At 34.2% G+C, this 123,828-nt stretch overlaps 4 protein-coding genes across 7 annotated transcripts; all 4 read left to right on the top strand.

Moving 5' to 3' along the window:
- Window positions 1-15,244: 15,244 nt before the first annotated feature.
- On the top strand, window positions 15,245-84,116 carry Ptp36e (protein tyrosine phosphatase 36E). 2 transcript variants are annotated; one of them, XM_083042735.1, is made up of 14 exons: window positions 15,245-15,775; window positions 30,428-30,704; window positions 73,307-73,431; window positions 77,150-77,237; window positions 77,923-77,999; window positions 78,279-78,413; window positions 78,671-78,811; window positions 80,976-81,136; window positions 81,232-81,367; window positions 81,643-81,892; window positions 81,973-82,049; window positions 82,451-82,690; window positions 82,907-83,251; window positions 83,884-84,116. In XM_083042735.1, exons 1-14 carry the CDS (start codon window positions 15,773-15,775, stop codon window positions 83,962-83,964), a joined length of 2,136 nt encoding a protein of 711 aa, XP_082898861.1. In that variant the 5' UTR covers window positions 15,245-15,772; the 3' UTR covers window positions 83,965-84,116. The 2 variants fall into 2 exon arrangements, with proteins under 2 accessions (XP_082898861.1, XP_082898862.1); XM_083042736.1 differs by lacking the exon at window positions 83,884-84,116 and having other exon boundaries at window positions 82,915-83,174.
- Window positions 84,117-84,153: 37 nt separating this feature from the next.
- Window positions 84,154-90,428, top strand: LOC145938879 (uncharacterized). The gene has a single exon (XM_083042734.1). The coding sequence runs from the start codon at window positions 84,286-84,288 to the stop codon at window positions 87,046-87,048; it is 2,763 nt and encodes a 920-aa protein (XP_082898860.1). The 5' UTR covers window positions 84,154-84,285; the 3' UTR covers window positions 87,049-90,428.
- Window positions 90,429-94,738: 4,310 nt separating this feature from the next.
- Window positions 94,739-102,801, top strand: Uggt (UDP-glucose-glycoprotein glucosyltransferase). Of its 2 annotated transcripts, XM_083042732.1 has the most exons (24): window positions 94,739-95,000; window positions 95,343-95,559; window positions 95,650-95,888; window positions 95,969-96,151; window positions 96,239-96,411; window positions 96,508-96,703; window positions 96,799-97,012; window positions 97,124-97,344; window positions 97,428-97,649; window positions 97,724-98,082; window positions 98,170-98,413; window positions 98,494-98,688; window positions 98,771-99,029; window positions 99,122-99,233; window positions 99,341-99,526; window positions 99,618-99,824; window positions 99,898-100,290; window positions 100,435-100,449; window positions 100,851-101,028; window positions 101,147-101,329; window positions 101,417-101,692; window positions 101,819-101,935; window positions 102,055-102,193; window positions 102,283-102,801. In XM_083042732.1, the coding sequence occupies exons 2-24, from the start codon at window positions 95,343-95,345 to the stop codon at window positions 102,324-102,326; spliced, it is 4,572 nt and encodes a 1,523-aa protein (XP_082898858.1). In that variant the 5' UTR covers window positions 94,739-95,000; the 3' UTR covers window positions 102,327-102,801. The 2 variants fall into 2 exon arrangements, with proteins under 2 accessions (XP_082898858.1, XP_082898859.1); XM_083042733.1 differs by lacking the exon at window positions 100,435-100,449 and having other exon boundaries at window positions 94,740-95,000; window positions 102,283-102,800.
- A 730-nt stretch (window positions 102,802-103,531) lies between these two features.
- On the top strand, window positions 103,532-119,155 carry LOC145938886 (proton-coupled zinc antiporter SLC30A2). 2 transcript variants are annotated; one of them, XM_083042755.1, is made up of 8 exons: window positions 103,532-103,755; window positions 114,488-114,672; window positions 115,072-115,188; window positions 115,311-115,459; window positions 116,558-116,709; window positions 117,100-117,307; window positions 117,502-117,742; window positions 118,109-119,155. In XM_083042755.1, the coding sequence occupies exons 1-8, from the start codon at window positions 103,691-103,693 to the stop codon at window positions 118,252-118,254; spliced, it is 1,263 nt and encodes a 420-aa protein (XP_082898881.1). In that variant the 5' UTR covers window positions 103,532-103,690; the 3' UTR covers window positions 118,255-119,155. The 2 variants fall into 2 exon arrangements, with proteins under 2 accessions (XP_082898881.1, XP_082898882.1); XM_083042756.1 differs by lacking the exon at window positions 103,532-103,755 and adding an exon at window positions 107,131-108,380 and having other exon boundaries at window positions 118,109-119,152.
- The last annotated feature ends 4,673 nt before the right edge of the window (window positions 119,156-123,828 follow it).

Here is a 123,828-nt window from a genome sequence, read left to right on the forward strand (position 1 = left end):
TACTAATAAAATGTATAATCGATGCATTTTTGGCTCGTCTCAAAATATTGGAAATCGATACTTTTTACCGCTGACCCTATGCGACGCAACCTTATTTTATGTATATCAAGTTAAAAAATTTGTACGCTGGTGTCTGTTTGGTACCAAATGATTCTGTAATCAATGTACTATTAAAATGTATAATCGATGAATTTTTGGCTCGTCTTAAAATATTAGAAATTGATACATTTATGCCGCTGACCCTATGCGACGCATCCTTAATTTATGTATAGCAAATGAAAAAGTTTGTACGCTGTTGTCTGCTTGGTACCAAAAGATTCTGTAATCAATGTACTATTAAAATGTATAATCGATGAATTTTTGGCTCGTCTTAAAATATTAGAAATGGATACTTTTTTGACGCGGACCCTGTGCGACGCATCCTTATTTTATGTTTATCGTATTAAAAAATTTGTACGCTGGTGTCTGCATGGTACCAAAAGATTCTGTAATCTATGTACTATTAAAATGTATAATCGATGAATTTTTGGCTCGTCTTAAAATATTAGAAATCGATACTTTTTTGACGCGGACCCTGTGCGACGCATCCTTATTTTATGTTTACCGTATTAAAAAATTTGTACGCTGGTGTCTGTATGGTACGAAAAGATTCTGTAATCAATGTACTAATAAAATGTATAATCGATGAATTTTTGGCTCGTCTCAAAATATTGGAAATCGATACTTTTTACCGCTGACCCTATGCGACGCAACCTTATTTTATGTATATCAAGTTAAAAAATTTGTACGCTGGTATCTGTTTGGTACCAAATGATTCTGTAATCAATGTACTATTAAAATGTATAATCGATGAATTTTTGGCTTGTCTCAAAATATTGGAAATCGATACTTTTTACCGCTGACCCTATGCGACGCAACCTTATTTTATGTATATCAAGTTAAAAAATTTGTACGCTGGTGTCTGTTTGGTACCAAATGATTCGGTAATCAATGTACTATTAAAATGTATAATCGATGAATTTTTGGCTCGTCTTAAAATATTAGAAATTGATACATTTATGCCGCTGACCCTATGCGACGCATCCTTAATTTATGTATAGCAAATGAAAAAGTTTGTACGCTGTTGTCTGCTTGGTACCAAAAGATTCTGTAATCAATGTACTACTAAAATGTATAATCGATGAATTTTTGGCTCGTCTTAAAATATTAGAAATGGATACTTTTTTGACGCGGACCCTGTGCGACGCATCCTTATTTTATGTTTACCGTATTAAAAAATTTGTACGCTGGTGTCTGCATGGTACGAAAAGATTCTGTAATCAATGTACTAATAAAATGTATAATCGATGAATTTTTGGCTCGTCTCAAAATATTGGAAATCGATACTTTTTACCGCTGACCCTATGCGACGCAACCTTATTTTATGTATATCAAGTTAAAAAATTTGTACGCTGGTGTCTGTTTGGTACCAAATGATTCTGTAATCAATGTACTATTAAAATGTATAATCGATGAATTTTTGGCTCGTCTTAAAATATTAGAAATTGATACATTTATGCCGCTGACCCTATGCGACGCATCCTTAATTTATGTATAGCAAATGAAAAAGTTTGTACGCTGTTGTCTGCTTGGTACCAAAAGATTCTGTAATCAATGTACTACTAAAATGTATAATCGATGAATTTTTGGCTCGTCTTAAAATATTAGAAATGGATACTTTTTTGACGCGGACCCTGTGCGACGCATCCTTATTTTATGTTTACCGTATTAAAAAATTTGTACGCTGGTGTCTGCATGGTACGAAAAGATTCTGTAATCAATGTACTAATAAAATGTATAATCGATGAATTTTTGGCTCGTCTCAAAATATTGGAAATCGATACTTTTTACCGCTGACCCTATGCGACGCAACCTTATTTTATGTATATCAAGTTAAAAAATTTGTACGCTGGTGTCTGTTTGGTACCAAATGATTCTGTAATCAATGTACTATTAAAATGTATAATCGATGAATTTTTGGCTCGTCTTAAAATATTAGAAATTGATACATTTATGCCGCTGACCCTATGCGACGCATCCTTAATTTATGTATAGCAAATGAAAAAGTTTGTACGCTGTTGTCTGCTTGGTACCAAAAGATTCTGTAATCAATGTACTATTAAAATGTATAATCGATGAATTTTTGGCTCGTCTTAAAATATTAGAAATGGATACTTTTTTGACGCGGACCCTGTGCGACGCATCCTTATTTTATGTTTACCGTATTAAAAAATTTGTACGCTGGTGTCTGCATGGTACGAAAAGATTCTGTAATCAATGTACTAATAAAATGTATAATCGATGAATTTTTGGCTCGTCTCAAAATATTGGAAATCGATACTTTTTACCGCTGACCCTATGCGACGCAACCTTATTTTATGTATATCAAGTTAAAAAATTTGTACGCTGGTGTCTGTTTGGTATCAAATGATTCTGTAATCAATGTACTATTAAAATGTATAATCGATGAATTTTTGGCTCGTCTTAAAATATTAGAAATTGATACTTTTTTGACGCGGACCCTGTGCGACGAATCCTTATTTAATGTTTATCGTATTAAAAAATTTGTACGCTGGTGTCTGCATGGTACCAAAAGATTCTGTAATCAATGTACTACTAAAATGTATAATCGATGAATTTTTGGCTCGTCTCAAAATATTGGAAATCGATACTTTTTACCGCTGACCCTATGCGACGCATCCTTATTTAATGTTTATCGTATTAAAAAATTTGTACGCTGGTGTCTGCATGGTACGAAAAGATTCTATAATCAATGTACTAATAAAATGTATAATCGATGAATTTTTGGCTCGTCTCAAAATATTGGAAATCGATACTTTTTACCGCTGACCCTATGCGACGCAACCTTATTTTATGTATATCAAGTTAAAAAATTTGTACGCTGGTGTCTGTTTGGTACCAAATGATTCTGTAATCAATGTACTATTAAAATGTATAATCGATGAATTTTTGGCTCGTCTTAAAATATTAGAAATTGATACATTTATGCCGCTGACCCTATGCGACGCATCCTTAATTTATGTATAGCAAATGAAAAAGTTTGTACGCTGTTGTCTGCTTGGTACCAAAAGATTCTGTAATCAATGTACTATTAAAATGTATAATCGATGAATTTTTGGCTCGTCTTAAAATATTAGAAATGGATACTTTTTTGACGCGGACCCTGTGCGACGCATCCTTATTTTATGTTTACCGTATTAAAAAATTTGTACGCTGGTGTCTGCATGGTACGAAAAGATTCTGTAATCAATGTACTAATAAAATGTATAATCGATGAATTTTTGGCTCGTCTCAAAATATTGGAAATCGATACTTTTTACCGCTGACCCTATGCGACGCAACCTTATTTAATGTTTATCGTATTAAAAAATTTGTACGCTGGTGTCTGCATGGTACGAAAAGATTCTATAATCAATGTACTAATAAAATGTATAATCGATGAATTTTTGGCTCGTCTCAAAATATTGGAAATCGATACTTTTTACCGCTGACCCTATGCGACGCAACCTTATTTTATGTATATCAAGTTAAAAAATTTGTACGCTGGTGTCTGTTTGGTACCAAATGATTCTGTAATCAATGTACTATTAAACTGTATAATCGATGAATTTTTGGCTCGTCTTAAAATATTAGAAATTGATACATTTATGCCGCTGACCCTATGCGACGCATCCTTAATTTATGTATAGCAAATGAAAAAGTTTGTACGCTGTTGTCTGCTTGGTACCAAAAGATTCTGTAATCAATGTACTATTAAAATGTATAATCGATGAATTTTTGGCTCGTCTTAAAATATTAGAAATGGATACTTTTTTGACGCGGACCCTGTGCGACGCATCCTTATTTTATGTTTATCGTATTAAAAAATTTGTACGCTGGTGTCTGCATGGTACCAAAAGATTCTGTAATCTATGTACTATTAAAATGTATAATCGATGAATTTTTGGCTCGTCTTAAAATATTAGAAATCGATACTTTTTTGACGCGGACCCTGTGCGACGCATCCTTATTTTATGTTTACCGTATTAAAAAATTTGTACGCTGGTGTCTGCATGGTACGAAAAGATTCTGTAATCAATGTACTAATAAAATGTATAATCGATGCATTTTTGGCTCGTCTCAAAATATTGGAAATCGATACTTTTTACCGCTGACCCTATGCGACGCAACCTTATTTTATGTATATCAAGTTAAAAAATTTGTACGCTGGTGTCTGTTTGGTACCAAATGATTCTGTAATCAATGTACTATTAAAATGTATAATCGATGAATTTTTGGCTCGTCTTAAAATATTAGAAATTGATACATTTATGCCGCTGACCCTATGCGACGCATCCTTAATTTATGTATAGCAAATGAAAAAGTTTGTACGCTGTTGTCTGCTTGGTACCAAAAGATTCTGTAATCAATGTACTATTAAAATGTATAATCGATGAATTTTTGGCTCGTCTTAAAATATTAGAAATGGATACTTTTTTGACGCGGACCCTGTGCGACGCATCCTTATTTTATGTTTATCGTATTAAAAAATTTGTACGCTGGTGTCTGCATGGTACCAAAAGATTCTGTAATCTATGTACTATTAAAATGTATAATCGATGAATTTTTGGCTCGTCTTAAAATATTAGAAATCGATACTTTTTTGACGCGGACCCTGTGCGACGCATCCTTATTTTATGTTTACCGTATTAAAAAATTTGTACGCTGGTGTCTGCATGGTACGAAAAGATTCTGTAATCAATGTACTAATAAAATGTATAATCGATGCATTTTTGGCTCGTCTCAAAATATTGGAAATCGATACTTTTTACCGCTGACCCTATGCGACGCAACCTTATTTTATGTATATCAAGTTAAAAAATTTGTACGCTGGTGTCTGTTTGGTACCAAATGATTCTGTAATCAATGTACTATTAAAATGTATAATCGATGAATTTTTGGCTCGTCTTAAAATATTGGAAATCGATACTTTTTACCGCTGACCCTATGCGACGCAACCTTATTTTATGTATATCAAGTTAAAAAATTTGTACGCTGGTGTCTGTTTGGTATCAAATGATTCTGTAATCAATGTACTATTAAAATGTATAATCGATGAATTTTTGGCTCGTCTTAAAATACTAGAAATTGATACTTTTTTGACGCGGACCCTGTGCGACGCATTCTTATTTTATGTTTATCGTATTAAAAAATTTGTACGCTGGTGTCTGCATGGTACCAAAAGATTCTGTAATCTATGTACTATTAAAATGTATAATCGATGAATTTTTGGCTCGTCTTAAAATATTAGAAATCGATACTTTTTTGACCCGGACCCTGTGCGACGCATTCTTATTTTATGTTTATCGTATTAAAAAATTTGTACGCTGGTGTCTGCATGGTACCAAAAGATTCTGTAATCAATGTACTATTAAAATGTATAATCGATGAGTTTTTGGCTCGTCTTAAAATATTAGAAATTGATACTTTTTTGACGCGGACCCTGTGCGACGCATCCTTATTTTATGTTTATCGTATTAAAAAATTTGTTCACTGGTGTCTGCATGGTACCAAAAGGTTCTGTAATCTATGTACTATTAAAATGTATAATCGATGAATTTTTGGCTCGTCTTAAAATATTAGAAATGGATACTTTTTTGCCGCTGACCCTATGCGACGCACCCTTATTTTATGTATATCATATTAAAAAATTTGTACGCTGATGTCTGCTTGATACCAAATAATTCTGTAATCAATGTACTATTAAAATGTATAATCGATGAATTTTTGAGGTGCAGGCAATGTACTGTTGAAATATATGAAAGATTAATTTTTGGCTCGCTTTAAAATATTGAAAATTAAAATTTTTTACCCGCGAACCCCATACGGCGCGGATTCATTTTACGTATATTAGACCAAAAAGGTAGTACGCTGGTATGTTAATGGTATCAACATAATGTGCAGACAATGTACAGTTAAAATTTATGAAAAATTAACTTTTGGTTTGTTTAAAAATATTGAAAATTTAAATTCTTTTACCGCGGACCCCATACGACGCGGATTCATTTTACGTTTATTAGACCAAAAAAGTAGTACGCTGATATGCTTATGGTACCAAAATAATCTCCAAACAATACACTATTGAAACTTATATATGATTAATTTTTGGCTCGTTTTAAAATATAGAAAATTAATATTTTTAAGCCGCGGATCCCATACAGCGCACAATTATATTACGTATATTACACCAAAAAGTTTGTAGGCTGGTATGGTGATGGTACCATCATAATGTGCAGGCAACGTACTGTTGAAATATGTAAACGAATAATTTTTGGCGCGTTTTAAAATACTGAAAATTAAAATTTTTAAGCCGCGGATCCCATACGGCGCGGATTCATTTTAAGTTTATTAGACCAAAAAGGTAATACGCTGGTATGGTAATGGTACCATCATAATGTGCAGGCAATGTACTGTTAAAATATATAAAAAATTAATTTTTGGCTCGCTTTAAAATATTGAAAATTAAAATTTTTTACCCGCGAACCCCATACGGCGCGGATTCATTTTATGTTTATTAGACCAAAAAGGTAGTACGCTGGTATGGTGATGGTACCATCATAACGTGCAGGCAATGTACTGTTAAAATATATAAAAAATTAATTTTTGGCTCGCTTTAAAATATTGAAAATTAAAATTTTTTACCCGCGAACCCCATACGGCGCAGATTCATTTTACGTATATTAGACCAAAAAGGTAGTACGCTGGTATGCTTAAGGTACCAAAATAATCTGCAAACAATACACTATTGAAACTTATATACAATTAATTTTTGGCTCGTTTTAAAATATAGAAAATTAAAATTTTTAAGCCGCGGATCCCATACGGCGCACAATTATATTACGTATATAATACCAAAAAGTTTGTAGGCTGGTATGGTGATGGTACCATCATAATGTGCAGGCAATGTGCTGTTGAAATATGTAAACGAATAATTTTTGGCGCGTTTTAAAATACTGAAAATTAAAATTTTTAAGCCGCGGATCCCATACGCCGCGGATTCATTTTACGTTTATTAGACCAAAAAGGTAGTACGCTGGTATGCTTATGGTACCAAAATAATCTGCAAACAATACACTATTCATGCATTTATAATTTCATGTTAATGATTAAATGATTTCGCGACGAAAAGGCGTACTGAGAAATTGTTGACTCGTACTACTTAATTTCTCTACATTCTTACTTTGTGCATAATAAAATTACGATATATAAAGTGCGAGTTATTATTTTATTATTTTTGACTCGAATTTAATATTTTATGCTTATGGCAGAGTAATTGCGTGACAAAAAGGTTGAATTATTTTCTTTTCTAAAAAAGATATGTAAAATCGATACTCGCATATATCAAAGCTTATTGTTGTCGCTTTTCCGCGATGCTTATTGGCTGTCAAGATTCGCGTTGTATGTTATATTCGTAGCATCGAGAGGCTGTTATCGCGAGAATTAGCAGTTTGACAGTTTGTTCAAAATAAAATTAAAAAAAATAATAATATTAGTTTTAAATAATATGTTATAATACTTTAAACTGGATTAATATTTTTGAAAGTTATCAGCTGATTTCCATCAAAAAATATTAATCGAGAATAAGATATTATAACATATTATTTACAATTTTACATTTTACTATTTTAATATTTTAACATATTATTTTAAAATTTAATTACCAAATTAACGCTTTAATCAGTTGATTTCTATGAAAAAATATTAATCGAGTTTAAACAAATTTTATATTATTTTTTAATAAACATAAAACCGAAGAATGGCGCGCGCGTAGCGCGCGCTTGTGTTGTTCTAGTTTATATAAAAAAGAATGATATTTTTATATAAAGTTTGTTCAAACTTGATTAATATTTTTTGACAGAAATCAGCTGATTAAAGCGTTAATTTTCTAATTTAATTTTAAAATAAAAATGTTATAAAAATTAAAATAATAATGTCATAAATAATATGCTTATAATACTTTAAACTCGAATAATATTTTCTAACAGAAATCACTTGATAACTGTCAAAAAATATTAATCGAGTTTAAGGAATTATAACATATTATTTAAAACATGTTATTATTTTAATTTTTATAACATATCCTTTTTAAAAATTAATTAGCAAATTAACGCTTTAATCAGCCGATTTCTGTCAAAAAATATTAATAAAGCGTTAATTTGCTAATTCTATTTTAAAATAATAATATGTTGTAAATAATATATTATAATGCCTTATCTGCGATTAATATTTTTTGACAGAATCAGCTGATAACTGTCAAAAATATTAATCGAGTTTAAAGAATTATGACATATTATTTAAAATATATTACTATTTTACATTATATAACATATTATTTTCAAATTTAATTAACAAATTAACGTTTAATATAATAATATGTTATAAAAGTTAAAATAATCGTGTTTTTAATAATATGTTGTAATTCTTAAAACTTGATTGATATTTTTGACAGATATCAGCTGATTTCTCAGCGTGTTTCTTCATTTGTAATTGTTTATAACTAAACATATTAATTAATAATGAATATTTTTGCTCTGCTCATGGAAGCAGAGGAAAACGGTCTTTCTTATAGAATGTCGCCATTCGGATGTAAAAAAGAGAAAGAAATTAGCATCAATCTTGGAATATCGATTAAAGATTGTTAGATGTTCGCTGATTTGACCGATTGCTAATCGGCAGCACGAGACTGGTGTTTCGAGTTGTTAACTCGAGCCATAAACATTCGAGTGCCACCACTTTGAATTGCCGTTTGATCACGAGATGGACATGTCACTACTGAAGAGAGACACGCGGCTGATCCGCATCGGCTTTTTCTACTGCATCGCCGGCGTCAAACCGATCCAATAATTGCAAAGCAAATCAGAAAGACAAAAAGACATATATCACTTTTATGAAAATCGAAATCTAGTTTATTTTATTTTTTTTAGTAAGGATTTTTCTATATATTATTAGAAGATATCAAAATATTGGCATCTATCTCTCAAATCAATCAATATAACCATATTTTTTTCTCTTAGCGTTAAAGTGCTGTACTTTACCAAAGCTAATACGAATTTGGTTTGTTTATTGTTAGTTAATTTATTCATTCGTAAAAGATTAAGTCGATTTTTATCGAGAATTTTCAAAGCTCGAACGTTTTCTCTATGATTTTTTTCAGCAAGTTATATAATTTAAACATTTTTAAATTAGCAAAATATCTTGTAATTTGATTACCTACATGATTTTATTCTGTTTCTGAATGTTTTAAATATTTTTACTATAAATTTTATTATATTTTTATATCTTAATAAATATGTCAATGAAGATTAATTTGTCAGAACTCAATTTAAGAAAAAATTTAATTTGTCCAAAAAAATAGAAAAAGATTAAAAAATTAGAACTGTAATATGATCTTATAGAAATTAGAATCTCCCAAAAAAATAAACTGGTTTTGATAATTTATTTTTTCTCTATTTCATTTATTACGATTAGAAAAATAAAATACAAAATAATTATAAAATTTCTACTTTCGTGCAAAAAATAAAATCTGTAACTATTTTTAATGAATAATAAAATAATAATTTTTTAATCGTAATTACTGCGCGTAATAGACTGCACATGATATTTTATACGAGAAAAAATCGGGGTTACATATATTTTCGTCTATCCCTCTGCGGGAGTTTTATGATAAATTCCAACATGCCAAAGTGACGAGTCTTGGATACAAATAAAAAAAAAAAAACGACGAGTTTCCGGCGCGATGGCGTAAACCTACCGGTATTTTTAGTAAGAGTTTCCGACGAACGAACGTTAACATTTCGCGTACATACTCGGTGATGAAAAAACATTGCATCGCGCCCTAGCTTGTGAATTTTCTCTTCAGATATTCTCTTCACCTCTGATTTCATTACTTAATTTTCCCTTTACGAGGAAGAAAGACACGCTTCGCTCTCGTCTACATGAAACGAACTTTTTCTCAACAAAAACTGAACACTCCCGCGCTATTTCGCGCACAGAATTAAATTACTATGTGTAATTTACACAACAGTAGCGGCTTAATCCACGGACGTACACGTACGTAAGCGCAAGAAAAGCTTTTGAGAACAAGTCCGGAAATTGCAAATCGGTTTCGCAAAATACAAAATACGCGTGACATATTTCATATAAAATTCGCAATGCGAAGAGATTCCTCCAACGTGTTCGATTTCACCGGCTCGCTCTCGAGAGGCACAAGTGACGTTCGTTGAATTTTCCGTGGTCCCATAGCACCCAGGCATGACTACCGAGAAGATTTTACACATTCGCGTATTGTTGCTCACGTACCGCGGACTAATGTACATCATGGTATATACACGGAGGTATTAAGCCAACTCAAAATTTTCCGAGTAAATACAATTTGAGAGCGCGCACATTAAACTGAGCAACGGGGCTTTAATCCTAGCACGCATGACCTATTTCGCGTTACGTAAATGCAAATGAAAGTAGTCAGTAGAGATCCTCGGAAGAGTTCACTAAAAATTCGATGCATTACACGGTTCAAACTTTTTTTCATATCGCAAGTATACATATGTATATACGTATTTAAATATTTCTTGAAAGCACACGCGGGTGATGACAAGATAATTTAGGAACATCTCGAGAGATCTTTTTATAATTTGGCAATTTTGTGGAAAGATTTCGGATTTTAAAGACTATCGAAAACTATTATGAGGCGTATTTATTATGACGATAAAACGGATGAAATTAAGCGCGAAGAATATCAAAGATGTTTCTATACGAAAATTGTGAGACAATTTTCGTGTCTACGAAAAAAAAATTTGCAAATCTTATGTGTAAAAATTGCGTTTAGATAACTTTATATATCATAGTACTTTCATCTCATTTCAAGAGATAGTTACATTTTAAATAGAAAAAATATAAATTTCAAAATGTTAAAATTTTCCCCATGAATGCGCGTTCAAAGCTTTCTTAATATATTAATAAAAATAATAAAGATAATTTACTTCCACGAGTATCAAGCAAATTTACTTTTCATCATCTATGTTTTACGATCTTCACTCTTTTGAAGTATAAAATAAAGATTAACATTTCTATGTCAATTTGTGAAACACCAACTAGTTAATCCAGAATTATTATGTTCAAGTTAATGTGTCGAGGGTGTCCCTAATTATATACTTGCGATCGTCGTGTTTGTTTTCACGGATTATGTGTGTTATGATGGTTGAAACGGCTCGTCGGGGACCGAGATCATCGTGAAAAAAAAAAAAAATGACGCGGAACATCCATTTTTCATGACGGATAAAGTGGATTTTTGCCATCGCTCGCACTCGGCGCGACCCAATTACCGCATTTCCCAATTAGATTGGGAAGCGAGGAGAAGCGGAGCTTTTGGGCGCGAGCTTCTCTTTCGCTCCCGATGTGTCGGCAGCTAGAAAGAGGTAAAGAGAGAGAAAGAGAAGGAAGGGAACGCGTATATATCGCGGTTATTTATAAGTTCGGCGCGAGGGTCGACGTTTAACCTTGTCCGACGTGGACCGTCAGGCATGTCACCTAGCCGTTTTATTGGGACTGTGTGTGTGTGTGTATGTGTGTGTGTGTGTGTGTGCTCCCCGAAATGCGCTTCCAATTGGGTCAGGTCCACGTCTGCTTTTCGGAGCGCGTTCGTTTCGCGAGCTGCAACTGACAGAACGAAGCCCTGACGGCGGATTAAACTCGCGCCTTCCTCCCTCTTTCTCTCTAGCTCTGCCCCATCGCGACGGGATAATACGCTAGTAATAATTTATTGCGACGTTTTAAACCGAGCCTGCGCTCGCAAGGGATTGCGTTTTGTGCTCCGGAATGAATGGCGATCATTGTGAATGGTGCTTCAAAAGAGAGAATTTAACGCACATTTTATAATACTTTTATTATTTCCGAAAACTGATAAAGTGCTGATGCGAATAATTGAATGCCAGATAGAGAGGCTCTTAGTTTGTGTAACTTTAAAAAAATACATATTTGAATTATTCATTGTTAAATCTTTGTTGTCTAAATGAAATATTAAAAATGAATTAGGTAGCTGCGACATGTAACCGCTCACGCATCAATAAGAGAAATTGTTCACAAAACAGCATTCGATTGCATTAAATTGCATTTACATTCATAATACTACAGACTACTAATTTTCTTGTCTTTTTATTCAATCCTGTATATATATAAAAATCGAGTTAGAGAGAAAAGGATTAAATAAACATTTATTTTTACATTGTTATACATGAAGAAAACATTATAATAAAAATTACAATATTTTAATTATAATTTTTGTAATCGTAGAACATATTAATATATAAAAGAAATCATGATATTTTTATTCAATTATATCATATGTATTATATTTTACAAAGGAATATAATATTCAAATATTTTATGCACAAATAAATGCATAATTGCTAAACCAACAGTAAAATAAATGCATAATTTACAATTTTTGTAGTAATAAATATTCCAGTTATATTCCAGCTATACAATTTATGTTGTAAAAAAGAATGTATTTTTCAGATATAATTTGTGCAAAAACTGCAAAATTTTCTCCGTGTATACCATCAGCTATTGGGTTTTTATATTTTTATTATAAATTTTTTTAATTAAAGCATTTTTTAGACCAATATTTATATAACATTTTTTCTTATTTTTACCCGTGGAACATACTGGTAAAGTTTGATTGTTTAACTTTGGAATATGCTATATATTATATATCAGTTTTCTAGAAAGAAAATTGGAAAACTTCTTTCTAGAAATGGAAGAAGTATATCGAATTGCGCCAATTGCGACTATCTTGATTAATAGAAATCATCTCGAAAGTATATACAATTCTATTTACAACTTTACGACTTTATTTCGCAAACTTCTTATATCAATGTAACGTTGAAACTTTTTTTTTCCTGTTCATTCAATGTATCTTACATTAATCTTTTGCGTTCTCTATTCTTAGATCTTTGTTACACATATATATATATATATATATATATATATATAAAATTTAATTTATATATATATATATATATATATATATAAATTAATTTTTTATTTGTTATTGTAATATCTGCATTGTCTGAAGATCAGAATAATTTATGTATTAGATGTGCTAGCCATTTCTAACAGCAGAACGAAACTCTGTGCGAGTATTAATTGCGCGCTAACTTTCGCGTTGCGACGCTCTCAGACCCATCGAGACACAATTGCATTACAAGAGATCGTAATTGCCATTTCCTTGCATTGTCTCTCTCTCTCTCTGTGACCATCAATCGCGCGATATGATATACTTACACGCGGAATCGAATTTACGGCACAGATGAGCGATCAATATCGACATTTTTAAAAATAGATTCTACGCCTAACGGAGAGTGAGAGTGTTCTCTTACGCAAACGATTGCGAAATCGCAAGCGATCTGCAAATATCGCTCCAATTAGGAAGGCTTTTAAGATGGAAATGATCCAGCTTTGTGCAATCTACGGGTTTCAAGAGTGAACGATCGATTACGATTGGCAAACACACATTCTCCAGCTGTCGAAAAAATGAACGAAATCAATCTACAGAATTATGCATTCTCTTCTTCCTTGTTCTCGTAAGAAAAGAATTTCTTCTCGTATAAACTTTGCTTTATAGATTCCAATTTATTCTAATAAATTTCTCTCTTTCTCTCTGCTTTGATAACATTTATCACGATATTATGCTTGCTAGACTAAAAATTATGATATCAATTTGTATGTGTAAAGATTTATGGCATCTCATATATGATGCGTAAGTCCATCTTAGGCGCACATATATAAACACGTGCGGAAAACATCGCCATTTGCGGGGGTAATTGCTTTTTTTTTATCTTAGTTTACGACGAACATGCGCTACGACGCAATCCGTTGGTGATAAAACAACGTGAGCGGAAAAGGGATTTATACAACAACGTTGATTAATTTCTGTTCTAGCGAAGCTCGTGTAACGACTCCGAAACGACGAATAGAGGGCAAGCGCGAACGCGTTCCCCGTCGTGCCATTTGTCGTTTAATGATAACGAACGCGTATATAGCGCACTAATGAAACATTGTTCGCGAAACAAAAACACCGTGAAATCTCGAACATCGGGAATTAAATGAAGTCGTTCGCTTCGCGGCGAGCGAAGAATACGGGTGCCACGCAAGTTGCGTGGAAAAAGAGAGTGAAGAATGCAAAGTATAACGACGATATTTCATCCCTTGTTTTCTGTTTTCCTCCTCCGCGAGTATATAAGAAACACGACGATAACGAATGCGCACCTTATATCGCCCTTTCCGGAATCTTGGAGCAAACGAATACGAGAACAGATAACAGTAACGTGTTCGGAATAAGACGAATCTTCGTCGACGTTACGGGAATTTTTCAGGAGGGCATTTATCCCGGATCTTTCGATCGGTGTGCAAAGATCTTTGATTTTTTTGACGACGCGCTCTTTCTATTAACTTGCTTTTTAGCTGGTTCGTCAGCTAATGATTATGTATATTATTATTATTATCGATTTAGATGGAGCATCAAAGATATATCAGAATATCGTTGAAATACGAAGAATAACAAATTTTCTCAATTATTTTCTCAATAGACTCCAAAGTAGAAAAGTCTCCACGAAAGCAGTACGATTCAGAAAATATAATAATAATAGAGAGAAAAATATTATAAAAAAAATATAACACAAAGAGAAAGAAAGAGTTTACGTAGCAGTTATGCAATTTCTGATCCGACGTCGTTTGCGATAAATTGAATAATTATATAATGCTAGCAAATCTCTCTTACAATGAGAGACGAAATCGGAGCATCGAGACTCTCGGCCACTTTCTCGGTCAGGAGTCACCGCGCGAACATCTCGCCGGTGATCGGCGCGAGACCGCCGAGTAGTCGGTCAGCATCAGCGGTCAGCATCTGGACCCGGCTCTCTCTCCCGTTTCTGCCTCCGGTACAACGCGCTCATCATCAGGACCACGCCCTCGGCGAAGAACCGACGCCGACGCCGTTGTCCCTTCCTCCCCCCTCTCTCTCTCCCCCTCTTACCTTCTGATGCTCTACGTCTCTCTCTCTTTCTCCACTGGCGACCCACCTCGCGTCCCACCCGCCACCAGCCAGCCAGCCTGACGGCCCCCCAGGATCTCCTCGTCAGAGCGACTCGACTCGTCGTCGACGGTGACTCGCGTGCCGTTCCGCGCCAGTCCGCCACCGACCTCGCGATCGTCCACGTCGTCGTCATCGTCGTCGTCGTCGTCATCGCCGCCCGTCGTCGTGTCGTGCCGCTGGTGATGGTGATGGTGATGATGGATGAGTGATCAGTGTAGAGAAAGAGAGAGAGAAATAGCCGCACGCAACGCATAGGAACTAATCGTTGACTCGAGAGGGTGATCCAGGTGATCAATCGATCGATCGTCAGTAATCCGGGCCGATCCGGGATCTAAACGCGCGAGATCGCATCACGTTGCGCCGCAACGGGGGTGGTCATCGTCTCCGGGGGGTTGTTGTTTTGACATTGGGGTGGTGGTGCACGTTGCTGATCAAGGAAGAGGGAGTGGAAGAAGAAGAAGAAGAAGAAGAAAAGCCAAGATCGTTCTTTCCCAAGACGCCCGACATCCCAAAAGGACCGCACGAGGGAGACGCGGGGGAGAAGTCGGGGTAATTTGTCAAACTCGCAGGCAGCCGCGTCATATGGTACGTTACAGCCACCCGGTGTATTATGTATATGTGTTATAGTAGACGTCGCGTGTTTCCGGTTGTGGAGAAATGAATTAGAGGCGGGAGAGAGAGAGAGATGAGGGGTAGTAGTAGTGGTGGTGCGGACCGGAGCAAGTGTCAAAGCTTTGTTTGGGTTAGTGCAAATGAGGGGAATGGTGCTTGCGCGCGGCGGCAACTAGAAATGCCGAACGTGACTAGTCGGGTTCGCGGTTTTTAGCGAAGTCACGTTCCCGCATTTAACTCTTAACGATGTATGCGGAAGACGTATGATTATGTTTCTCTATGTAAAGTGCGCCAAGTATGCCGTCCAGGCGAGCGATAAAATTGGGTATAAGTAAACTCATGCAATTTTGGCAAAGAAAAAAGTTTCTTCATCTTACTAGAAAAAGTATCGCGTGTTTAATATATTTATTATTATTATATATATTATTATTATTTGATATATTTTTCTCTATAGATCATTAGAAGCTGCTGGTATCACAATAAACATTTTTAAAGATAACGATGAAGAAGTGCGTTTGAAAGAAGCGCGATGCATCTCCCATTATAAAATAAAAATACATTAATAATAATTGTAATAAATAAATCGATACATGAAAAAAATAGCGACACAACGATAACACAAATATAAAAAAAAATCAGAGAAAACTTCTTCATACATCTCGAGAAGAGATTTTTACAATAATATTATTAATCTGAATTATGTGATTTATAATTTATCTAAAAAAATTATTGGGGTGAACATCCGCAGGGTTAAATATTTTTAAAAAAATCTTTTATAATTTTCCATCCCATACAGTATTTTCTCTATACTGTTGCTGTTCGAGGCGAAACGGGAAAGGCGAAATTCGCGACGAGCTAACGTGCCGTAAATTTCGCGAAGATATAATTCGTTACGCTCGCATTCCTCCTTTCTCCTCCATCTGCCTCGCCATCGGGTAGGAAATATATGCGACGCGTTGTTTTCGATGATGTAACTGCGTGGCGACGACGACGAGACGGCGGCTCGCAAAAGCGCGAGACTCGGCATGGCGCCGAGCGGAATGTTCTCAATGTTCTCGTATATATATTTAAATATATATATGTATATATATGTAAGGCATGTTTCTGCGCGGAAAATCTTCTAATTAAAATTGCGCAATTACGAAGGACGAGAGAGTAACACAGTGACGCGTCAACTTCTTCGCGAGTGCTCAGGAATAAGTGATAGCGATCGCGCTTGGTCAGACATCGGGGACAACGAGAGATTTTAGAGCTGGTGGATTAACGTTGACTAAATCGTTAATCGTTAATCGTTAATCGTCGTCCGTAAATCATAGATAAGCAAGAATTAGACTTAATTAATCGCGTATGTCGGTCTAATTAATTAATTTTTTTATGTTCAATATTAATTAATCAATTTTCGGCCAATTCTCTCCGCTCCGTTTTCAATCATGAACCTTAAGTTACTTTAATTCTCGCGTAACACGAGAGAGATGATAACAAAGGAAGAAAATTAATTATAATCATTGGCTTAATAAGCTGCCTGATATCATACATGTCATCTTAGTCTTTAATTTTCTGTGTCAAAAAATAAGAGAAAGCAAGATTGTTGATTTTATCGGTTTCTCACAATAAAAATTTATCGAGTTTATCTCGCAATGTGTCGAAACGATGGAAAACGATGGCGTTTCTTCTCTCTCCGTGGGCACCGAAAATTATGTCCGATGAAATAATATAACGCTTCCGAATGCTGGCACGTCACGCGAAGATCTCTCATGTGCTGACATTCATCGAGTCGAGATTCAGAGATATCGTACCGAACAATCTCCATATAGTTTCGACAAGGTGCAATTTTTTTCGACCATAATTAGACAGAGTTACAAATTATTCAACAGACCGTGGTTTTGAATAAATTAAGTTAAAAAAATGTAGTATTTTATGTCGCTTGCCGATTATAATATAAATTAACTTATTTTCGAATTAATTAATAAATTTTGCGTCCAGTTGCATCTACAGCGAAATTACTGTCGTAAAGATAATTGCTTCCGAGAGATATTTATTAGTGTGTACTAACAATCGCGCGATCGTGATACACATCTATCTGTCAGATATTGCGAGATATATCATAATTTTTTCTCATTCGAGAAAATTGCGAGAAATAATTCCTTGAGAGAAAATATTGTTTTCGAAGCGAGAGATATTTCTTTCCTCCGCAAGTCGATATACGTGAAGGAAAGTATAACGCGCGCGTCTCGCTTCCATGCTTTTGCGAAACGTCCTCTCGCCGAAATCTCGTCGACATCAATCTCTCGACGTTGACGCGTATAAAAGTGCAACGGCTCCGACGCTGGTATGCCATCGCACAAACGTCTGCTTATATCGAACGTAGCAGTAGAGCTTTGCGCGACATTTTTCTTTTTCTTTTTTTTTTCAAATCAGAAATTTTTCAATAAACACGAAGTTGAAATATTTCGTTGAAGAAGATTTATCGAACAGTTGCAAAATTATATTTTTATTTATTTCTCGTGTAAATTAAAGATTTTAAATCAATAATTTTGCAATAAACTGGAAATGGTACAATCAAGGGTAAGAAAAGTTAAAATCTATATTTTAATGGAGAGACTCTAGTGAAACAAATTCTCTAACGGAGATGGAACGCATTCGAAGATATTAATATTTTTCAGAATCTATTATTTTCGTTAATTTATTATTGAAATTATAATATTATTATTAAAATTTATAATGCGATCCTTTTATGTAACCTTTTTATGTTGCATATCACACGTACACATGATTTAAGTGTCACACACACACGGCTTGTAAAAATAACGACGAGAGGTCTAGACATGTCAGAAAAGTCGAGATATACTACTTCTCGTTGGGTTGGCAATATTTTCTGCTGATGTATCGCGTGAAAAATACTTGGCTCATAATTTATTCCCAGTTACTACTGAATTCCACATTCGTAATCGCTTATTAAGTGTTTAAATCAATATCATATATTATACAATTATGATAAAAATCACGTTATTTTTGTTATGTGATATAAAAAAAATATAGAAAATAAAAAATATAAAAAAATATAAAAAAATATAAAAAATATAATATGTATAATAAAAAATATTGTAAATATATAAAAGTTTATTGAACCTATTGCGTGCGTCAAATGACTAAAAGATTTTCGTTTCAGAAAGATCTGCAAATTTCAAAATTTGAGAATTTCTCCACCTTAGAAACGACTTGTTAGATATTCAGAAGTAGAAGAGAAATCCGAACAATAGTTTTCACGTGGTTGCGGCAGCAAGTGTCGCATCAATTGTCGACAAATCTTTCGTCTAATGTTTACTCGAGTGATTTCAAAGTGAGACATCTACAGAAATAAAGGCAATAAAGTAAAATAATTGATTTTCAATTCTATGTCATTAGTATTGATAGACCGTAAACTTTATATCGTTCGCGACAATAATATTTATACATGGACGATTGATCCATCATCGCTAAGCGACAGCTGAATGTTGTTAATTTTCGTACTAACAAAGGAAATAATAAACGATTATATCGCGTCATAAATGATCCTGGCGACAATGAAGGAACATATGATTAACGACTTCAGTGTCTTAATTAAGGGAACCGAACACTCGATGTCGGGACTTATTCCGACGATAAATGAGTATTTGACAATTGGCGAGTATATGTTTATGCCGAGGGGATAATAGGAGAAAGAAATTCACCGTCGTAAATTTATCACCTTATTTACTCGCATCAGCGGCTACATTTGCCGACGAATGCGAGCGAAAGAAATGCTTCGGATATATATGTACGAGTAGATAGAGTAGAAGAGGAGTAGAGAGGAGATGAAGGAGGGTAAGGGGTGAAATGACGTTCAATGTATCGCCCGATTTTTCGCAGGGGGTAACTGACAACGATGAGTGTAAAAACGAGGGAGGAAGAGGGTGAAGAAGGAGAAGAATCGGTCGGTTAAAAATGTCAGTTATTTGCGCGTCCTTATATATTTATGCCCGCCTTATATATCTCGTGGGCACTTCTCGCAGGATTTATCGTCGGCTTTCGTGTTTCGCGACGGATACTGATATATGTACACCGAAACATTAATTCCGCGCTCAATTCTTATCTCCTACTCTCTCTCTCTCTCTGTCTCACTTCGAAATTATTTTCGTCGAAATTCCGTGCATCCGTATGCCGATTCACACGCGACTTAAATTATTAGGCCGCGTAATCTGAGTATATGCGTGAGCGATTATACGCGGAATCGGAGGGTGATTTATATAGACGCGGAGAGAGGAAAAAAAAGTCACGGTAATAAGACGAAATATCGCCTCTGATCGATCACCGTGAGTTTTCGATAGCGAAGAGGATTTATAAATAACAGGGGATCCTATAATCTCTTGTCGTAAATTTTATATACATATATTTTCCTCCTCGTGCATTGTTATCGTAATTTTCTAAATGTTTGCCTTATTTAATGATTATCGTGAGAAGCGCGCTGAATGCGATGTACTGTATATCATGCGAAATTACGACAGTAAATTGCATAATTAACGGAATGGTATTAAATTACTCGCCGCGTTGCCTGCTACACGTGTCCGATTATATTATGTACGCAAATTTACCAAGCAACAGAGTTTATTGTATGGAATGCTTAAGTGGATAAAATTACAAAAAATGTCATTAACAAAAAAAGCAGCAAATCTGTACAATAATTTTTTTTTTATGATAAAAATATATATTTAAAAGTCTTTTGAGAAATTGCTTTTTTTATAAAGATTTTTTTTATTTAATATTAAAATTAAATATATATATCGGGTGTTAAAAAAGTGGCGGATACGCTGTATAGGGGTGAATTCCTGAGGTTATTTGGAGACGATTTTTCCTCAACGAAAATGTCGAGAGAAGTCATCATTTTTTGCAAGCTCCCAATTTTTGCCATCATATATCTTGGTAACTAAGCCTTAAATTAAAATTCTATTAAATTAAAGTCGACTTGAAATTAATTGAAGAATGTAGTTTTGTTAATATTTTAATTCCACAATACTTAGTTTACGAGAAGCCCTTTATTTTCAATTACTTATAACTCGAAAATTATTGGTGCCTCGACATTTTCACTGAGGAAAAATCGTCTCCAAATAACCTCAGGAATTCACCTCTATACAGCGTATCCGCCACTTTTTTAACACCCTGTATATATATTTCGTAAAAAAAATGACAAAGAGAAAGAGAGAAAATTGATATATAATATAATATATTATATTTTTCGTGTAATTAAATTAATTTTTGCATAATTATTCAAGTTAGTTTCAAAATTCACTTTTGCGATAATGAGAAATTTCGTCGATTTCTTTACGGGTCATCTCCTTTATCACTTATTTAAATATAAAATAATACTTAAAGCAATCGCATGTCGCAATAAAAAGGAAAAAAGAGAGCATTTCGAATTACTGGTGTTATATACGAATATAATTCTACAGAGCGGCTTAAATATATGTATATATACGAATTCCACATGATCATTGTGTATATTCGCACGCATTCCTGCAACCCTATAAATCCGACGAGTATTCAGTCGATGACGAGCATTAAGAGCGACCAACCAGCCTGAGAGGGCTGTAACTCTCCGGCTTAACCGTTTACGCGGTTATTGTTCAGTGATAAATCGCTGGGGTACACGCGGCATGAATCTCGCGGGGACGCAATCCGGTTTTGTTAATTAGCGCGTGAAAACGATTCAACCCCAGAATTTACAGGTCGGTTTGCGACCGCGTCGCGCCCCGTTCTCTCGAATTTAGAAACGCGACGCGCTTTCTCCTTATCATGATCGGATTTCAAAGGTAACGTTAATCACGTCCTTTGATGCTCGTAACGGTGACAATCAAGTTGTAATTACGGTCGGGATTATGTCACTTCGCGGAGATTTCGCGAAACATCTTCGAAAAATTTACAAACGTGCTTCTAGAAAATATCTCACGACTGATTCGTATAAAAAATTCTAAAAAAAAAAAGAAACAAAGATATATTTCTAGAATACTTATATTAGACAGTATTTATAGCACAAATAAATTCTCTCTATTTAAAATAAAATTATTCTTCTCTTAATTTTCTTCTAATCATAAAAAAAGAGAAAGTAGATAGTTGTATTTGACAGTAATAGAGACAAGAAATACGTGATTTTTCCTCGTGAACAGGGATCGCGATTTCTGCTGTCGAATTGAGTGCGCTCATCGAATTTCATATGAAAGCTACATTTTCCTATGTAAGAGATATGTATGCTTAAAAAATATGTGCAAAGAAAACTAATTTTAATTTCGGATTTATATCTTTAATATGAAAGTTTTTTAAGCTCGATATCTTTTGCAAATTTATTCGATTGCTTTTTTTCAAAATTATAAATATGATTACTTGGGGATATGATGTTGATTTTCAAAATTAAATTTGTTTATATAAATTTGCTTCGAGTAAGTGAGTGCAAATGGGATACATGAATAGATATAATCTCGATATGATATATGAATTTAAGCTAGTAGACGCAAAGGGTAGACCCATCTTGGCAGTGGATTAACTTGTTACATGACCGAACTGTCATCCGTGTACTTTACAAAATAATTATTCACATCTTCATTGTTCAACAAGATTCATTGTTCTACCATCAGATAAATATATGTATTGAATGAAAAAATTAACTAATTAATTTATAATTGTTATATATTTCTCTATATGTAATTATATTTATTTAACGTGAGTAGAAATTCTAATGTAATAATTATATCATCTTAATCTTTGAATCCATCAATGGATTGCCCTTCCTTTAAAAATACAAATTTGTTGAAAGATATGAAAATGAATTTTTTGAAATATTATTTTCCCGCATATTTTTTTCCCTCGTCTTAAAATGAATTATTTAAAAGAATTAGTTTCTCTCAAAATTAATTCCGGTTAACAGATATACTATTTTGCTTTGGTCATTCGACCATGGCGCGGGCTGAGAATAAATAAATGATTTCCGTCGTCGTCGTGCGTCGACTTGACGTGGAGCCAAACATCTGGGTTTTGTTTTCCGCGCTTCATATTGATTTTGGAATCACACTGCAGTACGATGATATTAGAACATCACGAGGAAACTTAAGCCGAAAATTGTATCTTAGGAATTTCTCAATGATCTTTCAAGAAGTGTGCTCGAGCGCTAAAATTATTTTAAAGTAGGTCGCATATTTAATTTTTATTTTCACTAAAGCTCCATTCATGCAATCGCAAATATACTGTTTCATAGAAGACTGCATATTTTTCAATAAATTAATATATAGGTATATATGTATATTTTAATATGTACTTTTTCTTGGCAGTATGCAATATAATATCGGATAATATTTGATTGTGCAGAGTCGAATATTGTACTGAATTACAAAACTTTTCTAGGAACCCTTATGCATTTCCAGCGATATTTGAGGACATATCTCGTTTTGCAAAAATAACAAAGTGAATCGGAGCTAAAATTGCTGCGATCGTTACACTTTTCCTTTGTGAAGTGGAACTGATAACATTGGCGTCAGCACGTTCAATACGTTTATATCCGGCGGAATAGCGATAACAGCCTCGAACAAGAATTCAGAGGCCGATAGACTGGTCAATAACCGACCTTCGAAAGAGACAAGGGCTTTTTCTTGGCAGGGAAAGGAGGGAGGGAACTGCTTATACAAAACGTTTAAAAATATCCGAGAGCGACGAGAGTGCGCGGATGCCCACGCGGAACCTTGAGAACTTTCCTCATGAGGCTGTCGGACCCTTTCCCGTTATTTACGAACTTTCTGACGGAAATGCCGCGAAATATTCCGGGAGATATTGCCTTGTTTACCGCGTTATTCGTAATATATTTAAGAAAAAAATTCTCTCTCTTTTACTTGCGCGACCCTGCGCGTAATGTACAATTTTCATTCTTGTAATTCTAATTTGAAATTATCTCTTGTGCTCTCTCTTTTATTTACATTTATATTGCAAATAAGCGTTTTGTATGTATAACGTCTAATATAAAAACACAAAAAAAATATATTATTACAGCAAAAAATTATGATGCGAGCGAGAAGAAGAAAGCAAAAAATAATAAATGTAGAAGAATGAGTCTGTACATGCATTTTGTTTTTTTTCCATTAGATAAAATTATTATAGACTAAGAAAGTATCAATGTTTTGTTATTTTAGTTGGAGAAAAATCGAATGGCATTAAGATCTTATCTGGAATACGAAGAGAATGCATCGCCGTAGAGAATCAGAAGTCGCGTAATTGACATGAAGAAGCGATTGACTTCACCTCAAGTGTTTTATCGATTCTTTCGCGACCGCTAGATTCAATAAAAGCGATATAAATATCGCGATCGTACATTCTCGCTGTTCATTTCCATCAACCCATATACAAACGCGATATGAAAAAAAGTTTATTCGAAAGTGCTGATGTGTATGTGTGTTTCTATGTATGTGAAACCACACATTTGATGTTTTTATACAGTCAGCTGTAAAATTATGGCAGCGCGATAGTTCGAGAGAGGATCTCGCGTTTCTTCTTATACAGGGCGACAAATAAGAACCACGAAAGTTTTGTCAGGGCACGTTCGCGAATGTAAATAGAAGAAACGCAAATGGGAGCAATTATAATCCTCGCCTGAGCGCCAAGCAAAACTTCGAGTTTCATTTAAATTTACAAAAGGAGTGCTGCTTCAAGCAGGAACCGAAGACCTTGCAAAATTCACTTACAAAAATGAGTTAGTTTGCAAAATAAATTTTTCTGATTTTTTATGCGTTGAAAAATTGAATTTTTTTTAGAAGTATAATGGAAAAGCTTTTTCTTGAAATCGAAATTGGAATTCATATACGATAGAGTTTTTCGTAAACTTTTTTTTATTAGATCGACGAAAGTTATTAAAAGCAGGCAAAGTATATGCAAAAAATTAATTAATCCAACTCGCGTATTTTCCTAGAGTCTCTTCCGGGTTGAAGAAATACGCCCGATGGCGCAGTATGTTGCATACATGAATAATTCATCGAAAAGTTAAATCACGAGACACCGAATTAAATTTAATCAACGAGCAAATATAACAGAGTTATGTATATAATGCACACTAATAATAGTAATGATAAATTACTAGAACAATACACGAATATGAAGAAATTAATCTTGAAAAAAGGATTGCGTAACATCCGGTATGCGGTTGCGAAAGTCATAATGATCCAACTGTGTGAGAGAGTGAGAGAGAGAGGAGGGGAAGGATGGAGAACCATCTTAGAGTCGGTGTTTTGCGAGTATTTTTGTACCACCGTTCTCTCCTTCACCCCGTCTAGTCGTCAGACGATAAAATAAAGTCGGGGATTCCTAAAGAAGCGAACGGTATATTGTTAAGCAAGAAATCGTATATCTTGGCGAAGGAATATAAAGGACAGAGAGACGGCGCGGTTTTCTCGCCCTTCTATACGTCCGCCCTCAACGAAATGATGGCTCGTCTGGTATTAAGTACTTTTGAGTTCAAATTTATTACCCATCTTTTTATGAACGCGAGACAAAACGCGATCAAGTACATCCATCGAATAATTTATCGCGAACAATAGACATTTCAACGAAACTTGTTTAAGCGCCGATGGTGATCAGTGATGCGTAAGCAAAAAATTCATCATTTAATTAAGTTAGTAGCGCCATTAATAATTGCAGTTAATATGTTATCAAAGATCAATATCTAGATATATAGCTCGACAAAATGCATTGTTAGCTTTTTCCATTCGATCGAGCATAATCTTTGCTGCTTAATTATTAATTGATTTAGCTATGGGGGCGCGATCCGAAATTCAAATATATATATATATATATATATATGTATATAGATAGAAATAAATTGTTATTTCTAGTTTTCGGTCAATTAAGCAAGTAAAGAGCCGTTTTCTTTCATAATATATGTACTATAATCATTAATTATATAGTATAGTCATTGGCTAGCACGTAATTATTTTTCTACATTCTAATCAATATATTTACATATATGTGTAACGAAAAAAACGAATATTTTTCTCTCTGAACCAATTTATAAAAATGTTTCTCTCTAAAAAAATTAATAAACACCAGATGGAAAATTTTATTGAATTTTATATATATATATGCACGATATATATATATATATTTTTTTTTATCTACACTTTGCGCAAATCGGATTGCTTTGACGCATATATTTGCATTCGAAGTTCGATCAAACGAACATATATATACAATCGCTGTTTAATTGCACACGCGATTAAACGATATTCTGTCATTTTGGATTTTTGTGTATTCGATCGCGTTCAACTTGGCAGAAAAATTACGAAAGAGCTCGCGAAATCAAATTCAATCGCAACGAAGCGATTCTAACTTCCTCGAGAACACACATACGCCACATACGTACGGACAGGCAACGTTAGAATTGTTCCACCCCATTACAACGGAGATCCATCATCGGACGCGACGGTGACGGATTAAACCTCGCGAGTATCGGCGCGACGTATAATTCGATAATTATACGGCGGAGATCGTTACATGTCGCACACACCGATCGATCGAAACTTTTCGAGCGACCGAGATCGAACGGTTTCTCGAGATGCGCGAAGAAAAAAATTTGCCTCAGTTGCGTTAATTTAAATACTTTTATAAGAAACCGTACTGTCTCCTTTTCGCCATTCTTCTCTTCTCTCTAACTTCTTCAATTTCTTTGCGATAAATTGAGAGACGCTGTGTCAAGTCTACAATAAATAATGCTTCCGTCAAAGTTGTACCTAAACCCCATGTTGTTATCTTAAAAAAATATTAACACTTTTTAGAAACGCACATATACATTAAAATTACATATACATGTATAAATTTCTTTTATAAATTATTTGGAATTATTGTAATCATTGTTTGTTTTACATTTAATTATTCTATATCTCTTTAATTAATATATACATATACATATAATATATAGGAGCTAATAAAAAATGTAATTTATAGAACTTAAATATTTAAGTTGTATGAATTATATTTTTTATTAACTCCTTTGATTTGTGCGTTTCTCTGAAAAATTCGATTTGATTGATATAAGCGGGAGAACGCATGGTCGTTATTGTATATGTGTACACTGACGATCTCGTTATTACCCGTTGACGCGCATGTTTTCGCCTTGAAAGATTTTAATAGATTAAAATACTTTGAGCAATTTGCATGAGAGATTTATTACACAGCTTCGCGAGAAATGTCGTCCTCGCAAATTGTTTCCCTTAGAAGCCGCGCGTGTTTCCTCGTCGAAGTAATCCGAGCTATCCTGCGCATTAGCGGAAAATGAATAAGAGAAATTCAGCACTACATTGGGGAAATAAATAGTTTCCGCACCTTGTGCTAATTGCATGTGCATAATAGTTCAATTCCATCGTATAGTAGCAGTTGCAAGTCCGCGAGATAGTTTTTCTGAATTCTTTTGCGTGCGGAAATTGTTTTAAAATAAATAAAAATAAACTTTAAAAAAAGTCTTTCTTATGTGAACAAAGACTTGTCAGAGATGCGTTAGAAGTGTAAAATAATAAAAAGTATTTATAAGATTTAAATATATTAAATATGTTCAAAAATAAAAGAAAAAAAAAAAAAAGAATTAATTTACTATAAAGGGCATTATAAGAATAGCATTTGTAATTATATTCTTACTTTGTTAATCGACACTCCATCCATCTTCTATATTTAAAAAATTATGTTAGATTCAGAGTAAAGTAACTTTTAATAGTATTATTTCTCGGATTTTCCTGCATGCAAATGCGATTAAAAGTACATCGTTGCTAATAGAAACCGGAAAAACATGGACGGCATTTACTTGAATGAAAATGTAAAATGAATGAACAAAACCATCATAAAATATTATCTTGTCAATAGACTCTATAATAAGAATAAGAAATATGTGTTTTGGCAGTAAAATTGCCAAAAATTTTGTAAAATGAAAATTTAATATAATTTTAATCAATATCTTGCAAAATGTTTTAAAATTTTATATATCTAGGCCCGTATTATGAGCTCACATTTATCTCTAAATGTACCTCTAAAGTTAGAGGTGTCTCTAAAGTTAGAGAGGCCCGTATTATGAGCTCAGATGTACCTCTAAATGTATCACGATAAATGTGGCGATATTATGAGCGCACATCTATCTCTAGATGTGTCTCTAAACGTATCACGATAAATGTGGCGATATTATGAGCGCACATCTATCTCTAGATGTGTCTCTAAACGTGTCACGATAAATGTGGCGATATTATGAGCGCACATTTAGCGGATCACCTAGAGGAAATCGCCTAAAAAACCTATTTTGTACCACATTTATAGCACATTTATGCTACTTTCGATAAATGTGCCCTTAGGTACATTTATTTGCGTCTCTAACTTTAGAAGCACATCTAAGAGATATATGCGTGTCTCTAAAGTTAGAGACGCAGATGAATGTACGACTAAAGTCAGTTTATCTGCATCTCTAACTTTAGAGACACATCTAACAATAAGAGATAGATGTAAGCTCTAAATGTGCGATAAATATATGATTGATTTTAGGTGTACATTTATCTGCGCCTCTAACTTTAGAGGTACATCTAGAGATAGATGCGAGCTCATAATACGGGCCCTAATCTTTATGTATAAATTTATTTTATAAATTATTTGGAAATTACTGTAATCATTGTTTGTTGTATTTAATTAATCTATATCTGTTTAATTAATATATACATACATATATAAATTAATTAGATACGCGTTATTTATAATTAAATATAACAAAAATTAGCACGTTAAAAATTTTGTATGACTTTCTACTGTTGCAGATCGAAACTAAATACTTTTGTAATTTAAATATTAACATAAGTATTAATTTTTGGTCACACTTTGTGAGAATAATAATTTCAGAGAAAATGTAGTCTACCAAAATTAGATACATCAATGAAATGTAATGAGTGCTTACTACAATTTCAAAGATATTCTCGAAACCTTAGCAGTACAATAATTATTCTCTTATGACGTTTCATTATTCCGAATTATCGGTTAAACTTAGTCGTCGGATTAAAATTAAATGACACTGGCACTTTTTTAACTCATTAACGCTGCTTTTAGTGTCCGAGAGAGCGAGGGCACGTGTAAGAGGTTATTAACTTATTACGATGTAGCGATAAATATAGTCGTCGGGGAAACACGCAGGAGAACACGACGCGCAATCTCCCGTGTCACGTTGTCAGCTGACCGTACTGGTCGTCTCTATTCTCTGTCATGTCGCGTGAAATGTAGTCAATCGGGAGGCTGAGATCGCTACTAGCTTTAGACGCTTGTCTGCGAAATTCGGCGGAAACTCGCTCGAGAAAAAAAAAGGAATCTTCCGGAAAATGATTAAGAATAATAAACCCGTTCATCGCGAGAGGATGCGTAATTACGTCGTCGAAAGCGTCTTTAAGTCCTGTCGCAGTTAGTAGCTAGAATCGTCGCTAGAAATATATGTTCTCCGAGAAATGCGAGATTACAACACGCTTCATCTCATCACCGTTTCGGTTGATGCTTTTCGCTTTCTTGTGGTCGCTTTCGTCAGCGTCATTCGGTATGCTCCAGGATGAATTGCGATGAATCGCAACGAGGACAATGATAATCCTCTGTAAAACAGTGTGCATGACATACAAACAATGCCGCTTAACGTTAGGCTCTCGGACATACAAGCTGTCCGGATGTAAATATTGAAGAAGGATTAATATTCGATAACCTTTTTTTCGATGTTTACTTTTCTTGTTCGCGCAAGTACAAACGAAAACACATATGCATTAAGATTCAATGTATTTATATCAATTATATATTTTTAATTATATTAACTATATTTAATTTTATGAAATGCTTCTAAATTCTGTGCTATTTTGAAAGCCATCTAATCAAGTGTGCATATAAGGGGATAAATTAGTAATATTAAAGAAGCAGAGTATCGTTACAAATATACATAGAGTTAGAAAAAATTTTGAAATAAAAAATAAGAAAAAAGATAAATTATTTTTAATAAATAAATAAAAAGTTAGAATAAATTTTTTCTTCCATTTCTCGCGTGCAGTTTCTCTGTTATTCGCTCGTGTAAATATCGGCTTGTATCTGTTTTAGCTCAGTCTAAATAGATATAATTTCTAGTTTATTAATTTTTATTAATGTCCCTCCCTTTGTCGATCACTTTTTACAGAACATGTCGTCTCTACGAACGCAGTCGAAGATTCTATGTATTTATATCAATTATATATTTTTAATTATATTAACTATATTTAATTTTATGAAATGCTTCTAAATTCTGTGCTATTTTGAAAGTCATCTAATCAAGTGTGCGTATAAGGGGATAAATTAGCAATATTAAAGAAGCAGAGTATCGCGTTACAAATATACATAGAGTTAGACAAAATTTTGAAATAAAAAATAAAAGAAAGATAAATTATTTTTAATAAATAAATAAAAAATTAGAATAAATTTTTTCTTTCATTTCTCGCGTGCAGTGTTATTCGCTCGTGTAAATATCGCTTGTATCTGTTTTAGCTCAGCCTAACAGATATAATTTCTAGTTTATTAATTTTTATTAATGTCCCTCTCTTTGTCGATCACTTTTTACAGAACATGTCGTCTCTACGAACGCAGTCGACCGGGGGTGGCGGCGTTCTCGGTTTGAGCAGCGTCGGTTCCGATCGCACGGGGGCAACCTCGATCGCCGCCGGTTCCCACTCGCATTCCCACTCGCACAGGAAGCACCAGCATCATCACAGGAGCAGAAGCGCGCCCCGAGCGCCTGAGAAACCGCCTAGAAAGCGTCACCTAAATCCTGGACAGAGTCTCGCCTCCATTCCCAGTCAGATCAAGTTGTCTATGCTGAACAGCGGCCTCATCTCCTTCGGTGAGTCGACTACTCGATTCCGTTTTACTTAATGAATCACACCCCCTCCTGGGGCTCCAAGTTAATCCAGGACAATATTAATGACTGAGAGAGACTGAGAATTTCGCAGATAGAAAATCTGACGAGAGACGTTTCAACTTTCTTTCTCTCTCTATTCTTTTTTGTTATCTTGCGACTTACGCGCGAACTAAACGCCTTCGCGTTTACACGAACAAATTGCGAGCGATGAAATTTACACAGCACGAGCCGGAAAATAAATCGAAAAAAAATATTTGTGACGCTGGGTATCATATAGTTTGTGACATTTAATGATATTCTTTCATTAATGAATTATTGATGCGCGTATACGATATTAACTATATATACGCGTGTGCTTTATATATTTTTCATATCGGTTAAATTTATATTCACTCTCACGGCTATGAAATTGTCATGAATAAAGTATAATACAATAAAACGGCGAACAATAAATAAATGTTTCGTTGCGATCGAATGAAATGTGTTATTATGTTATCTTTATAAATACGAAACGCGCCGCATCATATTGTCGCGCTGAAATTATACAGATTTCCGCGTTCGCGTGTTATAAATACATTTTCAACGTTATATATATACGTCGAAATAAATTTTATGGATTCAGGCCGTAGAGAATCTGAAGGCTTCACTTAACGACTGCTCAATTGACACTCGGCGAAGAACATCAGGCGCATAATTCAATGAAGCTGTGAAACGCTCCCTCGAGGCCTTTAGAGGCGTATTAGAAGCTTTTAGCGTCGAGCTGACTGTTTCATTTTACTCGTTGAAGTATCGTTTTACAAAACTTTTCCGTTTCGTGCATTTTGCATTTCGCGCGAATGCAATAAAAAATAGGAAAATCTATATATTCTCTTTCTCCTTCACAACACGATTGGCTCTCTCTTGCAAATTACTTCAATTCTTTTTTGTTTTAATTTCCGAACTTTAACTTCGCGAACCGGAAAAATCGAAGCATTATACTCTTTCTCGCTGGCCTTCCGATTCTAGACTCTCGAGACTCAATGTACTTTAAATATTTTCGGAACTCTCGAGACCTTCGCGCTAAAACTTAGTCTTCGAGAGATCGAAGAGACAAAAATTCTCGTAACTCCGAGGAGTTTCGCGTTCTATTAGGGATTTTGCGAGATCGCCAAAAGAGAAAAAATTCGCGATTCAATTTTAAAAAGGTTTGAGAAACGAGCTATGCTGTAGGAATGCTCAGCAATATTGTCGGAAAGAGTTCAGACGGTATCTCCGCGAATAATTCTTTCGAATGGTAATCATTAACGTCTGACTGGATTTTAAAGCGCTCTTCAATATTTTTTCGCTGATATGCGGTGGATCTCGCTCTGTCGATCTGAATAGCAAATCTGGCATCATTAGCAAGTCAATACGTACACATACGTAAACATCGATAATCCTATAGTAGATCGTATGCTGCCTCTTGATCCACGTGATGACGTCTGAGGTATCTTTTGAATTCCGTAAGTGAAGTATGTAATGCAAACATCGAGCAGAGAAGCTTTCTCGAACAGAATGGACCATCGTTACATTAATGCAACATTGTTTAAATCATATATAAAAGCCCTTTCATGCAGCAAACCAGTTAGTTGAGTAATATCGAAAGGAAAATAATAACAATTCAATACATGCAACGCGTTCAAGAATTTATCGAAATAACACGTGACGACTAATTGATCACAAAGACAAATCGTAATAATAACGCAGTGCAAATATTCGCAATTTAACTTTGATTAATTTGCAAAAATTTGTTTTACATTTCGCGCAGTGAGCTCGGAGATTCCGAGAAGCAAAATGCGTGTTAGAATTACATTGTCAATAATGTCAATTGTTTGTGAGAGACGCTAGCTAGAGTATATATTTGTTATACTCCAATAGTGTGTCCTTACGAATCGCTGCATCGCAGGAGGAAGATAAACATTCGGCGCCGGAAATTTCATTTTCCAAGAGCGTAGAGGGAAAAAGATGGAAAGAGAGATAGAGAAAGAGGCGGGAAGGCTGTTTATTCTCAGGTGTAATCAGACGAATGACGTATCTGCCTTGACACCTGCCATCGTCACGCAAGAAACCAATTAATGCGGGCGTTCCTTCACCCACGATAGGGTAGATAGCGCTTTAATGGGTCATTAAAGGACCGACTGACAATGAGCGTTATACGTATATATTGTCGCGGAGAATAAAAAACTGTTAAAAGCTTACGTTTAAGCTTACGTTTAACCGGATAGAGGATCATTTATATTTTCTCGCTTTCATCACCAAACAGGTTTTTTCAATGATTTTTTTTCCAATGAATAAACATTTCCCGTTGTCGATGCACGTGAATGGCGTTGTCATTTTATTCGAGCGGACAATGTGGCCGAGACGCGTTAATCATTGTTTGAGACAATAACACTGCCAGTTATACATATTTTCAATTGTCTCGCGTTTCCAGACGTGCATTTTTTACTTCCATACAAACAGGAATGTTCCCTAGAAAAATAATGGGATCTCCTTGAATGAGTAATGCGGAAAAAAGTAGATTACAAGAAAACAAAATTCTAATACATAAACATCGCGTGTTGAAAATACGATTAAAATCGATTAGGTGTGATAGTCGGTTGTCTTTTGTTGTCCGAAACGACGAATTTCTCGTCGGTATAAAGTGCCGATGCGTCTTGTATAGTTTTCAAAAAGATCGTAAGAGAAACGGGGTAAATCTCTCGTATCGGCTTTATTTTCAGAGATACGAGAGAGCCCTTGAGCATTATAAATGGCTTCATGCATTTTTACAGCGTTGTAATGAAAACTTTTCTCGTGCGGAGCGAGCGAGAATGAAATCGTACGACACGTGTGCGACATTCCATTTTATATCGTAAGGGGGACAGATATTTCTGATTAAATCACGGGTGTCTTTTATTCTGCGAGAGAAAGAGAAAGGGAGAAAGAGAGAGATAACGATTTAACGCTCTGCAATTTTAAATGACAGAGTTAGTTTATCCTGATTTACTTTTCACTATAAACGTGAATTAAATCATAAATATTTATTATTGTCATTATTGCAGCTCGTGTTTGATAAATTATAATATTGTTTGCTAATTGTAACCGACATGATTTATGATATAATTTTCGGCATCCCCATCCCAGAAGAACAGTGTAAACACTAAATTATAATTAATACATTATTCGTGTTTGTCGTACATTTTTTAATAACCTATATGACGCGGAAATTAATATATGCAACGCTCTCTGCAAATGTTAAAACAAAAACGAGTTATCCCTCTAACGCTTTATCGCGTCGAGTTCGCGTCTCGAAAATGTTTGGCTTCGATTTACGGATTATTCGGAGGAGGAAAGAGGCGGGCGAGAAGAATGTGTTGCGGTGAAGAGTAGCGGCGCATCTCAGATATTTTTAAACCGACGCATATATATGAGAGAGAGAGAGAGACGCACACCGACGAACTGCATAACATTCGGTGTGATGATGCCGCTGTCACACCGCGGCGAACAAAGTTAGTTGATCTTGACACAAATGCGAGCGACCCACTGCCACGAGCAAGTTGCGCCTTAGCATCTTCTCGTCATCGTCTTCGTCGCCGGAGGCGAGCCTCTTTCGCAACGGAAATAAAACGATGCTTTTCCGAGCTGACTCATCCGACCTACGTCCGTGAACCGGATACGAGGTGCAAACATGACGACTGCCACATTGCGTGACGACGACGACGACGAGGCTGGAATTTGTTGTAGCACTTGACCTCTCTTAGCGAGCTTTCAACACACATGTTATATGTACATGCATTTCGCGTGTGAATCGTCTTTCTTGATGAAATTCCTTTTTTTTAAATGAAACTCTTTAGTAAAATCGAGAGATCTATTACGGGGTGGATTAAGCACCTGTGCTCTTTTTTGTTATCTTTTTCACAACACCAAGAAACATACTAAATGGAGAAAGTTTACACGAGCAAAAAATTTATTTTGGTCTTTATTGACGTGAAAAAGTTTTCTCATTAATTTCTAAAAAGATCAGTGGTTCCGCATATAAGTATACATAATTAATAGTTCGTCGAGAAATTAATTACTAATTGAATTATTGAATTAGTAATTAATTTCGTAACTTTTTTCGAAAAGTGGCGCTTATTTCATGTATTATTTTTTAATCAAAAATTTTCAAAACTATGACATGATACCAGATTTCAAAGATCGGAATCGTAATAAAAAAATGTAAAAAAGTTACGGAAAATGATAATTCACTTTTTCCCATGTTTCTTTTGATTGAATCGTATCGTATGTATATATCGACATATTATATTTCGAACTATATTAGCGTGATATATATATAAGAAATAATTTACTGACAAACAATTCTCTACAATTCCAATACAAATAACGCGAGTAAACTCAATCTAATTATTGTGTATTTATCGGGTATCGAATCGGCCGCATAATCATACGCGGAAACGTGTATTATATACGGTCGAATGATATCCCGTCAGTGACACGAAGTAAACGATGCGTGGCATTGCGCGCATTAACTGATACTAGGATTTTATTTGCACATCCACTTAAACGAGAGAGTTTATCCTGACTAAATGCCCGCGTGGTCTGAAGCCTATTAACCCATTTTCCCTGGTGCGATATCGGCTGAAAAACAAGTCCACCGGATATCCACCTGCGAATGACAGAGAGGAAAAAACGTGCGTGACAAACAATTATCTTCCTGCCAAAATGGCAGATACGCAGAATATGCGAACGTAAAACGCATTTCTCACTTATACATATATATATATATATATATATATGTATATGCATTTTTTAAATGTTATTCTCTCAAAATTTTAAATACCGTGAAATCTCGTTTTGATCATCCAGTTTTGACAGAACGAATAATTTAATTTAAAAATTGTATTTGATATAATATAATATATAATATTATTTTATTATATAATATTAGTATTCTTTTTTTTAATTAATTATATTTTTATTCTTTTTATGAAATTTCCTGCAATTTCTATGTTACGCTTGGCAGATCTTTCGTCAAAATATAAATCTATAATAAATCTGATGCGCGGAGAGAGAAGATTTTCTTTCGAATAATTTCTCGTCGGAAATTGTCGGTCACTCGCGGATCTCACGATGCACACAACGTGCGTATATTACCCCGATAAGATCGATCGATTCTCTTTGCAAATTGGTAATTCTGATTACCGGACGTGATTGGATATCTATCCAATCGATGGCGGTGACGGGTGGCGCGTCAAATTAGCCGACTGCCGAAAATAACTCGGCAGCTCGGAAAATCCTTCCCCTTCCCTCCCCCGCGCATCTCTGCATCTCCCAAAGTTTTGCGGAACGCATGTATTTAGGACGTCGAGATAAAACGAAAATATATTTCTCTCGCCGGTGTACGCGGCTTCAAGAGCGATTTATAAATAAATCGTAGCCGGTTAAGGTTGCGTCGCGCTATACCTGAGATACACGACGATTATTTCGCGCCAATCTTCGCGAAATAAAATAAAACACGCGGCCGCGGTTTTTACGAGTCATCGAGATTCGTTGCGCTTATTATTTCTATAATATGTATATTTTTTTAATTTTTTTCCACGGATAATGTACGTGTGGATATAGATACGATAAAGTTGGAGTTTATAACGTGGAGAGCATCCTCTCGCGAACTCTATTGTTTTTCTCAAAACGAGGAAAATAGTGATCTTCGACTCCGCCACTCGACGGCTCGCTTATGACACGAGATGCGTTTCCCACGTGCGACATTCTCGTTGCTCATTTTTTTCCTCTCTCTCTCTTTCACGCTCTTTGTGGTGGGAATCGCGGGTGGTTGTTAAGCACCCTCGCGTTTATATTTACCTACCTACGGCGCGGCATCTCGCACTTTATTCGTGCCACCTGTTATTCCGCCGCATTTCGGTCGTTCGGCGGAAAGAATCGCGCATTCCAGGAATTCCCGACGCGTTTGTAACGCGGAATTTCCAAGAGAGGAGGGGCACACCTACCTACACCTATCTACCTATCCCGCTGAAATGGGTGTGTATGTGTGCGTTGGTGTGTCACATTGTCGGCGCCCAATGCTAAATGCGAACTTGTCGTGGCGCCAAGCAAGGCCAATTGCTGCATAATACCTGAAAGCTCGGAGTCGGTCGTTACCGACATAATGGCGGGTGCTCGCCATCTCATCGGCGACACGTTTTCCCCGATTGTCACGTAAATTGAGGCTGGGAGGAGCTTTATTCGCATCCCTGGTGCAAATGCGATAAACCCTCGATACGATCTTCAAATGGACGGAAAATTATATTTCACATTTTTCATCTCTCAAAGGCTCGTCAAGATTAGAATATTGCATCGATACTGATTAATTAATCTTTCGCTCTCTTTCTCGTTCTCTTTTACGCGCACATATATGAAAATTGAAAAAAAAAGTATTAAAATATTTAAAAAATTTTTTATATTTTAATACTTTTTTACATTGTTACTCGTCGAGAATTCAATTTGTTATGGAAATAAACTACAAAGAAAAAAAGAGAAGTTCTTCTTTTTTCCATCTTTTTTCTTTTGACATTACTTGATACATTTCGCGCATAATTCTTGTTTTATCGAACTTTTACACGCGGTTGACAATAAAGTCGCAGAACTCACCCCTACGAGCTTCGCAGAATGCCTGAGAATTTTTCTTGTCAGTAATCGATATCTTTTCCTCGACGAACAAAGCATCGGATGTAAGTCCGATACATATTCGTGCGATAGACGTAATATCGAACGAATGCAGGAAGTTGATACCGAGTTGCGTTCGATGACAAGATATAGACGGTGTGTATGTGTATATGTATGTGTTTGTGTGCGCATAGAGAATTGTCCCGTCGAACTTACGGAAGTCGAGGCATCTATGTCTATTGCCACGACTACGTCCACACACAGTTTGGTTCATTGTACTTGTCAGACTTCAGCAACCGCGGCTGCAATAGCGCACGAGAGTATAGACGTTCAACACCCGCGTCCAATGTAACGAACTTCAATAATTGTAATGCAGATTCTGCATGTTATATTGTCGCCACGAAACAATATCATTGGTATTTCAGGTTTTAAATGCCATAACGGGTCACTGCATACGCGCTCTCTTCAAGTTAAAGTCGTATTATACGATATTAGTCGCGCAATAATAGTCGGTGTACTAATATTATTTTAATGGAAAGCAATAATATATTTCATTGTATTAAATATAGATATAAAGATATTATATACAATTGCAAATAAAATATGTATGTATAAAGCACTAGCGGATCCTGACGTCGATAATGGGGGGGAGGGGGGGGGGTTGCAAAATTATTTTATTTAATATTTTTGGTTTCATGATTAGATTTATTTATTCCAGGATCAACGACGTCGATAGCTCTTTAATGTTTATTTTTCTTTACTTATATTTTTTAAACAAATTCAGCAAAACTGTTATTTCTTTTAATTTCCAAGGGGGGTTTTTTAACCCCCCCCTCCCCCCAGGATCTGCTAGTGGTATAAAATATCCCGTAATAAGTGCAATAGAGGGAAGAGAATAAATCTACATGTAAAAAAATAAATCGAAAGTATATGGAATAAATTTTTTTCGTATGAAGCTTTAGTTTTGACGAAATTAAAAATTGGTAAATTAATAACATATTACTTTTTTTTTAAACTTGAATGCTCTCTACCAATTTTGTTTTATACATTATCAAATTTATTTCGACAGTCGTGATTAAAAGATGGTATTGAAAAATAAAAATTAGATATCTAAATACTTTATATAATTTATTTTAAGAGCGTAAATTAAAAATATTATAAATTGTCTTACTAAATGAAATATGTTATACTTTTATATTTATATATTAATAATTGACAAAGAGCTATGACTCAAGATTATTAAGGCATTATTTAAATTTAAAAAGGTGTAAATATGCTATCAATTTTCCAAATTTTGATATCAATTTTCTTGGAGATAAATCTTTATATAAAAAAATTTTATTAAAAATTTTTGGCTTTTTATATAGAATTATCACCCCTTCTCTTGTATTATCAGTTACGAAACTCTAATATATACATATATATTTAATAGAAAAAGAGGACAAGAGAGAAAACAATAGGAGAGAACCTTAATCAAGCTCGTTTGTCACCATTAATAAAGTGTATCGACTCAGATATATGGCGACAAGAACGTATATGCTTGCCAGCCGATAATTGATCGAATCATATCGAGCGATCGCGAAGTGAAACATATATATCACGTTGCATCCGCGTACAATTTCGATCGGAAATTCTGACTCCTGTTCGGCCTCGCGCGCGCGATAATAAAGCCGCTGATTGCGAAATCAAATTAAATCGCGCACAAGCGCAATTCGATCGTTCAATCTAGCCTGAAGGCGTTGTGGATACGCGCGAATTTCATGGGAACGAAATTATCGCGTGACTTTATGTTTTCATTTAAACGCGCGAGCACTAATCTGGTCAATTTGCGGCTAATAATTGCAAGTATAATTTTATCAGTGACAATTTGAATTTTTTCGTTATATTAATCTTGTTGTAATCGTGTAAATAAATGTAAAAAATTAAAATCCGATTAAATAAATATTAAAACTAAAGAATTACGAATTAATAACGTTTTAGTATAGTTTACGTTATAATACATTATTGTTATGCATGAATAATTGTCATACCGTGATATATTAATTTAAAAACGAGGAGAGCAATTAAATGATCATTTCTAACAAAGAAAAGATAATCAAAGCGACATAAGTCTTTTAAACTGACATAACTCTGAGATAACATCTTTTAGTAATTGAGTGCAGTATTTTATTAAAGTTGGTCCATTTAATTTCTCACTCATTAAAAATCTATGATTTTTATGTTTGCTATTCATTTACATGCTAAATCAACTTATATCAAGAATATTTTTAAAACTCAAAGTTTTTTATTTGATTTTTTTATTTTCTTTACTGGATTACATAATTTAAATAAATAGTGCGATAGTGCTTTTTTTGAAAATGTTATGTTATATTTTATAATGTTAGTGGATTTCTAAATCTATTTGATATTTACTTTTAATCCTTATGTTCAATTTAAAAAAATTAGTTTTTCTCACATCTTAATTTTCATAATGTTTCAAGAAGTTAAAATTATGTTATTAAAATTGTGATAAAATTTGATACGGAGCAATATATAATCAATAAAAATCTGTAGAAATTACTTACGCGACGAAATTACCTCACAATATTAGTTCTATTAACAAGCATTATTTTTTTAATACTACAATACGATAAAAAAATGAGCGTGGATTTCTTCGCGAATCATCCTGTATCCACGATAACCCGAGAATCGCTTACAATCGCTTACAATCAATAGAAAGACCTCGCTTTGGGGGACTAGCAACAAAGGGTCAATTAAAAATTCTCTTTGTCGGAAGCATCTTGCCTTTCTACGCGAAAACCACGATTTTAAAGCGGACTTTTATACCTTTTCCTTTGCCTTTTTCCATCATAAGTCGATCCACATAATTTGATCTTCTATTTTCACTTCTTATCTCTCTCCCTCATTGTCTCTTTGTTTCTCTTTTGCTCTGACAGATATCTCTTTTGAATATTGCTTGGATACGTCGGCCTCTTTACAAGATAAAATTCAAGACGTTTTCTCATTGTGAAGTACGTCTTAACTTTTCATGAGTCGCTCGTAACGTTATAATTTTCGCCCCGAGAGTGCTCGTAATCCGCAATAGCCTGTTATTCCTCCTCGTTGTGATATATAAATTTGCGCATTTTCCGCTCGTTACATTATGTGTCTTTCTGCCTTTAATCATGTCGATCGCACAATTATTAAAAAAATATGATACTTTGAAGTAGCTTTCTAATCTTTCTAAACGTTTGTTTAACTCTACTTATATATTAGGTATATCTATTCTGTTCGTTTCCTACGCACATTTATTTATTTACTTTAAGTTCAAATAAAAGTTCATATATTTTAATCAAACACAAAAAGAATATCCGTTTTTAGAAATATTAAGAGAGTTATATTTCTCTCTTATAGAATTATTATATTTTAAAAGTAAAAGTGATCTAAATAGACCTAAATATAACATTGGATATATTATATGTAATTATTATTGATTAGAGATATATATTATAAATAAGATATTTATGTATATATGTATATACATATATATATATATATATATATATATATATATATATAATAAAACTTAAATTGTATTAAAAAATTGGAAAGAAATTTAGTTGGCAGAATAACGGATCAAATATATTCACGATTTTCCTATTATATGCCTATCGCATCTGAGTTACAAAACAGTGGCCATCCGTTCTCGCCACCCTTGAGAGCATCGTTGCCCGGAGACTCTTGTTAAATCCAGATTCACTGACCCGCGCACTGACCTTAATTTCATCAAACTCGCTATTTGACCTCTATTTCCAAGCTCGTTTCGTTAAGGTCCTATTCTAAGGTCCTGGAAGGATTCTAGAAGATATTCTCTTCTCTCGCGTGGAGCGCATAATAATGTCTCCAAGGGATCGTATCGAGCCGCTTTGTAGCTCGTTAATATCCTCTCGATATCCCCTCATCTCGTCTTGATGTTCGAGTTAAACGACAAAGCGCTCGCGATAAGGATCAAATCTGCGCGTATATTTCGCCCTAGTAAAATTGCAATATTCAACATATTTATCGCGTGTATTAATCGATATGCAAAAATGTGCTTATAGATGCAAAATTCAAAATGATAATACACAAAAGCTCATTAATCAACACAGAGGGCTCGAGAATAAAATTAGTTTAATCCATAATTGTCGAAATGAGAATAGCGTAACAAGTCTCTTTTCACAACGATCGGGTTTCTAGTGAAATTTCAGGGCGATATTTTCCCTGGTAGAGTTTACAGAAACGTCTATCAAACTTTTTTTTGCCGCAATACATCACCAGAGAAACTACCATTAATCTTCAGCGTACCAGACGCATACAATAACCGAAGCTCGAAATGGACTATGCGCTTGTGTTTTAACGCGAAAAGTACTGAAAAGCTTGAGAGCGCAAAGGTAAAGCTTGAGAGCGCAAAGGTTAATCTTGGATTACAAATCTACATGTAACGCATTGACGCGTGTACGTTGCATATAAATAAGGGAAAAATCGATTCGAGAAATAACTCAAATAGATAACCGACGTCGAATGATCATCAATTTAAAATATAATAACGCTAATTCCTTTCTAACTCTCTCGTCAACAGGAAATAATTTTCAGGCAGGTCCGAATAACGCTATCTGTCAAACTGTCGAGCGTTATTTCGCGATTCACGATCTTAATCACGACTTCTCGTCTCGTCGCGTAAGTTTCGCGAGATTGTACTTTTTTCTTTTTTGTCGTCAATTATTTTTTTCCGGCGCGTGTAATATCGTTCGTCGATTGTATCTTTTTATTGCCATATCAAGGGAGCGGCGGACCCAGGGAACGAAAGAAGATATTAGAACTTTAAATTGCTCTGACTGCATTAGATGATCTCGGAGGAAGGATATTCCTCTCTCTCTCTCTTTCTCTCTCTTTTTTTTCTACCAAGATTTTCTCAGTCGGAGAAAATCATAGAAATTGGCGAAGGTTAAACGGCAATGTATGCAAATGTCCTACGGTGAATTGATGAAAGCAGATTACTCCCGCGAGAGAGCGTGTAGCTAATTCAAGAACACGTGTAATCCACGCGAATTTGAGGCAAAACATGAAGAAAAATCACTCCGTCCTCCTAAATCCGGTGGGGAATAATAATTTTACAAATTTTCACGAATTCATGATTAATAATTTATCTGATTGTGAGATAAAGGTACGACCATCTTTTTCTAATTGACAGCGATATTATATAAACTGACAAAATCCGACGCGATTTGGCTTGAAATATTTTAGCTCCGTTATTTTCCTGCGCCCTTGTTTCTTTCCATCTAAGGCTTTCGATCTTTGTGAGTTATAAACGGTTACGCGAGGGTCGATATCTTTTTATTCCTGTAGACTAGTCGATAAAATTCCTCTGAGCCTTTGACAATCACGACATCGTTTTCGTTCTCCGTTTGTAAAATTTCCAAGAATGTCGATACAGAGTTATGGATGGACGGACAGTCCGACCCGTGTTTACTAGGAAAATAACTATTCGATTGCAATATCGCATACGTAAACTTTATTGCAGGTATGAAATGTCCCGCGATATATCTCCCAAGTATAATATATTTCGCACTGAGGATTGAAAGCGATGTAAAAAAAATATACATCGGTATATATCGTTTATACATCGATACTATTTCGGTTTTATATAATAACCGAAATAAAGAAAAATCGATTGATTATATACATATTGATATGTCGTATTGCCGTTATTTTTATACGTTATTTTTCGGTAAACTTGATACATGTATGAGAAAGATCACTATAAGCATTTCTATCGTTATACAAAATATTTTATCTTTATGATTTTATCGACTTTCGTTTGATATCAATGTTCAGTAATATAATAATAATGTCGGTATATAATCAATAAAAATATCATAAATATGAAATTTTTATATAACAATGGAAATACGTAATGCTCCTTTTCACCTTTCTATAGCATGAGAAATGGAAATCACTGAAATTATATTATATTTCAATTCTTAGTAGATAATAGCATACTTATAAAGTCTCGACTTTATGTAAGTTATTTCTATCTTAATTTCTTTTATACATTAAAAATATACTAGAAATCTGATTAATAATATTGACAGTTAATAAAATAATAAATAATAATAATGCCAATATTACCGAAAAATTATACGTATTGTGAAAATTTCGATTATATACCGAATATTTTTGTCGAATTTCCCAAATTGTATAAACCATTTTAAATTCCATATAATGTATCGTGCAATGGAATTTTAGAAACGAACGCGTCTTGCGTAGAACGCAAGAATAAAAGTTCATTTCGATTCACAGGTATTTCGCGCAAGATTAAATTAACTGAACGAGATTCATTTTTCTCTCTTGTGTCAGTCCTAAACAATCGACTTTGTGCAGTGGTCACGCGAGACGTCTAGCTATCCCTATTAGATTAAAAATAGATTGCGATTGATTTCAAATGGCGCGAGGGTTTTGCGGGGGTCGGAGAGCGGGCGAGCGAGCCGTACTTCGTTCGCTGTCAGATTAGAGGTGCCTGACCCAACGAGGGAACGTACTACTTCCCGCTAGGCGCTCCACTCGTCCGCGTCCAAAGAAGTTTCCCATCACTTAACCGCGTTCGTCGGTTGACGGCGAGTTCAAATACTCACGATGGCAACTTGGTAATGTTACGAAGAACGAGTTTCGCCAAATAAGGGTCCTTCTTAATTCAAGCCCATTTACGCGATCCACTTATGTATATGCGTTTTCGATTTTGCAAAAAATTCGCAAAATATTAATTATTATATATTCTTATAAATATTTAATTATTAAAAAATTAAATTATAAAATTAAAACATAAAAAAATTAATCAAATTAATAAAAAATTAATAAAATTAAATTTATTAATAACATTTTGTTGTATAAAAAATATGTAATTTTGATAATTCTCTTCCTCATTTCATTGTTCAACTTTTCATCGTATACGAATTAAAAATTAGTTTTCAAAGCATTGTGTAATATATATTTAGCGATTATTCTCGATGTGGTTGGCCATTCATGGTTTTCATAGGTTAATGAAACGAATACTGCGGAGAATGAAAAGTGGACGAGAGAAATGTGCGGATAAATACGCGGACAAAAGTGAGGGGGGTGAAAAAGAAAGATGTAACGCGGCTCGTGCTAGCATTGTAGCTGCTATGAGATATAAATATATGGCAGCTGCTCACGAGAAAATTCAGCTCTTCTCTCTTTCCTCTGTCAACCCGTCAGGCTCGTTCTGCCCTTTATTCGCCAACTCTCTCTCCCTCGAGGCCATCGAATCTCTTTCGTTCTTATTATTTTCATCCCCTTTCGGAAGCGATACATGCTGCTTGGTGAATCTTTTCGCGCAAAATACAAAGTACATCGCGCACAAAGAATTGAAATTAATAATTGAAAATATTTTCATCGCGGAAAAAGATTGTATTATTGCTTATAAAATTAATCTGTGTGTCTCGGCGAAAGGACGCGCACGTGTAGTAACACATGTGCATATTGAAAACTAAATTTTTAATTGACAAATAATTTAAAAAAGAATAAGATAATATAATGAAAGAAAATATAGAAACATTGTAAATGCTCGATTTTAATATTAATGAAAAGAAGGATCGATAAAAGATTAATGTGCTGATTTTGAACGATTTATGACAAAATCTCTTAAAATCGATAAGCTATCGTGCACGCCAAGAGATTGGGCGACCCTTTCTCTCTTTCTCTCTCTCTCCCTGACGCAGGTCTCGAGAACTATTTCTGGCTTACTGTTATATATTCGATTCTGTACATAGCCGTTGGCGTAATATTCTCATGAGCAAAGCTCATTGTTTTGCTGCAAAATTTCTGCAATGTAGACTCTGGCGTTAGAGTGGACATAAACAAAGTGTGGAACCGTATATTTGCATGGTGTGCAGAAATCTCTGTATAACTTTGCGCTTTTATCGTCAACGCGCGTGTAAAAAGTTAAAGAGATCTGTTTCTATATATGTAGAACATAAATAAAATAAAAACAAATAAAAATTAACTAATTTCATTCATTTCATATATTGTTTTTGTTTGTCACTTGTCAATGAAATAAAAACTGTGCATCTGTTAAGCTATGAATTGCTGAGAAAGGTGATAACGAAATTATGACAAATGAATTCGAATTGAATCGGGAATTGGTTATCGGGACGTATGTACAAATATCGCTTGAATTCGTATGTGAATTATGCAGCTACATGCATCTGATAAATTCAATTTCTTGAAAAATATCTTACTCCTTCATCTATCTGTTGAATTAAACATTTACGCGCTTTAACGTCGACAACTTTCTTCATTCGCGCTACTCACGACAAAGTTTGCCGCGTGGCATTTAGTAGTTATTCAAAATATACATATATATTTCATGAATATTAAAAAGATCGACCCAAAGTTGTGAAATGCAACTCAAAGACCTGTTTAAACGCGAAACATATCTATATATATATTTGTATAAAGGAAGTTTGCATATAGAATGTTCAGATATATTAATCAACACAGAATATTAATACTGATTCAAAGCTAAATAAAGCAGGAGTGTATCGCCATTATAGGATTTTGATATTACTAGTTAAGTGTTGTTTAATAATCAATCGATTAGATAATAAACAGCAATCCTGAATGTTTCACCAATTCATATCGATGATTAAATATGAATCGCAAGACGTAGATAACGATATTGACGTCATCTACACACCGCATCCTGGTCCGTTTCATAGATATAATATAATTAAATCAGTTCTCTCTCTGAAGCTCCCTTTCCTTTGCGAGAAATTAATTACTACTCGCATAGCTCTCGGAATATTCACATGATGTACTCGCAATCGAATCAGTTATTGGTATTCGGCTTCCGATATCTGTATATCGCTATAAAAACGAGCAATCCGGAATAGGATCGAAGGGTCTCCGCCGGATAGACGTCGCAATTACCTCTCATTTTCGCGCAATTGAGAGAGAGAGGAAGAGAGAGAGAGAGAATCGAGAGGTTGGTGGTAGGTAAGCACGTTGATTGGCCGATAATTGTGTTTTCCTTGTCGCTGGAACTACCCCGCGTTTTTCGCGTGCCAGCGATATTACTCGATCGAATGCGAAATCGATCGTTATTCTTATGGCTCTCGGCCGTACGAGTTAGTTTCAATCGTTTCTGTTGATCGCGATCCTACACTAAATCAACACGCGGATATGTTTTGTTTGTCTTCGATTACGCGAACCGGGCTTTCGTAAACATTCCCGTGATTCGTGTAATTCGTATATAGTAACGTTGCGGCGTACTTTTACAGTCTTATCCGCTGCTTTCTTATTGTACATTGTATATTTAAAGATTTTAATCTTTTCAAAATAACGATAACTCTATTAAATTAATAAGCGTTATTAATTAATTTATATTTTGTTTTTTTTTCTTGGAATATTTTTCTTTCCAAAATTGCGAATGAAAAATAAAAAAAGAGAGAAAAGGAGCAAATACAAAATATTTTGACGAGATATTTACAATCATTATAAAGAAGTTTCATTCAAAGTTTCAAATAAACTATTAAATTAAACGTTAGGAGACGCCGTCTAAATGTGAATCATTCTGCATTGGAAATATCCGAGAAGAAATGAAAACCTTGACGATTAAATTCATTATCGTCGGACGTCGAGAGGTCGTCGGAGACAGGCAAGTTCGGAGAGATTACGTTGAATGCGTCAGCGTCCGAGAGAAACCGCGGTAATCCACTGAATTCGTCCGACGAGACCAACGACTCGGATTACGCAAATTTATTCGCCACGAATGAATACGCTTAGCGTTGTTCCGGTGACAAAACGGGGGGGGGGGGGCAAGAGCAGAAAGGGAGATGATATTACGACAATAACCTTTCGATGGAATACGCGCCATAAAATCGCGCGATTGCAGTAACATTCGTTTCCACTTATGTGAATATATATGCGCGGCCTCTCTCTCTTCTCCGGCGGAATTTTTTCGAATATTCCTGCAAGACTCTTCCTGCCACATTAAACTATGTATAATCGGAAATGGAATATGGGAGAAATTTTCAACGACTATGATCGCGAATGGGTGATATAGTTGGCATTGTGATGATTATTATATTAATGAATATACATACATATGTATATGCATTCAAAATGGTTATGGCTGCGGTTGGCCACTTTTGTTTGTATTGGTTAACAATTGCTAACATATGTTACACACATCGCTTGTGAATATTACTTCATCTATAATTTGACAATTAATTCATTAAATTCTGACTGAATACATTCGATATTCAGAAAAGATAACCTGCGTAATCGAAACCGCTCTTCAGTAATTTTATAACTACGTAACATATTATAATACTCGATGTATTTGATTGTTCATTGTAAAATAAAGCACACATATAATATTTCAAAATTAAAATACAATGGAATCTTTATTAATCGAATATCATTAAACAGAACGTTCGATTATCTTCGAATAATGATCAAGAAGCAATCCACATATGTGTGTTTATTCAAGAATATACGTGTTTAAATAGTTAAAATAATTAAATTATTATAATTACAGAATGCTAAAAAAAGCAGCGGATAAGAAAAAGAGGAATATATTTCTGTGAATAACATTCTTAATCATTCCTTATGTATTTTTTATAAAGAAATTGTAGTGTGTCTGTCTTGCACAGAAAGCACAGAAAGAAAGCAAAGTTCTACTGAAATGAAGTTATGTTAAAAAAAAAAAAACGTAAACTAGAATCTCAGAAAGACTGAGAAAATAGAATAGAGAATGAAAAAGACTGGTGAATTATTGTTACAATTTTGTTATACACACACATTAACAGACTACATACATATATTATGTAATAAATAAACTTTCTTTATAATTTTGTTTTAGAAAGAAAGACATAGTTGTTTGACAGAAAATTATCTAAACACTTTATCCTCCGATTAATTCGGATAATAGAGACTCTATTGTATTTCAAAATTATATGTTTACGTGTCTTTCATTTCTTATATGCCACTTTTAATTGTTTCCGGAATAATATGGAATAATACGATAGGAACAAACGCGATATTAGCATATATATACATCTTTCTTTTTTCTTTTTCGCCTAAAGGCGATGTTATCGATGTAAATAATAACAGGGTGCCATTTTTCGTGCCTTCTCTCTCTCTCTCTCTCTCTCTTGCGACACGCGAATATTTTCGCGGATAGTTCGAGGCGGCTACTTAGGCCTCAAAATTTGGCGTGTCTCCAAAACGGCGATCACAATAACAGCGATCTGCAGCAAGAAGGAGTGTTCAATTTAGGCCAGCACTTTGTCTTCGAATCTCTTAGTCTAGTCTCTTCGTCGGTTGATACATCCTCGCGATGCATCGCGCGTATAAAGGTTTTTCTTTAAATCCTATCTTTTGCGACGTGGCAGCGAGAAAGAGAAAAAAGAAAGAAGAAAAGAAAGAGACAGAGAGAAATATCGATCCGCGACCCGTGTACGCAATCGACGATGGACGGCAAATAAAACCACGTGTGAATAAACGGACGCCCGCTGACCCATTTGCAGCCTGAAACCTCGCGTTTCGCATATGAACGTAATCGCGATATGTAGCGCGAATTATGCAAACAGTCGCGGTATGAGACGAGCAGTTAGACGGGCTCCTTTTCGCAATTTTCAGACCAACACGCGCGATCGACGTTAAGAGACATGGATTACAGGCGAGCATTTGATCGCGAGCGTTTTGCGTGAATTACGTGCGCGATGTTCAAGCGAAACTCAGAGTTGATTCGGAAGGCAGTACACGTCCGTTTTTAATTAAATTTGCATTCCCCCTTCGTTATCTCTTAACGCTGCTTCGTGTCTTCTCGAAGCTCCGTTTTCAACGAAATAATTCACTATATCAAAGTTTCAAGCTGTTAATTAAGAAACATTCTAGAGAAATTGCGTCTACAACAATTATTTATAACGCAAAATATATGAATGTACTGCTCGAGCTTGCAACAATCAACTGCAATCTTCTTTGAGCTCTCGAACAAATCAAAATAAATGACGGTGTCTTGAAATTGGACGCTCGCGCATACGCTAAAATATGAAATTTTATTCTCAAGTTGTTTTCACGTAAGTGTTATGACTTAAAGCGAATAGTAGCGCATGAAGTTCTCTCAAATGCGTCGCTTTTACCGAAAAAAAAAAAGTTATACAACTGTTATACCGTGGCGACGGTTTTGCCGGAGAAAACGCGCATGGAGAGAGAAACCAAGGAGAATAAATTACTGTACGGCGCGGCACAAAAGTACCGCAAGTGTATGCATTTCCTTCACGCGACAGCAGCCGCTAAAATATGGGTGGCGTCAATGTTAGAAATTGTTTTTGCCGATTTTCAACTGCACTTATCGCCAGCGGGAGAGACGACGTTGCTTTTATGGACGATCTTCTAAATTCATTGAAATTGCAATCGCGAAAAAAAAAAAAAAGAAAAATCGCCAAGAGTATTTTTAATTGTAATAAATTCGACTAAAAAAAATCCCATCATTGTGTCGAAATAGCTAAAAATATTTCCAATCGCGTTTCGCGTGATATTTGAAGGAAATCTCGAGTCGTTTCGTTGAAAGATATCGAAGGCATCGCGACGACAAGTCCCAAAGAATTGAGTGACACACAAATATTTCCTATTTGGAATCTTCCTTTATCGCGCTCGATCTCGATCAAGTCGCCGCTTTTCTCAACTTTTCGCGCAAAACCGTGCGATTACGCTCCGCGAACAATAGCCTCTCTTCATCTCGATAATAATGCGGCACGTTGTCTTTAGAAATGACTTTCATCTCCCTTTCGGTTTAACAAAATCCCAAGGGTAAGTGCGACCGTGCCACGACTTCGCCGCCGCTGCTGATCGATCGGCAACGGAACATGGAAAAGCGTCGCTTGGACGATTTCACCGACCCTCCTCCGAGTCGCCTTCTCTCTCGTCTCTCCCGAATCGATCCATCTCCTACCGAGACCTCCTTCTCCTTTTCCTTCTCTCGACAGAAATCCTCATCCTGACTCCGGAGGCCACTTGTCGCCGTTTATTTCCGCGTCGCCATCAGAAATTTATTAAATAGGTAGAAATAAGAGAGAAAAAGAGAGAGGGGGGGGGAGGGAGGGAAGGAGAGAGAGAAGCAAACCTCCTCTCGGTCCGAGGTTGACTTTAATGTTACTGGGGGATTGGGATTTATAGAGGGCCAGCGAAGCTTGACCATTTATAATTGACGAGCTTGAAAGAGAAGCTAAATTCAAAAACATAAATTTTTCAGAAAAAAGAAGAGTGATATTTGCTCTTCTGTCCATCAACATTAAGGAAAATTGATTATAACGTTGATATATGCTAAATAATTTAACTTACAATCAGTTAATGTCATACTAGAGTCACACTAGAGATTATAATGATGTGTGTGTATATTATCGTTTCGTAAAAATTTAATACAATTAGAGTGACAGCCAGTATTTTCTTTTCATTTTAATAGAGCTTATACATTCACCCTCGGAAGGCATGCAAATACCGAGTCATTTGATCAATTGTTTATTTAGAGAATCAATTTTCGTTTTGATCGTATCACACATTTATAATGTATATTTTCTGGAAAAATATACGATATTAATATAATCGTTATTATATAAATAGAAAAAAATTTCTATTTCAGAACATTTGTAAATTTTGAGATTTGATCAATCTAGTATACGTATTCAGAGAATCAGTTTTGATCATATTTATATTATATTTATAATATACATTTTCCGAAAAAATGTATAATAAGTAAGGAGAAAAAAATTTATATTTGAGAATATTTTTGTAAATATTGGGAGATTATAATAGAACGAAAATTATCTAAGGAAATAAGAATCATGCATGTTGCAACAAACTTGTGCGTATAGCTCGCCGTAACGCAATGTATGTATTTATACTTATTTAAAATGTGCAATTTAAATTCAGTTTCAACGGCGCGCGATTTCGCGTTTCTAGTTTGCGCTAAAATTTCGCGCAAAGACAAATATCACAAATAGTCGATGAAGTTTCTCGACGAAAACGATAACCTGAAATAAATGTACTTCGAAAGTTGGCGCGAGAAATCTAAACCTTTTTCGTAATTTCGCGATTTAATACCCGGTGAGACGCCGGATGATCAAACGGCGAGAATCTCGATGTCCCGTGATCCTCTTTTACAGTCAGGAAATTCGATTGGGGCGTTCGCCGGGAAAATTGCGAAGTTGGAGAAAAACCTCGGAGAATGCGCTGTCCGCGCTAGTCCCTCTTTTTTCCCCTTCTCACCCTCCGGCATTCTACGAATATCTTTTAGCACCCGTCCCGTCTATATTTTCCGATGAGAGGAAAACATTTCCTCCGGTAGAAATAGGTTTCAGCTAAAGGACTCCCCGCTTTAGTAGCATCTCTCGCCAATACGAAGCTTTCTTTCCCCTTGTCGCTTTCCCTTTGCTGGGCGATCACTTTCTCCGGTTTTATGTAAGCTTTGAAGCTCTCACGTAGTGGGAGAACGATTGATCACGGCTTAGCCCCCGAGTACTCTTTTCACGACGGCGTAGATGTTAAAAAGTGGGTCAAACCGGCTAATTATTGCCATTTCGCCCTTGAAAAATTATTTTTAAAAAAATACAAGAAACATATACACATTCGTTTCTTATATAGCTCTCTTTCGAATAATATCTCTGCAATATCACATGACCACGATTTTGTCTTAAAATTGTTTTAGAAATTGAAACATGCTCATTTGTTTGCATGAGAATACGCAAATTTATCGTTTCAATGATTTCAATAATTTATTATTTCAATAATTTAATTGTATTTTTAAAATTTTATAATATATATATGTATATTATAGTAAATAATAAAAGTATTTCATTAATAATATAATAATGCAAAAGATATAAATTGCACGGAATAATGAGCGATTAATCATTTGCGAATAATAAATATAATAAGATTTTAATAAGCGAACCTCAATATATATATATATAAAATAAATTAATTTAATATACAAATAAATTCAATATATATTTAATAATAATAATCGTATATCCATATTTGAGTTCGTAAATCTATCTATAACCTTTAACGCGTCACGATCTTCTTATAGGATCTTCTTCCTATACACTCAATCTGTTTGAGAATAAAATCACCGTGTGCATTTTCTCACCTGACCGTCCCTCTCTTTCACGGATTGAAAACACTCAATCTTATTTTTCCTTTCTCTTCCCATTTCCCACGCAAGTTATTTGTGTGTGTGATATTTCGAAATACCAAACCAAACGCAACATATCCGCGAAATCAGAAAAGAAATTCGAAATATCGAAATATCGAAATATGCAAAGATGCGAAATATAATAGTGTACTGCGTATCTCGCTTCGATATTCTAATTTTTTTTTTCATATTATCCTATCGCATAAATCATATTGTCGAGACAAGTCTTCCCTGAAAGATAAATATCAGTGCAATTTCGATTCATTCAAGTTGTCTCTAGGATATTGATGTTGATATTATGCGACGCCATTGTACGCGAAGCTTCTACGTTTTCTCACATAGTTTGTGCATTATCGTTAGCTGTTAGTATAAAGGGAACGCATGGGTGGAAAAAAAAAGATAACGTCGAATGTCCATCATTCCATCTCTCGACGAGAGCATTACGGAAGAACGATTCTCTACGGGATCGTATTCGGTCTTCGCGACTTTAACTCTCGCGACGAGTATTGAATTAATTGCCGAGCCATCCTTTCCCAGGACGGTTAATTGCACGGGGACGCACGTGCGGTAAACTCGTTTGACATAGGTAAATTTTAACTCGTTGTCGACGCGGCTCGTTAAGAAACTATCCTCCCCTCGCGAGGATATAATTATCTGTCATCGGAGATTATCGCGTTGACATTAATTCAAATCGTTTCGTGACTGACACTCGCTTGTTGCTTCAACGCATCTTTCGAACGATTAAAAAAAATAATAATCTATACACGGATTTTTATACATCTCTCCGACATTCCCGCGCGTATTTCGAAGTTGACTCTCTTTTTTTAAGTCTAATATCTCATCGTATTAATTTTCGAAAGTTTTGAATACACACTACGCCGGATAAAAGTTTAATACCACGAAATCATCGTCGTTATTCACCCTAGTTTCAACATGCGTGAGAGAGAAATATTTTATTCATGTTAACTCTCCACCGTACATATAACTTGTTAGAATTGATAGCTTTCACTTTCGCTAAAAAAAAAAAAAAAAAAAAAATTTCAAGATTTTTGTCCATATAAAAATCAAATTCACGTGGTGTAAAAATTATTTTATTTTTATTCAACACAAAATATTAGAGAGAGAAAGAGAGAGAACGAACCAAAATTAAAAAAAAAAATTTTTTTATCTAAATTTAGTTCTAATTTTTTATCCTTCTTTTTTTATACACTATATTGTTACGAATGATGGAGTCTTTGAATGTCTCGAATCGAATCTCCATGATTATCGTACGGATCTGACAAAGTATCTGAAAGATATTCCACAAAGGAAGAGATCGGAAAAAGGCATGAGCTTCGACAAGCAGTAAAATTTGAATATATCCGACATCCACCGCGGATTCTTTCGGACTCTACATATATCTTTTGAAATATGCGAAGCGATATTCAAAGACTATCTTCCCGATCTTTTTATATTACGTGTATCGCGATACAAATATCACAAACGGGGAAGACGGGGACATACCGAATGATCGCTACGAATGTATCGGAATCTCCCGCAGTTTGATAGAAGTGCGTACTTTACTCATCTCTCTTTCATCCTTCGATCGTTTCGATACATCACTGTTTAACACGCGGCACAAGCACGGTATATAGAAACGGAGCACAAGAAACAATCAAAAATTACAATCACGAATCGCGAACAATTCTTACATCGCCACTTGAGAAAGAATTTGTTCCTTTCAAATTTCACCTGTGCTTACTCGAGGAATATGCGGGCTACACTGATGTACCTACGTGTGTTACGAGAGAGCATATACAGTAGTAGATATAGATAGGCGGGAGGATGATACTGTTTACAAAACGCCCGTGTAACGACCTTTGTCAACGAGCGAGCTCAATCACTGTCGAGTTGACTCTCTAGACAGACGCAGCAGGCAAACAGTATTAATTCGTACGTGTACCAGTACGTTTCGCGTATAGGCGCAGCCTCCGATTCGATTTTTCTTCGATAAACACGCATGTCCGATACGGAATATCAATGCAAACGCAGGTAAAACAATCGTTATGATTATGTGATAGAAAATTTATCGATAACGTTATAACTATTTCAAAAATCATCAGTTATGTATAATATATTATCTGAAAAATTACGTTCTCTTATAATTATTATATTAATTAGTTATAATTTAATAATTATTGCGTTTATCGCTCTACAATAATTATTTCGAGATAATTATTCTTCTTGGATTAAATGAAATTTTGAGCGGCTGAAAGGCATATATATTTTCACGAAGGACAAAATTCCTGATAAAAATTAATAATTAAGAAAATATATATATATTTCTTATTTAAAATTTAATTGTTATTGTTGCCTTAGAATAATTAATTATCGAGATCTCTCTCTGGGTTGAAATAAAATATTGAAATAATAATATACACATACGTATATGTATACATCACTAGCGGATCCTAACCTCGATAATGGGGGGGGGGGGGGTTTGCAAAATTATTTTATTTAATATTTTTAGTTTCATGATTAGCTTTTATTCCAGAATCAACGACGTCGATAGCTCTTTAATGTTTGTTTTTCTTTATTTATATTTTTTAAACAAATTCAGCAAAACTGTTTCTTTTAATTTGCAAGGGGGGGGGGTTTACCCCCCCCCAGGATCCGCCAGTATATATATATATATATATATATATATATATATATATTATATAGATATAAAGAATTTCTCGCCTAATTATTTTCGTGCAACGAAATTATCTCATCATTTCGTCCTATGTCTGACTTAATCTATACTTAACTCCTTGAATGCGTAATGAGTATAATTTACAGTGTATCTTATACTTCTATATATATATATAGGTATATTTTATATATATATATATATATAAATATAAGATACACTGTAAATTATACTCATTACTCATTCAAGGAGTCAAGTATAGATTAAGTCAGACATAGGACGAAATGATGAGATAATTTCGTTGCATGAAAATAATTAGGCAAAATTCTTTATATCTATATAATATATATATATATATATATATATATATATGTATATAAATACACTGGAAATTATATTTATTACGCATTCAAGGAGTTAAGTATAGATTAAGTCAGACATAGGACGAAATGATTAGATAATTTCATTGCACGAAAATAATTAGGTGAAATTCTTTATATCTATATAATATATATATATAATATATATTATATCTATGTAATATATATTATATAGATACAAAGAATTTCTCCTTGAATGTGTAATGAGTATAATTTACAGTGTATTTTATACTTATACATATATATACACTAGCGGATCCTGACGTCGATAGCTCTTTAATGTTTGTTTTTCTTTATTTATATTTTTTAAACAATTATTATGATTATGTGATAGAAAATTTATTGATAATGCTATAACTATTTCAGAAATCAGTTACAATATATTATCTGAAAAATTACGTTCTTATGATTATTATATTAATGATTATTGATTATTATATTATTATATATTATTAACTATTTAGAATTTAATTATATATTGCTATTGTTTACGCATTATAATTAATATTTCGAAATAATTATTCTTGGATTAAGTAAAATATTGAAAGGATGAAAAGCATATATATTTTGTCTCAAAGAACAAAATTCCCAATAAAAATTAATAGAATTAAAAAGAGATATCATTTACAAAAACCAAGCATGCATATTATGTACTTATTTAGAATTTAATTGTTTTATTTGTTGCCTGATATAATTCATTGTCGAGATCTCTCTCTGGATTGAAATGAAATATTGAAAGGATTATATATATAACAATATTAATTCATACGTATACCAGTGCGTATCGCGTACAGGCGCAGTGTCCGACTCGTTTTTTCTTTGATAAATACGCACATTTTATACGAAATATCAATGCAAACGCAGTAAACAATCGTTATGTGATTATGTAATAAAAAATTTACTGATAACGTTACAGTTACAGAAATCAGTTACAATATATTATCTAAAAAATTACATTCTTATGATTATAATATGAATTATTTAGAAATTAATAATTAATGCGTTTATCACTTTATAATAATTATTTCGAAATAATTATTTTTTTCTTGAATTAAGTGCAATAAATATTTCTCACAAAAACCAATATATTATATATTTAGAATATATTTAGAATTTAATTGTTTTATTTGTTTAGAATAATTAATTGACGAAATCTTTCTGTATATATATAATATATATGTATGTATATGTGCGTATACGTGTCTATATTGCCTTGGGCAAGAGAAATCGACTATCAAATCAATAGTAAAATCTCCAGATAGAAAATAGTTTGTAGATAAAAAAGCAAATGAAATAAACAATATCTTGAAAATAGAAACGTGTGATAGAAAACGCGTTTGTTCAGTGAAGAGTTTTTGATTTCGCGAAAGCGTTACGCGCTGAATTCGGCGCGTGCGCTCTCGACGACGCGTTGTGCCCGATTACAAACAGGCATAGAGATACAGGAGAGAGTCGGCCTGAATTAGAAGCGAGCGCGCTAATTCGCGAATTTTCAACAAACATCCGCGCGCGGCCGCGCGTGCCAATCATCACCATTTGTTCGACAATAAACCCGATCCGATCCCGGGGATGTTGATTCATCCGCGCTCGACGAAGATTCGATCCACTCACTCGTTCGCGTTGCCGGGAACTATCTCGTACGAATACGCGTAATTCGATCATACGGAAAACACGATCCGGAAATCCAAATTGCGGCCTAATTTCGGCCAAATTACCGCATTTGCAAACACACTCGCCACACTAATATCCACGAAACGTTCGCGATCGATATCCCTTTCTGTGGCAAAACATTTACCCCCATTATAAATTCAATCCGAATCCTTGTGAGGAAAATTATCGACGTTGCATCTCTAAGTTCGATGAAAACTGGAATAAATGTGAAATTGATTTATAACGGGGTGCATCCGAGTACTTTTTGCAATTTCGAGCGATCTCTCTTCAAGGATTTATCGCGTCCGCGATAAAGTACTTTATCCCCGTCTCTCGTATTAGCAGACAAGAAAGGGTTAAGAGTCACCGACGAGACAGGACCGCGACTTTTTTTATCTCGAAACCGATGGCGAAACTCGATCGATCGATACGAAATAAATTCGATTGCTCCGCGAATTCGAAGAAGCGAGCGAATCTTCGTTGGCGATCGGTACGTTGGCAAAAATATACATCGACACCCTGGAACATTCCAGAGTGGACCGGACCGTGCCGTCCTTTCCTGTCCCCGCTGAATGTAGGACATCGATTTCGGTCGTTCCTCGACCGAACTATGAGAGCCCCACGAATCGGGGAATAACTTTGGCCACGCCGAATCGCGCCCGGGCGCGAAATTCGTCCAATTTACTGGCAGAAATATTTTATCCGGGATTTGCACACGTCGAGTGCAGTATCGGCGCAACGTAAAATTTCTACATATTAATCGTACGGTTATATTACGTGTATCGCATTGTTTCGAATTTTCTAGTAAAAATACATATAAATTTTTGGTATGTGTGTGAAGCTATAGCATATCATTTCGTGAAATAATTATAAATAGTAAGAATCTTTACTTTATTTTTAATAGTTCTAGATAGTTCTTGATAGTTTAAACAAATAGTTCTGGCCATTAAGCTAAAGAAAATGCCTAAGGACAAACTGATATGTCAACTTCACGCAGCATATTACTTTGTCCCACGACATTTTCCTTATCAATAATTGTTCAAATTTATAAAAGATTTATAATTCCACAAGAGTTCTAAGAAGAGTTCTGTAAGCGATTTGCTGATGTTTATTTAGTTTTAATTAATATTTTTTATTTTTAGAAGGCAGAATTCTTTCTTTAATCGCCAGAACTATTTATTTAAACTTTCAAGAACTCTAAAACTATTAAAAATAAAGCCAGAACTATTAATTATTTATGAGTTTCCACGAAATGAGACACTTCACACCCCTTATTACCTTATTATAAAAATGTTATAAAATAAACAATTTTTGACTCACCGATACGTGCAAACGGAGTTGTAGTACACAGCATATTGATCTGAAAACAAAATATTCAAATTATGTATATATGTGTATATATATATATATATTTTTTTTTTTGAAAGGATATTTTGAAAGTCTAGAAACGATCGAACATCTCATAAATAATGCAGTTTAGAAAAAAAAAATTGTTATTTTGCATACCTTACAGTTGCCTTGCTGTCGCCCGATGCCTCTCCGGGCCTCCTCCTCCTCTCTTGGTCCTTCATAGCACTTACGACATTCGCGAAAACACAAATAATTACGATCGCCCGACACTTTACACGGCACTCCCGACGCGCGACACTTTACACGGCACTCCCGACGCTACGCGTGAATCGCACTATGTATCGCAATGCTACCTGTAACAAATAAAATACATACATATATTAGAATAATCGTATTACTTTGTATATGTAATATGCTAGCTTCACACATACAAATTTTTATGAAAATTACAATCTTATATTTTTTTTAAATATTCAATGTTATGGCGATTTTAATTTATCCTGCCAATAAATAGGGTAATTTAAAGATAATTTTGTATAAAAAAACTTGCATTTTGCTGTTAAACAATCGCGAATTTTTTATTCGTACATAACTCTTCGCACTTTTAAAGGATTCTGCGAGGATCTTCGATTTGTGGATTGCGAGGATACTAGAGATACAGCGAGTCAGCTTTGCACGCTTTATCGGAAAAACTGCCCGACGCAGAAATTTATAATGCGGCTACTTCGCTGGAAAATTTATCGCGATACCCTTTCCCATATATTGGTTCGCATATGTACAGCGCATCGCGCCACGAGTTTAAGCGAGGAGACGACGATTTAAAGAACAAACGTGTCCCTCGGCGCATTGAGTTTAAACGAGCTTGAGAATTTAAGGCCGGATTCTATGGCTCGGTGATATCGCGATTTAAGAATGACCGTTTCTATAGGAGCTTTGTCGAGGAAATGCCGGGAACTTGAATTGTACTCGAAGTCGAGGCTTAAAGGGTAGTGCAATCCATTTCATCGGTAAACTTAAAAAATAGGGTGATCTGATTGTTTAAAAATAATCAAAAATAATAAATCGAATAGGCTCTGATATATAAATACAAATTTAGATATAAAAAGGGCTAGTAAGAGCCAGGCACAGATATTAGATGTAACAAAATTATTTTTAAATATTAAATAAGTACAGAGGAATTTGGAAAATATCTAAGTAAATATTAAATTGTGAATATTGAAGTCAAAAGTAGGAGAAAAATTTTGACTCGGAAATATTAAAAATCCACGCACACATATGCTGCCTGCGGATGTAAATTTTAAATTTTCGTTGTAAAATCAAAAGCTTAAAATTTTACCGTAATTTTTTGTATTATTATTAAATACGCACACATATATTGTACGATATATCGTACAATATAGAAAGCAGGAATTTAATAAATCTCCCGACATTCGCGTGTTTTTTTGAACATTTTGTGTTCTCTCTATGCTCAATCAGAATATTCAACTTTAGATATACAAAGCTGTGTGAAAGATGCGCGTTTGAGTCGCGCAAACTTACGTGTTTAATATCGCAGTTTCATCTCTCTCTCCCTCTTTGTAATTCACGGAAGTCATGCGTAAAGTCGTCGCAATATTGCGCAAGAATTTCGAGACGAAATATGCATCTGATCGTCATGTCACGTCATATCACAAGCACTTTTAGTATTTATACGATAGTATTACACGATACCTCTATATCGCGAATTTAGTGCAGGCCCATTAATCATCGTCTACAACGTATGCTATTAAGCTAAACGATGTCCCCCTATGCTGATTAAGTGCCCTTGGGTAATAACAATAATCGAGCATTTTCTCATCGCATCGTTTCTTGGGGAGTTTCAACATATCGATTAGGTAACGTCTCTCCAAGGAGACCGTGCAATTAAAATTTCACAGATCCAGTTATATATACGACGAGGGAGCTCTAAATTCGTTTTATCCGCGAGATAAAGAGAGAAGAAAATACCAGAATAAAAAAAATGAAATCACGTAACGAAGCGCGATAAATTTTTCTAACGACAATTCCGCGGGGCGTTATCAATCCTCTGAATTCTCGAGAGAGTTATGCATCAAAATGAAAAAAAAAGATGCATGCGGTCTCTATTTATACGATTTTCTCGTCCCTTTTTTTTTTTACATTTTCTTCTGATATATAACGAGGATATACGTAAGAAGCGATTCCTCTCTCAGCTTATCTCAGTTGTAGATAAACATATTAAAGATAAAACAACACGAGCTTCTCTCAAGTAGCAATTAATATCGCGAAATCATTTGTCACTCAACTTGAAAGCAAGATTTAACCCGTTAACTGTTTCCTGGGCGAGGAACGTTCGCCGTCTTGCTGTCGCCCGGAAAACGAGGGGTTCCGCCGGAGTATAAATGAACCGGCGGTGGAATAATAGAAGCGAGAGAGGAAAATTTCCCTCTCTCTCTCTCTCTCCCTCTTTTCTTTCGAAGTCGAGCGCACAACGAATCCTCTTTTTCTGCTCGCTAGTTTTCTTTGCCGCAAGAAAGGGAGAGGGAAGAGGGAGGGATGATCTTAAAGAAAATCATCCCTGTCTCTGGTTTTCGAATTCTTTTTCATAATTCGACCGCGCGACAAAGCGATGGAGAATATCCACCCCCAGGGCGGTGTTATCGCTCCTCGCCGACCGAATGGATCCGACAACTTCGCCGATTTGTTTTCGCCCAGCGACTCGATTCAGACTCCGAATCCCGAACTATATACGTTATCTTCTCGCGCTTCCGTTAATGCATTACTCCCGCCGTTTGTTAACTATCTTGTTGTCAAGCTCTGCGAAATTTTGCGTTGACTCTCTCTCTCTCTCTCTTTCTATGTCGTCACAATTTCGAACTATGTGTTCATTGGATGACTTTTGGGTTGCAGTTAAATAGAATGCAAAGAAATAGGATTCTTGCATATTGAGAATAAAATATATTATAACATATATAATATATAAATATTATAATATATATAATTATTATATTATATAGTATAATTTAGTGATGTAAAAGTATCATAAATTTTCGTTTGAGATGATAATTGTGTAAAACAAATGAAATAAGCAATTTATTATATTAGTATCGTGAATTGAAAATTCGCGCGGGTCCTGTTTTAATTTTATATACAATGGGATTTGTTTCTACCTTCGCTGCTTTTTTTCCCCTCTTCAATCGCAGCGTTGAAAGAGAACCTATTAATTTGCGTTGAATAACGAAAATCACTTGAATAAAAGATGAAAAAATGTACCTACTTCAACTTACATTTCTACGCAATGTTAAAATAATGTTTTGCAATACATTATTCTTCGAGTGACGTAACTAATTTCGCGATCGCGCGAATCTTAATTGTAATTTACAGTTTCGATCTTCGCGCGTGAATAATTTACTATCCTTCATCCTATTATACGTAATTGTCGTCGGAGTGTCAGAGGCGACTTGACTATTTATTCTGGGAGAAACCAGATTCTTTCTCCGAAAGAGTAAAGAACCCGAACGTTACAAAGAATATACGTCGTATTAAAAGAAGTGGGTCGAGATGTCGCGGATTTTGCCGCAGCTTTCTCGAGACCACATCCGTTTCCGGTAGATCCCGGCTCCTCTAGCTTTCGGAATTCTAACTGAAATTTTCACGAACTCATTACCGTGAATGTTTGCGCTGCCAGTAGTTAAATTTGCGAACGATGTTCTGCTTAATTCATCGTTAACGTGCGTAATTAATAATAGCAACAATACGTTTACGATGCGGAGCATCTCGCTGATACAAGTGTCTCGCGGATTCTAAAATGTGCATGTTAACAATTTGATTATTTTGATGTCGCAATTGTGTTGCTTCTTCATTCGTATATACATTTAATTACCTATTAAATATATTTTTCAATTATTTTAGAGAGATATTTTTTTCGTATATGCGCGGTCTCGAACGTCAATTATCAATTACATCATGTTAATCTCTTTCATAGTTGAGAATTATCCGTAATGATAATTTTATGGCAATCATTTAGCCTCCAACTTTAATTTTTTTATCATTATACAAAGCCTGTTTTTTTTTTATACAGTATAAACAAATTCTAATAGCAAAAAATCAATAGTAACGGTGACTTGCCTATTTTTATAAAAAGCATATTACATTGCATATAAAATAAATTTGTAAATTGATTTTTATTAGATGCGCGCTTATTGAAACTATTAAAACAAAAAATTCATGCAGCGAAAAAACAATTGTAATTCGAAAATCAGTCAGATAATGAAAAGATTTATTGTATAGATTTTTTTATTGTTTCAATCTATTGAGAGAGCTTTTATTATTTCGCTTTTGATACTTCTTTCTATGCATTAGGACGTACTATAATTTTATTTGATTCTCCTGTTTAATCATGTGTCTTGCACATGCTCGCGATGAAATTATAATTAAAATCCTACAGAATTTCAGTTTGCAAGATATGACAATCTGGCTTCGCGAACACGATAGTACACGCTTCATTATGTTCCGACAAGTCGAAGTGATTAGGCCTGCCAACGGCAGCGGAGTTTCCGCTCATCGCGGATATGTCCGATCCAATCGATATCGTTGCCATTACGTTCGCCGATATGTATTTACATTGGTTTATTGATTGATCGCGTTGGGATGTGCTAAAAAATTCAATTCCTTTTTATTGGCAATTCGATGAAAAAAAAAACGCTGGCCTTATTTTGATACGCCATTAATCCTGGCTCATCAAGTTCAGCTTTCAAAAAACATTGCCGAAATTGGCGAGCAATGATGCAAAATTGGCTAACTATCAATACGAGCTGTGCCAAACAACGATATACGAAACAACGCTGATTGCGTACTTTGATTTTTTTCCTCTATTTTTTTTTTTTTTTGTTCTTTTATATCGGTCCAATTTGTGTTAATTCTTGTTATTATTTCACGTGAGGTTAATTTATTTTCGTTTCACATATCGATAAAATAAAAACGATAAATGAAACTGCGTTAAAAGAATTCATCTTGAACAGATATTCAAGTTTTGATTATTCGGGAGAACGAATGTTGACCGATGTTGACTGTATGATTTATGGCGAACCCTCTTGATAAAGTGACAATATGATCCGTAGAATATTTTGTATGAGTCCCGCAAGTTGGGAAAACATATTTATGTCGCGATATATCTCATAAATAGCGTGCTCGAGCAAATAAAATGTTAATTAGGATATTTCTGGTTTCATAAATGTCGTTTTATGTAATACACACGAAGAGACGCAGTATCTGTGTAGAGTGAGTATGAAAATAAATTTTGTGTATAGAATTTATATGCGCACATTATTTTCAATGTAAACTCAAGCTCTGTACACAAGCTCTTATACAAAGAGTTTAAAAAAAAACATGCGACAATACACAATTAAAATGATAATTATATATATGCTGATATACATATGTACATTATATGTTAATGTGTTAGTTATTAATATTTATTACGCATACGGATGATATTAAGCCGAACCATTCGTAATAAAATTAATTTAATTAATTTGGAAACTATGCAGGATATTTCTGCGTGCTATGATATTTCGTTGTAATTATGTTTTACATCCGCGAATCTGAAATGGTCTCGATATAATTATTACGGGGATGCATATCGCGCTATGTACGATTTTGGTCACATAATAATAAATATCTTACACTCAGAAATTTCTCGGTGGTTAGTTTGCAGCTTTGCAACTTCCACAAGAGCTATAATTAACGATTTATGAGATATTTACCCATGTCTCGAATGACTGTTACACACGTGAGACAATTATACAGATGTAAGCTTACGAATTTACAAAGAGACGTATCTTAAGAAGTAACAGAAAAGAGTGAAGGGCGCAATATACTTTACTAAAGCCAAGAGTTGAACCAATTTTAAATCCGTAAAATGTCTAATTCGCGACGATATTTCACGATATACGAGACGTTTTATGCATCTACAATTTATGGTGGATACGGCATCGCAAACGCGCTGTTTCTTTTTCTTCGACATCCTTAAAAGATTAAAAAGTTCGACGTAGGTGGAATTTTAAACTTTGCGATAGATCTTACCGATAATACGGAACGACAATGAATGGAGAAGTCTATTCGCGACCTTACACAAAAATCACAGTGAGACAATTTTTACGAGAATTGTTATTTTTAATCATTAATGTATATTGGAAATTTGTTATACATATTGCTTCTATATCAAAATATTTGAATATTTATTTATCCGTTGTAACACAAATATTTTTCGAATTTTAATCTGTTATTTTTTTCAAGCGTATATTTTTCAATGCATTAAAAATTAATGCAACTATTTCATATCGCGCAAAAAGAGAAAAAGAGAAAGAGAGAGAGGGAGGGAGGGAGAGAGAGAGAGAGATGTAAAAATATAACCGAATATAACTATAATTAAAAATGCAGAAAATATTAATTACGAGAATTTCTATCTTGTGATTGAGATTAAAAGTTTTGCTCATCTTTCTTTTTTTTTTTTTTTTTAATTTAACACGGCTTTATATATAGACACGTTAATTTAACGTATGAATAATTTGCCTAATGTAACGTAAATTCTCGTGATATATAATCGACCTAATATTCGTCGGAAATCGACGCCAACGCAAAGTACTTTACGTTCGCGACTTTCCATTACGCAAATCGGGGTGCACGAGCGACCCTCGAACAAATGCACAATATTAACTTGATCTCTTCGGTCCTCTCGAGCGCGTGCCAATCGGTTGATCTGGCAATACTTTTGCCGCCCACTCTCATATACACACACATACAACATACACACACATACATACATACATACATATACATACGCACACATACAGTCTAGTACTTGGTTCGTTTACATCGCATGAGCAAAAATCAGGTCGCAATCGTAAATCCGCGATGGATAGAAATAAGAATCGACGTCGAATGCGATCAGCTGATGGCTCGTCGATTGTTCTCGTTTCCTCGGCATAACTCAAAATCCCCTCCCAAAATCTCGCGACGCAGGATAACACGCTTTGCTGCGTTATCAGCGTTCCATGACGACGAAATCAAGCGGATGCACCTGCACCGTAAATCGAAGGTGCGTCACACATGCGCTGTGTCGAATCCAGATGCGCGTTACACGATCTGACGTTTCACCCTCGATTCGCAATTCATTCCGGAATTAGAAAGACGCACGGTGAGGACCTCCATTATCTGAGCACAGCTTAACGTTTGATTGTCCGAACAATGTGAAGAATCAAAAATAAACATTCCGCATGTATGTGCCAATTTATGCAAGTACGATATTTAGACGCGTGCCTAAGTATTACGTACATCTAAAATAATGAAATGATTACAGTAAGCTGCGCCAGAAATAAAGAAGAGTTAAGGAGACAATATGCTTCTGAAGATTATATGTATATGTGTCCTCTTTGAAACATGTGTACATATTTTAGAAATAAATCTTATAAAGCACAGTAAGAAAACAAATTGCATTTTTAATATAGTTGTATTAAAAAAGATATGTAAACTAGAAGCTCAGACATATACTGGAAAGATAAAACGGAGACTGAAGAAAATCTAAATTATAATTTTTGTTTTTCGTTATATATTTCCCAGAACGTATATATAGCATGATAAATAAATCTTCTTTATATTCTACAAGACATGGTCGTTCGATTTTCAGAAAACTCGATTATCCGAACATTTTGTTGTCCGAATAATAGAGTTCTATTCCGCAGCATATAGACTTTGAATTCTCGAATGTACACTCAGCGTGTACATAGACGGAGTTCGTAATAATTTATTTTTATGACGTTATTCGCAATAAGCGTTGTGGGTGGGACAAACGCGAGGCAATTTCGCGCAGTGTAATACGAAATACGTCCTTTCCGCTCTTCGGGGAGTAAGGAAAAACAGGAATTCCGAGGAAACACGCGGCCCAAGATATATACTCGAAATGAACTGATCGAATTGCTTCGTTCGGGTTGTCACTGACGGGAGGAAAACCGCGATGGCGTTTCGTCGTATTCCTTTGCGAAAATATGGTCGATACCGAAATCTCTCGGCGTGTGTATTTTCGGCCCTTACGTCAATAAAGTGCTACCTGGAGAGTTGTGGGCAAGTAGGGGAGAATCGATTAAAACTATTTGGGAGGGAAAGTAAAGCAACGTAACTGGTGATCTTTCACCCTTCTTCCCTTCTTACGTCGACGCGGTTACGTTTGATATCCCTTGATAACAGACTCGAGTGTATATACATATACGTACGTTTGCTTTGCCTCGCTGTTCCCTTTGTATTAAGACGCGTTCAATAGCGAGTGATTTGCGAAAGGGGCTGGGATATGAATCAATCAAATGTATATATACATCTCCCGTTGTAAGGGGATCGTATATCCTTTAATAATCCCAATTAGAGAATCCTTATTACACACAACAACGATGTATTAGGGTAAAAGCTACCTCTATATGGCAAAAGGAATCTCACAATCAGTAGCATCTATTCTTGTCTCACGTTATTAATTTTTTTATTTCGTCAAATCAAAAAGTGCCTTAATTTATACCGAATCATCAATTTTATTCTATAAATCAGAAGTGTAACAAGGTTGACTGAAAATTTCGAAAAGAAATCGAGGAAATTCTTACAGTTCCATACACGTGGAATGCAGCTAGAACTTTTTATCCTCGTAATACTTGGCGAATAAAAAAACTATCGCGAAATCGTACCGTCTTATTGATTGGTCAGAAAGTATAAGTCTGAACAAAATTTCTTCCATTCCGGTTGTTTGAAAAATTCTCATCCTCAATATCATTTCAGTTCCACACGTACTCGATATATTCTCGTGTTCTTTTCAATATTTCAGAGAGAGAGAAGAGATTACATATATATCATCTTTTATATTAATCACGTATATAATATGCTGCCTTAATTAAAGCAAAATTAAATTGCGCGGAATTAATGTGAAACTTCAGTTATAAACTGTCGGTAATTATTATCACAGGCAGTATCTCCCCCCTTCCCCGCTGACGGAAAATTAATGCACGACGCGCAGTCACGTAGTTGTGAAATTAACATGATCCTGCTTATGACATTGGTGGCGGTGGTGGTTATGCTTTTTATACCACGCGACATTCCGCACATGTTCCATATATGTTGACGCAAGACACAAAATATGTAAACTAGATCGACCAGGCTGAGAGGGAGGACGCGATTCGATAATTGGCCATGTAACGCGCATGGATTGATGGAATTACGATTCACGCTTAATTGCCGGCACGGCCAATGTTGTAATAAATCGCCATTGTATCATAATTCTCTCTAGGTGGCTTGAAACCTTCGATCGATCAGCGCAAGACAATAACAATTGCCGCGAGGTTCGCACCGGATAACGCGCACGGATCAGGTTTCTCGTTAATTAACCGCCGCACTTGGCGGGGTTACTCGGTTAAAAATTACATGGGTTTAGTTAGAATTTACGACGTAACGTAAATGTGTGGGTTGGATATAACGCGCAGGTGGAGCTTCCCAACTGCGAAATGGAAAATATCAGCCCCGCCTTCAAACGAAAGGAAAGGTTTTGTGCTAAAACATTTTGATTGAAATGTTTAATTAAAATCGGTAAAGATTGAAAAACATTAATGATACCGCGGATAACAAAGAGAGCTTTTCTATCTTTCTTGTAAAATATATTTAATAAATATATTTAATAATATATTTAATTAAATATATTTAAATTTAATAAGTAGAAAATTTAAATCGAAAAAAAAAAAAACTTTATACATCTAAACTTTAATAGACCCATAGAAAGACTTTGCATTATTTTTCTATTTAGTAAAGAATTTTTAAATAATTTAATGATTATATATTCCTATAGAGTATATATCTTTATTAAATGGAAAAATAAATCTCTTTCATCATAACTGAGCGCATGACTGCGAACAGATTTTCCGAAGTCGATTGCATTTGACATCTAAACATCTGATATCTATTATAGATTCGTATAAGATCCAATTTGATACGCCTAATTTAACAGTACATTTACCGTGCAAGCTCTGCTCGCGGGACATTCCTTACAACTTCTATTTGTCGGCCTGATGCATTACCCGATTACTTTTCTCTGTTCGCGTCGATAGAAAAGCACTTTGGCTGCAAGAATTTACGACAGAGGAGTTAAAGCGAAAGATGAAAACACATCGGCCGCGATCTCCCGCGAAATTGATGACGCTCGCGAATTAGAGTACGCGATCGATTAGATCGATGCGATAAATAAATAGGCATTTGCTAAATTCTTCAAGGATATATACATATAAGCGAATGAAAGATCTCTGGTCGAGAATTCTCTACGTCGACACGTGTCGATTCTACGACGAAAGTCGAGTTACCCTTTTGTGGTCAATCACTCTGTGTAATCACTGCGAAACCCTTTCGACGGAGCAATCGGATCGCCCGGTTGGAATTCATTGCGGCTGTCTCGAAGAATGTGAGTCCTCGAAGCGATCGGCCGAAGGGTGAAATCACCCAGCTTGGCATCGGGTCGGGAGAGAATGTGTCTGGCAACTAAAAATACAATGCTCAATGTGGTCAGATACGAAAGTGGCTTCCTCTAAATGCTAACAGGCCCCGGGTTCCACGAAGTGTACGTATCTTGTAAAAAGACGTTTTAATGCCGAACCGTTCAATATTATTTCTAAAAATGGCTCGATACTCTTTACATATTTTGCTATTTTAACTCGACGTCATCTCGGGAAATCTGTCTCGAAAATATTTTTAGCCAATTTCAGAACCATCTATATAAATATAAATTTAATATTTTTATAATTTTAATATTTTTTTATTTATATAAATATAATATTTTATTATCTTGTTTACTTGTGTTTTTCTTCTAAGTGATCTATATACTTTTTACGTTATTTTAACACGTGAATTGTTGAATAATTTTATATTTGATCTCTTTGTAAAAATTACGAGACTTTAAAAGTCTATACTAAAACCAGAAACATATAACAAATTACTTTCTTTTGGAATTGGAGCGGAATGTAATGATTTTTCTGCATAAAAATAATGATTTTTCGTGAAGAGATATTATTCGAGAGAAAGGAACGATTCCTCAAATAGCAATAGAAGGGCGATAGATATAAGGTAGAACATCTCCCGATCGCCGCGAGGGCTCTTCAGGTTTGAGGAGGACCAAGCTGAAGAGGGGTAATTAGTCGGGCGATATCGACGAGAAAGAGGGAAGATACGCGACGATAAGGAAAGATCTAATTAGATTTCTGGTGCCGCGCACACGAGTATGTCAAAGGTCACCTTATCGCGGGATGGTTGGAGCGTGTCGAGATGGGCTCATCTCCGAAAGCAAGAGAGAAGAAGATGGCTACTCAACCAGGCTTCAAAGTATCCGTGACTTTTGGCCGCGTTTAAACGAGGACGTCTGCTCTTTGTACCGATCGACATGAGGCTTCAAAGAAATATTTAAACTCGCCCTGTAAGAGATCATTGAGAGAGGCAGAGAGAAAGAGAGAGAGAGATTAATGAGTTTAGCAAACTCTACTTCTTGCAAAACACGGTCATTGACTGCGATGTTTATGAATTTCAACGCAGTTCATCTTTCGCGTTCTTGTACGTTTTTATAGTTGTTTGGACAAAACCTTTGCGTGTTTTTCCGACAATGCAGTTGTTTTTATGACGGTTCTACAGACATGTTCTTAGTAGTGAAACGCATGTAACTTAAATATTCAAAAATTTGTTTAAAAAGTTTCGAAGAGTTTATATTATTATATATCAATTTTGCTTCTATATTTTTTTCTCTACACAAGTGTATTGTCGTATCTGCATATGTAACAACGTTCGATGCGCCCTAATCAAGATCTCGCGCGCGTTAGCAAACGTGATTGGTGCATTGTACATGTGCATACATCTGGTCTAATAATAGATATCCCGCCGATAAATTCGAACCGATAAACAACTACCAACGCGCGCACTTCACGATTCGGCATGCCGCGCGAAGTCTGGAACGTAATATTCAATGCGAATTTCTCGAAAGCGTTTATTTAGGCGGAAAACAATAAATAGAAAATAAAATTCGCGCATTTCTCAAATTGATGACGTTAGTGCGATTTTTCGCGGAATGGCGAATGATGTTCCAGAAGTTCAATGGTATTTTATGTATTTCGGGTCGAAATTTGACCGAACGAAGACGGAAATAATTTTTATTTGTTTTTATCTTGTATTTTTTCGCTTATATAAATTTGATTAATATCAACATAATATATAATTTCGGTTATTATAGTTTTAAAAAAATATTTGATGTAAAATATACACAAAAAAGTTATATATTAATTTTAAATTATCATATTTTTGTTTAAAAGATCTATATTAATTGAGGAAATATGATTGTTATATTATTAAAGATGTGATATCAATGAGATATGTCCTCATACATAATACATATTATTCTATGATGATACACTGAACTCGAAGCTGATGCAGAATGGAAGCAGCTACGTTGCTGCATATGCTAAACGTAGTTTCTTGTATTTGAAAGAGACAAAGGGTAATGAGGCTGTCGTACCTTGTATAGGCAGCCTCGCGTTCGTATGAGTATGCTGGGTAATTAGAAGGCCCAATTTGCAGAGTTAGACGTTGTATTAAGATTCCTTTAGATCATATTAAACGCGAGAACACATACGGAATAATATCAAATAATAATAATATCCGCAAACAAACATCGTGAAAATAATTAAAATACTAGGTTTATATATTCCGTTCAATTATTACGCACGATTTACTTTGATCAAACTTGTTGTTCTATTCACATGTCTAGGTATACACATAATTTATTAAAATTTCGTATTTAGCGTTCTTTATAACAATCGACAGTTCTTTATAACAGTTCATGTTTCGTTACAAATGCTATTGATATTATGGAATGGCATTTCTGTCATATTTTTAATCAATTTCAATTTCCACTCACATCTACGCATCGGACGTAATATTACGTGCGTTTGAAATTTTTCGGCATTCTGTATAAATCGTTTTTACATTTAAATGTCAGCTATTTATTTTATGTGTGCAGAGCTCTGAAATACGAATATAACCTGCCATTAAATCATTAGCAAGTTTAGCTGCTTAAATACCCCTTCACAAAGTCATTTTATTTTTATAGAATTTCTCTCTATTTTATACCTGCGCGGTTAAATATTCTATAACAATAATTAATTCTTTTTATTATTCAATTTTCTGCTCTAACAATAAGACGAATAATACTGAAAAGAACTGAAAAATCCGCCGAGTTATTTAATCTTTTTGAAATAATCTACGCCGAACATCTATGTGCGTTAATTATACAGTCGATGTTATATTAACGAAACGACGGGAGCTAATTAATATGATATTAGAGAGTTATCTCTTTTACGAAACTGCCGGAAATTGTTGCGTTGATATCAGCTATATTCAACTAGGCAGTTTAGAACTCTCGTGCTTCTCAGCAGATTAATAATTTTCGACGGTAATAAGTACAACTGCACTTACATGCATACACACACACATACACACATTCGCATCTGTTCAAGCGACTGCGTGAGTGTATGTGTGTATGTACATACATGTCTCGAGAGAATGCGCGTACGTACGTATGTAGAAAGTGCTGAGAACGACAAGCAGCTGCAAATTTTCCTCGAATGAAGTAGCGGTTTATCTCACTACCGCGTCTGTTTCTCACATCTTACAATTAGTTTTTCCACTCATCTTTCCAACGAGAGAGATTCCATCTCTGCGAGCGAGAAATTTCAGTAAACAACGCAGTTGCTCAAAGAAGTGTTCAATTTGCTCTCGCGATTCTTTTTTCATAACATGTAGTTCGATCAACGATATGTTGTGTATGACATTACAACTTTTTGAATAAATCTTACTATAATAATATAATTGTAAGGTGGTTTATATAGGAATATTTTTCGACATGAAAAAAGAGAGAAGGAAAGAGAGAGAGAGAAATCTCAACATTTGATTTAGTAACATTATAAAAGTTGGAATTTCAAAAGCGCTGGTAACTATTGTGAAATATCTTTTTCAGAATATAAATGAACAAAATTTAATGCGATAATGTAAAGAGTATCCCATTGTCAAAAGTAATTCTACAAAAAATGTGACAATTTACATGCACGTTACGCGTTAAAAGCGGATTTTATATGTAAAAATTGTGTTTAGTTTATTTATTTATATAATATTCATATATAACTTTATTTATTCATATATAATTTTTATTTTATTTAAAAAATTTTATTTCAAAAATATAATATAAAAAAAATATCGTATTATTTCAACATTTCCTAAAACATTTAAATTTTCTTTAGAGCCCTCTTAATGCAAAGAGAAGCAGTAAGAAAAACTTACTTTACTGAGCATCAAGCAAACTTTACTTTACAATATGTTTATCCTTTGTACAAAATCTCAATTCTTTTATATACCTACATATATAAATAAGGATTAAAGTATCTACTTTAGTTTGCAAAACATTAAGATACTAGTAAGTTCAATTGATCTAAGATTATATTATTTTTAATGTTATCTCGTCATAAATGTTCCTAAATCACCTTGCTACTTATTGAATCCTACTAATCCTTTTCTCATCTTTATATGTTTTCAGCGGAAGAATTGGGAAGCAGCAAATTGAGCACCACATTGCCAACGGCGCCGACTGAGCTCTCACAGTTTCCGAAACTCTGCGAGTTGCGCCGAAAATTCCCGGTTCTATACCGAGTGGAGTTTCAGGTGAGACCTGGTAAATCCCATTTCCCGTCTACTCATTTAACTTTGATCACCTTTTGGTAAAGGCCGAACTCGACCTTTCGCTTCGAAAACTTTTACGGCTACTCTTCACTTCGATACGCTATATCGATTATCGACTGTGGCAATTAATAATGATTTATTACGTTTTATGATTTTGAGATTTTGTTTAATTCCCGGTGAGCATATAATTATATTAAAAAGAAAAAAAAACGTGTTCCTGTAGAATTGTTAATAAAAAAAAATGCTTATTATTTTCTGACAACGGGCGCTACATTTTGATGTAGGTACAATAACGAGCAATCGTTTCATAGTAGTTTTTTAATCATGATTCTCTTACAAATATCGAAGAGAAATATCGATCAAGTTGTTAGACGCAATAAGTTTATCTGCTTGCATGTTAATACAGATATATATATATATATATAAAGCGGAAGTATGTGACGCAGTCAATTATGCATACGTACGTATGTACATGCCAGGCATACTTGCGGATATCACAGAGTACTTGGGGATAGGCAGACAGTCAAGAGACAAAGCGAGTCTCTCAAGAGTAGGTCGAGAGAGAAATCGAGATTCACTATTATATCGGTTTCTCATTAGACCGCGATTCGGGACACGCGAATTCCGCGAAGATATGCTTTATTCCGGCAATTTCAAGCAGATATTCAAAACTGACGATTAAAAGCCGTTTTATCGCAAGAATATCGTGAATTTCGCGTCTCATGATAAGATAATTCTAAAATACTTTGGTCTGATTGAAATCTAAACGTCAAAATTTTTTCATTACATAAATTAAAGCGTGTTATTTTTTTTTAATGTAGCTGGATATTCTTCTTTAAAAATTATCAGAGAAGCATCTATTGAGTTTAATTTTTCTTTTAAATTACTGAGCGATTTTATTTGCGTCTAAAGTATAAACGAAATGTTTTGGAATAAAAATTTCAGTTGGAATTTTCAAAGTTGATAGAACACGTATCTTTTTTTTAACGCCGTCAAAATTCTCCTAGCGTAATCTACCTTCTGTTACTTCATCATTCCTATTATTAAGTAGCATGTAATGCATAGGAGGAATAAGAAAACTCCATGCGGACGACGAAGACACAATTGAATTCTTAACTGCAATGCCTCAGAAAGCGACATACATCCGATCTGATCTCCATTCTTCGCTTCATATCTCAGCTTCAACACGTTCCACCCTGCGTTGCTATTTCAGGGGAGACGTGAGCGGTCTCAGGCGATATTTACATATTTCACCGAGTTGCTCTCACATCCCTATTCTACGAAGCGTAAAATTGATCTACATCCTTTGTAGTAAGAAAATACTTGTTCCCCGTATATGCAGTTTCACTTTTGAGAAATTCGAGTTACGTTTGGACACCGGGCCTTCGCAGGACCCATTCTATTTTTCATACCCTTTTTCATACCCTCGCGAGGAAAGAGATAAGAAGGATTCAAAGATATTTTATATATAAAAAATTTTTGAGAAATATTTCGGTGACGAGCTCTGAAGGTTTAAAAACGTCTTTTCGCGCGATATATAAAGCATCGACGAAAAAGTCAGTCGTCCTTTCGAAGGTATATCATTTGTTAGTGTAAGCGCGTCTTTGAAAGATCCGCCTGACACGCGATAAGCGTCTCCTAAACACGGGCGAAAGCGGGCGGATTTTTTTTTCCCGGGCGTTCGCCATCGACACGAGAAAGCTCTTAACCCCGCTCTCTCGTACGATATGCACGACGCAGGGCGGCCCTCAAGCGTAGTTTATACGCCAACGGAGATTATCCCAGGGATATCCGATGTCCTCGCGGCGCGCGGGTTCCTTCTAATCGCCCGGGAATCGCGGAGGGTGAGATATCGACGAAATCTATCTATTATTTCTTTTCTATACGACACCCATTTTCGGCATTTTCCGCTCCCGAGAAATTTTCGCGTCCTCTCCTTTCTTTCGCGAAAGAGAAAAAATCCGGCGAATCTGCAAATAACGACAACGAGAGCATGGGGGATGACGAAAATAAAGGGGGCGAACGAATGGCAAGCGGAAGAATGGCGGCCGTTGAATTTTAATCCGGCCGGCGCGACGACGCGAAAACCATCTGGGCGTGATTTTTAAATTAAACTCGCCCAGCATTATCGGAAATAAAAGTCCCTGATGTTCGACAAATACTGGCGGATAAAGCGTCATACGTATTCATGAAGCGGCGCGCGGAATGCGAAAAACTTCCGGGAGCTGCGCATTTATGCGCCGCGTGAATTAATTAAATTTTTAACAGCTGGAGAGTTGCTAATGGTGACAGTAATAATGGAGATATATATTCGTGTCCGATCGATGTGTAAAATCCAAAATATTCCCACAATCGGGAAAGCGAAATCGATCGGAAAATCATCCGTGCGTGTCGTCGCGTTTCAACTCTTCTGTCAATGCACTATTTTTCACCTTTTCATCAATGTATGGATATCCAAGTGCCAACTGCGTGTGTTTTGTAACACATTGCATTGTGACAATTTTTTTATAACAGCTGCTGGGCATCGAATATTGTTTCCTTTCCATTTACATTATATTTTAGAAGATTTTTGAATACAAAGGCCCTTTGTATTTTGTTTTGGACGGAGAAAAATTTCGACACATTTTTAATATATTTGAATTTAAATATTTAATATTTAAATGCTTTGTATACCAGATATCCGTTCATCGACACAAGGGTCGAAGAGAGCCGAACGGTGCTCGATAAATTTAAGCGCTAAATAACGCGACACGTGCGATTGTCGCGTAATTTTCCCTCGTTTGCCGAATTTTAGACGTCGGGCAATTGTCACTGCCAAAGAAAACTACTTTCTGGCTACTGCGAACTTTCACTGTATATCGCAATAAAATATAGCGTACATATCGCGTGAATATTCGCAGCTGTTTGCCACGCGCCAAAAATATGGCGTCATCTTGCCAACGTTCGCTTTCGCCATTCCGATTAAATTCACGCGATATCGTGGCGTCAAAAAATTTTTTAATTCTCTGACGCTTCTTTCTACGGAAAATTGGATTCATCTGTATACATTAATCGTGAAGAAGTATACGAGTTTTTCGCGTTATCGGCTAAGAACTTTTTTCCAATACGGATATTGTGAAACTTTCAGAAGAGTATCGTATTTTTTTTTCTTTCTTTCCTCGAGCATATTTATAATCAAAGTTTCGTTTATAATTAACTGTCAATTTTATCGCAAGAATAAATTGTTAAAGCGCGGAAAGAGAATATTTAATATTCCTCCCTTTTTCTTCCCTTTTTTCTCTATAATACAATGTCATATATTTCTTGACAAAGACTCTGTGATTTCCTAAATGCTGATCTATGTATAGAACCCAATTTATTCAACATCCGCATATTCACGTTACTGACGCGTGATACAATGATTCAACGATGCAATGATTAAATTGTAATCTAGCTAACAATAAGAATATTGATGATAAAAAAATGATTTAATGACGTGAGATACTCGTGATTAATTCTTTCAGTGCGAACAATGATTATATGCAGCATAAAATATATAACATTACAAATATATGACATTACATAATTTCGTACGATAAATAATTTTACACGTCGTTAAATTTCTTTATAATTCTTTATAATTTTATTTTACTAATTAGAATTTTTTTTCGTCAATCACGATTAAATTTTTTAATTTCACATTTGTATTTTTATGTTACAGACGGCAACGAAGGTGGAAACGCATTCGTGCAGACACGCTACAAAGCCCGCGAATAAGGAAAAGAATCAGAATCAAAGGTGTATTCCATGTAAGTAAATACTCGTCAATCGAGCGTCTTATTACATCGCGAATATTGCCGCTTCCGGAAATGAATCACGTTGATTGCACGCACAATTTGCAGACGCAATGAAATAAAATGTCGATTCGAAACGATGAAAAGCTGCGTAACGATCATTCGCTCTTGTAATTATCCGCGAATAAACGAATGCAGTTGATTCAATGTCTCTAATAAAATTGTAAAACTTGTGTGGAATAAATTAAAGATTTTATTTTATACATAGGTATAATGAGAAAAAAATAATATAATATTATTATATTATCTCTTTCTATTCTAAAAGTTTTAATTTATTCCACGTAAGTTTTATAATTTTATTAGAGAGACATTAAATCGCAATAAAAATTATCTCTTTCTTCGAGATATATATATATATATATATATATATATATATATATCGCGGCAAAATTATTTCTTTCTTCGATATATATCGCGGTAGAAAGAAATAATTTTCATTGCGTTAATAATAACCATTTCGCGGCAGTTTCCGGATTTTCGTTAATTAACTTTCTCGCAAGGAGAAAGAAGAAACAAGTCACGGTTACAAGGTGATTGCAATCGCCGGCCTGTTCCTTTAACTAGAATTTATTTCCGTTCTAGAATAAGAGATCTCGCCACCTAAGGGCTCTAAAATGTTTCTCTCCGTTTCTTTTTATAGATGACTATAATAGGGTAGTATTGGAGACGATAGAGGGCGAGCCTGATTCCGATTACGTTAATGCATCCTATGTAGATGTGAGTATATCACGATATTCGATAATAAGCATGCGAGTATTAATGCTCGAGAAGACAAATTAAGCGTGTTCTGAGTTTACGCGATCCAATATATCATAGCGAATATATCATGTCTTTTCTCATGTAAAAGATGGATTATCGGCAGATTTGTGGATTCATTTATTTATCTATCTATCTCTCTCCTGCACAAGCTGATTATTCCATCCCAAGGCTTAGGCGTATATTAATGATGTGGCGGGCGTCGAATTACAGTGTGTCGATATTGATGTTGCATTTCAGAGTATATTGAAACCGAACGCTTACATCGTCACTCAGGGACCTATGGAGAACACGGTGACGGAATTCTGGCGGATGGTCTGGCAAGAACAGGCTTCCTGCATCGTTATGCTGACGAAGACCTTTGACTTTATCAAGGTAAAGGGTGTGACAAATGAAGTGACGTGCAATCCTAGCATTAATTCTTCTGTTAATAAACAGATACCTCAAACAATTTTGGAGAGTTCAAGCAATTTTGAATGTTAAAAATATGTCAGAACAATTGGTATCCGGGTACATTGATAAAAATGTGAAAAATTATGCATTGATAGAAGGGTTAAACTTAAAGTCTATTGTATAAAAATTCTGTAAATCGTCACCCAGGTTTATCAATTGCAACTCTCTCTCTGTCGTAGGTAATGTGCGTGCAATATTGGCCCGCGAGTAAGGACAAAGACGAGGAATACGGCGGTATCGGTGTTTCCGTGCTAAAAGAGGAGGAACTCGCCAATTTTCACATAAGGACGATAAAACTCTACAAGAAGAACGAGAATGACGTAAGTCCATTTATCGTTATCGCGCAAAATTTTTGCGTTTTACATTATCACATACGTGTTTATGAGATATAATATGAAGCGTTAAATGGGGATAAAAAATTGGAAAGTGTTATTTTTCGACATACGCAGCAACAGAATAACGTGCATGCGGATACGCAAATATGCAAATAATATTCAATATTTAATCGAGAAAGAACGCAAACATGTGCGCGATGGAGATCGATCGGCAAAACGTTTCAGACATTCGTACTAATTGTCGTGCGCGAATTTGTGTATACATATATGTGTTGAAAAACTCACGATACATACGCGCTGTTATTTTGTCACCGTTGACGAAACGACGACGCAAATCCACCGCGACATGAGTCTAAATATCGGAATATATTCGTGTATATAGTGAATAAATCACGAGAGTATACAGAGCGGGCACCACATCAACAAAGATTATCCGGATAATCCGCACAAGGATTCGTTAGGGATTCTTCCCCCTTTTTATTGACCGAAAAAGTTTCGCGTGAAACATTCGCGAAAAATCTGTGAATGTGACTCTCTCTCTCTGTGCGACTGGATAATATATGGTCCGGCAGCGAATTCCGAATGCAAAACTTGTCACGAAGTAGGGAGATCTCGCCAAATTCACGAGAGAGGAACGAGGGCGAAAAGTATGTAGGAAATAAAGTTATCGAAAGAGTTGTCGACGAAATTAACTGTGTATAGGCAGAGATCGTCGTCATTTCGGGCGTTGCCTGAATGTGAAATGTACGTAGATTGTACGATACGTTTGGTCGATACGATTAGTTTGTTCAAAGAATTATTATGCCGGAGGCTAATTTAATTGTGCTCTTCTTCGTGAGAGAGGAGAACGAGGAACGACAATTGCGGGGCCTTTCTAAAGCTCTTTCGTACTGCCTCTTATGCTTTGTGATCTGATTCCGCCACCGGCGTCGTTACTTATCTACTCCTTTTCTCGTACAACCTTTTTTCTGTTACTCGAAAGAATATTCTTCCGCGGACTTTTCAAAGCCGTTCCCTTCGCGCGTTAGTGTTTCCGACGACTGTGTTTAAACCTTTGACTTTGTATTTTTTCGTGTCGCGCCAGAGAAAATGCTCTTAATTGTTTCAACTGTATTATTTTATGATTTTACTCGCACGTGGTAACAATATATTTCTAACTTTTTCGTACTATAATCATTAACTTTTAAGAAGGAAAATCAAATATTTGAAAAATGTCTTAGAAAAAATGCGATTAAAGATATAATTGAGTAAATTGGCTGATCAAAGAAGCATCGATTAAATTTTCGTTCGTATTATCGTCTATCCAATGATGTCTTCAACTATATTTTTTCAAAATACCGGCGAGTTTTTGACTGTTTGATTTTCTCAAAAGGTCTAAAATAATTATAAGCCAGCTTATTCACAGCGTATCGTCATTGAGAAAAGTCATAGTTAGACGAGAACGATCTCACGTTACAAGACAAGTGACATCTCATTAAAGTACGTCGCCTGTCTCGTGTTCAGCACTTTTCTCGACGTAAGACTATTAACTAACGATCCGCGCGAAACTATTCGGTGACATTGCGCGACGATGTCTGTCGAATGACAGACGCAACGGAGCAATTATCCTCGAAATTCACAGGCTCGGACGAAATTTAATATAAAGAAAGGGATGGGGGAAAAGTAACCTCATTCCGGAAGTAGCAAAGTGCTGCTAGCTGAGGCGTTAACGAGAACGCCTCGACTTGTAAACGTCGATGCGAGCAAGATGCGACTGCAATTTTCGAGCTTAAACGCCGCATTGTTGGGATAACAATACTGTGAGAGAGAATCTTGGTCTTTAGAAAAGTAATTTATCGGTGAAGCAGATTTCATAAGTATATACGCGTCGCCTCGCCAATTTGTTGAGCGGCGATCTCTTTCACAGTTCTATTATAAATTTCAAAGCGCTTAATCTTAAAAAAGAATTATAAAATTAAGAAATTATAATTGAGAGGCACATATTCGTGCGAAATAAATAATTTCAATTTAATTTAATTTCATAAAAATGAAAAGGTCATTGAATAATTATAAATAATGAATAAATGATAAATGAATATAACAATAATCTTTATCATTTTTATCAATGATTTGCAGTCATAATTTGTGTTATGTAAACGCGTTTTCGCAGGAAATCACGGAAGAGAGGACGTTGTTGCAATTTCACTATACAGAGTGGCATTCGCACACATGTCCCTTCGGTAACGCGGTGCTGGAATTTAGACGGCGCGTCCGAGCCGTCGTGGGATCAACCATAAAGAATGAATCCGGGCCTATGATCGTTCATTGCAAGTAAGGGCGCGAATCACGATTTACTTAGTATAAGCAAAGCAGTGCGCCGCTTTCGCGAATGGAATAATAAATTTGTTTGTTTCTGATGTGCAAAGCGACGGTGGCGGACGATCGGGGGTATATTTAGCAATCGACGCAAACATGGAGCTGGCCGAAGAGGAGGATGCGTTCGACGTGTTTGGTTATTTGAAGAAGTTAAGGCAGAGCAGGAGAGGACTCATAGAAAATTTGGTACAACGTCAACTTTTGCTCAATATCGTAAAAGCTATCGTGTAAAATAAAAGAAAGTTTTTGTACTTCAAACAGTTTAAAAGAATTTAACACACAACATAACGCGAATATACATCTATCTTATTTTTTAATAAAGTACCTTGCGAGACATTTATCGATAAATAAATTCTATCGTTAATTTCTTTTTCAAATATACTCCATTTCGGAGATTGGCCGATAATATATTGCCTCGATATATTGCTAACTTGTATCTTAGTTTACGTTGTCGTATATAGGAACAGTACAAATTCATTTACGACACACTCGAGGAATTCGTCGTGTGCGGACCGTCCTGGTTCCCCGTGGCGGAACTGTCGCAACGCTTGAAGCAGAAGAGCGTAAAGAACCCAATAACCAAGATAAACGAGTATCAACGGGAGTATCAGCAGATTTGCAAACAGACACCTCGCTTCACGATCGGCGATTGCGCCGGTGGCCACAGGGCCGATAACAGGGAGAAGAACAGAGACGTCCTAGTAGTACCACGTGAGTTTCATGCGACCAGCGGTCGCGAGATTGCTTCTCTCCTCTCGACTCGCCAAAACAATTTTTCTCTTTTGCTACAGCGGACAATTTTCGGCCGTACCTGACCAGCTTTCAAGGCAACAGTTTCACGGATTATATAAATGCCGTTTTTGTGGACGTAAGTCGCGATAAAATATATAAATCTCACTATTTTTTTAAAATCCGCCTATCTTTATAATTTATCTCGCGTTGTCAAAAAAATTTGCATTTTTTATGATCGAGATCAAACTTTTAACTATAAAACTATGACAATTATATTATGCAATTATATTTGCGAAACTACGTCTATTATTAATGGAAATATAAATTTAAAATAAAGCTTTTATTCATATTAATATTGCGCACAGCAATAATTTCCGTTCGGTAATAAATAATTGATAAATGTCGAAGATATATAGAAAGTTCCACGGACCGATATATATATTGTATATGTTACAATATTTCTCGCGATCCATTTGGCAATCGCGCGTTGCCAAGTTCTTCTCAAAAACACTCATCCACTCTCGCTATGCTACGCAGGGCTACACTAAACCGAGAGAATATATCGTAACGGAATGGCCCCTTCGACACACGTGCGGTGAATTTTGGTCTTTGGTTTACGACTACGAGTGCGCAGCAGTGGTGGTGCTATGCGTGCCTGCTCAGGGATCCACAAATTTTCCCAGCTTTTGGCCAGAAGGGAGGCACTCCAAGAAATACGGGCCCGTGTTTACGATCGACCACATCAGCCACAATCATTACACCAATATAAAAACCTGGGTGAGAACCAATCTCTGATTTTTCGCTCGATTCAAAACTTCGAAAATTTTCAAATAACGTCAAAATTATGGCTTTATTTTTTAAATCTTCGACAAAGGAAAAATTTACATATCTATGTGCGTATACGTGTATTTGACAAATATTAGAAGATTAAAATTAAAAAAATGACTAAACGACCTTTTTACTTATAAATTATCAACGAATTATGTTTATCAGGTTTTCAGGATAAACAAGAAGATCGTCTCATTGACGGAATTGATGGCGGGGGTGAAAGCGCCACCGAAGACCGTGCAATTGTTCCAATTGACCTGTTGGCCAATGGGCCACAAAGTGCCCACCTCCACAAATAGTTTAGTGGAGCTCATGAATATGGTTGAGAGATGGAGGCAACGAACGGACTACGGACCGGTGGCTGTGGTATCGCCTGACGGCAGAAGTCGTTGCGGAGTCTATTGTGCCGCCAACGCGTGCATAGAACAGGTCATTCAGCACGGGGAGGTTGATATTTTTCAGGCTGTTAAAACTGTGCGTAGGCATAGGCCCCAGCTTATCGAAAATATGGTATGTACTTTTCTTTTAAAATAAAATTACAGTATATATTTAACATAATTTTTTTCTTTATTTAATCTAGATCTAGATAATAAGTATCTTGAGTATCTTTTTTTGATGATATTATATTTTATTTGATATGTTTGTAAATTTCTAAATCTATATTTTGTTTCTCTTTTTTAATTTTATAAATTTTATACATTTTTTATATATTATACATAAATTTTTAAATAAATTTTATCACGTTTCTATAGTTCTATAGTTTACGATACATCGAGTTTAGAGATTAATTTCTTAGATTTCATTTTTTGCCCATTAGAAGAATTTATTTGCCCAAAATTTAAAATAATATTGTCAAAATTATAATATCATCTGATAAAAAGAATACAGAAGAATTTCTAATAATGTCTATTTATTAAAATTATTAAGACTTACATTTTTATTTTAAATTTTTTACTAAAGATTAGAATTAAAATAAAATAAAATTGTAATAAAATTAATTTTACTGTTATCAATATAAAAGTCCTTTAATAATATCAATACCAACATATTTCCCTTCCTCTCTCTTTATAAAAGAGAACTTTAATTGGAAAAAGGTAAGATACTGCTGTATAAAGGAATATTTGTGTAACATTTCTTTCTAGACGGAATACAAGTACTGTTATGACCTGGTCCTGCACTACGTGCTGCATTATTTGAACAAAGACATGAATGAAAAGAAGTGAGAAAGCGAGTTGAGGGACGAGCTGTGGTTCATCGAATTCGGTCGGGGAGCAGCGCTGCCGCTGACCCCAGAGGAGGCACCGGTGGACGGAGAACCGGTCGTACCCTGCGCCCAAGGTCGCGTCATCGTCGAGACGGCGAGGCCGGCGCCGCCGCACTTTGCCACCTGCTCCACCTACCGCAGACCTCTCCTCAGGCGCACGTCGAACGAGGTATCGGTCAGCGATGGAACGATACCATCGTCGAGTGGCACCGAGCAGAGTCAGCAGGAACAGGAGCAGCAGTACCAGAAGACTGGCGGCAGAGGTGCTGTCAGCAAGGGCATGACGACGACGACGACGCCACTGAGTCCGGCTGCGAGGCCGGACGATCTTGGCGTGACACCCTGGTACCTGGAAGATTATTCAACGACGGACACATCGCCGGGGCCGATGGGCGATCGGAGCTCGTATCCCTTGTATTCGCATGCTGACGGTGGCAGACCGGATTTTAACTCGACGAGAAACAGCAGCGTCGAGGGCGAGTTGCCGAGGCCAGCGCCTGTTCGCCGGGCCTGCATGGACTTGAAGGCCGCGATGGCGCTGTTGGATGAGACCTGCCCGAATGTGGAACCAAGTCCGTCTCTCACCCCGAAAACACCCAGGACGCCGCTCACGCCGTACACGTCGCGTAGCAAGAGGGCCCGCTCCAAGAGCAGCGACAATTCTTCCAACTACAGCAATGATCGGCTGAGCGATCGCTCATTCGAGACTATCAAGGACAAGGACAAGAAGAGACCATTCTTGAGGAGGATCGGTATTTCCAAAACGGAGGATCGACCGTTCCTAGCGAAGTTTGCGCCAAGAATTATTGGCAAACCTTACTTGGAGAAGATCGGGCCCAGCAGGGCCGTCGAAAGACCGTTCTTGGACAAGATCGGCTCATCCAAGACCTTGGACAAATTTATCTTCGACACGCCACGTAACGAACGCAGACACGAGGTCAGGAATGAGAGGAAGACGAACGATGCGGTGAAAAATCACGCCGGGATGAAGAACGACATTAGGAGGCACGAGACCGAGGAGATAATCGCTACTAAGGAGAACATCGAAAATCCTGTTCAAAAGGTAACACTCGTTACTTCGTATTCAGAAGAGGTACAAAGCAAGCCTCTGGAGACTTCGGCGGCGACTCACGAGAGAAGACGTTCGGGTAAAGAGTTCCTGTTGAAGATGTATTCCTTCGAGACGGAGGACTTGGAGTCCACCGTCCCAGCGAAAGATGACTCGTTCGTGGACGTGAACGCATTGGATTCAGGCCCGAGCTCGTTACCGACGGAAAATAGCGACGAACAAACGATGTCGAGGGCGGAATTGCAGACTCGGCCAACCAGCGTGACCGCGGAGTTGTTAAAATGTCGAGTGACCACCAGCGAAGAGATCATATCTTCGTCTATCACGTGCCTGAATTCGTCGAGCGACGCCAACAGCTGGAGCAACTCGCCGCGAAGAGCGCAGCGAACGAAGAAGGAATCGGCCCTGATTCGTCGCAGAATTTTTCAAGGTTCCTGCGAGGTCGTTCGTAGCGACGACAGCACGCCGAATTCACCCACGAAGAGGCCTATCTCGAGCGTTTCTCCAGATCGCGAGTTTCGAAACAGCACCTTGGAGAGGGGAATGCTCTCCCCGACGAAGACCAGGAGATCGATCGTCGAGGATATCGGCCGAATCGAGAATACGCGCAGATCGATCAAGCATAATCAGTTCGAGAGACGAGGTATCTCCTCGGACAATCTTTTGGCAAAGGACGTTCTCTCATTTGTCACTGCCTCACGGACTATAACCGATGACATCGGCAGAACGCGGGAGATTTCGTCGGAGGACTCGCTGGCGACTCGTCGGAACGAATACACCAAGGAAACGTTCAAGCAACTGCAGGAGAAATTCAGGCTGCAGGAGATACCTACGGAGAGTTACGCGGCTTTCTTACGGCGCACTCGAGCCACTCAGGGTGCGTTGAGTCGACATGAGAGGCTAAATCTGCTACCAGCAGAATCCGACATAATCTTGAAGAGCTCGTTCGGGACGAAAGATATTGCAAAAGAGATCGACACGAAAGAGGCCGACACAAAGGCGATCGAAACTGTCGAGGAGAAACGAGATTTGAGTCGAGAGGGCACGGTGAGATCCATTTTGAGAAAACAGGAAGGAATCGATCAACCTGATCACGAATCAGACACGAACGCGTCCATCAGACGACCGAAGAGACGGATCTTTCACGAACCGTCGCAGGAGACCATGGATCTACTGACGGAACTGCGCAAAGTGAAAAGCTTGTTGAAAACTCCGTCCTGGGAAAAGGATCTGGATCTCGATCAAAAGCCAGCGCGGATGCCGAAGCGTATTTTGTTGACAGACAAGGAATTCTGCCTCTCGGTAGAACGAGAGAACAGCATACGACGTCCGTCAAAGATAATCAATTCGTTAGAGATCACGCAGGAGGGCAAGGTTACGTCGAATCGCGAGGATAAAGAAGAGAAGGAGAATCAGTCGAATAACGAGACGAAAGTCGATCGAAAATCACGTGGACCGGCTCTGTTCGAGAAGAGATGCCTGTCATTGGATTACGCCGACGAGGAGAAACCTCAGAAGCCGGAAGCTCGTGCGATCTCCCTGGCATCTACGAGGGATCTGCCGTTCGAAGTCGAGGAGAGCGATGACTATCCCGATCTGACCCTGATGTACGACTCGAAGAGCTGCTCCTCAGACGTCTTCAACTCCCCGTCTGAGGAGATAGACAGAAAAGTGGACGAACTAATATCGGAGACGGAAGAGCCGAAGAAGCCTAGTCAAAATCACTGCGCCGAGGTGGACATCGCTATTCCGATCGATCGGAGGATCAACAGTCCCAAAGGCGAAGATGTACAAGAACGAACCAGCGATCTCTACGAGATCATATCGCCTCGGTCGACGCCGTTCCGCGTTAAGAAGCGACTCGGAAAAATCTCCGTTGAGGAGACCGTCAAGCCGGAAAATTTCACCCTCGGTTCTAAGGTCGACTGCCGATCGGTCGTTGCCCAGAAACGGACAAAGTGTGTCCCCTTATAACGCACATCGACCTGCCCGTGGGCGAGATTCTCTCTGCGACGACGCCAATTTTCATGCTCGTACCGTGAGAAAGATGAATGCAGGTGCGCAAATTACGCGTTAATTGTATTTCAATTCAACCCTTTCGGTATTGTATATTATGTAGATACGAACTAATTGAATGTCCAAAATATTGAATACAAATACTGGGATTTTAACAAAATATTATATACAATTTTTTTTACTTTGAGTTTTTAATAATTTTTAATATTATTAAAAACAAAACTTTAAACAAAAAAAAATTTGATCTATGTTTTTCATTAATTTTTTTCTCTCGCGAAAAGCTCATTTCTTCGAAATTGTAATATACAATTTTTATAATATTTTTAATAATATTTTTTATATTTTATATAATATTTTTATAATATTCATTACAATTTAACACAAATTGCCTTTAGTAGAATGTGTTTATAATCACGCATTGATAAGAAAGAGAAACATTAAAAAATTGATCATTAAATAATTTTCAAAAATATCGAATATAAATACTGGAATTTCAACAAAATATTATACACAATTTTTATTTTTTTTTATTAAGGAATTTTTAAAAAATGTTAATATAATAAAAAACGAAACTTTACACGAAAAATTGATCTATGTTTTTCACTTATTTTTTCTCTCGCAAAAGACTCATTTTTTTCAAAATTGTAATATACAATTTTTATAACATTTTAAATAGTATATATATTTCATAATATTTTTATAATATTCTTTACAGAATTTAACACAATTGTCTTAGAACGTGTTTATAATCACATATTGATAAGAGAAACATAAAAAAATATTCATTAAACAATTATTAAAAATTACTATTATGGCGTATAAATACTACAAGGGTTAAATTGATCCAATAATTCATACAACGATTATACGTGATTCTATTATATATATTCATCTTCTTTCGATACGAGCATGGCATTCTTTTATGTTACTTCTGAGATTTAAACGAACTGATAACTCGAAAACCGATAACCGAAAACCTCGTCAATAAATCGCCTAGATGAAGAAAGTGTCGCGATGTATTCGCGTTGGACGGATATTTTTCTGATGGTACTTGTCTTATAATGACTTTGTACATTAACGCTTTTAGTTAGTCGAAATTAGTCGTGTAGCTGAGCGGAAATAGTGATTTACTTCTACTCTTCGTATAAACGATTATAACAATGGCACTTGCTGAATACAATTCTCTAGCTTATCAAAATTTTTCTTGCTACATTTTTACGCAATTTTAGATAAGACGCAATGAGCGTGGAAAGAATATAAAAATGATAAAAAGTTGAAAGAAAAAATTTGAAGGTATAGGGATAAACGTGCGTTTAGCAAACGCCATTATTTCGTATATAATATAAAACCAGATTATCGCGATAGATGAAATGGGATCACAGGAATCTCTTTGATCGAAATGTTATTAATATTCTATTGGTCAAGTGGATGACAGATGAGAAAGATGAGGAAAGAAAAGAAGAGTTCACCAGCTTTATAAGTAAAAATCTGTCCAGTCTAGAGCCATAAACCCCCCGGAGTTTTCGACGCGACGAGTACTTTTGTCGGAATGTGCGAGAGCTCCTACCGAAATATTCTAAAGCGCACCCCGACCATTTTTTACTCGATCTTTTCGAGAAAGCCCGATGCGGCGATAGAGACTCTACACTCGCTGGTGCGCAAGAACGAAGGATTTCCGGCGAAAATCCTTCTGTCGAGCAGAGAGTGCCTTGTACGTGGATATATATTATTTAAACAGAACGAGAGGGAGAGAGAGAGAGAGAACACAATAAAAAAATATTCACAAAGAAGTCCTAATCGACGATTTAATTCCGATTACGCGCCAGATTTTCTGAATGGGTCCACGGAGTCGCGTTCTCGCGTCGAATGACAATTTTCCCGTATTCTTACGTCAAAAAATGGTCCACCCTCGCAGGATTGCGAAAAGAAATCGCAATTTCTGACGATCTATCGTATCTTTGATAACTTGCCTTTCACAGACATCGACGGACGAGATTTAGATCGAAAAAAGCTTATTAAAAGAAAAAAAAAAAAGATAAGAAATGGGAAGAGATCGGCGAACTCGCGAGAATGCGACTTCCACGCAGATGCGTCCGCCTGCCAAGCCTGCTCTTTGTTCGGCGCGGCACATAATAACATTTTAGCGGCATAAAAACTTATATAAATAAATGATACAAAAATTTAACCGCGTTCCTCTTATAATTTTTTAGCGTTAGATAGGATCGACAACGCAAAATTGATTATGCGGAAAGTACATTAAAAAATGTAGATAGACATATATATATAGTATATATATAAAATACATAAAATACGTACTATTGTTAATTTCGGTGAGATATTTATGCGATGCGACATTGCTTAATAATGTCGATACAAATGCATTTTCGTTCCATAGATCGTAAGTATTGGTACTTTCTCTCAAGTTAATAGAATGCTCTTTCAGTAGTGTACTCTAATAACTAATAATGTGTTAATACTCTCGCGTAAATCTCAATATTTATACAAAGCGAAATCCCTGCCCCGCCTCTTTCCTTTTCCTGTCAAGCAGAAGGTAACACGCGTTTATATTATTATATTATATTTTAAATGACTGTCTAAACCAGGCCATAAACCTCCCTAAACTCCTTAAAATAACAAGATTAAACATATTTCATCTCAACTCTTGGAAAATGCTTTCTAAATTCGAGTTTCTTTTCAAGAAGCGTGGTAATAGGAACAATTAAATGCATCTGGATTGATATTATATGCAAGGAAAATACGCACGCATCTGGTACATATTAGAGATTAAAATGCGAATGTATATATACATAGATATATACACATGTGCATTCCTAGCCAGGTGTAATTATACAAATTTAATAGTTGACGAGATGTGTGTGCCAAATAAAAATACGATTTATTGTATGTTATGAAAAGTTACTTTTATATACACATTACATATATATATATATATATATATATATATATATATATATATATATACATATATATATGTTTGTGTGGGCGCGCGTGTTCGAACAAAATTATGTGCTTTGTGTGTGCGAGAGTATGTGTGTGTGTGTGTGTGTGTGTGTGTGTGTGTATGCGTCTCTCTGTGCGTTTGTTCGTCTGCACGTAGATATAAACGCGTGTGCGAATTTAGTATACGCGTCTATGGCTAGGAATTGACCGTCTGTATATGCCGACCTGGATATGTGAACACAAATGTGCACGAGGAAGATCATGATTCGTTATGCTTCGGAAAACTGAGCACTTTATTTAATTAATTCGAATATAATGAAAACTAACTGTTAGTATTTTTATCGCTATTTCATATTTCTTTATTAAATCATTTATATTTTATATAATTAACTTAATAAATGTATTTCCCTTCTTTCTACTTCATAGATATAGCAATATTTTATGAAGTTTAAATTACGTAAATATGTGTGCCGTTTTTTAATTTATAATTTTTTTCTGTATTTTGTTCATTCTCCCTCCGCTTATCTCATATTTGTTCTCCAATTTATTTTTCTCTTCTTTATTTTTTTATATCCCGATTACTTTAATCTTCTAACTTTAATTTTTTAGCTTTTCCTACCATAAAATTTATTTTTAAACAATAGCAAACATTCAATCTATCGTCGGACTAAACATATCGTGATCTTCCTTTAATCGTAGACCGCAATAGTGTTATGTATATAATATTTTTGGCCGGTGTAAATCAAGATACATGGTGAGACAGGGTTCGCATTGTAATCTCTCGAAGGGCAAAACTCGTCCACTCTCCTTTTAAATTTAATGAAAAGTTCCCCCCCGCGGCAGCCATCCGTCCACCCTTTCGGCTGTCCATGCAGAAGGTGAAAATGCAAAAAACATGCGCACACCTCCCGTTCTCAACAAATTCGTTGACGACAAACGAGAAAGAGGCGTAATTATTGCAGTGTTAGTGTTCCGACACGAAACCCTTTGGTTCTCGCGGGCGAGATTTAGTATTCAAATGTACACAGCGTTTATTAGTTGCTGTCGTTGCGATTGTTAGAAAGTTAGAAGCATAAAATCATCGCGCTCTAAGTACAAGAGAAGCTTCTCTCTTAAATAAATTTTTCTTAAAAGGCTTAATCATTTAAAAAAAACACAAATGTTTTACTGTTGATTCAAAAATGTAACGATTGAAGATATATTCTATACATATATATATATATATATATATATATATAATTTTGTTTCTATATGTATGTATATATAACTCTGTTTTAATCGTGATGACAAAAAAAGAAACCGTTATCGATGACTATTATGCAAAGTCTAAAAGAATTATTAAATTGAGAAAGACTCATCGTTAGATTACGAATGCAAAACAGAAAAAATAGCAATTTCGAAAGGATAAAAAAAATAATTAATTAATATTTAAATTATTCTCTAAATTCTATAATCCGAAATTATCGCATATAAAATCACAAATTAAATTATCACAAATTAAAATTGTTTTTTGCGGAAGTATAGCTTCCGTCTATTTCTAGATGATTCAATCTTCTCTTCTCGTTTATTCGAAAAAAAATATATTGAACTGCGTTATAGATAGCGTAAACAGCAAGGATAATACAATGGGGTTGTAATTTGTAATGTTAATTAATTTCTGTTTACGCGTCACGTTGAACGTGCCACGCTATAATACATATATTGTAATAATACACAAGTACACGCACGCGCGCGTACACACATAATAAAACATAATAAAACATGATATGAATGTATGGATGTAGCTGTGTGAATGTACGCGACATATAAGTATCTCTATATGTGATGAGCGTTTGCCACGTACATGTCAATAAAATTCACATTGTGAACAAGAAGCCATTAAAATTGCCATCATGGTACATTATGTTTATAATGAACCGATGAATACGAATGTGAGAAATAAAAAAATCTAACGGCCTTTATCATTGAGATCGCCGCGCTTTATGTTTTTTGCCGAAATTTATGTCAAACGATTTTATTGATTATTTTTTTGTAGAAATATAAATATATATTATCAGCATAGCTTAATTGCGGGCTCAGTAAACGTTGTCAAAGTCAAATACAAGCAAATCAATACAATTTACAGTGTGAATTTCAGCAAAGTATAGTTAGTATTAGTAACATGAATTTTCGTAAAAGATACAGAGAGATTATTTTTTATGTTTAATTTTTCTTTTTATTAAAAATAATTCTTTTGAAAAAGAAAATTTCTGGAATATTATTTAATTTATTTTTATTATTATGATAATTTATTCTTTTTATATTTTATAATATTGTCAGAAAAATGTATTCCTATATATTTATATATTTATTTATATAAGATGTATCATACACAATTACTATCCACATAGCAAAAAAATATATAAAAAATGTTTAAAACTCATTTTCAGAAATATTTTTAAAATGTTAAAACAATTGATTAAGTCCCTTTTTATTCATTAAAAAATGTTTATTTTTACGTTAATGTAATATAAATATTAATTTAATGTTTATTTAATATTAAATATTTAATATTTAATAAACGTTAAATTAATATTTACATTACATTAATGTTATAATAAACGTTTATTTAATGAATAAAAAGAGAATCAATTATTTTAACATTTTTAAAATATCTTTAAAAATCAGTTTTAAACATTTTTTTATACATTTTTTTGCTAGTTGAGTATATGATATTTTAGGGGCAATTCTGTGAATTTAAAGTGAATTCGATTTAACAATTTCTTAATCAAAGAAAAGTTTTCAATTTTTATTATTGAATGTTACATTAATATAAGAATGATGCAAATATTTGAAATTAAAGATTTTTGTAATTAGAAATATATATATTTAATTAAAATTTTCTTTAATGTAAAATCTATTTACAAAATTTATTTGTATATTATTAATAATGATATAAATTTTTAATTTTTATTATTAATAAATTAAAAATTTTATAATTATTAATAATATACACTGAGAGATAATTTTCTCTTGGAATTTACCCTGAAAATCATGGTAATCGTTGGACAATAAGGTATAAAAAGAATTTTATGAGAATTTCTCTGATTAATATTTATCACAATAAAAATAATATCTATTACAATAAAATATTATTTTTATTGTGATAAATATTAATCAGAGAAATTCTCATAAAATTTTCTTTCAATATCTTATTGTCCCACCATGATTTTCAGGGTAAATTCTAAGAGAAAATTTTCTCTGTGTATAAATAAAAATTTTAGCAATTTCTATATTTATTAATAATGTTTTTATAATTCAAAATCTATTTGTCTCTGTTATTATAATTTCAAACATCATTTTTTGTTCAAGAACGATTCACTTTAAATTGTTCAAATTTATTTATTCTAATATATTATTTCCTGATATCAGACTATATATATATACTATATATTTTTATATATTACATCATACACAAAATTTATGCAATATTGTAACTGCGTTTTGAAAATTGCCGTATTCAATATATTATATATAACTGCAGTATTTTCCATTTTAATTAAAAAACTTCGTACAAATTGCTTTTTATTGCAAAAATTCCAATCACTCAACGTTATTTACATTGTCGTACGGGGAGAGGGAAGGGAGCAGCAATTTAGATCGATGCAAATCAATCATATATCTCTCTGTCTCTCTTACATTCGCAGCTTTGCCATTCAAAATTAATAAATAAAGCAAAAATATTTCATGCGACTCACCGGAGATGCGTAGATAATCGGGTTCATTTAACTGCTCAATAAGAATTTCCTCGGGCGATGTGATTGTATCGATGCGACTATATCTTCATGTTGGTTAGGAAGACGGCAGTCTCGAAACGTAGCTGCGAAACCTATGCAAATTTATGTGTAAATTAGTCATTTCGAAAGCTGTTAATGATTCATCTTACTGATTCTGCAATTACGTACCGAAAGTTGCTCGATTCATCGTCCGAAAGAATCACTGAAACGAAGATGCGTCCTCTCCCGCGGCGATTCTCCTTCCGTTACACTTCGTAGCTTCGTGTACAATGAAAAAGGCGCGAAACTGCTCGACGAACGCGCGCTAATTGGTCCGAGTCTGCGTTCCCCCTCGCGCGCGGTTTTTTAAAACAGTGTGATAAGCGACCTAGAATTACATAAAAATACAATGTGGTACATTTTACGTAACATTGGTACATTGTTGTAAATAAAAAATAGGTTGTACGTTGTATATTACATAATTCGTATATTGGTCTCCTCCTAAGAGATAGTGCTTAAGTGCTTAAAGATTTATCAATTAATATATAATATAATTTATCAAGAGAGCCTCTTCGATATATTAGTATGTTGTTCATAAAAGTTATTAAATTATTCTTCCCATTTATTTACCTGACATTCAAATGATTTTAACTTATATATATAATTATTTTATATATATATATATATATATATATATATATATATATTAATGTGTAGAGAATTATTTTATACACGAATATAAAATGTATGTTTACTTATTTTTGAAATAATCAGAATAGACTACACGCCACCTTCGTGTGTTCAAAATCTTACCCTCAGAGTGCAGTAGCATTTAATTGACCAATCAGGACAAAAGGAACTAAAATTATTTTCTCATTGGTCGATGCTATTTTACCCTACGATAGAATTTTCGAACGCATTCTCGAAAAACAGTGCACCATTCCGTTTCGTGCGAACTCACGATTAATGACAAAAGATTCGAATGCCGCCAGTCGCCAGTTTATCAGCAGCTTCGACAAATACACAATTGCACGTCACACGCTCGCCGTATGATAATCCAATTGTTCGTAGATCAGCTGCTCGCCGTTCCGGGATTTTGTGCGCGTGGCATGTGCGCTGCATGGATAGGCTATAATCATTGATGCATCTTCTTCGTAGTTAAAATAATTTTTTTTATCAAACTTTCGGAGAGAGGTACGTAAAGAAGTTCCAGCGACAGATCGGCGATATTGTCAGGTTATGGCGAGATCGCCGTGTAACGTGTTGTTGTAATAACATTACTTGTCAATCGGATGTAGAGAGATTTCATCTGACATTTTATATATCGATGTGCCAAATGTAATCAGCATGTGCATTAAAGTACGATTGTCGGCGAGTTTCAGTGAAGATTTATCTCGTGTAAAATTTGATTGAACAGAGCAGTTCCTTCCCTTTAGAAACGTGTCTCTCCGCTTGGAATCGTTTTATCATATAAATAAGATTGTAATGATGCTCTCTGTAACATATTTTTATATGTATCTTTCCTCTATGTTGCAGATGGGGGTGCTCATATTTTTTTACACACTCTTGTTGTGCTCCACTCAACTTGGGGCTGACAAGAAGATTAACAAATATGTAACAACTTTAATAAATGCCAAGTGGAATGAGACACCTCTTGTTCTCGAAGCAGCTGAGTATCTCAGCGATGAAAATCCAAGTTACTTTTGGAAATTTATTGATGCGTATTCTAGTAAAATTAGTAATCTTGTAATAGGTAATTATATAGTTATAATTTAATTGATTTGGTAAAGTATACATAATCTCAAGATAATTATTTTCAATCTCTGTAATTGTTTTCAAACAGCTACGGAAAAGGAGAATTATGACATAATTCTAGAACTGGCTAAAAAATATTTATCTGAATCAGAGATAGCAGTTTTTAAGTTAGGATTGTCTTTACGTATTTATTCTGCACGTGTTGAAATGTTTTCTCAAATGGCTGTGAATAAAAATGTTTCTTTGTATGGATGTAACAATGTTGTTAATGTTGGTGGGACATTTACTTGTTCTCTACAAGACATAGATACGCTACTACTAGAGCAGGTTTGTAATTTTATAATATTCAATCTTATTTCTACTGATATAATTTTCAGAACATGTATCATGCCCTGTTTATTTTCCAGGATACATGGGAAACTGTAGATAGTTATGATGTAGATCATAGATACTTGGGTACTTCAGAATCTGATAAAGCAATTATACTGTATGGTCAGATTGGAACTTCTACGTTCATTGATTTTCATCGAAAGCTAAAAAACATAGCAGAAACAAAGGGGATTAATTATATTCTTCGTCATTATGTGAAGGTAATAATAGAAATAGAAATGTATTATATATAGACATTTCATATTTTGCAAAACAATTGCATTTTTCATATTAAAAACAATTTACAGAATAGAGCAGATAAGAAATTGCGTTTATCAGGCTATGGTGTAGAATTGCAAATGAAATCTACAGAATACAAAGCAACAGACGATTCTGATATCAAAGATAACACAGGAAAGAGTTCAGAAGTGGCAAATGATGGCATGGAAGAAATTGAGGGAATCAACTTCATGATTTTAAAGTAAGGTGGTTAGTAAGGATGTAAAGTATTCGCTTTGTATCTCTTTGTATAACATATTGCATTGCATTACTATGATATAATGTATTATCTTTTCAGAAAATTATATCCAGATTTACAAGCAGAACTGGATAAAATACAAACGCATTTATTAGAAACTAGTCATGAGATTGGAGCTTTTAAAGTATGGCAGTTTCAAGAATTGAGTCACCAGGCAGCTGAAAGGATAATGAAGTCTCCTTCTGCGGAAGCACTAAACATCTTAACTGATATATCACAGAATTTTCCTATGCAGGTATCTATTTTAAATATTCAAGTTCTAAGTTATTAAATACAACACACAAATAATTTAATAGATATATAACAATTTATATATTTTTATTATTACAGGCAAAATCTCTGATTAGAACTAAAGTGAATAGTGATATGAAGAAGGAAATGAAACTAAATCAGGAAATATTCATGGCAGGTCTAAATATACAACCAACTGACACAGCGCTTTTCATCAATGGTTTATTTTTCGACTTGGAAGCTATTGATGTACTAACTCTTTTAGAGTCGTTGAGAAGCGAGTTACGAGTAATGGAAGCTCTTCATAAAATTGGTATAAGAGTTATATATTTATATATATATATATATATATATATATATCAGTTAAATATTTTATTACTATATCGTCAAATCAAGGATTATATATCTTTACATATTATTACAGGTTTTAGTAACAAAAAGATGAGCAAACTGTTAGCATTGGATTTATCTGGAGGCACAGATAATCAAAATTTTGCAATGGATATAAGAGATTCTGCGATTAATTGGATCAATGATATTGAAAATGATTCACGCTACAGTAAATGGTCACGGTCATTAACAGAGTTATTACGACCAACTTTCCCTGGCATGCTCAGAAATATCAGAAGAAATTTGTATAATTTAGTTAGTATTATTACATTTTTGAAATGTCAATAATTAATATTTTGTTTCAGATACTTAACTATAATCTTTTTTTTTTTTTCTAGGTATTAATTATTGATCCCCTAAGCGAAGATTCCATGTCACTAATAGCTCTAGCACAATCTCTTTATGCACATTCTGCTCCATTGAGAGTCGGATTTGTCTTTGTGACAAATTTTAATACATCTGTCACAGGTTTAATGGATACTAGTGTTGCAATTAACAATGCGTACCATTATTTTGCAGACACTAAGAGTCCTAAAGAGGCTTTACATTTCTTATCGGAGGTAAAACTTCATATCATTTGATATTCTGATGATCATCGTATCAAGAGAAAGGATAAAATTTACTTTTATTTTAGTTGGGAAATTACATTGGGCCTTATGGTGCTGATATAGACGATATAAAAAAAGTTATCAGATCTAAAGATTCGTCCGCTAGTATACCTTACATCCTCGGAGAAGAATCTGAATACGACGTTGGCCGGCATTTAGCTAGCGACTTTATAAAACGATGTAGTTTCAAGAAGTTCCCGCAAGCTCTATTGAATGGCGTACCTTTGACGCCCAGTCAGATAAATTCCGAATCATACGAAGAGGCAGTACTATCTACCATTATGTCGCAAACACCCGTATTACAAAAGGCGGTATATCGTGGTGAACTAACGGAAGGGGACGACGTCGTTGATTTTCTCATGAATCAACCAAATGTTATGCCACGGTAAATATAATTCTTTTAATTAATTCTATAAATCCCTACAATAATTTATTTATTTTCTATTTCATTGATTATTATTTATCTTTCTAGCTTGAACGAGCGTATTTTAAAAGTGGACAAGAATGCATGGCTAAATTTAATCGGCACAATTCCTGAAGATGACGATTATACCAAGTGGAGTGCTCCAGATCTATCAACTTATTTAATGACAAAAATGCACTACTTCTTCGTACCACGACGCAATAACGTGCGTCACTTATATTCCTTTTGGATTGTAGTCGACTTGAGATCATTGTCTGGTAGACAATTATTACGAGAGGCGCTTGAATATATAGTATGTGATTTAAAAGTCAAACTTTATATAATCTCGTATATACTTTCACATAATATATATATAAAATCTTTTTTTTATAGGAATCAAATACCGATGCGCGAATTAGTATTATCATTAATGCCGAAGATAACTTAAAAAATATAAAGTCTGATATTAATAAAATTGTTCTTGCTGCGTTAAATGCATTGTCACAGGAAAGAGCTATACTTTACATACGTAAAGTAATCAGAGAAGACAATGCAGCTCTCATTGCCGATGGTAGTTTTGAGATTGAAGTAAGATATATATTTTTTTGTAACTGATGTATGCATATATTGTTGGAAGTCATTTCTCGTTAATAACTCAACTTTATTCCAGGATGAATCTGTTGTGGCGTTGTTAGAGAATCAAAATCCAATATTATTATTACATCAACATTATAGTAAAAATGTTTTAAACTTGGAAACGGGAGCGAAAGCAGTTTTGTGCAATGGTCGTATTATTGGTCCCTTGGATAGCGGCGAAGAATTTACAAGCGAAGACTTCTCTTTATTAGAAAGATTTAGCCAAAGCACTTACGGAGAAAAATTATTTATGAAATTGATCAAGGATCAATTCTATAATGAAGATGAATATGGTACGATAATGTGGTATATATGATATGTATTACTTGTAATATTTTTTCAATTACCGCGATAGAAATAATAAAATGTTTATAATGTTTTCTAGAAGAGGAAAATAATATCACAGATGATATGATTATGAAGATCACTTCGCTCTTAGTACCACGTCCTCAAACTCGAAATCGATATGACGTTCCTTTCCATGGGGATGATAACAGGTAAAATAATTTTTCTAAAATATGTATAAAAAATTTGAAATTAATAAAATATATTAAACTCTGAATATTCATATTATATGCAAGAATGTTTTTTTTTTATCTTGCAGTGTCATAAAAATTCCAGCGGCTGATCCCGATAAAGTTGCCTTTAACTTTATTGCCATTGTAGATCCGGTTTCACGTGGTGCTCAAAAATTGGGCCCAATATTGAAAACAGTACAACAAGCCTTAAATTGTAATATAAAAGTATTCTTGAATTGCTTAGATAAGAATAGCGATATGCCATTGAAGAGGTAAAATAATAATTCTTTCATTGAATTATATGTATATGTATATGATGATATTATATTTTCTTATAATATATATTCTTTCGTTTCATTTCAGCTTTTATCGATTTGTGCTCGAACCTGAGTTACAATTCACACCCGAAGGAGATATCAGTGGCTCTGTTGCAAAGTTTACAAAACTTCCAACTTCTTCATTACTAACGCAATACATTCACGCTCCTGAAAATTGGCTAGTAGAAGTAGTCCGCAGTGTTTATGATCTAGACAACATTAAGTTGGATAACGTCGCGATCGGCGTCCATAGGTAAAATAATCGAAATACAATGTGATCTTTTCGTTCCAATTTTACTGACTTTTATATTGTTATATTGTTTTAGTGAATTTGAATTGGAATATTTACTGCTCGAGGGCCACTGTTTCGAAGCAGTAGTGGGAAATCCACCGCGAGGCCTGCAATTCACACTAGGCACCGAGAAACAACCCGTAATGGTTGACACTATAGTAATGGCGAATTTGGGATACTTCCAGCTCAAGGCGAATCCTGGTGAATGGGTGCTGCGACTTCGACAGGGAAGATCCGCGGAAATATACGACTTCAGCACGGTCGACGGACAGGATGTTATTCAAAACGGCAATGACGTGAAAGTTCTGATAAGTTCCCTGAGAAGCCACGTGCTCAAAGTCAAGGTATCCAAGAAGCCAGACAAGGCGGGACTCGATCTCTTATCGGACAACGAGAAGGATTCCGGATTGTGGAACTCTATTTCTAGGTATGTCCAAGTCACTTGAACTTCTATTCTTGTATTTCACATTCTCAAATGATTTCCTATTGCTGGGTGTTAGTACTTAATGCATAGCATGGTATTCTCGGTTATCTTTGTCAACTTAACTTTTATTTATTCTCTCTTTTTTAGCATTGCCAAATTTTGGTAAGCTTCTCATTATGTAGTTAAGTACATCTATCATTTTTTATAAATACATATAATTAAGTATCAAGTAACAAAAGAAATCCGGGATAAAATACAAATGCATAACAAAAACGAACATATCTGTGGCTTGAAATTATAATATTTGATAAATCAACGTTCTTAATATATTTAAAATTTCACTGTATTAATTGATTTATATTAGTTTCTTTAATTCCAAGTCACCAATATGTAATCTCTTTCGCCTACTGTCCTAATTAATTAACTTAACATATTACTCTTTCCTTTGAGAATGTAGCTTATATTAATTTAAATTTTAAATACCTAATTGTGACTGTTATAAAATAGGTAAATCATTTATTAATGTGTGATGTCTTATATTTTTGATGTACTTTCAAAACTAGGACGTTTACCGCAACAGACGAAAGCGAAGACCAAGATGAGAAATTAAATATCTTCTCTCTCGCTTCTGGCCACTTATATGAAAGATTCCTGAAGATCATGATGCTAAGTGTTATTAAACACACCAAGACGCCGGTTAAGTTCTGGTTCTTGAAGAATTACCTTTCACCGACAGTAAAAGTAAGTGGCCATAACATATAGCAGAATGAAACACGTATTTATAAACACGTATTATATCTTGCTCTATAAATAATGCTGATTATGAAAATAACTTATTAATTTTTTTTCCATGACATAGGATTTTCTGCCGCATATGGCTAAAGAATATGGTTTTGAATACGAACTTGTGCAATATAAATGGCCTCGTTGGCTTCATCAGCAAACCGAGAAACAGAGAACTATTTGGGGATACAAGATCTTATTCCTCGACGTCTTGTTCCCGTTAAACGTTAAAAAAATAATATTCGTCGACGCTGATCAGGTATACGCATAATATAAGCGCAATTTAAAATGTAACAATATAGATATCTGTTGTGTAAAATTACTTCACGTAATTGTTTTTATACAGGTGGTAAGAGCAGATTTGAAGGAATTAGCAACTTTGGATCTCGGCGGCGCGCCATACGCATATACACCGTTCTGTGATAGTAGAACTGAAATGGATGGATTCCGGTTCTGGAAACAAGGATATTGGAGAAATCACTTGCAGGGTCGGGCTTATCACATCAGCGCATTATACGTGGTGGATCTCAAACGGTTCCGCCGTATCGCAGCCGGTGATAGGTTGCGAGGACAGTATCAGGCGTTGAGTCAAGATCCAAACAGTCTGTCAAATCTTGATCAAGTACGTAAAATGAATTTAGTATTTATAAAGATATAAAGAGAAGATAGTAGATTATATTTTTTGTTAATTATCTCATGTCGTGTTTTTTTTCTTTGCATTTGTAAAATAATCGATAATCAATTTCAGGATCTCCCAAACAATATGATTCATCAAGTGGCCATCAAAACATTACCGCAGGAGTGGTTGTGGTGTGAGACATGGTGTGATAATTCGTCCAAGCGATACGCTAAAACTATAGATTTAGTATGTACTTTTATTTATATATATCACACATAACACACATACATACATACAGATAATATATGATGAATTATAATATTTTTACATTTAAAATAAAAATGTTTTTTTTTTTTTCTTTTCAGTGTAACAACCCAATGACTAAAGAAGCCAAATTACAAGCAGCCATGCGTATTTTGCCCGAATGGGTGGGTTATGACGAAGAAATGAAAGCTCTACAGCAGAAATTAGAAAATGCAAACAGACAAACGGAGAAAGAGAGCGGTATGTTTTTTCACAATATATTTTTGTGTGTGTGTGTGTATGTATGCATATTTTTTTCATGAGATTTTTACATTTGTTCTTTATTGCAGAAATTATCGATGATCACTTGATTGCGAATCACGAAGAATTGTAAATTAAATTTTTATGTAGAATTTATGAAAAATTTTATAAAATTCTATAAGAAATTTTCGAAAGAAATTTCCATTCGCGGTAGATTAATAAGTATTGATAACAATTTCCATACGACACTTTTGTAATTGATATTTGGCACTTTATGTGTAAATACTTGCCATCAGTACTCGTGTAAACTTTCAGAAATAATTGGAGGCCGAAGGAGTTTTTGTTACTTTTTTGTTCTTATTAAATCCATATTTCATATAATCAAAAATTGTACTTTAAGAAATCCTTATAATGAATGAGACTACAACTTCTCTTCAACAGAAGTTTATTCGCTTCAAAAGCGAAGAATCGGTAAAGGCCGATAATAATTAATAATTGTTGAGAGCATACAGTATTCCTTTGGTTATTTATGAACGCACACGTTCATGTTATTAAACCATTGTAATTTATAATTGTCTACTACGATAACTATAAGGAATAAACTTGTAATATTTGTAAAATATCTTTGATATTTTCCCTTTATATATAAGGAAATACATAGGAAAAGAAAAAATTTAATCCGTCGAATTTTAAAAGTTAATAGATACATTGTGTGCGCATTTTATCCGTAGATAATATTTGATCATGAAAAATATTCGATTTCATTAATGAGTTTTTACGAAACCATACATTTTTCGACACGGATCATTTCACATGCTAATGATGATTGTCTTTCAAGAGGACTTATTTTGATCACGGCGACGAAGCGAATCAGAGCGAAGCGAGCGAAGAAATTGGAAAAACATTCCCATTGATAATCTGATAATTCTCGATCTCGATCATGTCAATCTGAAGACGATGGAACACATTGTGAAACGATCCGACAGACACTTGAAATTAATTTCGTCTTATCGTTCATGATCGTTCGATCGAAGATCAAGCTGATGACAGAAAATAAACCAATTTTTTCGCGATAAGGGAGCTTCTATATCTGTCATATTTCGCCCGATTTTCTGGATTAACGGACGCATGAAATTGGAACGAGGCAGATCGATCATTCTTGCATCGTTTGCATCAAATCAGAGAAGAAGCGCCTTTGTTAAACGGACAGAAGATAATCGAACGGACACCGATCCGGGTCATCGTCGTGTCTTGCGCGCGCGTCGCCCGTCTCTCTCTCTCGCCCGCGTTCATAATATTTATATGTAAACACGTCAGGAGAGAGAACCAAGCCACACGCACATCTAATGACATCTCCCGACGCATCGTAACTCCCGCGCTGTCGTGGATTTGTCGCCGATCGACTTGGCTCGTCCCGGCTTGGCTTCTATCAATTGTCCGCGCGCCCGCATCGTTCGCGTTCCTTCTCGACGGTCCGCCTCGTAACTTCAGGGCGATATGGAGAACAACGGAAACAGCTCTGTGGATCTGGAGACCGTCGAGCGAAACAACAAAGCCAATGAGTAAGTCACGCTTCGATAATAGTATTGTGTTGTTATTATTATACAACAAAGAGAATCTCGTTTAATTTCTCTCATTTGACAAAATCTGACACGCGATGAACAGACGAACGAATTTATAGAGTACTTGACAGTCACGCGCGTAAAATGTATATTTGTTATTTTTTTAAACAATATATTTTGTGATAAAATAATGTTTTAATTTAAACATATATGTTCGATTCGAATAATTTAAATGAAATAATACTTTTAAATAACACTAAATAAAACTCTTAAGTAACACTCTTTAAGGGCACATCACAAAAAAAAATTATAAAAAGGAGAGAATACATAAATGTTTTTAAATTCTTCTGTGGTTTGAAAATAATTGAAAATTTAATTTTTCAAAAAAAAAAAGGAAATTTATAGAATAAAATAAATAAATTTATTTACTTTATCAAATTTTTTTGCGGTATTATCGGTGATACTCCAATACTTCATCTCTAATTGAAACTCTATTATGACAGTTATGAAATATCGACCAAACACTTCTTCGTGGCAAAAACTAAGAACGTGATAAATAGGAAGTAATCTTTTTTTTTTTGTTAACCGATTGTGTTGTCAGGAATTTAATATTACAATAATTTCACGTAGCTTTAATCAGACCAATATTATAATCATTACTATCATAAATTCAATCATAATACACAAACGTAGTAAAAAATATTTAAAAATCTTAAATTGCGCACTAAATTATCCACATCAGGGACATAATCATAAATAATATTCTATGATCATTTTATAGTGTTTTTACTGCAAAATCGTTTATATACTTATTTTGTAAGAGACAAAGAAAAGGGAGAGGTCATTCATTAATAAATATTATTTCTTTGTGTGACTGACACTTTGACGACATTTTTCACGTTTCCGCCTAAATGTAAAAATACAGCCCCAAGTATCCAATTGTGTTACACGAAACCCTACCTCTATCTCGCGATATACCATCGAAAGAATTACAAAACATCGTCACACTAGCAGGAACCGGTAGTCCTCGTTTCAGCATCGGAATGTCGGCCACCGCGAAAATGGAGTTAGGCTGCATCATTAACGAGTAAATAATAAATTCAATATATTACTCTTATATAAATATTTTTTTTCTTTTTTAAAAATTCTTTACAAATTAAATAGAGATTTAATTTCACATTCATTTTCTCATATTTGTGTTTTAATTTTATTTCGACATAATTCAAACTTGATTATATTAATACATCCAATGATGATTTCATGATGAATTGCATAACTCACATGTCACAATTTCAAAATATATAATTTGTTTGATTTTTTAAATAATTCGTAGATCATATATGAACAAAAGTAAATTTCCGCACTGTATTGTGTTGATTTTCGTATTTCTATTGTATTTAAGCTATCGATATCAAAATCTAGTTTGTTGGAGATAATTTATAAATATCTTCAGAGTTTATTTCACGGAGCCTAATTGTTTCACTGGTGTTCATTTTTCCGATCCATTTTATAACATGTACGATTATTTATCGATTGTTACGTGAAACCATCAGCGTTCGAAAAGTATGCATAAAGTATGCATAATGAATGCATTTTAATATTTTGTATTCATATTATCATACTTGCAATTATGGTTATATTTAATTTTTGAAATAGAAAATATATTATTTATATATACAGAATGTCCCGAAATTTGCGAATCAATATACTATAGCAAAAAATAAATAAATATTTGCCATTTTTCCAAACAGTAATTTTTAAGAGATAAGAGATAAGAAAGAAAAAAGAGTTTTTAAGAAATACTTAAAACTAGTCAATTATAGATAACGATTAAACGAATGCATGTAGTCACTATCAATGCGCGACTCACGGACAGACGTCAGTGTAATTATAATCTGTAATTGACCGATTTTAAATACGTTTACCTCAAAAACTGTTTGGAATGAAAAAATGGCAAATATTTTTAAAATTTATTTTTTCGAGAACTCTTGCTATGGTATTTTGATTCGCGAATTTCGGGATACTCTGTATAATTTTCATACACTATAACTATAAAACTTAAAAGGATATATTTAGTGCTATTATATTTGTTTTAATTTAATTTATTGCTATTTCTCTTAGTTTGTTTTATTCTAATTATTAGTGAAAAGAAGAGAATAACATATACAAGGAATTGTGTTAAAATTTTATTTTGAATTGTCTCGCTTTTCTATATAAATATATAGATGTTATCAATAATTTAATATTTCAAAAAAGAGAATTATATTGTACGTAGTACGTAGTAACATGATACATTTATATAAAAAGCATATTTATTTTTTAAAAGTATTATATTTAAATTTTATTTATTTGCCTGCTTATTTATGCAAATTTCTTGTTTGTTTTTCTTTCTATATAGTTGTATCTTTTTTGAAAACTTGAAAATTTATGGCAATCTTTGAGATCTTTATCGAAACTTGCCAAAGTTTTTCCATCTCAATTTCTGCATCATCTCTATCTGAGACTTTATAAGACTTTGTTATTAGTTTATCATCATTGAAAAAAATTGCTGGCGATGCTTGGACGTTCGTTTTGAGAATTTTAAAATCAGCTGTCTAGAGATCGATCGTGCTGATCGATTCAGAACATTAGATGTCAAAATTTAACGCGGTTGCATCCTATCAGGAGAAATTTTAACGCGGTTGGATCCCATCAGGAGAAATTTAAAAATGACATTAAGACTTTGTAAGATTAGTTTATCGTCATTGAAAAAATTGCTGGCGATGCTTGGACGTTCATTTTGAGAATTTTTAAATTAGCTGTCGAATGCTCGATCGCGCTGATTGATTCAGAGCATCCGTTGTCAAAATTTAACGCGGTTGCATCCCATAAAGAGAAATTTAAGAGTGACTTGACAAGACTTTATAAGATTAGTTTATCGTCATTGATAAGAATTGCTGGCGATGCTTCGACGTTTGTTCTGAGAATTTTAAAATCAGCTGTCTGGAAATCGAGTCAGAACATCCACGATCAAAATTTAACGCGGTTGCATCCCATAAAGAGAAATTTAAGAGTGACTTGATAAGACTTTATAAGATTAGTTTATCGTCATTGATAAGAATTGCTAGCGATGCTTCGACGTTTGTTCTGAGAATTTTAAAATCAGCTGTCTGGAAATCGAGTCAGAACATCCACGATCAAAATTTAACACGGTTGCATCTCATTCAGGAGAAACTCTGTTTCGAGATCGCGTATTTACGATCTCTGAATCGTCGTGTTGTCTGTGTAGCACGTGCACTGGCAGTACCTCTCTTTCTGGACGTGGAAAGTTACGTGGCGAACGTTTTGCGCTCATTTAACGTTCGCCATTCGTTCAGTCTCGATCTGCGATCCATGGCGTGATCGGTGATCGCCAACTTGCCTCGTTTACTTGGAGTTTGAAAGATGGGATCAATCTCTTCCTGTCTTACGATTAGCGCATATCATCGGTGATTTCTTGTAGAAAGAAATATATTACTGATCTTTAAAAGAAGCTTGTTCTTTTTAAAGAATCGTGAAGGAATGCGAACGCGTAATAACTGCTCGATCGATCATTGATATTGGAGCAACTTCTTGAAGAACCCGGGCTCTCAAATATCTCGAATTCAAGATTCTCGAGCAAGAATGATAAGACAAGTATCAGAAATAGCTCGATTGTTGTTGAAAACGTTGGTACCAGAGAGATGAATGACAATTGCACGAGTAATCCATCGCGAATCTAATAAATCCGATTTGTCTATTGATCTGTAGATGAAATTCCATGACACGCATTTCGAAATGTATCAATGGATAAGTGTGTCTTACTTCAAGCTCCGAGATTACTCTTAAAAGCTTCAAAGATTGAGTAAATAAAGGAAGATCTTCGTCCAAAGAGCAACTAATTTTTTTTAGCCATGTGCAATATTTTCGAATTCAACTATTTTTTTCAAACGACATCTCAAATTAGCGTTATGAGCCATTGAAACATTCTACATAACTTGAATTTCAAGTGTAGGACAAAGTCTTGGCGAGACGTATCTTCATCAGACGAAGACAGAAAAAGGCAGACAGAGACAGAAAAAGAGCAAAGATAGAAAGGAAGTGAGAGAGGGACGCATCATTGAGTGGGAGGAAGCGATAAGGAGAGACCAACTGAGAGGAAAGGCAGAGGGATCGAGAAGGAAAAAAAACAAGAAAGAAAAAGAGATGGAATGAGAGGCCTCTCGATGCTAATCGTTTTATCTGTTGGACGAACGGGCCCGAACCGGACGTGGGTCTTCTAACGAAAGGCACGGACATGCCGTGGCCGGACTATCGTTGTTCGCGTTTGACGAGTGACACGTGTTCACCACTCGCGATTTTACTGTCCAGGGAACAACACGACGACGTTACAATACTTTGCTGATTGTGCGACTTATAGCGTCGTTTCGCTCCTCGTCGCCGCCCGTGCTTCTTTTCATTATCATTTTTTTCTGGTGCCTGGTGGAATTCACGAGCAAGTCGACAAAACGACGGATTGTCCGAGGAAGAATTCACGACGTCGCGCGATCGTCTGATCGCGAGTTGACTGGACCCGCGATCTCTTCATCTCCTTCAAGTTTGATCATGGACGACGAGAAGATCAAGCTGTGAGTTCCTCTTTGTGTATTCTCCTCGTTATTTCGCTGCGAGAGACGCCGTCTCCAGATCGAAACGATCGCCGAAAAAGTGAAGAAATCGGGAGATTTTTTCGGAAAAAATTTCGCGAAATTGTGTGGAAGAATTTCGAGAGACTATTATTCATTTCGAAATGTGATTTATACGATATTTAGATATTTTCCTTTGCTCCGACTGGACTGCATTTGCTATCTATGCTGGATATGTTTTTAGTCGCGTGTCTAATTGTTCTCCAGGTAGTTCGCGAATTAATTTTTGAGATTTTTATAGAAGAAAATTGAAAAATATTTGCTAAAATTTTGTGAATGATGTGGAATTGATTGAAGAGTGCTTTTCGGAAAATTAATCGTACATTCGAACTCTTCAGATACGTCCCACGTATCCAACATTTCGATCCTTTTATTCTCTGTAAAGTGCTGCTTTGAAGTGGTATTTTATTCTCTCGAGAGGTATTCTCTCCTACAAATTATATATAGCAGACAGAAAATATATTAAACGTGATCAGTAGCTAGTTGGAATCTATTGGAAAATAACGCTTTGCGAGGGGAGCTCGAGAAATTATGTGCTTGCAAGTGTGTCATTAGTCATTGAAATTTTTTGATAACACGTTGTCTACGACTCATAAGCGTCGCATAAAAAATTTCAAGCAGATATCTCATTCATATTCAAAGCGAGTCTCATATGTAAAAAATTCGAGATATCGAATTAGTCTCTAAATTTTTAACAGAACAGTTCGCGCGAGAATTGTATAACGCGTTTTATTGTCTCTTAGATCTTGGAAAATTTGTATGATTGTGAAGTGAATGTGTTATTACATCATAGTACAATATTGCGCAACAGAGTTTCTTGGAATAGAATCAGATAAAAATTATAGGAGAGCATTTCGTTATCGCAGGGAAAGATAAATCAGAAATATTCTTACCGTTTGTCGCAACAGAGCAATGACACATTAACGAGTCATCATCATTCGACAAGAGACTTATCTGTTGACGTGACGCCGACACGAGAAAGCTTCTCCCTTCGATTTCTCTTTCCTCGGGCAACGTCTCTTCGCGGATTAACAAGCCGCTCGGAAAGTGCCGGTGCGCTGATTGCCGAAATTACCGCAATTATGCTGTGCGCGGCATGCAATATAGTTCTGCGCGAACAACAAGGTCGCGAGAGATTCCCCTTCACTTTGTCGCACGCGCGACAGGATCTCGAACATAATGTTCGCATGCGAGGTCGTGCGACCAGTTTAGCGAGGATTAATAAAAAAAGGAAAAAAAAAAAAATAATAAACGTACGGTTCTTTTTCTCCGTTCAATCTGGTGTCGAGCGTTCAGATAAATTCTCTCGCGTGTAAAAATTTCTCCTATAAAATAAATTCAGATGTTTCCTCCAAAGATTGTTTATGGATATGTCCGATGCGAGATAACGTGTGATCTTTTTTTTTTATATAGAATTTTATTTGGTATAAAATGGGGTTAATATGTTGTAATATTTCTTTTCAAGTTGGTCTCTTCACTCGTTTTCTCTCACGAGACGCGCCGCGTAAAAATTTCTCCTATAAAATAAATTTCCGATAAGGAAATCGTGAGCGAGAACAGATCATCTCGTTTTGCGTTACGCTGACGATAACTTTTGTGAAATTTGTTTGTTGTTCCATTTTCTGGTTTTTTCCACGAGATCGGTATTTTTTTAAATACATGTCTTAAACCTTACAATTAGATAAAGTTTCTATACTATTTATGCCGTGAAGTATTAGTTTAGGAATGACTCATTAGCATTACTCGTGCAAAGATAATAAGAAGAATGTAATTTTGTGATCTCTAGGTTTCGTTGTTATTTGTTATAGAGTATTTTCTATGAAATTGACGGAAATGTCGGAATAACGGGACCAGTTTTAAGTGACCCGAAAACATTGCTTTTGATGCCTGTGAACCTTCAAAACGTAGCCTTGAAATACTTTTTGATATTCATGACTCTTTTCCCCGTTTATACATACAATCAGTAATCTGCATAAAACATGAATGAATTTATATTTGTATCCATTCATTTATTAAATAATTTGAAATAAAATAAAACTATACTATTAGACTGATTAAATATATAGGCGATTACACATTCAGTTCAAATAATATGATTTTCTATGTATTTATTTAATTTAGTATCTATATATATTTCTAAAATGATATTAAAGAAAGAGAGTGTAGATATATTTTCTTTAGACTTATATTTTTAAAAAAAGTATAAAAGGGCAACAATTTTTTAGAGAAATATATTTTTAAAAATCTGCAATAGGTTTGTATAATAAAGTAATAACAATTATTGGGTTAATCAAATCGTATGACAAATTCATCAGACAATAGTATCAAATGAACAAATAATTTTGCTCGACTATCCTCTTTAGACTCGCTGAGATCAGCTGTCGATCGAATTACAGAATGAACGATCGTTTAAAGTACGATCGCGGTTTAATGTGCATTCGCGGTTCTCGGATAAGATTTCTCTTTCTCGTCAGAGCGCATCGTATACTACCTGTAAAATCGCATCCGTGACATAAATTTTTTTGATTGATAATTATCGGTATTATATCAGGCATATTACGTCTTAAAACTATAAAGAAATTTTTCATCCAAAATTGTTCAATCAGAATTATGTGTGTGTGTGGGTGGATTATAATTGTTGTTCCATTTTCTGTGTATTATGTTGCCCACCCAGCTGTGGAACCTCTTCCGCTTTAATTTTACGAGCTAATTCATCTTTGTTGAACACACACATCCAGTTCAGTTAAGTCGATACACGCGTTTCTTTTCACGTTAACTAAGTATCGAGCAACGGCATTTGCGAGGCGGATATTTTTACAGCTACAACGATTACATTTTGTCGCGAGGAGGATGTATTCACGTGCATGATTATGTAATTCTTAGACGATCATAGGCGCCGCAACGAACGCATTCGTATCTCTCGAATTTTTCAGAGTAATTAGCTGGAGTATTCAGAAAAGTACTCCTTTCTTCTAAATATTAATTTAAATGTTAACACATTTTTGATCATTTTTAGAATTTTATCATTAAGTACATTCAGTTGCCAACCTTATTTTAATTAAAATTGTCTGGTTTAGATTTTTCAAGTTTGGACGAGTTTTTTAATTCATCAATTGATCAATCGATAAAGTAAAAAACTTGTCCTTTCTATTAGAAGATCAATTGATGAATTGCTGCGGAATTTTTAAAATTAGAAAATTAATAATTTTTAAAAATTTCACACTAGCTTGTTTCATAATTTTTAAGATTTTTACACTTATCTGGATTAAGTGTATTCAGTTGACAATCCCATTTTCATTAAAATTTTCATTATCCGATTTTCGTTTTTAGATTTTTCAAGTTTCATTAGATGCTGGAAAATTTTTTAAATTAAAAAATTAATAGTTTTATAAAAACTTCTCTGTCACAATAGCTTGTGTTATATTCCTCAGTGACTTTCTATGAAACATCTTGTCGACGTTCTATGAAAGCGATTCTCTCTCGGCGAGTATTGTTTTGTTCTCGTATTATTACAGTATAATTAATACGAAACTAACATGGTGTCGCATAACGATGATGACGATAGAGCGAATCGATCGTCGATTTAATTCACCTGATACATCTGGTTATCCAGGAGCTCACGGTGATAATCCAGAAATTATTCGATCGACCACATGGAATCACAAATGAATGATTTGAAGTTAATTTGTTAAAAATAAATAAATTGTTAATTATTATATTATCTTTTTAATAATTGCATAACTAATTGTTTAATTAAATTATTATCTACATTAACTTTATTTATTAATTGTAATTATTTTTAAATATATGCATATATATTTATTAAAATTTTTTATTAACTTTAATAAATGCGCACCAACGCGGAATCTTTTTAAAGAATTCCGCGTTGATGCACATTTTTGATAGCATTAAGCTTTTATATAAGCATCTAACATTTACTAATTTGTGCAATAAAATTTTAATTAGTTTTATTATAGCGTATAATTGATGTGAGAAAAAGAGAAACCTTATTATTTCGTTGTCAATGACAAAATAATAACGATCTTGGAAAATTGGTGAATTCCGTGCAAGACTATTCTTTTATTCGTTTCATTTAAAAGATAGTGAACACTAGAATTTCCGTATAGTTGTAAGGTTGTTTATCACTTCCTCATTGACTAACGAACGTAGGAGTGTAAGATAAGCGGATTCGAATGGAACTTGCGTATATTCTAAGAGAAACTTTCATTGAGACATATCGTTCACGACTCTCGAAATAAATAAATCGGTGCGAGTCCTCGCGTTATCCTTGCATCTCTTTTGAACTCAAGGGCTTCTAAGGCCACTTTGATTTAACGATAAAAGTCATTCACGTAAAAATCTAGTCACGGTGCAATTGGTTCGTCTAACCGAAGGACGAAGCCTCGAGATCGAATAGTGTGGCCTCCACGGAGACCAAGGCTATCACGTTAAAAGAATACAAATATTGTGCAGATTTTATTCGAATGAGGTCGCGAACAAAAATTGAAATTAGTAATTCGCGATATGATAAGAATTTATAAATCTCGTATTTTAATAATTTAATTTTGTTGCGAAGCAGGACAATTAATTATTACAATTCGCAGATCAATCCTACAATATTTAGAAACTCCGCATTATTAGTTGATAAATAAATGTATATACACATTATGCATACAATAATATTTTATATAAAGTTTAAATTAACATCTGTAGCTCTGCGTTAAATTTAAAAAATTAAAAGTGTATATCTGTTTCAGAAAGCGAGGGATTAAAATTTCATTTTTTTCGCGTATTTTTCAATATAATAATAAATATGGTATACATAATAACATAAAGCATTATCTTTATCAATAATTTTCAATCGTGTGATTTTGCACACGGCATCATTTGTCATCATCATTGAATCACAGTCAGTGATAAGGAAATGTGTGTGTATGACAGATTCACGTATTTGTGCACATACGACACAGTATCGATATCTAATTTATATATAAGATAATAACACTTTGTAGAATACGATAAGAACTGTAAGCCGTGTGTAATGTCACGTTACTATATTAAAACGTAACGTGTATATAACGTTGTCAACAATTACATATTATACATGCAAATGTTTCCATCAGGTTCGTTATGCAATTAGTTGTATAATTAAAATACAATGAAAATACATTCTTTCATGATATCGACGCAATGTTGACTTATTCATTTTTTTATCCGTCTTTTTCTCATAATTAATTAATTATAAGAAATACCTGTGTATATTCTGCGAAGAAAACCACCTAACGTTTCAATAAAAAAATTAAAAGTAAAACTTATAATAACTTATATAAGTTAAATTAATAAAGTTGTACACACGAGTAGCAGATTTTCAATAAATCTTTGTAGATTCTGGTCAGGAAATGGATTAAATTTTTTTACAAATATTTATATCATTTCTTTTTATATAACGTAAGGCAAGCACGTATACAAGTCGTATCTGTGTATAACTTTTATCTAACAATAAGAAAATATAAAAGAGGGGTGATATCAGAGATAATTAAGATATTTACGTGATTTTCGATAATTTCGTCAATTGGTGAATTAAAACTGTCATCGAAATCATTTTGATATATGTATATTGGAAAAAAATTCAAAATAAAACTGACACAAAATGATGGCTGAAAGAAACTAGTTCTACCCATTAAGAAAGAATGACTTAATACATTTAACTATTCCTCATTATCTGGATCATTGCGACAGTTCATATGCAACAGTTCATATTCAACTAATACGTAATCACTTTCTTTCGTTATGTAACATTTGAGAGAAAAAGCGGATGACTTGCGCCATTTACACGACAGGGAAGAAAGTAACATTATCTCTTTGATAAATAAGAAATCATAATCGAAGATGTTTCACCTCCCAATTGAAAGCGTTAAAGTAAGCGATGCGTTTACATGACAAAGTTAAATATTTTTTCTGTAAAACCAATCTTTTTCCTTGTCATCTTTCGGTGATATTTCAATGCAGAATAAAATAAGGAATAAAAATGTATTTACAATGGGTTACAGATTCAAGGACAAGGCGATTTATGGTTACGGAACGAGTATTCCGCCTAATAATAATGAAGATGAGGAGAATGAAATATCACCGCGGAAGGTGATTTTTTGCGTTCATGGAAAATTATCAGGCTGTTGCACGGTAGTGAAGAGTTCGGTTGATGAAAATGCATCTATGGACTATCAGCAGACTCCGAGTATGTTTTAAGTATATTTTACTTGAGAAATAGTCGACGATATAGTTGACAAAAAATTATTTTAATTACTATTACATCAATTATGCTTACATTAATTAAACAGATAAAAGTTTAGCGATAATTGAATGCATATCTCGAATAAGGCATATGTATTAAAATTAAAAATTATTTTAATGTAATTTAAATATATTTATCATACACATACGAATCATGTATTAAAGGAAGTTAATATATGCAGAGAATTTGCATCTATATTATAATGCGCGCTTTTGAAATGTGTAGTATAATTATCTTGTAAAATAATTATGATATTTAATAATTATGCATGAGTTTAAATTTTTAAACTATTTTCTTAAATAAATATTGCTCATTGTCTTTTTTCCCTTCCTATATTTTCAGTATCCCCAGAGGATCATTGTCACAGAGAAAGAAACGAGGAGATTGACAAGAAGGCCCGAAAGAAGTTGTTAATCGCCAGCGTGCTCTGCGTTATTTTTATGATAGCAGAAATTATTGGTAATATAAAACAAAATTCCTGATGTCCTTATCAAAGTGCACAAAAGAATATTTTGTAGAATGTATTTACCAAGGCAGACGTTTAATCGTGACGTTTAACGACCGCGATCTTCTCTTTTCAGGCGGAGTATTATCGAATAGTTTGGCGATAGCGACCGATGCTGCACATTTGTTGACTGACTTTGCCTCATTTATGATATCTTTATTCTCTATCTGGGTGGCGGGTAGACCAGCCACCAGAAAAATGCCTTTCGGTTGGTATCGCGCAGAAGTAAGTAATTTTCTCACATAAATATTAATAAAAAAACCGACAAAATATTAATATATATGTACACAATATTATATAGAATTATAATATTTTTTTTATATATAATGAATTTAGTTTAAAAAAAAATGTTAAATGTAATCAATAAATAGACATTAGAAATAAATAGACAATAAAAATCGATACACATGAAATTAATATACATAAATAGAGATTAGCAGTAATGAGGTGTATATATGTTGAAAATATACATTTTAATTATTCCTAATTTCTATCTAAATTAATTTCATTATCTTAAAAATATTGAAAATACATACACCATACTATAAAATTAAAAGTTTATATAAATAAAATCATTTTGATGTGTAATCTAAAAATATATTTATGATACAATGGATTATTAAGGAAATTTAATGCATGCTATGTATACAGAAAAATGTATACATAGCATGCACTTCTGTGTAATCTGTATATTAATATATATATATATATATATATATATATATATATATATATATGTATATGCTTATATATGCATTTTTTGCATATGCATTTTGACTTCGAGGGGGACATAAGATAGTGTCATTGGACCTTGGATCGTTTGAAGATCACATAAAGGTCACCTTTAATTTCTTAAATGGGACCTATAATTTTTTATTGCACATTCTTGTAGCTTATCTCGATAGTTTTCCAAACACTATAATAGAGTATTTTTCTCTAAAGTACTTTTTGAGTTATAAGGCTTGAAGTTAACAATTTTTTTACATAAAATGTAAAATATCTTGTAAAATATTCAGTTTTCGATAATCTTATCTTATTTTATGCACGGAATAATGAGACCATAATCAATTAATGTAAAGAAAAGACATAGTTGCTTTTAAGAAAAAGTACGCAGCTGCATGTTGTAAATTACATAAATTTTTTTAAAACAATTATCTGTTGTAAGATTACCGAAAACTGAATATTTTACAAAATATTTTACATTTTATGTCAAAAAATTGTTAACTTCAAGCCTTATACATAACTCAAAAAGTATTTAAGAGAAAAATACTCTATAACGACTACCCAAGATCAAATTGATAAATTTTTTATACATTAATTCAGGTTATCGGCGCGTTGACTTCCGTCTTATTAATATGGGTGGTCACTGGCATATTATTCTACCTCGCGGTCGAAAGGATCGTCCACAAAGACTTTGAGTTGAATGCCACGGTGATGTTAATCACGTCTGCAGTTGGTGTTGCGGTAAATCTAGTGTTAGTGATATCCTATTAACGATAATATTTGTTTAATATTTTACGCGATTTTGCGGTGGCTCTCACGTATAATATAATTTATAAGATCGTGCATGTTTGTTTCCAAAATTTTGATAAAATCGGAATTATAATGCGCATAATGTAACGTCAATCAAATCATTCTCTAAGCAATCGCCGATGATGTCAGTCCGAGAGTTATAATATAAATCTACCATTTTTTATGAAAAATCTATGCTCTATAGAATGTCGATAATATTATGTGCCACATATTTAAAAAATTAAGCAAAAATTCATGCATACTTAAATGTATCGATTGTAATAAAATTTTCAAAATTACATTCTCATCTTCTCTCCTTGAAGAGAAATGCAACAAATAATCTGACATTGCAGAATGGGCCTGTCGTTGCATCAACATGGCCATAATCATGGTGGACACGACCACGGTGGAAACAATGACGTGGAAAATGTGCTCAATGATGATCTCAAAGGGGAAAATTCGAAAAAAAATATCAATGTGCGCGCTGCCTTCATCCATGTTTTAGGCGATTTTATTCAAAGTGTGGGAGTATTTATCGCCGCATTAATCATTTACTTTAAGGTACCAAATTTTCATTAACGTAATTTATTACAAATTATACATATATTTTTATAATTTGTTCTTTTCATGAATAATATTAAAAATAAAACCGAAAAGTTCAATGATATTTATGTAATTCGATGAATAAATTTAATTTCTTTATAGTTTTCTCTTAGAATACTGTTACGTGAAACACCGATTCGTTTACATTTCAGCCAACATGGAGCATAGTGGATCCGATATGTACGTTCCTCTTCTCCGTATTAGTTATTTTCACTACCATAGCGATTATTAAGGATGTTGTTAATGTCCTGATGGAAGGAATTCCCAAGGGTTTCGAGTATTCTCAAGTGGAAAACACGTTTATGCAAATAGATGGAGTCGTTAAGGTCCATAATCTTAGAATTTGGGCGCTCTCGCTCGACAAGACCGCCCTGTCAGCGCATCTCGCTATAAGTACGCTATTATCTAAAAATATAATCAACATATATATTTCTTATTTATGCATTTCACTTATGCAACTCAATTACTCTTGATTCTAAAAATAACGTATGCTAGGGGACACTAGAAACTTATATTTTTAGACTTCTAGCATCTGCATTCTCTTTTAGTAGACCTATGTCTTATTGTTAGAGATCTTTTAGTAGACATTTAAGTGTTTTTATATTTTTTGACTTAGAAAGAAATTTATATAAATTCTTGCATCTTCCTAACAATATTCCGTCGTCCGAAAATATACACATGCAATTATTCGTGTCCATTTTATTTGTTATTTCGTGGCATTTTACTCTTATTAGGATAACGCGATATTCCTATTTGCAGAACCTGGAACGAGCCCCCAGAACATCCTACGTACTGCCACGCGAAATATCCACGACAAGTACAAATTCTTCGAGATGACGCTACAGATAGAGGAATTTAACGAACGAATGGAAAATTGTAAACAGTGCAAAGCGCTATCGCAGTAAGTCACTGTAGTTGTAATTATACGCGGCTCAATCGTGATGCGCAACGTGCATCGAAGATAATTTTAAAAGTCTTGTGATTGTTAAGACACTTTATTGAATGAAGACGATATAAGATTGTTTCATGCGCGAAGGCAGAATACGCGCATTATGTCAAACTCTTGTTATTTTTCTTTTTTTTTGTTTCGGTCTTTTAGCTTCGTGAACAAATGCACGAAACTCAGTTAACAACACTCATACAACGTATTGCGTTTAGATGTGAATAGTCCTTTTGTTATTTGATTTAAATAAATTATAAGTAGTTCTATATAAGTTAAGCTGTATCCCTCAATTATTATACAATTGAAGCAATTATAACAAATTTTATAATTGTTTCTCGCATTGTAAACGGCCGTGCTATTTCCAAGATAAATATTGTGATTGATATTAGTTTAAAAATAATTGTATATTTCAGTAAGTGTTACCAGTAATTAATTCATCGAGAATCGTTGTACATATAAAAACATTGAAAAGAAAACAAAGAGATAAAATAAAAGATTTATTATATTAAATATAAACACTCAAACTCTCTGATTGCATAATTCGTAATATATAGACAGACACGAGTGCATGTCTATATGTCGTTTTATATAATCGTTACATGATATTTTGTATAATACAAAATATTATTGTATTTGATATTAATAAGTAATGTAAACACACGTACATTTAGTCGAAATTCTGTAATTTAATTTCAGAACTATCCGACCGACTTATAAAAAAAATTTTCATACTCCGATATATCACGTGTGTTGCATTAGTTCACCTGCCACCATTTGACTCGTTGCTCTTTTTCTATTTTTTTTATCTTATTGTTAGCAATCAAGAGATTTTGTTAAAAATGATTAAAGAAACATATATTTATATTCATTTAAATTGTTATTTTTTATTTGTTTACCTTGTTTATATTTGTTTATACTGTTTGTTTGTGTGTGAACATTAGACAAAAATAAAATTATGAATGGATTTATATATACGATACACAAGTTGATCTAGACTAAAATTCTTACGAAATAAGTTCCTCACAATTCTCAAAATGGATGTATAAAAAAATCTCAGAGAGTATAAGATATTCCGTCAAGAAATACTTTTACTTACTTATTTTTATTTTATATATGCGTGTATATGTAAAGCTTAAATTATTGCTTGGAAATCGATTGAATAGATATTGATTGTGTAAATGCTAAATTTAAAAAATGAAGCGCAATGGTAATTTCTTTTACAAGAAACGTTAATTTTCACTGTATTCTCAAGATCGCCAGTTAAGATTGCCTGTGGTGAAGTAGATTTTAATACAGGGTATTAAAATTATCAACAATATATTAAAATTATATTTTTTCCATCTTATATCTAGGAAGTATGTAAGATGAAATTATAGAGAAATTCACGATAAATATTTAAGTTAATTTTTTAAATAACTTCTATATTTCAGTTGACAAGTAGAGGTCTATGATTTCTATTTAGCTTAGTAACATATGTCTAAAGTCATAAATGATAATTTATATACGATATTGATACAATAATCGCCAATAAAAATACAAATTAAATTCTACAATGATTCAATAAAAGTATACGCGAGTTAATACAAATTGATTGATAGGTTGGTTAATTAAGATTAAACAATATATTAGGAGTTTGCAAAAGTTCGTAAGGTTACAAATAAATGGCGCGTTAGATTAGATTGCAGTCACTTAATAATTATTTTCTTTTAAGTTGCTTTCTTGTTTTTAAATGTTGACTATATTTAATCAGAATTGATGGCTGATAAATCATAATTCCGAATATAACTTCATATTTAACGCGATTGAAAATGGAATCATCCTACTTCATGATAAAACCAGACCGCATGTTGCTGTTGCAACTAAAGAGACGTTGTTCGAATTGGATTGGGAAGTTCTACCAGCGTACTCTCCAGACATCGCCCCAACTAATTTTTATCTATTTAAATCGATGCAACACGGTCTACTATCCAATACACGATTTCAAAATGCTAAAAAAATGCAAAAATGGATCGAGCAATGGATTGCTTCAAAAGATGAGTCATTTTATCGACGTGGAATTAAATTATTGTCCGAAAAGTGACAAAAAGTTGTCAATAGAAACGGCCAATGTTTTGATTAAAATATTATATGTTATTTTATTTGTTATTAATAAATAAAAATTGTCAAATTATACGAACTTTTGCAAACACCTAATATAACAAAAAGAATTCGTTGCTTTTTAACATCTTGTTATTTATACAAGTTGTATAATGAGTTGTATGCTATAATTAAGCTGCGGGGAAATAATTTTTTACGAAGGAAAAATTATAAAAAGATGAAATAAAATTTTTTGCAAACTTGCGTGTGTCTCTCTTTCGAAAACAACTAATTACAAGAAAAATTATTTTAAATTTATAAGTACGTAAATCTATTTATCTCTTATGTATTGATATTTGATTATGTTTATCGGCCGGTGAAATACTCGTCAACGACCTTAGAATTTTGCACACATAACATTGCGTACTTACATATTATAACATCAGATACCGATAGCGTTGTCAGTGTTCAGTGATCTATCAGAGCAATAAGATCGCATGATTCTGTAGATAACCTTTTGGCATTAATAATTTATGATAACAGTAAATTATTGACTGCAACTAATTGTTACAAAAACACTTCACAATCAATATACAATATTAATACATAAGGTAAGTCCAAAAACAGAGAACAATAGCTCTCTTTAAAATAATAAATAATACGTACACAATTTAAATAAATCTAAAACAAAGACTAAATATATTAATACAGTACGTGTGTGTTATGCTAGCGATTCTATGCTATTGTACATGCATTATTCCTAGAATATTGCAATATTAAAAATCTTCCATTAGAATTGGAAGATTATTAAACTATATGCTGTATTAAAATAACTGCATTTTTAAATGCCAATATTACAAATTTTACAAAATAATAAGATTATAGAACAAAAGTGAGAGAGTAATGTTTTCATAATATATATTGACAAAGAATAAAAAGATAATATGATAATTAAAATTATATGATTATCTTCTTTATGAAAAAAAATAATCAAAACAAGCAGCGTGTGACTTCAGTAGAGTAATAATATCGATATAAAGTTTAATTTAATTTATATATTGAATATTGTAAAAAGTTACATATATATATATATATATGTATATATGAATGAATATATTTATACAATATATGTAAATGCAAATTTAGTGCATCTTTCATATTTTTTCTATAGCAGATATCTATGATTAAAAATTACATCAAATTGATTATTTTATCCGGAGGAACAATGCATGAACAGTAAATATCCATTTGAAAAAGATGTACCTGTAGCAAATATAAACGTAACATCCATTATGATTCAATTTGTTTCAAAAAATATAAGACAAAAAAAAGTTGAAATAAATTCAGTTTAATGTTGATTGCTGTTCAGTCCTTGTTTGTTCGATTAATACATACTCATAAAAAAAAGAAATAACAAAGAGACTTAAAATATTCCATGTTTATAAACATACTTCGATCTATTATGACCATATTTATGAAACCACATGTATAGGCAGTAGGTTAAAATGATTATTCCTGTATATTATACTATTATATTACTTCTTAGTATGCCTGATTAATTACTAAATCCAAAATAATTTTAAAAAGATGTTGAACATTAATTTTATATTGATTGCATATCTATAACAATGTTATTATATTTCCTAAAGTTTTATCTGCATTAATGAAAAATAAGCCATATATCAGCGGAATGTGATCAAATTTAATCTAGATAAACAAATAGGTTTACAAATATTACGTAACATTTTTTACTAAAATCTTTAACTTTTTCTAAATAAATTATATATCTTTTTAATGACAGTAATGATAACTTTCCGTGTCCGTTTTCTATTTTGTGTAAAATTTCAATGAGAAAACTGTAGGTTGTATTATATTGGTATTATTCTTTTATACAAAAAAATATAATATTTTTGCAGATTCTCTTAAAAAAATTGGGATGGCATTCCTAATACTATTATTTATCAGCAAGCTAATATTTTGCGATGCAACAGCTTTTTACAAAGACGATAAGTTTTCAGAAAAGGCCTCTAACATTAACAAACATCATATACTGGATTATAAAATACCGGAGCGCGATGTCTCCAACATCACTAATTATCGTTTATCAAATGATATAATACCGGAGCACTATTTTATCAAGTTAGATTTATCAAATGTGAAAGATTACAAAATGATTTCTTTCTACGGGGAAATTAGTATCGAAATCGATCGAATATTATTATTATTATTGTTAGAATATTAATAATTTTAATATTAAATATAATATTTTTAATTGTTACATTTTTCTATTATTATTTTTATATTATTATATCAATATTTATTATTAACTTTCTTAACAATAGTAATGACCAATATAAAATTGTTAATATTAATTTTAAATTTGAAAATAAACATCAAACATTAATTTTAATATTCTTAATATATTAATAATACTTTTAATATTAATACATTTTTGTAGTAATATTAAAATTCTTAAAAAAAAAGTTTATACGTATATTTATTTTTATGCTAATATTTGTTAATTATTAATATATTAGACAAATATAATTTGTAATATAATTTTTAAATTTTATTTGTTTATTTAAATTAGATTTATGTAGCAATATTGTATTTTTGTAAATCTGTTTATATAGCTATATAATGTTATTCTTTTTATTTTTATTTTATGTAGATATTATATTAATGTTATTATAATTACTACAAATAAACAATATTTTTAAAATAATACTTTTAGAAGAATAATATACCTTCTTTTGTTCTATTGTAGAATTCACATATTTATATATTATATTTATATATTTATATGTACGATACATTCTCCATCTTTTAATTAAAATTGCCATAGAGAAGAGAAAATTTGCTATTTGTTGAGAGTTACTTTTAAATTGAGTAAATTATTATTGAAAAGAGAAAAAGAAAGATAGAAAAAATAACAATTAATCTCTATAGAACTTCTATATTTTTCCATTTCTTTCATCAACTTATTGTGCCTTATATTCGAGTTCAACATTACAACATGTTGCAAAAATATGCAGCAGTATCATTTCTAATTTACTGTTTTCTATATTTACATGTTTAGATCTAGCAATAAATTTAAGTGAAAACATACTATGTTTTGTACATAATTTTTGCAATAAAATAAGAAAGAGTTAAAACATTGTAACACAGGTCTCCTGTTCTTGAGTGTTGGATAACACAAGATTTGACAAATAGCGACAATATCCTTGTAAATCAATGCGGGTCAAAGGGCTGATACCATTCCAATCATTCAATATCGATTATATTGGGAACCTTACTCAAAGTACCGTTCGGTACTTAAGCGCGACAGTCTGACAGTGTAATAGGGTTTCCACAGTAGTGCGACATGTATCAATAATCAGACACATTGAAATTAATCCAGGCCTGACGATAATCGTAATACGGAAACAAACCATTAAATCATCTTGGAGAATGCTAACGA

Source organism: Prenolepis imparis, unplaced genomic scaffold, assembly GCF_030444845.1.
Source record: "Prenolepis imparis isolate NDT839.2.m4 unplaced genomic scaffold, iyPreImpa1.0 SCAF_7, whole genome shotgun sequence".
Classification (NCBI taxonomy): Eukaryota; Metazoa; Arthropoda; class Insecta; order Hymenoptera; family Formicidae; genus Prenolepis; species Prenolepis imparis.

Excerpts from the sequence above, each read along its gene's own strand:
- Ptp36e (XM_083042735.1), top strand. Across the intron at positions 81,137-81,231 it reads CCTATGATCGTTCATTGCAA|CGACGGTGGCGGACGATCGG; the intron begins GTAAGGGCGCGA and ends TGATGTGCAAAG. Across the intron at positions 81,368-81,642 it reads GAGGACTCATAGAAAATTTG|GAACAGTACAAATTCATTTA; the intron begins GTACAACGTCAA and ends TGTCGTATATAG.
- LOC145938879 (XM_083042734.1), top strand. The coding sequence starts at position 84,286 with ATGACGACGACGACGACGCCACTGAGTCCGGCTGCGAGGCCGGACGAT.
- Uggt (XM_083042732.1), top strand. The coding sequence starts at position 95,343 with ATGGGGGTGCTCATATTTTTTTACACACTCTTGTTGTGCTCCACTCAA. Across the intron at positions 95,560-95,649 it reads AATTAGTAATCTTGTAATAG|CTACGGAAAAGGAGAATTAT; the intron begins GTAATTATATAG and ends GTTTTCAAACAG. Across the intron at positions 98,414-98,493 it reads GAGAGGCGCTTGAATATATA|GAATCAAATACCGATGCGCG; the intron begins GTATGTGATTTA and ends TTTTTTTTATAG.
- LOC145938886 (XM_083042755.1), top strand. The coding sequence starts at position 103,691 with ATGGAGAACAACGGAAACAGCTCTGTGGATCTGGAGACCGTCGAGCGA. Across the intron at positions 103,756-114,487 it reads CGAAACAACAAAGCCAATGA|ATTCAAGGACAAGGCGATTT; the intron begins GTAAGTCACGCT and ends AATGGGTTACAG. Across the intron at positions 117,743-118,108 it reads GTCAGCGCATCTCGCTATAA|AACCTGGAACGAGCCCCCAG; the intron begins GTACGCTATTAT and ends TCCTATTTGCAG.